Source organism: Terrapene carolina, unplaced genomic scaffold (genome assembly GCF_002925995.2).
Source record: "Terrapene carolina triunguis isolate 2854851 unplaced genomic scaffold, T_m_triunguis-2.0 Scaffold138, whole genome shotgun sequence".
In the NCBI taxonomy this organism is placed as follows: Eukaryota; Metazoa; Chordata; order Testudines; family Emydidae; genus Terrapene; species Terrapene triunguis.
Window position 1 is genome coordinate 6,079,936 of NW_020664489.1, and position 139,690 is coordinate 6,219,625.

Below are 139,690 nucleotides of genomic sequence, written 5' to 3' on the forward strand. Positions count from 1 at the left end.
TTCAGCTTTTCCACAATGTGGAATGGTGCATATAAGAGCTAGTTAAGAAAATTAGAAGAAACGTGTCTTTTTTAGTAATTATGAAGATCTTCATTTGTAAACACACATTTTCTACTTGTCTTAATAGTAATGTTTCTATGTAAAATGCAGAACTGTCGTATTCTTGGAGCCGTGGGCAGAATTAACTTCAAAGTTGCTGCATTACAGACTTAACCTTGAGTTGCTAAGGGCTGCATTCTTAATGGTGGATAAAGGAGATCTGTCATCAGTGGGACTTCATGACAAAAATAAGCTAGCAGTTACACTTAAACAATGGTTCCTTCAAGTAATGCCTAAGTTTGTTTTGAAAGTATAGTTTATATTAAAGTTTAAAATCTACTTTTATATTGGAGAAACAATTGATAGTTTTACAGATAATCTTAATCTTTCAGATCTTCTTGTGTAGACATAGAGGAAAATAAATACATACCTACAATAAACTAGAAAACTTGTAATTACTTTCAGTTGCCAGACAATACTTTTGTAGACAAAAGGATGCTCACAGGGTTCAGACCGTCTAAACCCTTTGAAGTGGAATTTTATATATTGCCCTCTAATCTCAGACATTAGTTCCTCAATGCAAAGAGCTGCTATCTTTTATTTAAATGACCTGTTTTATCAGATGACAGCATTTCTGTAATGGTTTTGTGCTGTTAAATACAAATGTAAAACTTCTGCATGAAGTATAGAACAATATTTTTGTTGGTAAATTAAACGTCACTTTGAAAGGTAAAAATCCAGATTTGTGCCTTTGCTGTTCTGGTTGCTATGTGTAATTTACATGCCGCTATGTGCCTATATTGTTACCAATACTATTGTGGAAGAAATGCTTATTGTATTGGAGTGCTCACCATTAAAATGGTGCAACTGTATTATGTATCCTTTTTAAGAACTATGATTTTATGTAACTTCAAACAGATTAACTTCTGGTTCTGAAAGAAAAGCTAAAGGGTTTAACTTTTTAAAAACATGAAACTTTTTAGATACCAAATTACAATAGTTTTAATTAACTCACATGATTTCAATCTTGTGGAATGTCACATTAAACTAAATAAAACTAGAGTAGTGATACACGCCCTTTGCAAATATACATTTTAATTTGTATCAAAATAGCTGTTTATCCTTTTTATTTAAACACTGTGTATGGAAATTAACAAATCTGTTCTGGGGGAGATGTAGCTACTCTGCACAAATTTTGTAATGTTAAATATCTCCTTTATTACTTCAACATAATAGATGTGTGAAAGTGAACACCAGTTCAGGATCAAGTACAATCAACCCCATGCATTTGGGAATCTTGTATAAGTGCACTTTTCACGTTACGTGAGTCGCCTTGTTAGCAGTTTACTCATCTTAAACTCTGCTGTTGTGAAATAACCCTGAGTTTCAGAGGGCTTGCTCCAATGGAAGTCAGAAGCAAAACTTGCATTGATTTCAATAGGAACAGGATCTGTTCCTGAATCTGTTTTCTTATTTCCGAGGGCTTTTTCATAAGTGTAGTTGACTAGGGTAGTCATTTTCCAGTTAGTTTTACAATTCCATATGTATGCACGGTACTTTCAACAAAATGTGATTCATGTGCCAGAGTGCATTACACAGTGACATCGCTTTTGTACTGAAACCTTCAGTGATGGAGGTTGGAGGAATTCAAGAGCTGTGTGAGGACTGGGACAAAAGATCTTTGAACCGATTACCTTAGGCAGTCTTACTTTATAAACATAGCCACCATTTAGAAATTACTCTCTCCAGTGCAAGGTACATAAAACTAACCTAAAACATTTCCAGGAACATCTGTTGCTGCTCTCCAAGTTACCATAGTCACTGGTTTGTCAGGGTGTCTTTTTTTTGGGGGGGGGGAGAGGGGAGGAGCATGGGGGGGCAGAAATAGTGCATGGATGCTTCTTCGAGTGCTGTCCCTGTGGGTGCTCCACTTTAGGTGTTCGTGCACCCCTGCGCTCGTAATAGGAGACTTTTAGTAGCAGTGCCGGTTGGGTCGCACATGCGTGGTCCCTGCCTCGCACTGCTGCAGGCAGTGTTGCATTGCCTCAGGCTCACAGGCAGGGAGTGGAGAGGTCTCTCGGACCTGTGTCGGGGCATTAGGCTTGGGACCCCCCCCCCCCCCCCCCCCCCACACACACTTCACCAGCCACAGCTTCGGACAGAAGTGCTTTCTCCAACCCCACATTGGAGTGCCCTGCTGGGCGTCACTCGAGGAAGCACCTGGGTCCCCACCGCAGGAATAAAAAATAAAAACCCACAGCTGTCCTGCAGATAATAGCAGCACCGGCTGTGCTGTCAGCACCGGGAGCTCCGGCACCGCTGCACACAGAGACTTCGGAGCCCTGTGCCTCCATGCCACAATCCACAGCTGCTCCGCGGGCAGGCATCCAGTGCTGGCACCAGCTGTGTTGTCAGCGCTGGGAGCCAAGGTGGTGGAAAACCCCGGCACCCCTAGAGCCAGAGACTCTACAAGAGCCAGCTCCAACACAGGCACTATGCAGAAATCAAAACCCCGTGCCTCCGCACTTCGTTTTATATTCATTCCGTGAGCAGGCATCCAATACCAGCACCGGGAGCCGAAGTAGTGGAAAATCCTGGCACCCCCGGCACTGCTAGAGCCAGAGACTCTACAAGAGCCGGCTCCGACACAGGCACTAAGGGGAAACCAAAACCCTACAAATGGCGGCACGGCACCCCTACAAAAGGCGGCTTCTTCAATGGCACGTCCAACACTCACAGAGGTGCAGCCAGCAGTGCTGCCTTCCCCTCCGCAGCCCTGGCACTGACAAGGAGGCAGCCCCAGGGGCCAATGAAACCAGCACAGCGGCAGTTCCTCAGACAGAGGGTTCTGGTATTTGGCTCTGCCCCTGATCCCCCTATTCGCGGTACCGATATGAGAATGATACCCTTGGCACCATGTCTCCCTGCGTCCCCAACATCACTCAATGTCTCGCTCCTTATTTGAAGGAGGAAGATGAGGAAGAACAGGGAGCTATTCCCCCATCAGCTCCTATCCATCAGGAGTCAGTCAACCCAGGAGTCTGTCCTGGGGCATATTATGCTGTCCCCAGATACTTACAGTGGTATGGGGACCCCCTATGCTGCTCCCATCCCAATGGGCATACTGGACTTCATGGGTCGTATGCCCACACAAGGGGGGACTGCCTGTCACGGCCAGACCCAGCACACAGTAATTCCCCACAGCTTCTGTACCAGCACCCTCAGTGGTACCAGGGGAAGAGGAGGAAGAACCTCCGCCCCTGCAGGGGAGATCACCTACCCACTTGCCATCATTGTCCAGAGCGGACACCTTTATGCCTCCTTCCCCTAATACTCTGGACATCTCCCTTGAGGAGGTCCCCGTGATACAGCATGGGCTAGTGGATTTTTTTGCATACATCTGCTTCGTTTAAAAAAAAAAAAAAATTGCCCTTCACATGAATGAGGCACTGATGGACCCTGTAAGGGTCATTCTGTGGACCCCTGCGGCTTCCCCTCCAGCCGCCGGAAGGTCCGTGTATCAACAAAGGGTGTCGACTTTGTATCCAGTGCCTAATTTCTTAGTGTAGACGCAGTCCAGCAATGTGGCATGCAACAACGGCCCTGAAACACAACTCATGGTAAGGACTGGAAAAGACTTGATCAATTTTGGCAATCAGGCTTATTCCTTGGCTACCCCTCACCTCCGCATAGCCAACTATGCGACATTACTAACAAAATACAACTATACAAACTACACAAAAATGTCTGAATTGATTGATTTTTATTGCCAAGACAAGGGAGAACAATTCACAGCACTTGATTCTGAGGGCAGGGCTGCAACATTTGTGTTGACGGTGGTTGTAATGAGAAGTTCATGGCTCTATCTTTCTCGCTTACCCGAAGAGGTGCAATTCACGGTGGAAGACTTGCCAGCCCAAATTACTCACCAAAAAGACAGACGACTCATTCCACTCACGAGCAACTCTCTGATCCTTGGGAACCTATAACCCCAAACCTAAGAGAAAACAGAGGAATTACTTTACATCCCAATGATACCACCGGCCAATGTATTCACAACAACAGCGGTGATTTGCCTCACAGGGTCGCAGACACTGGCCCTGAGGGGACAACAATCTACTTCTCAAGTTGCTGCATCCCAACCATGAACTTCCCCTAACAAGAACTCTGGTGGATGGAGACCAATGCTCGACCTCCGGTAATTCAACAAGTTCATCAGAAACACAATGATTCAAGTATCAGAGGGGTAGCCATGTTAGTCTGAATCTGTAAAAAGCAACAGAGGGTCCTGTGGCACCTTTAAGACTAACAGAAGTATTGGAGCATAGGCTTTCGTGGGTGAATGCCCACTTCATCCCCACTTGCGTCTGATGAAGTGGGCATTCACCCACAAAAACTTATGCTCCAATACTTCTGTTAGTCTTAAAAGTGCCACAGGACCCTCTGTTGCTTTTTACAATGATTCAAGATGGTCACACTATACGCTATAAGTGACTGCCTGCTAAAACCCAGCACACAGCATTGCAAGCCACCGAAGAGGTGGTAACCCTCTTCACGAACCTGGGCTTCCTAATAAATACCGACCAGCCCACTCTAACAACTGTGCAAGAGCTGGACTTCATTGAGGGCCACCTCAACTCTATCAAGGCTATAGCCTCACTACCGAGACAACGTTCTTTCACTCTCATCAGCCTCATACCCACTGCATGAAATAGCCCACAGGTATCTGCCAGGACTTGACCACATGGCAGCCACAGCATTTGCTGTCAGACACACCAGATTAAACATCCGTACAAGGAAGGCTACGTATCAACTTTGTTCCACACAGGCACAGTATACACCACCCTATGATATCGGGCAAAATAAAGGACCCCTTTCTCTGGTGGGCAAAACTGACCAACGTATGCATGGGAGCATCCTTCATTCAGACCACAAATGCCTCACTCCTGGGATGCGGAGCACACCTGCACCCACATTCTACATAGGGCCACTGGTCCCCTGTGGAATCCCTTTGACATATAAACCTATTGGAACTTCAAGCTGTCCGCAACGCTTGCTCCCAATTCCTGCCACTCATCAAGGACAAGGCTATTTGAAGCCTGAGCTTGTATGTATTATATATACAGACAAGGGGGAGCACACTCCCAGTACCTCTGTGTGCAAGCCATAAAACCCTGACGATGGTGCATCAGACACCATATCCACACCACCACAGAACATACCCTTAGCAGACAAATTTCTCAGGATCGTGAAGGGAGCTCGACAACACAGTACTCCTGCATGTCTTTCAACACTGGGGGTTCCCCTCAGTAGACCTTTTATTAACTGCACAAAATGCAGGGTTTTTTTTCCGGTGCCGGTCTCGGTGTGCAGTCGTTAGGTGATGCATTCCTCCTCGAGTGGAACGCTCCCCTTCTCTATGCCTTCCCTTCTATTCCTCTCTTGAACTGGGTGATCCATAAGATCAGGCCGGATGGGCCACAGTAATTCTATCATGGTCTCGCCAAACCATGGTAGCCTTACCCCCTCAGCATGACCGTGCATCCATGAATCGCACTCCCATTTCTGTCTCACCTGCTGTCCCAGGACTCAGGCCATGTCCTGCATCCACAGAAACTCCATCTCAGAGCATGGCTCCTCCATGGCTCTCAGAACCTGAGCTGACCTGTTCAGGGGAGGTACAAAGTATAGTTACACAGTTGAACAGAAATGAACTATCGCCCATACACCTTGAAGGGGAGATGACTTAAGGCCTGGTGCCAACTAAAACGGATGACTTCCATCCCAGGGACATTACCCTCTAAATTGTGTTACCTATTAGAATTCAAATTGTCAGACCAAAAGTCCATCTACCTATCATCACAACATTCCACCCCAAGGTGGATTGCCATCCCGTCTTTACCCATCTACTGAATCAATGTTTCCTCAGAGGACTCAATAATGCCTACCCTGAACTACGTGAGCCTCCTACACCATGGGACCTGAACCTGGTCCTTCGAATCCTCACCTCTTCCCCATGTGAACCCAGGACGACATAATCACTGCTACACCATTCTATGAAAGTAGCATTTCTTGGGGCAGTGACATCTTTCAGACGTGTGGGAGCACTGTGGGCTTTCATGGTGGAACCCCCATACATGGTGGTCTTTGAGGATAAAGCTTCCCTCCGACCACACCCCTAAACCCCACACAGAACACATTACACACTCCATAATTTTTATGTTCGGAGGGCATTGGCTTCTTACATAGACAAGACTAAACCATCCCATAAATCACCCAGACTTTCTATCCATCACTGAATGCTCCAAAAGGGACTTTTCCTGTGTACTTGGCTAGTGCATCGGAGTTGAAAGTGCTGTCCAGAGCAGTCACATTGGAGCACTCTGGGATAGCTCCCAGAGGCCAATACTGTCGAATTGCATCTGCAGTATGGCCAGTAAGAGGGGTTGAGGAGGGTCCCTGAGGTATGGTACCACTGCCTGAGGGAAATGTCTCGACACAAAGTGATACCAGGAGGCTTTCAACCTCCTGCCTGTGCTGATGTCCTTCACAGGAGATGATGACAGTTCCTCCTGTGACTGATTCTGCTGGAGCCAGTCCCATCAGAGTGAAGCTGTGACTGGTAGTGGGGATGGGGGACAAACTTCCCTCATAGCTCATGTCCCTTGATGGAGTCAAGGTCGCTCTGGTGAAGGACAGTCCCAATAGCAGGGGAGATTAAGGATATGGGAGGACAAATATGTTCTCTGGTGTGGTATATGTCTTCATTCTCCTTTTAGAGACTACAGTTCCATCTGCCCGTACCAACGGAGCAAATATTGGGAGACTATGTGCTGATGATGTTCAGGGTTGTGGTGGTACCATCAGTGGTTGAAGTTCCTGGTGGGTATTCTTCACTGGTGCTGTTGGCTCTCAGTTTTTTGACTTGAGTGGTATCATTAGCATCGGTGAAGGAGGTGCAGAGTCTGTCCTGATGGAGCCCTGCTCTTATGATCCTTTTTATCATGGGTCTTAGACTTACAACATTCTGAGTACTTGGGGGCGTAGGGCAAAGACTTAGTTGATTTGGGCACGGTTGATTCCGTTCTCTTTAGAGTAGGTATGGAGAGCTTTCCCTACCTTCCCAATGAGACCCTGAGAGTGAGTCTATGGGTGTATATACCCTCGCTCCTAAGTCAGACCTCATGGTAGGAGGCACGCTTCTTGCTGATTCTAGCCAATGCACAGGGGTGTGGGTCCACTGGCTTGGGTCACAGCCTCATAGCCTTCTCTAAGAGGTGCTTTTAAAGCTGGAATTCCCACACCTGGCAAGTGCAGCTAAGGAAGGAGTGACACATACTGCACCTGGCAGAGATATGCACTTCCCAAGCTAGTAAAGGCATTGGTAGTGGTAGTCACTGACTGAGAAGGAGCAGGAACAGGAAGCAGTTTTTAAAGCCTGGTGTTCTGGGCATAGTGTGATACCCATATTGGGGTACTGTGGGAAGAGGTGTTCCTTGGTGTGAGGACTCTAACTTCCCTTCCTATAATACTATTAAAAATTCATTGAAAATTGTTTACTGAAGCTATACTAAGGAAACAATGGAGATTAATTATCTGTAACTGGAGATTCAAGATGTGTGGTCCCCATTTGTTTTCTATATGTGGCTTCACTTGTGCACAATGCACTTGAGATCAGAGATTTGTAGTAAGTTGTGTCCGTTGCTCCATGTGTGTGCAGTTGCTCTTCGCATGCTCTGAATGGATGAGATATGGGGCAGTGCGGATCAACGCATTTCCAATTCCTTCTCTTACCATGAATCCAGTTGTCATCCACAGCAGAGGGGGATGGAGGTTGGATAGTGGAATAGACAGGGACCACATATCTCTCAGAACCTCCAGTTACAGGTAAGTAACCTCATTTCTTCTTCTAGTGATGGTCCCTAGGTGTATTGCACATGTGGGACATAAGCAGTAGTCAAACAGGAGGTGGGTGTGAGGATGCAGATAGCATGGATGTCTGAAGTACTGCCATTCCCACAGCTGTATATGTAGTAGAGGTTTGGACCAATCCAAAATGTTTTGTGAAAGCATGGACAGAGCTTCTACATATATCTAGTACAGGTACATCTCAGAGATCCTGTAGAGGTTGCTTGCACTCTGGTAAAGTGGTCTCTTACCCCCTCAGCGGGTTGGAGCGGGAAGTGCTTCAGGCTAGTTGGTAACAAAGAATGATGCAGCCAGAGATCCATTTAGAGAGGCTATGTGCAGGTAATGCATGATCTGTTGATCGCTCTGCTACAATGATAAATAGTCTAGGTGTTTTCTTAATTGCTTTTGTTCACTGCAGATAGAATGCCAGCACCTGTTGGATGTCTAGAGAACAATGCCTTCTCTCATCAGAAGCATGAGGTTTTGGGAAAAATACTGGTAAGCAGATGGTTTGATTTTGTGAGAAACTCGGAAGTTATTTTAGGAATGAATTTTGGATGAAGGTGAAGAGAGACCTTCTCTTTATGAAAAGTGGTATATAGTTGGATCTGCCATGAGGGCTCTGACTTTTCTCTGGGCTATACATAAAGGTTGGCTTGGCAGAATTCACACCCTATTACTACTGTAAAAATCTTTGTACAAGGTATGCCTTGTATCATTCGAAATTTGCTGGTCAGTATTGTCCTAATAAAATGTGTGGCAACATTGTATGTGAAGTTATAAGATTTCCCTGTATGATATTAACACATGTTCCAAACCCCACAGCCCTACCCATGCAGAAGTCAGGTCTGTCTTGAAGGAATGTGTGCTTGCCTTAATTTGCATTTAAGCAGGAAACATGGTCATCAAGCAGTGAGGGAAAACAAAAGAAGTACAAACTGGTGGAAAAAAAACAAACCAGCAGGGAATATTCTTCCACGTAAAGTTTGTCTCCTGGGTCTCAGATGGAAATATTTTTCCAGAGGGGGACTGAAACTATAAAAAGGAGGTACAAACACTCCAAAGGCACTCATCTCTCTCTCGCTCTCTCCCTACCCATCACATTCTCTGTACCTGAGAAGATAAAAGAAAACAGCTGTTGAAAAGTTTGGTCAGTAACTTTTATGTCTCATTATTTATACTCTCTTTTTGTACTTAATAAACTTGTTTTACTGTTCTATCTAATCCAGTGTGTTTTAGTTGAAGTATTTGGATAACCATTTAAGGTAACAAAGTGGCATAATGTTCCATTAAAGGAATAATGGGATTAATATATTTGTACTCCCAGCCCTCTCCTGGACAGTACAGGACATACATTTCTGGGGGGAAATCTGGGACTGGGGGTGTGTTGGGATCACCATGCAGTATAATCAAGGCTGGTGAGAGCCAGGGTGTAGCTGGCAGACTGCAGTTATATAGACACTCAGGGTGTGGCTTGTGGGAGCTACTTCAGCAAGGCATTGTAAGACATCCAAAGTTGCAGGGCAGGGGTAACACAGCCGCCCACTAGTCTAGGTTGTACCCCTGTATGTCACAGGCTCCAGCTCACTAACCCTTATGGCTGATGTGATGATGACTAGGAAGGCAACTTTCATCGAGAAGTGGGACATAGCACATGTGGCTATTGGTTTGAAGGGAGGTCTGTTAAATACTGAAAGGAAAAGATCAAAATCCCATTGTAATGTTGGTTTCATCACCAGTGCGAAAGTTCAGAGGAGTCTCTTCAGGAATCTAGTTGTTTGAGTGAAGATAGTATGGGCCTCAGGTGGCAAATGAAAGCCGCTGATTGCTGCAAGGTGGACCCATAAGGAGCTTATGATTAAGGCCTGATGTCTTAAGGGTGAGTAGGTAGTATAAAATGACAAGAATCCCTGTGGATTTTGGAGACAACTGTGCTGTTGTGACAAAGAAATGTCTCCTTTTGGCTAGATAGCATCTGCTGGTAGAATCTGTGCTGCTTTGGTTGAGAGTGGATCCGACTGATACCGAACACGAGCGTTCTGTACCTGATGCCTATCCGAATACCAGACCATGAGTTGTAGAGGGCCTGGGTTGGGATGCCTGGTTACATCAGTAGATCTGGAAGTGGTTGGATGCTGATGGGAGGATGGATTGAAATCCTCAGCAGGTCTGAGAACCAGAACTGAAGATGACCTGAGCTTTGTCACGACAAATCTTTTGCAGAGCTTGTGGTAGAATCATAGATTAGGGTTTGAAGAGACCTCAGCAGGTCATCTAGTCCAACCCCCTGCTCAAGGCAGGACCAACCCCAACTAAATCATCCCAGCCAGGGCTTTGTCAAGCCAGGCCTTAAAAACCTCTAAGGATGGAGATTCCACCACCTCCCTAGGTAGCCCATTCCAGTGCTTCACCACCCTCCTAGTGAAATAGTTTTTCCCAATAACCAACCTAGACCTTCCCCAATGCAACTTGAGACCATTGCTCCTTGTTCTGTCATCTGCCACCACTGAGAACAGCCGAGCTCCATTCTCCTCAGGTAGTTGAAGGCTGCTATCAAATCCCCCCCCTTACTCTTCTCATCTGCAGACTAAATAAGCCCAGTTCCCTCAGCCTCTCCTCATAAGTCATGTGCCCTAGCCCCCTAATCATTTTCATTGCCCTTCACTGGACTCTCTCCAATTTATGCACATCCTTTCTGTGGTGGGGGGCCCAAAACTGGATGCAATACTCCAGATGTGGCCTCACCAGTGCTGAATAGAGGGGAATAATCACTTCCCTCGATCTGCTGGCAAAGCTCCTACTAATGCAGCCCAATATACCATTAGCCTTCTTGGCAACCAGGGTACACTGTTGACTCATATCCACCTTCTCATCCACTGTAATCTCCAGGTCCTTTTCTGTAGCACTGCCGCTTAGTCGGTCCCCAGCCTGTAGCAGTGCATGGAGATTCTTCCGTCCTAAGTGCAGGACTCTGCACTTGTCCTTGTTGAACCTCATCAGATTTCTTTTGGCTCAATCCTCCAATTTATCTAGGTCACTCTGGACCCTATCCCTACCCTCCAGCATATCTACCTCTCCCCAGTTTAGTGTCATCCGCAAGCTTGCTGAGGGTGCAATCCATCCGATCACCCAGATCATTAATGAAGATGTTGAACAAAACCGGTCCCAGGACCGACTCCGGGGGCACTCCGCTTGATACCGGCTGCCAACTAGACATCGATATTAGTGGGATGGCAGAAAAGGCATATCTGAGGTGCATCTGAAGAAGTGGGTTTTTTACCCACAAAAGCTTATGCCCAAATAAATCTGTTAATCTTTAAGGTGCCACCGGACTCCTTGTTGTTTTTGTGGTACAGTCTAACACGGCTTCCCCTCTGATATCTGAGGTGGTCCATGCAAGGTAGCAGAAGGGCATTGCCCTTCGAGCCCCAGCCCAGAGCTGCTCTGGAGCACTATAGGAAGAGTTTCCTGTTCGCCTGTGAGACAGAGGTTCTAAGACACTGTTTCGCACAGGGTAAAAAAATCTCATTTGGGATGGAATCATGAATCTCCTATTGGTGGTCTATGGACAACGGTCTGTGCACCTGGTAGGTATACTGCCAAAAGAGTTATGTGGTTTCTGATGCACCAATTAACACAACTTCCATACACAAAGGAAGGAATCTTGTTCTCCATGTTTATGTAGAAGACAGTCGTCATGCTGTCTGACATTAACTGGATATATTGAGATCAAATGAGTGGAAAGAATGCATTGCAGGCTAGATGGATGACCCTTAATTCCAGTAGATTGATATGCATCCTGGTCTCTTAAGGGGTCCAGGTGCCTTGTGCAATGTGATCGTCCATGTGGACTACCCAACCTAAGAGGGAAGCATCTGTGATGATAGTTGCCTCGCCTATGGGTGGGAGAAAAGGAACTCACCTGAATGTTTTTCGTGGGTTGCCCACCATACAAGAGAAGGTGTGACATTGGCCAGGATTATTATTCTGCCATTTATGTTGTCTTTCTCTGGTGAGTAGTCGGACTGAAACCAGTTTTGTAGGCAGTGGAGGTGGAGCCTGGCAAACGTTATGTGGGTGCATGAGGCCATATAGCCTAGAAGGGAAAGGCAGACCCTTACTGTAGTCTGAGGGTGACCTGTTTTATCAAATTACTCGTGGCATGAAATCTCTCCATCAGGAGGTAGGCTCTTGCTGTAGTTGAGTCCAGTGTCATGCCTATAAAATCTGTGATCCTTGTAGGAATCAAAGTGGACTTCTCTTCATTGATGCAGATTCCCAGGAAAGATAATAGGTTGAGTAGGAATAAGGTTCCCAACTTGACTTCTTTGCTGGATCTGCCTGGCAGGAGCCAGTCGTTGAGATATGGAAAGCAGTGTCTTCTCATCTAAGCCACCACCGCTGAAAGGACTTTTGTAAAGATCCTTGCTGTTGCAACTAGTCGAAATGGGAGGACTCTGAATTGGTAATGGTTTTGCCTAAGGAGGAACCTCCTGTAGGATGGGTTAATGTCTGTGAAAGTAAGTGTCTTTCATGTTGAACCATGTGCCCCCTTCCAGAGAAGGGATTATTGATGGGAATGTAACCATGCAGAATTTTAATGTTCGGAAGAGAATGTGTCTCCATCCTTTGTTCTTTTTGGAGACTAAGAAATAAGGGGAAAACCCTTACCCTGGATGTTGAGGTGGCACTCATTCGACAGCTCCTTGATGGAGAAGAGTCCATCTCCTCATGTAGGATTTCCTTGTGAGATTGGTCCCTGAAAAGCGGCAGGGAAGGGGGTTTGTAGGTAGGAGGTTTCCCGCCACATGGCAGAGGATATAAATGGCCCTGGAAACCCATCCATTTTGCCTCTGTCCTGCTCAAATCTCTGGACGGTGGACTTACACTAATGGGAGCATTCTAACCAAGAGACTGAAGTCCTTCCAATGATTTGGAAGCAACCAGAGACTTATTAAGCCAGCAGTTTATTCCATCACTGCTACAAGCTTAAACCAAGAATTTTGCATTTATTATATGTATTTGAGTCCTTTAACCAATTTTAACTCTCACCCTTCTTTTTCTTTTTATAAATAAACCTTTAGATTTTAAATACTAAAGGATTGGCATCAGCATGAATTTTGGGTAAGATCTGAGTTATATATTGACCTGGGTGTGTGGCTGGTCCTTTGGGATCAGAAGAACGTATTATTTGATGAGTCTGGTTATAAAGAACCACTCATCTCTAAATCCAGTATTTTTGGTGGTGACATAAGAACTGGAATGCCCAAGGAAACTGCCTTTATGACTTCTTGTTAGCCAGTGTAGTGAAACAGTTTACTTTTGTTGCTGGTTTGGTATATCCTATGGGAATTAGCCATGGGGTGTATCTGCCCTATTTCTCAGCAGTTCGTCCTGAATTTGGCATCCTCAGTTGTTACCCACTGAGGCACGGTTACAGCCTGTACGCCTGTTTCTGGTGCTTACTTTTTGGGACAGGGTATAGATGCCCAGCAAATGAAGTGGTTGTTTGAGTCCTTAAGAGTGAAAAGATTCTGTCTTTTCATTAAACAAGTTAATTTTGTCAAAGTGCTGGTGTTCGGTGGTACTTTGTACCTCCCCAGAAAAACCTGAGGACTGTAACTAGGATTCTCTCCTCCGAACAATTGGAATAGTCTTCTCTCTGTAAGCAGTATCAGCAGCATCCACTGCTGCCTGAAGATGTTTTGGCCATGAGTTTATATCCTCATCAATTTGGTTCTGGAATCGGGCTCTATCGTCTTGTGGGATTTGTCTTTTTAAGTCCAAAATCTTCACATAATTGGTGAAATTGTATTTTGCTTATAGGGCCTGGTAGATAGCAATTGAAATTGAAGTCTTGTTAAGGAGAAACTTTTCTTCATAGGACATGGAGACATTTGAAGGTGTCATCTTGGAGTGCTGCAGCCTCAATCTCTGGCTGCTTGTACCATCAGGAAATTGGGTGCTGGGTGTGAGAACAAGAAAGAACACTGCTCCTTTAGATGGTACAAAGTAGTGCTTCTTAGCCTTTTTTGGGATAGGAGCACATAAGGCAGAAGTGTGCCCCACTATGCTGGCTGGAACCGTAACTGCCTTGTTGACCAACAGAGACACTCAACTGGAACCCAAGAGTTGCAAAATGTCCAGTAGTCAATGTTGTGCTCTTGGAGGACTTCTTTGAACTAGATCTGGAACTCAAATGCCACTCTAAGAGCTGATGATTTGAGCCTGTGATCATCAGGCAGAGATGGTAAAGACAGGGTGAGCACCTCATCTGGGGAGGACGAGATAGCCACTGGAACCATTAGATCTGGCTCAACTTTCTCCTCCTCCTACTCAGGGTACGGTACGAAATTAATTCGAATTTTCGGAAGCGATTTTATAAATTCAGTGTTGTGCGTCTTCACTAAAGCATGTGAATTCGGCGGAGTGCATCCACAGTACTGAGGCTAGCATCGAATGTCGGAGCGGTGCACTGTGGGAAGCTATCCCACAGTTGCCGCAGTCCCCGCCGCCCATTGGAATTGTGGGTTAAGCTCCCAGTGCATGATGGGGCAAAAACATTCTCACGGGTGTTTCTGGGTGTGTGCTGTCACTCGCTCCTCCCTCCGTGAAAGCTACGGCAGACGCCATACTGCCAGCAGACAGTGCAGTACGGTGCACCGCCTGTCTCCTGGTACTATGAATCCACCTCGCATGTCCTCTCGTCTGTCTGTCTACTCTTCTATCTAACCATTTCCCGCCTTTTTTCGGCTACTGTGAACCGAGCAGCACAGCTTCTGCCGCAAAGTCTGCTCTCCTGCTCTTGCATCGCTAGCTAATTTTTCCATGTTGTCTGTCCTGGGGCTTGCGTGCAAGCTACAGAAGGCAACAATTCCCCACCGTTTTTCGGCCATCATGAACTGAACCGAACAGCTTCCACCGCTTTTTCCATGTTGTCAGTCCTGGGCTCCCGTGGAGCTACAAACAGCAACAATTCCCCACCGTTTTTCGGCCATCGTGACCTGAGCCGCACAGCTTCTGCCACAAACTCTGCTCTCGCACTCTTGCAGCTTTAGCGAGCTTCCCAACTCCATGAAAGCTACAGAAGACAACCATTTACTGCCTTTTATCGGCCATCTTGAACCAAACAGGCCTCCTATGTTTCGCGCCCTTTTTCCAGGATTACCCATGCAGGCGCCATAGCGTGGCAATCATGGAGCCCGCTTAGATCTCCGCTACAGTTTTGACCATTGTAAATACCTCACGCATTATCCAGCAGTATGTGCAGTACCTGCAAAATCGGGTGAGGAAGCGACGACAGTGTGATTACTATACTGATGAAGACATGGACACAGACGTTCCTAGAAGCACAGCATGTGGCGATTGGGAGATCATGGTGGCATTGGGCCACGTTCATGCGTGGAACACCGATTCTGGGCCCGGGAAACAAGCACAGACTGGTGGGACCACATAGTGTTGCAGGTCTGGGATGATTCCCTGTGGCTGTGAAACTTTTGTATGCATAGGGCCACTTTCATGGAACTTTGTGACTTGCTGTCCCCTGCCCTGAAGCACAAAGACACCAAAATGAGAGCAGCCCTCACAGTTGAGAAGCGAGTGGCCATAGCACTGTGGAAGCTTGCAACGCCTGACAACTGCCGGTCAGTCGGGAATCAGTTTGGAGTGGGCAAATCTACTGTAGGGGCTGCTGTGCTGCAAATAGCCAACACAATCATTGACCAGCTGCTATCAAGGGTAGTGATTTTGGGAAATGTGCAGACCACTGTGGATGGCTTTAATGTGCTGGGGTTCCCTAACTGCGGCGGGGCAATAGACGGAATGTATATCCCTATCTTGGCCCCGGCACACCGGGGCAGCAAGTACATAAACCGCAAGGGGTACTTTTCCACGGTGCTGCAAGCACTGGTGGATCACAAGGGACGTTTCACCGACATCAACGTGGGATGGCCGGGAAAGGTGCATGACGTTCGCATCTTCAGAAACTCTGGTCTGTTTGAACAGCTGCAGGAAGGGACTTACTTCCCAGACCAGAAAATTACTGCTGGGGATGTTGAAATGCCTATAGTTATTCTCGGGGACCCAGCCTACCCCTTAATGCAATGGCTCATGAAGCCATACACAGGCACCCTGGACAGTAGTAAGGAGCAGTTCAACTATAGGCTGAGCAAGTGCAGAATGGTGGTAGAATGTGCTTTTGGACGTTTGAAAGCGCGCTGGCGCAGTTTACTGACTCGGTTAGATCTCAGCACAACCAATATTCCAATTGTAATTGCTGCTTGTTGTGTGCTCCACAATATCTGTGAGAGTAAGGGGGAGACATTTATGGCGGGGTGGGAGGTTGAGGCAACTCACCTGGCGGCCAATTTCGCACAGCCAGACAACAGGACAATTAGAAGAGCACAGCAGGGCATGCTGCACATCAGAGAAGCTTTGCAAGCCAGTTTCATGGCTGGCCAGAGTACGGTGTGACAGTTGTGTTTGATCCTTTTGAGGTTACTTGTCCCCTATATATATATATGAAAGGAAATAAAGTCAAAATTGTTTAAAAACTGTTCTTTATTATTTGTTGCACAACACATTGAGAGAAATCTGAAGGTAGACCGGGGGAGGGGAGGGGATTGAGCTAGGGGGGTGGAGGAGTAGGGAAGGACAAGTCCAGAAACCAAATCAAAAGTTCGCATATGCCAGCTTTCTGCTGCTTGGGTGATCCTCTGGGTTTGAGTGTGTGGGTCCCTGTAGCCTCCCCACTCATGTTCTTGGGTGCCTGGGTGAGGAGGCTATGGAACTTGGGGAGGAGGGAGGGCAGTTATAAAGGGGCTGCAGCAGCAGTCTGTGGTCTTGCTGCCTTTCCCACATTAGATCCACCATACAGGGAGCATGTCAGTTTGTTCCCCCATGAGCTTGACCATAGCGTCCTGCCTGTTCTCATCGCACGCATCCCTCCTCTCTTCGTGTTCCTGTAATGCTTTACGGGACTCCGCAATTGTTTGCCTCCACACATTCAACTGGGCCCTAGCAGTGCGGGAGGACTGCATGAGCTCAGCGAACATGTCGTCCCGAGTTCATTTTTTCCGCCTTCTAATCTGGACCAGCCTCTGGGACGGAGTAGATAGGGGCTGCGTTGAAACATTTGCACCTGCAGGAGGAGAAAAAGGGAGGGTAGTATTTTAAAAGATGCATTTCAGAGAACAAAGGGGACACTTTGGTGTGAGTAAGCCATCACACACGGCTGGGCAACAGAATTCAGCTTGCAGGCAGCCTAGGGGCACGCGGGGTCCTGCTTCTTCTACATTCATTTCAATGCTTTCAAACTGCTGGGCCCCCTTTCCCATAGCAAGCAATGCCTGGTGGGTTTGCCATATAAAAGGAGGGCCTGTGGGCTCTCTGGGATGATTGCTTCACACAACACTCCTCCTTCCCCCCCCCCCGCACCCACCACGTGGCTCCGATGAGGCTCTGAGCAGGGATGAGCCCTTTAAACTAAATGCGAACAGCCCAGCGTGGCTGGGTTTTCCCCCTGCCCTCCACCGCATGGCTCCAATCAGGCTCTCACTCAGCAGAAGTACCTTCTCCAGGGTCATGGTCCGGGAGCCCACCTTGGGAGTTGGGGGAGGCTATTGGCTCCAGTGTTAAGAATAGTTCCTGGCTAGGGGAGAAGACGGATTCCCCACTTGCCGCCTGTGCACTGTCCTCCTCCTCCTCCTCCTCCAATGACTCTTCCTCCTCACTCCATGCAACTCCCCCCTTGCAGGTGTCCACAGACAGTGGTGGGGGAGTGGTGGCATCACCCCCCATAATTGCATGCAGCTCACGGTAGAAGCGGAATGTATGGGGCTGTGACCCAGAGTACCCATTCGCCTCCCTGGCTTTGTGGTACGCTTGCCTGAGCTCCTTGATTTTTGTACGACACTGCTCTGTGTACCTGGAGTAGCCTCTTTCCGTCATGGCCCTGGAGACTTTAGCGTACGTATTTGCATTCCTTTTTTTTGGAACATAGTTCTGCCATAACAGACTCGTCTCCCCAACATGCAGTGAAATCTAGTACCTCCCATTCGGACCATGCTGGAGCTTGTCTGTGAATCCGGGACTGCGTGATCTCCTGTGATGGTGGACTCTGCATGGTCGCCTGTGATGGTGGACTGTGCTGATGGTCACCTGTGCTGATGGTAACCAAACAGGAAATGAAATTCAAAAGTTCCCGGCGCTTTTCCTGCCCACCTGGCTAGTGCATCGGAGTTGAGAGTGTTGTCCAGAGCGGTCACAAGGGAGCATTCTGGGATAGCTCCTGGAGGCCAATAATGTCGAATTGTGTCCACAATACCTTTAACCCGGCATTGCGATCTCGATATAAGCGCTACTCCACTTGCCGAGGTGGAGTACAGAAATCGGATTAAAGAGCCCTTTAAATAAAAAAAACCCGTTTGGTCGTGTGGACGGAATCTTTTTTTTTTTTCCGAATTAACTCGGCTAATTCAGAAATAACAGAATAGTGTAGACCAGGCCTCAGATAGAGGTTAGTGTCAGGTAAGACAGGATACAAAGGATTCATGCAGAGCCAAGGTGCCTAGAGTAAGGGCCCCTGGGAGCCACAGTAGTGCCAGTATGAGAGGTCCATGAGTTGGGGCGGACCCCATGGCATTGGGAACCCCAATCTCTCATGGAGCTTCTGTCCAGGCTTGCCTCCCTATGAATGGTAGAGGTTCATCTGGGTCTGCTGCCTCATCCAGTGAAAGGGCTGGTTCCCAATAGACTGGCATAACCATCTGTACCAATGGATAGTGTGACAGACCCAGACCAGTGGGGTACAGGAGTCTGGTAGAGGGCAAATATACTGGTCACTGGATGAGTAGTTTTCTGTTCCCTGAGTGACCAGAGCAGGAGCTGCACTAGAGTAATCAGGAACCTGCTAGAACCAGTTAAGGCAGGCAGGCTAATTAGGACACCTGGAGCCAATTAAGAAGAAGCTGCTAGAATCAATTAAGGCAGGCTAATCAGGGCACCTGGGTTTTAAAAAGGAGCTCACTTCAGTTTGTGGTGCGAGTGTGAGGAGCTGGGAGCAAGAGGCGCAAGGAGCTGAGAGTGAGAGGGTGTGCTGCTGGAGGACTGAGGAGCACAAGCGTTATCAGACACCAGGAGGAAGATCCTGTGGTGAGAATAAGGAAGGTGTTTGGAGGAGGCCATGGGGAAGTAGCCCAGGGAGGAAGTAGCCCAGGGAGTTGTAGCTGTCATACAGCTGTTACAGGAGGCACTATAGACAGCTGCAGTCCACAGGGCCCTGGGCTGGAACCCGGAGTAGAGGGCGGGCCCAGGTTCCCCCCAAACCTCCCAATTGACCTGGACTGTGGGTTCTTCCAGAGGGGAAGGTCTCTGGGCTGTTCCCCAACCCACATGGTGAGTCTCTGAGGCAAGAAAATCCACCAATAAGCGCAGGACCCACTGAGATAGAGGAAGAACTTTGTCACAATAGGTACCAGGGTTCGCAGCTGGGAGAAGAGATTGGCCCTATGTCTTTGTGATGGTTTCTTCCTTCAGTATAACAATATCTCCAAATAAGGTCAGAGCAGACAGGATTGAAGATAAGGGAGAGCAAAAATGTCCTCTGGGGAGATATAGGTCTCCGACTATCTTAGGATGCAGGTGGCAGCTGTTGGATCCAACACTTCCAATTTGGCTGTTCTTAACCCAGGGTTGGACCAAAGGTCCATCTAGCCCAGTATTCTGTCCTCCGACAGTGGCCAATGCCAGGTGCCCCAGAGAGAGTGAATGGAACAGGTCATCATCAAGTGATCCATCCCGTCACCCATTCCCAGCTTCTGGCAAACAGAGACTAGGGACAACATTCCTTCCCATCCTGGGTAATAGTCATTGATGGACCTATCCTCCATTAACTTATCTAGTTCTTTTTTGAACCCTGTTATAGTCTTGGCCTTCACAACATCCTCTGGCAAGGAGTTCCACAGGTTGACTGTAAGTTGTGTGAAAAAATACTTCCTTTTGTTGTTATTTTTAAACCTGCTGCCTATTAATTTCATTTGTTGAGCCCTAGTTCTTGTGTTTATGCGAAGGAGTAAATAACACTTCCTTATTTACTTTCTCTGCACCCATCATGATTTTATAGACCTCTATCATACCCCCCCCTTAGTCCTCTCTTTTCCAGGCTGAAAAGTCCCAGTTTTATTAATCTCTCCTCATATGGAAGCTGTTCCGTACCCCTAATTATTTTTGTTGCCCTTTTCTGTACTGTTTCCAATTCCAATATAACTTTTTTGAGATGGGGCGACCACATCTGCATGCAGTATTTAAGATGTGGATGTACCATGGATTTATATAGAGGCAATATGATATGTTCTGTCTTACTATCTATCGCTGTCCTAATGATTCCCAACATTGCTAGTTTTGACTGCCGCTGTGCATTGAGTGGATGTTTTCAGAGAACTATCCACAATGACTCCAAGATCTTTTTCTTGAGTGGGTAACAGCTAATTTAGACCCCATCATTTTATATGTATAGTTGAGATTTTTCCCCAATGTGCATTACTTTGCAGTGAATTTCATGTGCCATATTGTAGCCGAGTCAGCCAGTTTTGTGAGATCCCTTTGTAACTCTTCAGTCTGCTTTGGACTTCACTATCTTGAGTAGTTTTGTATCATCTGCAATTTTTGCCACCTGTTTACTCTTTTTTCCTTATCATTTATGAATATGTTGAATGGTGTCCCCCATGGGACCACTACTATTTACCTCTCTCCAAACTGACAATTTATTCCTACCCTTTGTTTCCTATCTTTTAACCAGTTACCGATTTGTGAGTGAAGACCTTCCCTCTTACCTCGTGACAGCTTACTTTGCTTAAGAGCCTTTGGTGAGGGACTTTGTCAAAGGCTTTCTGGAAATCTAAGTACACTATATCCACTGGATTCCCCTTTGTCCACATGCTTTTGACCCCCTCAAAGAATTCTAGTAGATTGGTGAGGCATGATTTCCCTTTACAAAAACTAGGTTGACTCTTCCCCAACAAATCATGTTCATCTATGTATCTGATAATTCTGTTCTTTACTATAGTTTCAACCAATTTGCGCCTGGTACCGAAGTTAGGTTTACCAGCCTGTAATTGCTGGGATCACCTCTGGAGCCTTTTTAAAAAAATTGGCCTCACTAGCTATTCTCCAGTCATCTGGTACAGAAGCTGATTTAAATGATAGGTTACATACTACAATTAGTAGTTCTGCAATTTCACATTTGAGTTCCTTTAGAACTCTTGAGTTCTGAAGGATCTCAGACCCTGAGTGTGGTGTGAGGTCTGAGGGTGACTTGATTCCATCAGGCTGCCAAAAAACTGAAATCTGTTAGAGAGAGGTATCATTTTTCTGGAAGCTGCTCCTATGAAATCCGTAGTCCTTGTAGGAGTCAAAGTGGACTTTCTTTGTTTACACAGACCTCTGAATGATATCAGAAGATGGAGTACGAATATGGTTGCTGACTGGCCCTCTTGGCTTGATTTGCCTGGTCCTAGCCCATCATCCACATACAGGAAGACCTGTAGCTATTGCATCTCATCTGGGCTACCACCACAGAGAAGACTTTCATGAAGACCATGGGTACTCTCACCAGCCTGAATTGGAATACTCTGAACTGACTGTGCTCTTGTCCTACCATGAATCTGAGAAACCTTTTGTGGGAGTGGTGAATATCCATATGAAAGCAAACACTTCATGTCAAGGGTTGTGATCCCTGTGTTCTGCTCCAGGGAGGGAATTATTGATGGCAGTGTTATCATGAAAATCTTGCAAATAAATACATTTAGTTGAATAGATTGAGAATTGGTCTCTATCCTCCATTTTTCTTGGGAACTGTGAAATATGGGGAGTAGAACCCCTTTGGTTGGGGTGATATGTGGTCTAGGGTCCCTCTCTGGAGTAAAGTTATCCTCCTGATGAAGGCTCTCCTCTTGAGAGGGGGCCAGGAAGAGAGTTTGTGGTGGGGAGGTGAGAAACTCAATTGTGTAGCCAGAGTAGATGATCTCTAGTACTCGTCTGTTGTTGTCACCCTCCCATTGAGTGTGTAAAGTGATTAAGACACCCACCAAGATAAGGGGCAATACAGGATGCCATCAATAAGTACACAGTCCTTGGTGTCCTATCAAAAGAGAAACCCTTGGATGGGACTGGCAGAGGTCAAAGCTGCTGCGCAACCCTTTGTCATTTGCATGGTGGTTTGTAAAGATGCTGGAGATAAAATGCTGGGCAGAGGGAAGGTCTGTTTGCTTGTAGCTGTTTCTCTTTGGGGCTGGGTGTAAATGCCTAGAGAGAGGAGTGTGTGTAGTGACTTTATTCTCATTGAAGAGATTAAATTTTTCAAAGGGGAAATCACTCAAGAATACTCTGGATCTCCCTGCAGAATGCCTAACAATGAAGCCTCATGACTCTAGCTGCGTTGTCAGCTGTGTCCCCTGGTGTCCAAAGTGATGTCTTAGACACCAACCTGCTTTCATGAGTGAGGGCTTTGTATGTTGAGGGAGTAAAGCTGCTGTTCCTCCTTTGAAGTGTGCTGTTTGGGAAAGAAGGTCAACAGATCTATGGATTGGTTGCGGTAGAAGCAAGAAACCATTGTCAGTAGAAATCTGGGATGCCAGTTCAGTGAGACGTTGTCCTGATGGAATGTGGAGAAAGAGTGATTTACTATCAGTTTGCCTGTCCTTCCTGCAGAGGTAATAGTGACGAGGAAAGCGAGAGGGAACAGCAGGCCAGAGGTTCAAAGGGCAAGTTCATCAGTGCGGTAAGGACAAGGTTGAGGAGCAACAGGCTGCATGGGCAGGTATTTGCATGTAAGGCCCTTCCAGTATCAGGCAGTAAAAGGATGAGTGAAAACCGAATGTCCCTCCACAGGCGGTTGCAAAGCGCTGATAGCTGCTACGTGCACTTTGCTGGAGCTGAGAGAGCTCTGAGGACTTCAGATGGGAAATAGTCTAAGAGCATTGGGATGGTAGGCCCAGGAAGTGAAACGTGTTCATTGGAGTTGGTGACAATGTGACCCTTGCCAAGGCACTAAAAGCCCTTACTTGTTTTTGTCACTGACTGAGAAGGGACAGGGCAGGAGATTTTCTAGTTTTTACAACTTTCTCCATTGGAAATAGTTTTTTACATTATTGAAAACAGACAACTTCTAGTGGACCCAGAATTCTCTTACCGCGGCATAGTCTGAGCTGGAACTGAAGAGGGGTTAATCCATGCCAGGTGTTATGCCCTTTAGTTGGAGCATGAGAGCAACTGTATGTTGACCAATGGATACTACTTGCTCCAAACCTCTCATCTCAGTTGCACAAAGCACATGCATACCCAGAAGTGCACTACACATCTGGATCAGCACTCAAACAAGAATTAAGTTATTTCCTTCTTTAGGAAAGTGACTGCATTACCAACTTGGCCTGGAAGGAATTCCAGAAAACTGCAACTGTTATTTCAAGATTCAAAAAGGACCAGTGTGATGAGCTGACTAACCAACTGAGTTTATCTAACATTAAACCTGGGCAAAACAATGGAAAATTGACATGGTATTCAATTGAAAGGATAGAACTAATTAAAGCCAGTCAATCTGGTTGATGGAAAACAGCTCAGATCACACACTTCATTTAATTATTGGTGAGATTATTGTGATACCTTTAACCACAGTTGTAAATCAGCTGTCTTTGCAAGAGTTAGGATCCTGCAGTCTTTGAACTGGCTTTCTTTTCCCTTAGGTGTAAGTGTTCTGATCTCTGTGTGGATTTAATAAAGTCTAAACGCTATAAATAAATCATCTGAGGCTATAAAAAGCAGCTCAGGTGTGTTACTATATCTATTCATCCTATACAAGTGAGAGTAGGAAACTTCTCCCATAGCCAGGCTACATCTACAGAGGGAGCCATGATTCCCTGGCTGCTGTACAGATATTCACAATAGCTCTCATCAAGGTAATGCAAGTATAAATAGCAGTGGAGTCTTGGTAGCACTTGTACATATGTACTTGGCCCAGTTCACCAGTGCTGCCACTGATACTGCTTGTGCTATGTTGCTTTTTATACTCACATAAATACATGCAGGTGAGCTGGGGAAATAATACCCCTTGTAGCATAATCTCAGCCTGGAGGAGCAGAGTTCATTTTCCAGTGATACAGAAGAAGCCACACTGGAGCCATCTTTCATGGAAGGGGTGGGAAGGGAAGGAGAGAAGAAACCCCTTTGTCCATAGGGGTAGTCTGTTGTTTGATTCATGTTAAGGGATATTTCCTACTTTTAGTCAAGTTAAATTTGTAAATGTCAGCTAGTCTTTAACACATTAAACAATGTAAAATAGTTTCTGACGTGAAAGTATGAAATGTTTATCAGAATGACAGCTCATTCAAAGCTGATGCCATCTGTAGTTTTGTCTTTTGCTGGAGCAGATTGCTAATATGACCAGAGTAACTATTTGACTTTATTTTTAGTAGTTTCAGGTCACAAAATTCCATCACCATCTATTCATTTCCCTCCCCACAACATAAGTGGGAATAGCAACAAGTAGCAATTTTACTTCTATATTTGGTCTAACTTGCAATGAGCCTGTGACTAGAGTTGGTGTTTTTATAAACTCTTTACAGTAAAAGGGTAAGGAAATTGCAAATTCCATGCTATGGAAACTTTCCCCTTTGGGACTACATTTACTTACCCCAACTCTTCAATATACTAAATATTGAAGCTCTCTGAATTTATCTAATAACCCCTTGAAACATTTTACATAAGCCATCATATGACAACCTAACCACTTAACTGTACACTGTGACAGGAGCAACAGGCTGCAACCAGGAACTGTGGGACAGCTGTGTCTCCAACCTGGGCTGTCTCTCACAGTGCTTTGTCAGTGCCAAGGAGAAAATCTCTCCAGGGACTTATCACTCAGCCACCAGCATGCAGAGGCAAACCAATCTAAGCTGCATGAATGCTCTCCACGCCATTCATGAACCATACCTAGGGAAACATTAGCAAATCTTCCCAAGCCTTACACCCCAATAATATACCATTTTACACTGCTCAGGACCTTCTCTTGAACAGTTCAAGCTTATTAATTAGTATGCCACTTCATCCAAGGAAAGGGAACATGCAGCAGCCTTTGTAATCTGAGCAGATTCCCCCAGTACTTTAGACAAACTTGCTGGTAAGGGTAAAACAAGTTTACTGACTACAGAAAAGAGATTTTTTTTACGTGGCAGACATAAGTCAGAGAAAAACTAAACATTTTAAATGCTAAACTTTTACACTAAGACTACACCTACACTACAGACTTTACAGTGGTACAGATGTGCAGCTGTAAAGTCTCCCCTGTAGCTGCTCTTTGCCAGCAGGCAAGAGCTCTCCTGCCAGCATAATTAAACCACCCCCATTGAGCCATATTTAGCTATGTCAGCCAGGGGTGCGGTTGTTTTCATACCCCTGACCAACAAAAGTGGTAGTGTAGACAAAGCATAAGCAAGAGTTGAATCTGCTTTTCTCAACCCACTGGATGTTGCAGGTAGGTTGCAGATCTTAATACAGTCTGAGTTTCCTTCTCAGTCTTTGTCTTCCCAGGATTCTTGTTGCCTTTGGCATAAGTGGGGGAGGAGAGAGGTCATCTCATGATGTCATTGTCCCTTATTTTATACTCTTAGTCCATGTTCTTGGACAGAAACTGGCCCAGGCATGCCTTGCTGAGTCAGAGAGTTGAACAATCCTAATTGTGTGGTTCTTGTGTAACTGTCTTATTGAATTGTAGATTTCTTGTTTACCATTCTGATCAATTGTAGTTTTAACACCCCCTTGGGTGTGGGTCACCACCCTCAGCCACTGGAGAGCTAGCAGTGGGCGAGTCCCAAACTCTCAACATATTTCAACCACAACCATACAGCAAAATCTCATAACTTCATACACAATAGTGATGCACACAGTTTGACAGAACAATGAGTTTCAGCAGATATGGCATCTTACATGGCATGCTTTTTATGAAAAATCACAATATACAAATGATGAATATGGGGGTTACAGGGTGCTACTTTGAGATATAGCACGTAACAACTTATTCCAGACTTTGTATATCAGCAGGTGTCAAGTTTGCTGATTTTGCTGCAACTTCCATTAATTTTACCACACTTAACTCCCATCCTTTTCCTGATTATAAGAATTGATGGTGTCATTTAACTCAGTTACTTCTCTATCTTGGAGAAACACCATAAATGCAGTTCAGTCATATAATAAATTTAACCTGCCTTGGGTTATAGTGTCTACAAACTTGAAAACCCGGTTATCAATACTATGAATAGAAGTCTACCAGAACTTTCCATGCTTATAGCCCCCACATCATAAATCAAAAGTTATAAATCAATGTTGATTCAGCACCAATGTTTTTTTTGAAAAAAAATGGCTTTTTTTTTTGTGTGTGGAGGATGCTGATAGTGACAGACATGCTTCAGCTCTATCTCCTTCACACTGGGAGAACAGTATGTTTGTTGCTCAATGCTCTGCACAGTATTTCTCAGGGTGAAGATGAAATTGACTTCATTGCTGCCTTTTTCCAACCTGCAAAACAATACATATTTTAAGTATAAACCTCTCAGGGTGAATGGTCACTATCTGGCTGCTCTCCACCATTTTACAAATAACTTATAATTTCCTCACTCTCCACCATCATTGCAGTACTATTTTAACATGTAGCAGCTGTTCAGAAGCAAAACAGAATAGGTCTTAAGCATGATGATCATTTCTTCTCTGTGAATTGAGCTGCAGAGGATGCCAATCATTATTTTGAAGATACTATTTTCTCTACAAAGTCTTCCTTTAATTCACTTGCAGTAGTGGAAGGAAGTATCAAAACATTTCATTCCACCTTGAAAAATTAATTAGAACTGGCTTAGATCGGAGTACTGTCCCAGAGCAGTTTTCAGACCAAGGGCCTTAAAAAGTATGATGAGGAAAAAAACCCAGACAGTGTAGTGAAGCACTGGGTAGGGGTTAGTTTCACAGATTACAACACAGGAGGTTCTGCACAAAAAATAATGCAAAGGGAACTAGAGGAGTTGCTGGTCTACATTTAATTGCATGGGCACAAATAGCCACATCACAAAATGCACCAACAACTGCCAGCCCTATCAGCAGTCTCAGAGGGATCAGAACTGAACAGACACAGAAGCTAATTACCTTCTCACCCCCCAACCTGGTCCTTCTACTTCAGGTTTCAGGTACATGAGCATGGCATGCCCATTCTACCCGTAGAACGAGTACAGTTTTCTCCCCAACAGCCCCGGTAAGAGGTCAGAGAAGGTTATTTTCCCCTTCCACAATGTACCACAGTTAACATCAAATCAATCTGTCATGACTAAGGCTGTATGTCTGTCATGGAGGTTACGGATTCCGTGACTTTCCGTGACTTCTGCAGCTGCCCGAGCTGGGCAGCACCATAGCTAGCAGCAGTTTGGGTGTGTGGGAGGGGGTTAAGGGCTGGGACACAGGGTTGGGATGGCACTTACCTGGGGCGGGTCCCCGGCTCCCACCGGCATGTCCCTGCAACTTTTCCGCGGAGGGACCAGGGGGCTCTGCGTGCTGCCCACGCCCCCAGGCACTACCCCTGCAGCTCCCATTGGCAGCTGCGGAGCCGGTGCTTCTGGCAGGAGCAGCACATGGCGCGCCCCCTCCCCCCCGGCCGCTCCTCCCCCTAGGAGCTCCAGGGACATGTCAGTCAGAGCTGGGAAGGGAGCCTGCCAGCCCCATCAATCTCCCCCCACTCCCATCCCAGCACCCGCAGTGGCCCCAGCCTGCTCCCCTCCCTCCCTCCCCCCAGAGCACCCACAGCCCCCCGGCTCAAGTTTTAGTCGAGGGTATACAGTAAAAATCATGGGCAGGTCATGGGCCATGAATTTTTGTTTACTGACTGTGACCTGTCCATAACTTTATTAAAAATACCCATGACTAAAACGTAGCCTTAGTCATTTCATTATTACTATTTTCCAGGCATTTTTCCTCTCATTGAGTATCTCTCTTCAGATTCTTTTTTAACTTGCAACTCCTCAGGTTGAATCTCATTTCCTATTAAATTTCCTGTTTGCTTGACAGCCCTATTAAAAAACAATGAAAAAAATTAATCGTGATTAATCGCGCTGTTAAACAACAATAGAATACCATTTATTTTAAATATTTTTGGATGTTTACTACATTTTCAAATATATTAATTTCAGTTACAACACAGTGCTCGCTTTATATTTATTTTTGATTACAAATATTTGCACTGTAAAAAAAATTATTTTTCAATTCACCTCATACTGTAGCGCAATCTCTTTATCATGAACGTTGAACTTACAAATGTAGAATTATGTACAAAAAAAACTGCATTCAAAAATAAAAATGTAAAACTTTAGAGCCTACAAGTCCAATCAGTCCTACTTATTGGTCAGCCAATCACTCAGATAAACAAGGTTGGTTACAATTTGCAGGAGATAATGCTGCCTACTTCTTGTTTATGTCACCTGAAAGTGAGAACAGGCGTGAGCATGGCACTGTTGTAGCTGGTGTTGCAAGATATTTACGTGCCAGATGCACTAAAGATTCATATTTACCTTCATAATTCAACCACCATTCCAGAGGACATACTTCCATGCTGATGATGGGTTCTGCTTGATAACTATCCAAAGCAGTGAGGACTGACGCACGTTCATTTTCATCGTCTGAGTCAGATGCCACCAGCAGAAGGTTGATTTTCTTTTTTGGTGGTTTGGGTTCTGTAGTTTCTGCAGCAGAGTGCTGCTCTTTTAAGACTTCTGAAAGCGTGCTCCACGTGTCATCCCTCTCAGATTTTGGATGGTACTTCAGATTCCTAAACCTTGGGTCAAGTGCTGTAGCTATTTTTAGAAATCTCACTTCGGTACCGTCTTTGGGTTTTGTCAAATCTGCTGTGAAAGTGTTCTTAAAACAAACGTGCTGGGTCATCATCCGAGACTGCTATAACATGGAATATATGCAGAATGCAGTTAAAACTGAGCAGGAGACATACAATTCTCCCCCCAAGGAGAACAGTCACAAATTTAATTGACGCATCATTTTTTTAATGAGCATCATCAGCATGGAAGCATGTCCATAGCGGCCAAACATGGAAGGGGCATACGAATGTTTAGCATATCTGGCATGTAAATATGTTGCCATGCCGACTACAAAAGTGCCATGCAAACGTCTGTTCTCACTTTCAGGTGACGTAAATAAGGAACAGGCAGCAGTATCTCCCATCAATGTAAGCAAACTTGTTTGTCTTAGCGATTAGCAGAATAAAAAAAAGAGGACTGAGTGGACTTGTAGGCTCTAAAGTTTTACACAGTTTTATTTTTGAATGCAGTTATGTAACCAAAAAAAATAAAAAATCTGCATTTGTAAGTTACACTTTCACGATAAAGATATTGCACTTCAGTACTTGTAGGAGGTGAATTGAAAAATACTATTTCTTTTGTTTATCATTTTTACAGTGCATATATTTGTAATAAAAAATAATATAAAGCAAGCACTCTACACTTTGTATTCTGTGTTGTAGTTGAAATCAATACTGAAAATGTAGAAAAACATCCAAAAATATTTAATAAATTTCAATTGGTATTCTATTAAGTGCGATTAATCGTGATTCATTTTTTTAAATTAATCCGGTGAGTTAACTGCGATTAATTGACAGCCCTATTTTTTACCCAGTGAATTAGGAGTTTATGAAAGATGATGCATATACAGCCCTGAAAACTGAAGTTCTCTCCCTAGGAGTGGTAGGGGCACATGGGAAAGCGGCAACTCCACAGGAGTGGTAGGAATAGGAGACTCAAGCTTATAGGGGGAAATAAGCAGGAGACGGATCCTGTATCAAAAGTCCTAATTTTCATTCCCAAAACAGAATAATTCTAGGATTCCATATGCGATTTTCCAATGCTTATATTCATTCATATACTTTGTGAATCAAATTTTCCAGCATGTTAGCTTGATTGTACAGGTTGTGGTGGGGTGCCTCAGTGTTCCTCAAAAACACCACCCTGGCTCTCACCCTATCCATTGCCCTAGAATTCTTCTCTTGTCCCTTTTTTTCCTTCTTGACATCTCCCTTCAGCTTCCCCTCCCTTTACAAACCCCATCCCAACAGAATCAGCAGTTAGAAATGGAGGGACCTGTTAGATCCATTCCCTGCCAATGCAACTTTCCCTAAATTTTACTTTTTCTCATCCACACCTCTTTTGTCCATAACCTTAATATACTGGCTTTAAAATCCTTGATCAGCCTCACCCTTTAACCTTATGTATTCCACTGCACCCCATATTCATGGTGCACTAGGCTATTCTTAATTCTCCTCTCCCTAACTACTTACTGAGGATGGCAAAACCACTGGGAAGGCTCTCTCACCCCACAGTGACAGGCAGAGTATAAAAACATAGACAGAGAAATAATTATCTATCTGAACTCATCCTGACTGATCATTTCAACCTTTGCAAATTTTGCTTAAGATTTCTTAAGTAATGAAACATCAAACATCACTGTATTCAAGCAATCACAATGATCTCATCTCCATAATGTATTTTTTTGTAAAAATCTGGAATATTATGTTCTATTTTTATGGGAGATGCCATAACAGATAAAACTCCAGTTATCTTTCAACATATATGTGAATCAAACATTTGTTTGTTGAGTATCTTCAGAGATTAGACACATTTTAGAATGGATGAAATTTTCATAGAATCTATTTTAGGCCTTGTTTATATCACAAGTTGCAGCCGTTTAACTATATTGATCTTAAAAAAACAGACTTTCAGTTAAAGCAGTGCAAGCCTGCATGCTCTAAACCTGGTTTATACTGATTTAGTTTAATGAATTGATTTATGCTAAATTGAGGTGTCCACATAGGAGTTTGGACCACTTTAAATCAATTTAAAAAACACACCTTTAGTTAAACTGGTGCAACCTGTAATATACACAAAGCTTCAGTTTTAGACCAAGTGGGAGAACTTGGTGCCACAACATGTATTTACACATTGTGCGTTCCACAACACTAGCCTTATATATATCCTGTATATGTATTAGATCAACATACTGTTACTCAAGCCCTCTCCTCGCAGAGGAAGCAAAGGGAAACACAAATTCAACAAAATATTAAAAGACTAAGTCTGTTAACATAATGGTTGATAGAAATGGTAAGTGTCAAAGGATATAGTAATTGTTACCTGAAGATAAGATTCAAAGGTATTGGTGGAAGTGTATGAACAAATTACTTCATCAAATTAAATGCAAAAACAAAAAAACCCAACAGTCTCATAACTGTCAGTAATTACTAAATAAAAAGTCAAAAGTGCAAATACATACCTGAAAGTAAAAAAAAAAAATGGCTTCAGGATCTTGACCTTCTGTACTCTTAAGACAGAGCAGAACTTTTTTTTTTAAACCAATCTTCATCTGCATTTTAGCATTTTAATTTTAACCTAGAAAAAATAATAATATGTAGTTATAGTCAATTAAATATCTGTGGCATTTTAAGCAAAATAAAACAATTACCTACATGGTAGTGGGCCCCATATTGTTCAAAGTACAGTAATTCTTCCCTTCCCTAACATATGAACTTTTAAAAGGTAGAATTATTGTAGGATACAACTTATGACCAAAATTGAAATTACCTCCTCACAAATTCATTTTCATCTCTAACCATAATTATATTACCATTGCCTCCACTATAAGCAGTTTTCCCTACTCTTAATTACTAAGATCTTTAAAATCTGTTCTTGTACCAGTCAGCCAACAGCCAGTTGCTGTTTCAGTCATTATGAGTTCCTTTGTCATTATATTGCTATGAACATTTCAGCTCCAAGTGCAGTTCTACTATGAAAAATGTGTATGACATTAGTTCCCTCTGTTCACTCAAACACACTGAAGGATTTGAGAATAAAACTAGGTTCTTTCCTTCTCATGTTACCACTAGTAGAAGATTCTGCCAAAGCAAGCCCTCAGTAATATCTGTGCAATCCCAGTGCCTTCGGTGGAATTTCACAAGTGTATTGCAATGTTGTACATAATTCTGCTGCTAGTGTGCAAGCAGGAATAGAATTCAGCTCCCTCCCCTCTAGCTCTGCAGAATGAATATAACTAGCAGATATACAAAGCAGTAAACACTATCTAAAATCAGCAGATTTCTCTGAATTACAAACAGGGAGCAAATCTGTGGCATAAGGAACCACCATATTTTTTGCAACATTTCAGAGCAGAATCATATTTTAATATGTTTAAATATGATACATTTAATCCATGCAGATCTTTAATATTAAACTGTAAAGATTAATACTCAAGTTTAAGACATTTGTGGTTTAAAATTCTTTAGAAAAATATATATTCAACTTAAATACAAGATTTGCTCACTTTAAATATAAATGCAGCCACAACTTTAAAGAGCAATTCATAATACAAGTTAGTACTTTTAACAGAAATAAAATTATAATTAATATTTTACAATGAATGTTAACATAAAGCACAAAAGAGTCAAAGTAATTAGTTATTTTAAAAACTAACAGGGGCATCCCAAACTCTGGGTGCCCCTTAGAACACTTAACATTCAGAATCATCAAAAATTCAGACCGTTTAAATCCACCGCCTCCACAAATCAATCTGGCCCCAAAACTTAATTAGAAAAAAAAAGAGCCCCATTTAACCCTCATCTTCTTTCTTTATTTCTGCGTGATCTAGACTGATCCTCAGCTAGCTAGTCTTCATTCACATCCCATTCTCCGTAGACATCTGGGCATCCATTCCACTACACCAGTGAGACTAGCCATAATGTAATTATTCAGCTGGGTATCCTCTGCCTACTGCAGACACTATAGCCCATATACTCTTACTAGCACTTCTAAAGGGCTCATACTACTAAGAACTACCGCTACTATCTAGCAGCACTATCTCATGATCAAGTGTATCAAAAGTAGACTATATACATACATCTCTCTAATAAAATCAGCCTGGGCATGCTTTCAATACTCTACCCACAAGAACACCAACTAACAACACTAGTGCAGTTTCTATCCCACATCCAGGTCTAAACCCAGACTGACCAGGGTTATGCCAAATAAATCTGTTAGTTTTTAAGGTGCCACCAGACTCCTTGTTGTTTTTGTGGATACAGACTAACACAGCTACTCCTCTGATACTGGAAATATTGGCATTCTGCTTCACTGCCACCTTCTGTAAACTTTTCCATACATGGGAGATTCAATTGCATCCTGGATGAGATTATCAGGGTCAAAATGTGATTTCCTTTCTATGTAGCAGTCCCAACTCCATCCTCAGATAAGGAGGAATTGACAATCTCCATTAACAAAGTACCCATTTCTCACTACTGACTTTTATCAGACAGAGGGGACAGTGGTGCAATAAGCTGGTGCCCCAACATTTCCAGGTGTTTAGTGAGTAACACTGGTCAAAACTCAATCAAGCAGAGAAGACTTGGCTTTTGAATACTAAGACACTGCTCTGCACCCTCAGATATGGCAAGTTCCACGTGAAATCCCAGGGTTTTTTTTTTTTTTAATCTTCAATGTAACCAGAAAAATCCTTGCTAAGAAAAACTCAACTGGTCCCAGATGAAGACAGCTCACATTTACCAAACTATCCACTGCCGCTGTAGAATTTGGCTGAGAGAGACTCTGCAGTGTTGCCCTGGATTTGAGGGGTCTGTGGACCCCAGAATGTGATTACTAATTGCAACCATATTATGCACATTCACCCACGGTGAATTAATAAAATAGAACCCACCCAGCATTGGAATAAGCAGGCTTTTGAAGGCAAGGTCAAATGCTAGCTGTATGCTGGCAGGTTCTGCTAATCAGAATTGGGGAGAGGGTTAGAGGGGGGAGGAGGGGAGGGAGAAAAGTTATTAAAACTGAGACTGAAATAAAATAAGTGGACAAAACCCCTTAAATCTGGGCACCTTCAATATAGGTTTATTATGACTAAGATTGTTAGGAATGTTTGTTGATACATAGTTTTCTGAAAAGTGATGACCCAGTAGAGGTCACTATGACCTGTGTGTTTTGTAAAAGTTAGTTATAAAAAATTAGCTAATGTAGTGTATTTTAGAGCAGTCCTCTGGAGCTATCTGAGGAGAGACTTTTTTTCTGACACCTTTACTCCCTGAGGTGGAAGCGAATGGCCATCATGGACCTGCTGTTAATTACTCAATATTGTACCAGAATTTAGGTAAATATTTGGGCTGTTCTAAACCTATTGCTTATGTCTGTGTGCGCTTAAATCTAATAAACTGCAGTTTTAGACAAGAGCACACTTGTATCAATTACCATCAGACGGAATGGCTGCATTCCCACTGATTTATTCCTGACATCACCTGAAGTGAAACAGCGAAGCTACCACTGCTGTGGGTTCTGAAAACCTCAGATAACAACAGATCTATAGTTAAAGCAAAGGAACTCTTGCCTGCACAGCCATGGATTAAGTGTTTTAAAATTATTTATATCGTATGTGGTTGGTCTCCACTCAGGACTTCCAGTACTGACACTGTCTGTGCTCCCTCATTTCATCCACTGCGAGCTATCTGAAAACCAGGATGACATGTAAGGACAAAACTATAGGAGAAGGCATTTAGGAGCCTTCTATCACTAGTCATGGAGAAAGTATCTCCCATCAAAGACCTTCAAGTATGCCCATTGTCTGTACAACACATGCCCACAGAGCCCATGAATCCTATCCAGTTTCATTGATCTCCTTGAATGGACCATCAAATCATTTCCCTTTCCCGCAGTGGAATAAAGGAGAACCCCAACCTCAAACCACAGGAGGTAATGGCTGTCCCATAAGGACATAAATGTTACATCTCCAACCTCCAAACATTAGTTATATTGCTATACATATAGAGCCAAAAACTATGTGGGATAATTCCCATAACTGTCTCAAACTCCTGGATCCATCTAGATGAATTGTCATTTGGACAGATATTGAAGTTTCTGAGCATCACCACTATTTGCCATCACTTCCAACACCATTTTAGTGAGGTACCTAAAATTCAGCTAAGGAATAATGGGGTGCAGTAGGGAAATCTATACACCAACTTTAAGTAAAGACAAAGCTCCTTGTGAGCCATCATTTGATGTTTCCATGTCTATACTTAGCAAAGCTAATAAAACAGAGATTTTCTTTTTGCTATTACCTACCTGATCTTCCCACTACCCACCACCACAAAGCCTGAGGAACCCAAAGCCTGCAGAGAGTTCCCCTCAACTTCCTATCAGATTCTCAGTGCACGATGGCATTGTTACACTTACTTAGCCACCTAGAAGTAGTTACTGACGGAACAAAGCTGCTGGAACTAGGCTCCCACATTTCCTGGTCAAGCTTCAAAAGACCATTTCAACACTTGCCCAATACACACCTCCGATCCTGTTCATTAACCTCCCCATCTCATTTAATCTTTAAAACCTCTCTCTCCATCTGGAAACAACCAAACAAATCCCTGCCACATTCCACCTAACCAAATCTTAGTCCTTTTCCATAAACCTCCTTAATCTTAAGGATATCACACCCAGGATATACGTATCCTATTCAAATTAGTAGTAGACCCTTATTCTGGATTCTCATAATCAGCCATTTTTGTTTCATTTTCAAATGCACAGTTGAAATAATTTACCCTTCCATTGTAGATGTTTACATTCAGATATTTTAAAATCCTCCAAAATACATTAAATGCAGCAGGATCAGAATAAAGAGCTGTCAGAAGTAGCTGTCACATATATCTGATACATGAAAGGGTCTGGATGTGATTTAAAAAAGAAATGGTGTATCTCAGCACAGGTTCAACTGGGCCACAAGGTCAAGTTACGGAGGCCAGTGATGCTGGTGAAGGCTGGCTGAAGCATGAGGGGTTCAGAGATAGGTGATAGGAAAGGAGGAGGAAGGGTGAAAGGTCTAAGACACAATGACAAGTAACTTTCCCAATATGAACCAGCCTCCAAAAGACGCCGTAGCAAACCTCCAAATTTTACTACCCTCCCAGCTTCAAAAACTATCCTGTACACTCATTACAAGCAATGCAATCTTCACAACTTCCACATTCTCATGTACCACACTAACAGATAAGAGCCCTCAATCTGCCTTCCTCCATAATAGCCAATCTCCATCTGAGGCCCCAGTTAATAGTTCACCTACTATATATGGGCCAATGTTGGTCAGTCCTGCTTTAGAACTGTTCTTTTTGGCCAAAAGTGAGGCTAGCTAAAACTGGATTAACCACAAGGGCAAAATAAATAGGTAGGTATCATCCTTGTAACCATAGCAAACCAACAGAGAGTCCTGTGGCACCTTTAAGACTAACAGATGTATTGGAGCATAAGCTTTCGTGGGTGAATGCCCACTTCGTCGGATTTCCTCTCATAGCAAACCAGTGTCAGTGGCTTTCAGCAATCTGAATCCCAATAAACACATTTGTAAGAAGTGATGTTTTATAGAGTGCATTTTTCCATCATTAAATTGATTACACAAAATGTATTTAATTACACTTATTTTAATTAAAAAGCATGTATAATACTGAAACAGAATTGTCTCAGCTAGTGAGAGCACAGGGATATTACAATGCTAGTGATCCCTACACTCTGATTCACATAATAGCCATACAGTTCAACAACTATGATTATATCCCTTTGTGCTCTGACTGGCTACTCTCATCAGAACCAAATCCCCATAATAAACTATGCCCTCTCAACTCTGGCCCCTCCCTGTCACTCTAACCTAAACTGTGGGGTAGAATTTAATTAAAAAGTAATTACTCTTTGTTAGTGAGGACTAGATGGAGTATTCTGATGGCAACAGCTGAGCTCAGAGATTTATACTAGCTAGATGGAGTGCACAGATGAGGAAAGATCACTTTTCGGTATAACAACTGGAAGTTTCATCATGTTAATTAAGCTAAAGAGGTTTGGTTTTGGTTTTTAATACCAGGATGTGGTTACTTACTCAATAAGTAGTAATACTTAAATATTATTTAAACACGTATGAAGTTGACAGCACGAAAAATATGCTCTATGTGAAGAGAGTAGAATGAATATAAGATCTAAACACTCTTGACTCTTTGCAAGCATACTACTGCAGCAAAATATTACTTCCTTCTAAGGCTCAGGGAGGTCTGGTGTTATTCTCTTCGGTAATCTAATGAAAGCATTAGCTCTTCAGTGCATGAGCTGCACATAATTAAACTAAACATACCAATATTTGCAAGTTAAGAACTTCTTTAAAATATATTATTTCCTTAAAAATTAATACACAATTTTGGTATGAATCTCTTAGTTAAAATCCCAAACACATAGCAGAAGTCTATCTATGATTTTATACCACACTCATCACTTACAGCCAAGCACCTTCTGAATCTTGTATTTCTGTTTTAACATTTGTACTTTGCCCTCATTCTCCCCGGACATAATTCCTTACACAGCTTCATTAGCTTGGTTGAGTGCACAGGCCGAGGTTGCTTCCTACTTTTTTCTTAACATAAATGACAATGTTAATTGTAATCTTTATATCTGGTCTCCCCTTCCATCCTGACCCACCTCTTTACTGTGTGTCTAGTTAAAATTTACCTGAAGATACAGAACTGCAGAGTAAATAGACTTCCATTGAAGTGGGCCATATGGCACTTTGACTTAGCCAGCAGGAAAAACAATCACTTTATGATACCCACTCTCCACCACACAGAAAGGAAGAACTCCATTTTTGAGATGCACTCAGGACATGTACTCCTTTGTGATTATGTATTTGGGGAAACAGATGTTATCGAAAAGAAACCTTCAGCCAGATATTCCGCACAGCTGTGTTCGTATTTGCATTTGTCCATTTGATTTCCTAGCAAAAGGTGACAGAGAACAACGCTGGTTGCTGAAGTATCAATAAAAAAATACAATATACATTTTAAAAATTGTCAACCATTGACTGTTTCCCTTAGCTTTCTATCACTTTCACTTAAGTATTTCTTATTCATTCAGGGCTGAATCCTGCTCAACTTAAACATGAGTATAGACCCTACTGAAACCAACTGGTGCATTACTGTCAATAAAACAAGCATAATTTGTTCCTTAAGAACAACAAATGTATCTCAGCAGACAGCTGAGAGAAGGCGGGATATCTGAAGGAATAATTAAAACAATTACACAGTACAGACCAAAATTAAACTGTTGTATATACCAAGGGTAAATACTGTGTCAACTGATGCCAAAGAAGGCATTTTTATTGGCAGAGAAGGGCTTATGAGTTGAAAAGACATTTTCCATCTGTTTTACAGTTTTCAGTTTACAGATTAGGAGATATCTGCAAAATTATCATTCTTGAAAGGAATGAGGAAATGTGAATATAGTACTATTTTCTTTCTAGGGGAACTTTTAATCATAAGGAAAAATGGTGGGAGATTTAATAGTGTTAAAGCAAATGTCAGTGGGGATAAAAGACAGCATGCTCAAGGGAAAGATTTCATTCTCTATATTTAGTCTTTTATTAGATCATATTTTATTCATGCCAGGATTTAAAGCAATTACTTTCTGAAGGATATTTGGACTTATTTGAAAATATTTATGAAACCTGAAACACAGCAGCTGCAGAGCTTTACGCAACGTAATTCAACTGAAATGTAAATCTGAAGATAGAATGGAATTTACAGCACCCTGTACATTTTTGGACATTAAAAATAATAATTCTTGAAAAGTCCCACAATTTATTTACTTGTAGTCAGGTGTTTCTAGATGTCAGACCATGTATCTTACAATTGTTAGCAAAAACTACTTTGCCTAAATTTAGAGCCTGATCTAAAGCCCACTGAAGTCAATGCAAAGCCTCCCAATGTATTCAATGGGCTTTGGATCTGACCAGCAAAAATAAACTGTTAAAAAAATTGACTTTAATAGATCAGTGAAAAAGCAAAGACAATGCAGTTTGTATCACAAAGATTTCCATTTGCCATGTGATGTGTAATGAAGATGTGATACAAGACATAATATTTATAAAACGCTTTATGGATTTTAAGTTGTAGAATCATAAAATATCATGGTTGGAAGGGACCTCAGGATGTCATCTAGTCCAACCCCCTGTTCAAAGGGGGACCAATTCCCAGACAGATTTTTACCCCAGTTCCCTAAATGGCCCCCTCAAGAATTGAACTGATAACCCTGGGTTTAGCAGGCCAATGCTCAAACCAGAGCTATCCCTCCCCTAAAAATATATATATAAATATAACAAATGGTATATTTTAAAATAAATGTATATGAAACAACTGGTCTTAAATGGGTAAATTTTGAATCTGGGTCTACTAGATCTCAAGATTGGCAGAAATGAGTCTGAATTGTTGGTTTATTCTGCTGAGTCAATGAAATTTGTGGTCAGACTGTTGATTTAAAATATGTATCAGTGGAATACTTTGATGTATCACCAAGTGATTTTTGTAAGAATTCATTACAAATATCTGTTGGAATTATTAGAAAACAGCAGTGTGTATTTACAATAGTTCTTTATACACTTTACATATGAACAAAGGGACTTTGATACAATTTCCACACTATCAATGTGAGATAATGGTATCTTGAAAGGAATAAGGAGGGTTTCTCCATTCAAAAAGGTCACACACAGTGATTAATACCAATCAATTTTACACTTAACTGCTAAGTGTACACAAGCATATCATTATATTTTATATTATTATTAGATAGCTATGAAATACAAAGTTGCTCAAAGAGGGAGACTGAGAATATACAACCTTCTCCCCAACATGGTAATCTCTCACTTGCAAACATTCTGAGGTGTAGCTGTGACATTAGATTCAAATGAAAAATAAATCAGTAAATTTTAGAACGAAAAGGACCTAAAGTCAGTGCAATCAATCATGGTCTTAAAATTGTGCTTATAAACTTAAGGAATTTTTTAAAAATTATGTTCCAACAGTATTTTGAATGATAGATTTTTCCAGTTACAGAAACATAGATTAAAGTGTGATCTACAAACAGAATTTGCACTGATTTACCTAAAGTCTGTTTTATAATTTAAAACAATCCCTTATCAAATTAAACTATACTGATATAAGCTACTCGGCAAACAGATTTAAGTCATTCCATGAAAAGTTTTGTACCAGTTTACATGAATTTTAAAACTGATTTTAGTTAAACTAGTGCAAGATTTGTATGTAGACCAAGTCTAGGAGAACGTTTACTTGTATTTACACTTTAGTAACACTATGTAAAAAATTACAAAACAAGCACAAATTTTCCAGCATACAAAAAGTATTTAAGTGTAGCTGAACCCTGGATATCTTAATTGCTAAGAGGACATATTTGAATTTCAGCAAACTATAAAATTTGGGAAAACAAAATTATAGTTCAGGAGATAGTTCTGAATTTTGCATAATCTGAATTACCGATAATCTGAGTTTATCCGTATTTCATAAATCAGGTCAGCATTTCAAAGTAAGCAATATTTAAGTTATTTAAATGCATTCCTTATGTTAAAGTATTAAAATAATTTTCAGAATATTTTAATATTGCTGCTTTATACACAAACTCAATGCTTCCCATTCCCTCCTGTGTATTTTTTCTTACCTGTCATTTTGCAGCAGGTACCAAGTAAGGGCAGTGTTCTAACATCCTCTTCCAAAATAATGACAGCAGATTTGAAAAGTCTTTGTAGGGCTACAACTTCTTAAACCATGACATGAATGTTCTAGGGGAAGGGCAAGGAAGGGCCGTGTTGCATGTCTTTGTAAAGATCAACAAATTTCAAGAAGTTTTATTCGAAGAACCCCCATCTTTTAAATCCTTAATTTAAAATTATAACACTGAGAATACATACATATATGCATGAAAAGGAAAACAGGTAGGAAACACATTTAGCAGCAGGCGTATAATTTATGCCAATTCACATAGGTCAAAAAATGAGACCAAATTTTATTTTATCTCAGTTGATCTATATTTTGAAAGAAATTATTTCCATTGCAGTGAAGTCCTGTACTCCCGTCACTGCTTCACTAGCGTATGCAGTCTCTTCCATTTCATAAGAATTCATTTCTTTATCATGATATAAGCACACAATAACTATTTAAAGCTTCTACTATAATCTTAAAAGAAAAAAATTCTAAATTTGATCTGAAACAAGGAACTAAGCCAGTATTTCAAGATAGCCACAGAAAATACACAAGCATCTTTAATAAATGGGAGCGTATGCCACAAATGCTTTACATCTTATAGGTCCATCTAGATGTAAATATATATATGAAATATATGTGTTTCAAATAAATAGTCAAAATACATATTTTGTTGGGATGGAGGCATATATGTGTTTCTGTTAAGACTTCCCAGGGGACAAAACCTGCACTAGTACAAAATCTGGGACAACTGATATTCAGCCTTGGACCATCATCTAAACAGCACTACTAAAAGCAAGGAACAAGTGATAAAGTTAAGTCTGGATATCTTCTGAAATATTAGGGCTAGAATTTAATGACCCACGTAACATTAGAAAGAAGCGGTTGGCTCTCAGGTTTACTATTATGCTATATCCATTTACAGCCTGGCAAGTTGTGAGCTATCAGAGTAACATCACAACAGTTTATCATCTTGCTTTTTTTTCCTATACGAATTCTGACAGAATTGCCACTATCTTTAGAACCAGAAATCAATGTTCAAACTATTTTAGAAATATTTTTAAAATAGGTGTAAACTGTTAACTATAAATTAGGAATAACTTTTGAAATCCATTTTTAAAAATCTGACCCTTAGTCTTTAGTTTCTGGAGTTTGAGACATAATCACTAATATCAAGTCATAATTGATAGCAATAAAGTGAGTTCAAGTTCTGATAATAGTAAAGTAGTAATATTAGTAACATTATTATGCATCTCAATGCATTTTGCAGACATGAATTAAGACATGTTTGATGACTTTCTAAAAGATACACTCTAGTTCAAGCACAAATTACTGGGGTCGATGCAAGAATTACTTGATAAAATTCTAGAACCATAATGGCCCATTCTCACCTTAAAAGCTATCAGTCTATGAAAAAAGGCTCAACGCAGCAATGTGGTACGTTTTATCCCCATTTTACAGCTGGCAAAAGCGGAAGCAAAAGGACTGATTTGCCCAAGATTAACCAGCAAGTCAGTGGCAGAACTGGGAACAGAAGTCTCTTGACTCCCGGTCTGATGCCATTAACCACAAAATCATCCTTCAACCAACAGCAACTTACCATGCCTACATATGCCTTGGCAGACCAAGTCAAGTGCTTTCATGGCAAAACAACCTTCCCCAGCACTAGCCCTGGATGTATGGTCTGAAAGAGGCAAAAATACCTGATTTCCCCTCTTACCACCCTATCACACCCAAGTGCAGATCAGCTGATACCAGTTTCAAGATTAAACTATTATTTGTAAAACTGTTACCCAGACTGAAATATTTCAAGCAAAAGGTACAGAACTGCTGTAAGCATTATTTGGTACTGGATATAGCACTCAACAAAATTTCACTTTCAAAATATTAGAAGTTCTCAATATAACGCTCAAGTATTAGTGCGTCAAATCAATTATATAGCTTGCGCCTGTATCAGCTACATAGCAGAGGAAGGAGGGAGAGGTTACTCATCGTGAGCAGTAACTGGAGTTCTTTGAGGTATGTCCCCTTGTTGGCGCTCCACTTCAGGTGCGCTTGTACCGTGCACCTTTGATCAGAGATTTCTGGTAGCAGTGCCCATTCAGCCTGCACGTGTACCCCACACATTCCTGTGCCAAGATTCTATGGGCCTGAACAGGTAAGCCACCCTCAGTTCCTTCTCCACCATGAAGACCCATAACAGAGACTCCGAAACAGAGGGGAAGGAGGGCAGGTAGTGCAGCACCAAAGGGGGACACATCTCAAACTCCAGTTATTGCACAAGGTGAGAACGTGTCCAAGATTTTTACCTAAGGTGTCCTCAGAATTTCTCCTTCGCGTAGTGTCCCTGTGGGTTCTCCGCTTGAGGTGACTTGTGAGCAATACCCCCATTAAGGAGGTGGCAGGTTCGGAGCAGAGTCCAACACGAAGAGAGAACCGCATTGCGGGATAGCTCAATGGTTTGAGCATTGGCCTGCTAAACCCAGGGTTGTGAGCTCAATCCTTGAGGGGGCCACTTAGGGATCTGGGGCAAAAATCTGTCTGGGGATTGGTCCTGCTTTGAGCAGGGGGTTGGACTAGATGACCTCCTGAGGTCCCTTCCAATCCTGATATTCTATGCCTACAGCAGCATCTGATCTTGCTGCAGGTACCAAAGCATAATGATTAGACAAAATATGATCAGATGACCAAGTTGCCACCCTACAGATGTATGCAATTGGTACATCCTTAAGTAAGGCTATAGATGTAGATCGTGCTCTTGTGGAATGTGCTACCACTCTCAAAGGGGGGTTGAACACGAGTTCTGTCATAACAAATCTTAATACAACCGGAGATCAATTTTGATAACCTGTTCTGAAGTTACTGAATCTTTGTTTTTGTCTGCAATGGATGGAGTCTAAGGGATCTTCTAAATGGTTTGATCCTAACCATGTAGAAGGCTAACACCCTCATGACATCTAGGCTATCAAATATGGTTTCCTGAGTAGTCCAGTGTGGTTTGGGCGGGGCGGGGGAAATCTGAGAGATGAATGGTTTAATACAAAATTCTGAGGACACTGTAGGTACAAAAAACCTGGGAAGTACCTGTAGTGACACTTTCTCTCTCGTGAATACTGTAAATATTGTGTCTGCCATTAAGGCCCCCAATTCTCTCACCCTTCAGGCAGAAGTTATTGCTATCAAGAAGATTGTCTTCTTTGATAAATCTAACAAAGAAGATGTAGCTAGTGGCTAAAAAGGGTGTTTCATAAGGCAAGTAAGTACTAGCTTCAAGTCCCAGCTTGGAGTAGGATCTCTGTTTTGTGGGGAGATATTTGATAAACCTCTTAGACATCTTGCCATAGCTGGGTAAGTGAAGAGTGAAAAAACCCCTATGGGTATGTGAAAAGCTTTTATGGAATTTAGAGAAAGACCCAATGTTTTCAGTTCCAATAGGGAATCCAATACCCTGGGAAGAGGAGAGCGAGTTGGCAACATCTGGTGAATGTTACACCAAAGATAATATTGTTTCCATTTTCTAGAGGTATTTCTTGTAGATTCTTTTCTACTATTTAATAAAACATGTTGTACCTCTGACAAACAGGGTATCACTATTACCGAGAACCACTGAGGAACCATGCTTGTAACCTCAAAATCTGCAGGTTGGGGTGAAGTGATCGACTGGCATCGTGGGTCAGTAGATGAGCACTGACCAATAGCCTCCACAAAGCGCAAGAGATTAATCTGATCAAATAGGGATACCAGACCTGTCTTGGCCACATTGGTGCGATCAGTATGACTCTGGCTTGATCTTGTTGAGAACCTTTAATAAATGGTATCAGTGGTTATGTACCGAGAAGTCCTTTTGTCCATGAGATGAGGAACATACCTCTTATGCATTGAGGATCGAGCCCTCTTATGGAGCAATACCTGATGCATTTTGTATTGGCTGCTATGGCAAACAGATTGACCTGCGGGAACCCCCAGGGTAAGAATATCTTGTGGAGGACTCTTCAGTTCCCATTCGTAATTTAGAAATGTATGCTGAGGTCGTCTGCCATGGTGTTCTGAATACCTGGGAAGTAAGATGCTGAGGTGACTGTGTTGTTGGTTAGGCACCAATTCCAGAGTTCTACTGCTACAGCACCGACAGTTGGGAAAAGTGCACCTCCTTGACGATTGATATAATACATGAATGCCTAGTTGTCTGTCACTATCTTTACTGACTTCAAATTGATTAGCGGTAGAAAGCGTAAGGAAGCATTTTTGATGGCTCTCAATTCCAAAAGATTGATGTGGAGAAGCTGTTCTTATAATGACCCTTTTCCCTATACCTTATGAGGTCCCAGATGTGCCCACCCAACCCAAAAGTGAAGCATCTGATATCACTCCAGTAGGCGGAATTTGCAAGAGCGGAACACCTACACAGGTTTTGGTCTGGACTTTACACCAATTGAGTGATTGGAGAACCCACTGGAGAACAGACACTAACCTGTGTTTGCTTGGTTTGAAAACTGAAACCATCCCTGTCAACTTTGGAGGTGTAATCAGGCATGCTGCACTACAATGACACAAGCTGACATGTCCCAGCAGTTGGAGACAATCTCTTACTGTTACTTGAGGTATACCCTGAATCTTTGAGATGAGATTCACTAGTGTGAGAAATCTGCTCAACAGTAGATATGTTCTGCCTGTCACTGCATCCAGGAAAGCTCCTGTGAAATCTAGACATGGTAGTGGAGTCAAAATGGACTTTTCAAGGTTGATTTGAAGGCCCTGGCTGGGAAACAGGGAACACATGATCTTTACTGACATCAACACTTCCTGATACAATCCGCCGCTGATCAACCAATTGTCTAGGATGGGAGAACGAGTATACCCAAATGATGTAGGTGAGCGGCAACTACTGCCAGAATCTTTGAAAATATCCTCAGTGCCGAATATAGGCCTAAAGGGAGCACCCTGTATCGGTAGTGTTAGTTATTAGAAAATGAAAAGGGTGAATAGTGACATGACAATATGCTTCTTGTAGGTTGAAAGTTGCAAACCAATCTCCTACTTCTAATGAAGGAATTATTGCTGCCAGGGTCACCATCCTGAATTTTTGTTGCTTTACATATTTGTCAAGAGACCTGAAATCTAAAATTGGCTTCCACCCTCCATTCTGTTGATTGGATGGTTGAGACTCTCAACCAAGCCATCAAAACTGTCATTTGGTGGACATAACATCTGATCATCTCTTGGCTGTGGGTTCAAAGGGTCTAGGGCAGAGGTAGTCAAACAGGCGGACCATGGACCAAATCCAGACTGCCAGACGCATTTGTATAGACCCCCCCAAATTTTTTATTTACCTATTTTTATTATTTTCTCTGCAGACTGAACTTTTACTATACCTTCACCAAGAAATGTGAAGGTTGACAAAAAATAATTGAATATCCCTGGCCTATGGTATGTTGAATACAGGGCTTGGTATGCTCTTTGTGCAGTACCAGACCTACTAAATCTTTTATTTACAGATCTTTAAATCCCAAGGGATCACAGTGTGGCTCTTGGGTCTTTTAAAACGTGGAGAGATGCATCCATCAAGTCTGCAAAGAGACTGCAACTGTGAAAGGGGATTCGACAGTACTATGAACCTCTCTTGGAAAGCCTGACAGCTATAGCCAAGATGCTCTTCTCATAACCACTGCAGTGGAATCAGACTATGCTGTCTTATGTGCCCCATCCCAGGGGGCCTGGAGTAATGTCTTTGCCAGGAGCTGACCCTCTGGTATAATAGATTTAAATTGGTCTTGATGTTCTTCTGGCAGATGCTCATTAAATAATATAATTTGTTATAATTTAAATAGCCATATTTGCGCATGAGATTTATTCCTTTCCTCCTCCTTGTTAGAGCCAGATGTAGATAAGGACCATAGATGTACTCTGTGCCACAGTACCACCTACCTCCAGTGACTGAGACATTGATGTGAACGGAGCACTAGCTATACTGGGAGTTCTATGTATGGCGGGGGGGGGGGTCTCCTCCACTCCTACATCCAAAGCAGGACCTAGAGCTTGCTCCATCATTAGGAGTTGATACTTACTTTCTCTATTTTTTTAAATCTATCTTTGAAGGAAATGCAGATCCTGAACTTACTGGGGATACGAGTATCATCCAGACAGCAGAGGCACTGAGAATGTCCATCACTTATTGGAATAGCCTCACCATGGGAGAGGCACCTCCTGAATGGGAGCCCAGCAGGCCCAAGAAAAACTAATGAAAATTTAACCCTGGAAGGGGAAAATCTCTGAACTATATAACTGTCTCTGTGAATAAAACACTTGGCTTTTTTACGGGAAAAAAGCCCAAAGGGAACAATTGTTCCAACAACTATCACTATAAGGTAATTAAGTGAGAAAAAGCTAAATATTAGAGAACAGGCACACAGTAGACGCCAAAGGGAACTCTGAAGGAACCGAGGGCAGTTTGCCTACACAGCCTCAGCACCAGGCATGAGAATGTGTGCTGTGTAAATGAGCAGGCAGGACAGGCACTACTACCAAAAATGGTCAATCAAAGGCATAGGGCTCAGGTGCACCTGAAGTGGAGCACATACAGGGACACTACTCAAAAAAAGTATCGACTATACATTTAAAATAAACATATCTATGAAGCAGTATGTAGAATAGACAGTGAAGTGAGAGCTAATGCTTAATAGCTATCTTTTTCTAACCTTCACTGTATACTGCCATCATGCAAAACAAGGAATGCTCTCCAATCTTATGTTTGATTCTAGTATAATTTAGCATGCATTGCGATCCATCTTGAAAACTTCTCTGTTATAAGGGCACACAGAGTTTTCAATTCAGAAGTTTATCTCAGGCTGAGTCATAAGAGCAAATGAAATCTACAGACTTGTTTAACTTGATACATTGGTTTGTTTGGAAACTGAATAGAACATAAAGCTGTTATCAAGATTACAGCATGGTTTGTTCTTGTGACATCAGTCTCTCCCCGAGTGGTGCTAAATTAGCAAATCTTTCAATGAACTTTATGCTTCCTTCACTCTACATTCATATTCCTGCTCACCTTTAACAGGTTTACTCTTAAGTGGTAATTAAGACTTGTTTCTGCTCTGTCTCTTGTGAAGGCAGTATAAAATCTTGTAACAGCAAATGACCAGAAAAAGCCCCATCACCACCAAGATCTTATATAAACTAAAATTATAATAAATATAGATGTCAACACAGTCTAGGATTGTATTTTGGAGAATGAAAGGCAAGGATTGTTTTAATCCTAACTCTGACCTCACTTTTTTATTGGAAGACTTGAGAGATGTATCTAGTGAGGAACATTCATCCAGTCTGGCTCCATTTCTTTAATTGTATAAGGTGTTTTTAAAACTTAAAAAGAGTTGATAAAATTGGTAATACTAGCTTAACATAAGTTGTCAACTTTAAATCGGTTTGTTTTTTTTAAAAAATCTGTATAAATTTAATTTTAAATCCAATTTAAATACAAATCTGATTTTTTAAATAATCAATGTTTTATCCATCCTCAGGTGCAATAAATTCAACATCCACAAAATGTACATTGTTCACAGGAAAAAGGAAAGCAAGTTTAGCAATAAAAACCTCATAGTTACTAGTACAGTAAGTCCTAGTAGGAGAGTTGAAATAAATGCTCTAACAACCTGATCCCACACTAGTGTATTAACATTCAAAACTATGGGTGAGTAGGATGTATGTACACTGGACACAGTGTATATCAGTTAATTGTGCTGAAATTGTATTAATGCAAAAATGCAAACAAAATCAGACATCAGATGGACATAACATGGCAACAGTAAACTGACATTATAAAGGTTCTACAAGAATATTCACAGCTCATGCCAACATGAAGTTAAATTGTGTATCACTTTCATTACTGTAAATCAAAATACTTAAAATATGAATATTTGTTAATGTGATTATTGTAATAATTTACAAGTTGATATACCATTGTAATTCTCTTATAAATTGGATTTCTGATCTCTAAATATTGTACTTTGAAAAGTGAAAATCACATTGCCCAACACTAAATCAAAAATATTATTCTTTGTATTACTTCTAACAGCACTGGTTATTCCAAACAGGTTCAGATGCAGAACAGTTACTGATAATGCAGTAAATTCTAGGAGTCTGAAGTCTAAATTGCATCAAAAATAGAGGACATAAAACTATTGCTTCATATTATACTCCGTTCTCTTCTTGTAACTTTTCCTTTAAATGTTTTTGCTTCAAACTGATTAAAACTGTATCTTACCTGTTATATACTTTATCCCCCAAGTGATTACATACATATCGTGTCAGACTAGATGATCATAATGATCCCTTCTGGCCTGGAGTCTATGAATCATTCATTTGTTAACATTACTATATTTCTTACACAAAAAATTATTTCACATGAATTTTAGCATTCTTGACAAATAATATATTGCGAACTTTGAATATCAAAGCTTTTTTCCCCCCCCAAATAGAATAAAAGTGCAGGCAGTGAATAGGCAAGCTCCCACAGCTAGCACACAAGCAAATTCTGGAGGGACCATTTATAGGTTAAGTTAATTAACTCTCCACACCAGGGGTAGGCAACCTGCAGCACGCGAGCTGATTTTCAGTGGGACTCACACTGCCCGGGTCCTGGCCACTGGTCTGGGGGGCTCTGCATTTTAATTTAATTTTAAATGAAGCTTCTTAAACATTTTAAAAACCTTATTTATATACAATAATAGTTTAGTTATATATTATAGACTTATAGAAAGAGACCTTCTAAAAATGTTAAAATGTATTACTGGCATGCAAAATCTTAAATTAGAGTGAATAAATGAAGACTCGGCACACCACTTCTGAAAGGTTGCCGACCCCTGCTCCACACCTTCAATACTTGACCTCTGCTGAGACTGACATTAACAGTACCACTTATGATTTTTCTGTAATGTGGACATTTGAAGATGAAGAATGGGACTGAAACTCCCAACTCATTTCTAAGCCAAGTATTTGTCTGATAGTACTGAAAAGACACTTAAACAGGACAGGATAGCAATGAATATTTATTTATTTTCATAGTTCATAGTTCCTATTGCACAATAGGCGCTGAACCAGAAAAAGATTAACACACAAAGTTGGCAGTTACTCATACAATATTTATTTACTGTGGACAGAGGACACTTACAGGCAAAAAGCTTCTTACCTATGACTGAAAACAGCTTTCTTATAGTTTCAGTCAAACAGATGGACGATCTACCCAGAAATAAAAATCAGTAATAGCTGATAAACAGCTCACTCGTGCTATCTAGGCTGATTTATGAATATTTAGATTTTAGATGTCCATGTTGCTTAATCATTTCTAATTAACAGAAAAATCTTTACATGAAGCACATGTACTAGCAGTTTATGAGGCCACTTATGTTTGGGACTATATTGGAACTACATTTTGACAGTGAAGTAGCTGGTTTACATGGAACTCTTTCAATTTTATGCTAGACAAATATCTAGGCTTGCCAGGAGCACAATTCCAGCCAGAGAATATCTTTTTTTAAAATATGAAGTACTAAAGAAAAAGAGGAGGGAAGTAACAACATGGATGGCGGACGCAGATGATGCTGGGGAGGGTGGTTATAGACATTTGAGATGTTTGTAAGTAAAATGTCTGATTTAACTCCTTGGGAAATAACAAAATAGAAAAACTGTAAAACAATAATCATATGGACTATTGGACCATCAAGAACAGTCTGATTAAAATATGCCAGTCAAACATATATCTTTTTAACCACAGAGGAAGTATTAATATTCACTAATCAAAGAATTAATGTAGCCAGTATGGATACTAAGAAAACCAAGAGAGCAGGCATAGTGGGGAGCTCAAAATGAGTACGGATAATTAGCCACAGAAATAACTTATTTTATAATGAACATTCATGTATCCTTTTTAAATCTTCTATGGCTCAGACTATTGATAACACATTTTCCCTGCTACCTAGGTTAACTGGTAAACATGTATGGGTATGCAGAAAGCTGAAATTTTACTTATCTTTAGTTTGCCTCTTTCAAACATCCTCACTTGAAATAATATTGTAGCTTCCCCTTTAACCATATGATTAGAATTTATAGGCTGAAGAGTTGGGCTTGGGCATTTGCAGACCCTGGCTACAAAACATCCCAGCTCTATTCAGTATCCAGATTTAAAAATTTTTTTACTCCCGAGTTATATTCTTGTACCCCATTCTGTTCACATTTTTTCAACTATAATAGGGTCAGTAGGGACAGTCTTATATTCCATACTATTTGGACATGACAGTGAGAGGGTTCAAATTACATTTTCTGAATCTTTTGTTACTCTTGTGGGCAAAAAACTTTCAGCCATGAAACTGAGTCTGACCCACCAGCCCCTTAAGAGTGATGTGTAAGAACTTTTTTTAAATGTAACCAAGTATTTTAGACACTAACAGGAAAAGTATCCCTGACAGTAATTGGTTCAATTTTTTTCCCTATAAACTTTCATGTATGACAAACTTCAAAAAGTATATGGTGGTATATTTGATATAAATACAAAATTAAACCACAGTCCTGGTTTATTTTCATTGCATGTTTGTTTATTTTTCACTTTTTGCAGTTTACACACAGAACTGTTTGTGCTTATGTTATTCTCAAGATATTCAACCTTTTTCATCGGGCAATAACAATATCCCCATATTCACTGCATTTTTAAAAAAATTAAACACTTATGCCCCACATCCAGCAGGATAGCAGAAATAAGTACTCTCAGTCAATGAAGGAATCAAATGACACAGCAATGTACTACACAAGAACATCCATACGGAGTCAGACCAATGGTCCATCTAACCCAGTATCCTGTCTTCTGACAGTGGTCAGATCTACAAGAGTTAGATATGAAAGCACTAAAATAATTACGCAGTTAGAAGTTTTTAGATCAATAAATTCACTACGCACCAGTAAAATATATTAACTCACAGATGTGTGTGCATGAAATACCAAGGTTATGTTTGTTCTGATTACTGCTGGAGATTACAGCAGCATTTTGTTCCAATTAATGGGACAGCACAAAAGACAAAGGGATTTTTCACCATGTCAACCAGCTGTTGAATGCTGCATGACTTAAATGTAGAACCATTCTATAAAACAGGAACATAAAAAATGCTTTAAAATATAAACTTTAAATCTGATTTTACCTTTTACTGTAGATAAAAGTACATTTAAGATGGAAAAGACCTATTAAATCTATCCTCCTGAAAACGCAGATAAAAGATGTATCTATATTAAAGGTTTCTTTCTGTATGTTCAGAATGTATTCATAAGTATTGTTCATGACAGAATTCAAAATTCAGTTTATTATATTTAAGAAAGTTACAACAGAAGTTTTACTAGTTAAAAGTTCGTCATGGATTGATTAATCATGGTAAAAGTATCACATCTCATGGATTGTCACAGAAGTGAAATGAAGCTCTGAAATTTATATAGCTGAAGTGAGGCTTTTAAGATTATAGATGTTCTATGAAAAAATCTATTGATAAACTTATGCTTTAATTCTTCATATCAGCACAATGCATTGGTGAGAAGACATTCCCTGCTATTAAAAAAATCCATAAAAGATAAAAAGTCTATCATTTATGTTGAGAGTTACAAGAATCAAAATTACACATTCAATACAAGTTATAGACAAGATTAAATAATACCGCAAGTTTCTTTATGCAATTCTCTGACTGTTACATTTGTACATATCATTTCAAATGGATTTTAGTAAAAATTACTGAATCTAAATAATGAAAAGTCTCTGAGACATTTGCTATAAAGGTAACATATGATAGTTGGTAGCCTAGAAAGAAGATACAAGACACTTATTTCACTTTGTGACTCAGAAGCCTACTTCACAATTTGTTTAAAATGTGAAAACAGGATTTCAAAGGAATTTTCATTCTCCTTGTTGTATAAACACAACATATACATAGTAGATTAAACAGTTGTATCAAAAAGTTGCTTTCCTACAACCTGCTCATTATATAAATTTTTCCCATTCCCCATCACAAGCAAAGCACAGTAATATTATCACATCTTACCTAGCTCTTGCATTATATAGCAGGAGTCAGATGAGCATACCTCTTCTAAAAACGTGCATTACTTTTGCAAGTATGGAGCACGTTTTAACAATGGACTTCCTACTTTCTATCACACGAAGTTACTGCTGTGTCTCTCATAACTCCTGAGGTTATTTCCAGTTAGAATACAAGAATTATTTAAGAAAGTAGTGCTTCACAAAAACTATTTGAAACCAACTGAAAGGCCAATTAAAATGGTTCTATTTTTTCAAGCCAGGAAGATGATTAAGAAATAAAAGTGAAGATGAGGTAAGGGGCAACAGTGAAATATATTGAAAAATATCTTTAAGAGTAGGGCTGAAACAAAAGAGTATATGTTATAATGAGTTAAGTAATTATGTCAGTGAACTATGTAAAAACTTCATATTTTGAATTTCTATTCAGATTACTTGATCTTATTACAAAGCTTGTATTATATTCAGGAGGACACGTTCTTAGTACAATATTCTTATTAGTACAATATTCAAAATGGTAAATAAGAGAAGGAGAAAAGGTCAGTCATTTAGAAAATTTGGTTTCTACTTCTATTGCATCTCTATGTCCGACTGGATCTCTTCTGTCTGAAAGACATGTAGCCAATAAAAAAGCATGATAGGTTCAGGAACTTTCACTCATCTGGACAGGTCTTCAGGATGTTCTTCTAAATATTTTGTTTTGTGAGAAATCCAGCCTAGTGGATCTGAATCACAAAAATTAATTTCCAAATAAAAAAATTATTTTTTCTAAGAACCAGAAAGCTGGGCAGGTAGGTACTAAATAGTAATGAACTCAAAAATGAAAATCCAAGTCGCAATATGTACACCAGATAGTCCTCCTTAAACCAAAGTAACTGAGACTCAAATGTGGCATCTGCATGCCACACATTGTCATGCATCAAGGCCTGTGATAGTTGGGAAAAAATGGTGTTACAATAAGAATAATTGAAATATTTCTTCCAAAACCTGTACATATGTACTGTGTCCTCTTCTGCATGGATGCTATCTTTCCTTTTCTTTCCAGAGCAGCAAATTAAATATTACTAACAGTTTTCAGCACAATAGTACAGAGAATAGCTTTCAATGACTCCAAAATCTCTCAAGTTTGTTGTATTCTATCAAAATGAAAAGTGTGGTAGTTTCACCCAAGTTTTGTGACTTGTTTAAATAGAACGTTAATGCCGTCCAAACCTCTGGACAACACTACAGGAAGATAAACTAAGTCACTGTGGAAAGAAATTTCAGGAACATCTTTCTGATTCCTCATGTATAATTCAAGGACATTACAGTAGACAACTATTATGTGAATTACATAAATTCTCATTTCCTTTACAGAATAAAAATATATATTACCACTATTTATTGCTTATATTACCGTAGAGCCTAGGAGCCATAGTCATGAAGCAGGACCCCATTGTGTTGCAAAAACACAGAACAAAATGACAGTCCCTGCCTCCAAAAGCTTACAATCTAAGTATAAAACAAGAGACAATAGATGGATAGACAGGGTAGTAAAAGGAAACAATGAGACAACACTGATAAGCATGACAGGCAGTCAACACACCAGCAGCCTTAGCCATCTCTACTTACCATTTTAAACAAATACTTTAGGACCCCCACTTTACAACTGGCCTTAGTTATACCTGCTTTTATCATCTTCCCAAAGGACTACAGAATGATACCTTCCTGGGCATGAAGCAGTCAGCATTCAGGAAATTCCAGGTGGCACAGAATGCATCAGCCTGTCTCAACAACCCAGGTACTGCACACACTTCAAACCTATGTTCTATTCTCTAATATAGCTTCTCATAGAATAATGTGTCAAATTCAAGATCTATGTTATTTTTAAGGCAGTCAATGGTTTTGGCCCAGGATACCTAAAAGTTCACGTAAGATCACTATTGTTCGGGCACACATACAGCAGACAACAGCTCTACTCCTCAGGCACCACGGAACTACCCACCACAAAGATGTGCAGGAGACTTTTTTGGGGGGGACCAGTTCAAGACACTGGAACTAACTCCCACAGGAATTGAAATGTACCATAAACCTCACTTCTAAGTGCAAGGTGAACTTCTTTGACCTAACGTTTGCTAATAAAGACAGTACAATCAGTGTAACACCACATATTGAAAAAAGACAATTTCTCCTCGTGGAAGAAGAAAAAACGAACGAACCACATGACAGATTCTTGTTACACTGCTTTATGTGCTTCTGGAAGATGTTCAGATACTACAGTTACGATGGCCATACAAGAGTCTGAATAATACATAAGGATTTGGCCAGGACACTCAGAATGAAACCCCCTACTGGGGAAAAAAAACAACAAAAAACTCTTGGATCTTTATCAATTGATGAAGATCTCACTATGCCTCTCATTCAAATTATAAATTTAAACAAGCACTTGAAAAATATTTATCATTGGCCAGATTAAATGTAAAAATAATATATTTCTTAATCTTTAGGCAAATTTGCAATCTTCAACTAATGCAGCCTGAAAGTTAATCTCCAACACTGGTCCCCTACAATTGTTACAAATGTCATTTTCCATCATGAATGAGTGCCAACTAGGAAAGCTTTTACATTTAATTTAAGGACAAGTAGTAATGTTTCTCACCGTGTTAAGTTTAAGGATAATATGCTCAGTAAATTGGGCGCAGCTTACTTTTAAGAATGGGTATTCTTTTTTGCAATTTGTAGCATGCAACAAAAATATACTAAACTTTTAACCAAACTAATCGTTTTGCATAGCAAACTCTAAGAAACTGAATCAAGTTTGTGCTGTTAGACAAAATACAGCACTAGCCTAAGAGAAAGGAAGTTGCTAATGGATTTAGCTACACCGGTCATAAATTACATAGCTGTAAATTTGCTGAGCAGTATTCTTGATTTTTGTGTTATGTTTGTGGCAATCAGTTAATATCTCCCTTAAGCAACTCAATAACACGGTGTGTATAAAAGTATTTTTCAATTCCCAGCACTACTTCTAATTTTAAATGGTTATCCATTTATTTACAAAGAAATTCAACAAGATCACCACACCTCTATATCGAAAGTTTACATGACATAGAGCCTTTGGGCCCAATTATCAGCTGCCCTGTAACCTTGGCCTGGTCTACATACAGAAATTGCACTGATTTATCTAAAAGGTGTGATGTTGAATTAAAAGTGTTTAACTTAATCTGTGTAACACCATACCTTTAAACCAGTGCAACTTGTGTGTACACAAATCCCCATGTAGTCAGTTCTACCTGTGCAAAATGGGTGCAAATCATCCCAAATCAAAATGGTAGGATTTTATACCCATTCTGCACAGGCGAAAGTGACAAAAAAGTGCAAGGCAGCCAAGATTTAGACCCACTTGCCTTTACAGAGGACTAGATAATCTAATAGGTCGTTCCAGTTGTTTATCATAACAGACTTTCCCAATAATTCTGTCACATTACTTGCTCTCGGGTACTTGTGCTGGAAGTGTGGGTTTTAAGTCTTACACTTCGATAAATCATTTTTATCCAGAATAAATTTAATTAAATGATCAAATTGTAATTATTCATTTCAAAATCTAGAATAACTGGTATTAAGATTTAGTTATTTCTAAATAAAACATACTTGATGCTCCACTGGAGGCAAATACCAGTAATTGCAATAATAAATTGGAAAAACAAAGATGATTTCCCCCTCTGAAATAAACATGGGAAAGTTCCTGATACTGATAGTGTCTTCTTACAAGCCATTGGTAGAAGATTCTTATTTGCTATATGGACCAGCTGCTAGAAGGGGAAACACATTTGCCCAGTGTGTAACTTGGTAAAAGGCCTTAAATAAACTAGATGTAAATAATGTAGCATTATCCGTTATAACAGGATACTTTAACACTATTCACTAATGCTCACCATATTTCACAAATGCACAGAAATTACAACTTAATTTTTATAAAACCTTATTTTGTGTCAAGTATCCTTAATATCATTTGTTGCATTTTATGAATGAATAAGCACAGGTAAAGATTTACCTTCTGATAGAAGTTATTTTCCAAGGTTCAAAATATTTATTTGAAAAATTCAACACAACATATTTTGTTGACAATCCTATTGTGACTAAATTCGTACAAGGAAGGTGAGAAATAGGTTAACAGTATTTTTTACAGATCATTAAGGGTTTATATATAATGGGATACCATTCAAAAATTGCATTAGCTTCAATCACTTGTTATAACAAGTATTCATAACGTATTGAAACTTACAGTTCTATTTCCACACATTTACAGTTGATTAAGTATGGAATTTTCTTCACACTTAAGGTGGGAATTCCTAAGTATTAAGATGAATGAAAATGAAGCTGTTTACAATTAAACTTAAAATTCCCCATCAGTATTTGTAATAACATTTCCAAAATCCTTTTAAGTAATTTGTTTTATATTTTATTGTGATCAAATAACTGCACAAGTTTTACAGCATGGTCACACATTGATATTTTATGGAAGTCACAAACACAGCTGACTTACATAATGATGCGCATTATTTCTGCTCTACACTACAAAGCCTAAGATGGAATACAAAAAAGTTTAGGAATTACAAAAGAAATTGTTTTAAAGACTACATTAACAATAAAACTGCTTTCCAGATAACAGCTAAAAATTATAAAGGCATACCACCGGATATTTGTACTGAATTTTCTAAACAGTAAGGAATGAAAGAAAGTTTTAATATCTGCGACGTTTGTTAGGTCCTTCAAAGTTGCCCCCTGGATTTCCTCTACCAAAGCCACCAGGTCCACCACTCACGGCACCTACACCACTCATTGGCGGCTGAGGAGTTTCGGAGCCTGTTCTACTAACCAGAGGTGAACCCATCTGTGATGGGCCTCCTTGTGGGAATCTCTCATTATGCTAACAACATACAATGAATATTAAGTCCATTTGGAATGCGCCAAATGTAAATTATAACAAAAATGGCAAAACCCCAAGTGGTGTTGTCATGAAGTTCGGCAGATAGTCCAGCAGAATCAGGATCATACATAGAAGGAAGAAAGGAGCAATTAAATTAGTTATTATTCAAAAAGGAGCTGAAAATAAAAGCTTATTAAATGCTATGCTCCAACTTCGTAAAATTAAGACAAAGGTACATTAAACAAATAAATACTAAAGAGCTGCATCCCACTCAGACTGCATCAGCAACCACTTCTACAGAACATATAATTTAAATTTACACTCTAAAGCTTGCCTCTCCACAAAGCTGTACTTATCCTCCATGTAACAGTAAACATATTTTTTTAGTCTATTAGAAGACAGGGAGCAAACATTTTATGTGAATCTTCCCGTATTTTAATGCTCCTGTATTCACTAGCTTGTTCAGAAACTGAAGCATTGTCAAAGTAGAAAAAAAAATGAGATTGTGAGTTGTAGCTTCAATGTTTCCAAAGATTATTGACTCAAGGAATAAAGCTTCTCCCATCAGAGAATATTATACATTTAAGTCTCTTCAGACAGATTTAAATGTAGCCCAACTTGAAATACAGATGTAAGATAAAAATCAGATTAGTGTTCTAGGCCACATATTTTATTTATCTCCCTGAACCATATTAAAGTTAAATATAAACTAATACAGATGTGGGTACCATAATCCTCCTTTAAAAGTCTTCTCTTAGGCCCCAATTCTGCAAATATTTATACATCTAAGTACTCTAATTTAAACAAACATAAGCATTTGCAAGATAAGGACTCTAGTCACTAACATTTTAAAAGTTTTATCTAAATATGATGTGGATATAATATGTACTGTTACATATTGGGTCAGACTTTCCGAAAGAGCTCAGCCCCTTTAGACACCTAAATGAAGTGGCCAGATTTTGGGTGCTAACCACTTCTGAAAATCTAGCCCCTAATTCTTAATGCTGTAGTGCTCCGTTTTTTCCCCTTCTAGGTAATTTTTGGGAGATAATTATTTACACAGGTATTTAATTTTAAAATATAACAGTACTTTCAATAAAATCTTGTTTCTAATCAACGCAAATTTGCCAACATTGAATATACCCAGACATGAAAGAATGACTTGTCTAATGCAAAGTTCCCATACTCCTAATAATGTAACTCTTACTGCTGGTTTAATTTTCAGATAATTATAAGCTAATGATGGGTATTTTAATTAGGATTTCTACTTCTAGACTGAAAAATGAACTATGACTATTATCTATGGTAAAGGTCTGAGCCAAGCTAGGACATTTTAAAGTGATTTTTCCAATGACAATCTGGATCTTAAATTTAGTTGTGCATGAAGAAAATATGGCTGTCCAACAGTTATGAAAGCCAAAGTGAGGTGTTTTATTTTAAATGAAATTATGGTTATGTCTACATCAATAACAAGATGTTGATATGACCTGCACTTAAAAAAAAAAATTCTAGGTGCATGTCCATCTGAAATTGAAAATGAAAACTGGATTCCCCTCCCTCCATCTCCCATTCTCTGTTTTCTTGTACCCACCAAAGAGCAAATACTCTATGGGTACGTCTACACTTACCTCCGGGTCCGACGGCAGGCAATCGGTGTTCTGGGATCGATTTATCGCGTCTTGTCTAGACGTGATAAATCGATCCCGGAAGTGCTCGCCGTCGACGCCAGTACTCCAGCTCAGCGAGAGGAGTACGCGGCATCGACGGGGGAGCCTGCCTGCAGCATCTGGACCCGCGGTAAGTTCGGACTAAGGTACTTCGAATTCAGCTACGTTATTAACGTAGCTGAATTTGCGTACCTTAGTCCGAAGTGGGGGGGTAGTGTGGACCAGGCCTAAATTACAGTCCTTTGAGGAGAACACAAGGATTAGCCAGCTACATTCTTTTCACCATCTAACAAAAAAACCCCAAATGTCTGAGCAAAGCCAAAAGAGGAATTATTAAAATTAGAGGGCCAGATGAGCAAATCATCCACTTAATCTGCTCTTTAAACTCCCATTTCCTTCGAAACGTCAGCAGTTTTAATTTTCAGCTTTAGGCTGATCAAGCTGATGCGTCATTATATCCAGCAGTTTTTATTATGCAACCCTAAGGGTGTGTTCTAGAGGTGAACTGAGCAAGCAGAATAAGGACTTTTCTGTGTTCAACAGTTTTGCTGAATCACTGCAATAGTTAATATACCCTTTTTTCTCCTTTGCTCTCCCTCTTTAAGAAACCAGTTTGGAGAAGATGACTTCAGTGAGCACAATGAAGCCAAAACTTTGGCAAATGCATGAAAGGCCCATTTAATCAGTGCAGTAGTTACCAGCAACAGTCTGTTATCTTGGGGCACTGATAGTAAAAGTCCTGAAGGTGAAAGAGGTTCTCCATACACACTAGAAAAGATTAGGTTCAGTGCACATTATGCACTAAGTCAAAAATGTGAGTCTAGTATTGAAGGAGCATGCATTCTTGTCAGCATCTACCTCTCCAAATCAGCTGTTGAGACAGTGATATATTGTTTCCTCAAGTTAATTTTCCTTTGAGGAGACAGATAGAGGAAGGAAAAAATTCAGCTACATGTTTCAGTGCTCCAGCAAAGCCATCATGGAATACTGTAAGCTGCCTGTTCTACTCTTCATATAGTGCCACCAGAACATCCCCTCAGACATGCACTCACCCAGAAACACAGAAAATATGTAATATTAAAAAGTTATTAAAAACAGATGGCTGTTTCTCTCCAAAAGATATTAGATAAGAAAAGAGGGTGCACTGGTTAATGGGCAAAGCCAAGATAACCATCCCTTTTAAGTGCAGGCCAGGAGCTCTTCTGTTGTTCAGTAAGTAAATTCCAACTGTCCAGACCAGGTTTTTGGTCACCCTGAACTTCTGGACAATAGGACTTTTCGTAGCCTGGTACATCAATTATTCCACATAATTTTTGCTGGTGTAACTATTCTACAATGATATGTAATCACCGCCATAACTCTTACGGGTGCTTTAGCCAGTGCCCTTGTAATAATGAGTTTATATACTAAAATAATTTTTAAAAGTATTTTACACAAAGGTATCTTCACACTATGTACATCTTTAATCACAATTGTATTTGGTGTTATTGAAAAATAAACCTCATAACAGAGTAAAATTAATAAATACATTTTAGTTTCATAACTAACAGAATAGAGAACAGGTAACATAATATACACCTCTACCCCGATATAACGCGACCCAATATAACACGAATTCTGATATAACGCGGTAAAGCAGTGCTCCAGGGGGGCGGGGCTGCACACTCCGGCGGATCAAAGCAAGTTAGATATAAGGCGGTTTCACCTATAACGCGGTAAGATTTTTTGGCTCCCAAGGACAGTGTTATATCGAGGTAGAGGTGTAGTGATTTAAGTATATTTAACACATGCAGGATACCCTATAAGAAAATTAAGATTCTGCTAGATTAAATGTATTTTTACATGATAGATTTTACATTCACAGTTCTACTACAAGTGACAATTTTAGACTAAGTAAGGATCAGACAACTTCTTAGAAGACTGGTCCACTAATAGCTACATTTCCATTTGAAGATAATCATCCCTGTTCCGGGGGGGGGAATTAATTCTGGATTTTCAATATTCCTAGTTTATATCCTCAATAGATTTTAAAGTGAAAAAGATTCTCCTTGTGCAAAAATATTTAATTTAAGCATATAAAAGATTTACCTATCAGTTGCTTTTAACAGACCCAAAACATTTTTTTAAAAAACTTCCTAAAAATGTTTTTAGGTAAGTATCATCACTAGATTAAAAATGTGTGATACTATAAAGTCACTTTAGTGTGAAGTTAACTTTGGTGCAAAAGATGTGCCATGAGACATGACAACTGTTCAAAGTAATTAAGTTTTATAATGATACATTACCACTGCTCCATTATCTGGCATCATTGGTGTTCCCATATTTGCAGCTCCTTCTGGTCCCATGGAAGGACCAGGACCCAGTGCAGGGCCAGGTAAAGTTCCTCTGTTGTTCATATTCATACCCATCATTGGAGGAGGACCTTGGTTACCAGCAGGTGCTGGGCTAAACGCATCTATGCAAAACAATCTATACTTAGAGCTGTCCTATCTGAATTTTCCAAGAAGCAACAAACAATTTATAATATTTAAGAAACCAACTATACAAGACTTCCATTACTTGAAATATAAAAGTTGCTTTTATTCTTTGAGACTGTACATTTATCTCAATCTACTTTTAAATTGATCTTCATTTTCAAGTTATTGCTCAAGTGTTTTTTATTCTACAACTTGCTTTCTGAACGAAAACATTTTCTTCCTTTAATTTGAGAACCTCACGGTATGCAAATAAATGTACTTCTACTGGTTTTGCACAAAAGTTTACTAAATGTATTAATATTTTGTGAGTAATATACACAATTACAATAGACAAGAAAAATTAGTCAATTTGCAACTGGCCAACTTTTACACAACTTGGCCATTTAGGTTTCAAGCACCTTACATCAGAAACGGCAACACTTTACTTTATTCCATATTACAAATCAACTGCAATACTGAAAACCCTAGGTTTTCCAATCCTTTTTAAAATGTGGTCTTTTACAGAAGTATTGGATAGTGGAAAGTTAAGAAAAGGATTGTAAAGAGATTTATGGCTAATATTATAAACATCATTAGATTCTGAAATTAAGAAGATACAACAAAACAAATGGAACATTTAACACTAAACCATTAAAACTTTTGATCCATGGTTGGAACAGTAAGAGGTAAGAAAGTAGAAGCAAAAACAAAAGAAACAGCAATCTGAGGTGGACAGGAAGTTTATCTATAATAAAAATTCAGCTACCATATATGATTCATTTGTCAGTAACAACTAAACTAATCAGCAGATACAGTAAGACTAATTGTATACATTTGCAAAGTGCATTATAAGGAAGAAAAAACTTGGGTATGTAAATTAGACATATGAGATGTAATGTAAAAAAATCCAAATAGAATGGGAATGAAACAGTATTGTTCAGATGGACAATCCATCCTGTTCAGCCAACTATATGTATCCATTTTCTTTGACAAACAAAACAGAAGAAAATATGCCAAATTCCAGGGTTTTACACCATGTCCATCATTGTAGTATGTGAATACAATCCAAGGATCAAACATGTTGGATGGACTGAAATGCCTAGTAAAGTCCTTCCCATACTTCATTAGATTACCACTTTTCATGTTAGGAAGAAATTATAATAAATGCATTAACTGTAAATAGGTCATTCAGAACTATTATCATACTGCTACTACTATACATACGTACATGACACTTCCTTTGTGCTATTAGCACTGACTGCTCGTTATCACAGTGATCAACTAGTGAATCATTGCCCCCAAAGATGTATGTGCATGATTCTGATACTAGAGGAGTGTTAAAATCAGCCTCACCCTGACCCTCTTATATTAGTTCTGCTGGAGGGAAAGGTTTTGCAAAGGATCTGTGGTACTAGGGCTAAGTGCTACAGGACTTTCTGTTAGAAGATTTGGAGGAGAGGAACTAGTCTTTAATTAAAGAAAAGTTTGAACTCATCACAGTTCTGAAGGGTTGTTCCACCACATGAACTTCGGCAAATGTCTCCCTGATCCACTACAGACAGATGCTGCACTAGAGGGCAGGGAATAAGAGGAGCGTAAGGAGCTTCTCACTCAACCATCAGCATGACAAGTTCATGGGATGGAGAGAAGCAGACATCTCTGTCCATAAGAACAGTCTGCTCGGAGTATCCATCCTTGTGAGCATACCATGGATCCTCTGCTAACTCTTGCCATTCCAGAGGAGCAGATAGAAAAAGAAAAGGGGAGGGGCTAATACTACTGCTTGAGTCATAACAGGCACACACATGCATCTTCGGACAGTAGCAGCAAACTGCCTATAGTACTGGCAGTGCTCAGTGCTGGTATCACAGCTGACTCAATAGGTGCATATACAACTAGGACTGTGGTTTCAGCACAGAGCATCACTATTGCAACGCTACTAAGAAAACAGACTGTGCTTTTCTAGTATAAGTCTATGAGCTACACCGTGGGAAGTTGTAGCTCTTATTTAAGAAACTGAAGAATATTCAGTTTAATAAATACAAGCAGAATCCCTTTTTAAATGTAATTATATATTCAATGATTTGAGTATTAGATCCAAGACTAATGGTCTTTTAGGTATGTTACGTTTCTAGCTCATTATTTTTCTGAACTGTCCTTCTTGAATTTCTTATTATTCATTTCTTGGATGATAACCTCATTTGCCATTAAAAATGTATGTTAAAGTTGTAAATCTTTTTTTCTATTAGTGTATGTGACAATAGGCACTAATATATTTAGAACTTGGATTAGATATTAATGTAAATCTATGATTCAAGTTTAGAGTATACTTGTCAAATTTAATTTTTCAAGCCTGTTATATTTAAAAAGGCACTATAGAGAAGATGTAAAATACAGCTTATTTTGAAAATGAAAAGAATGTTTCTTTACCAAGTGTCAAAAGGTATTAAAAGCCATAAGATGAATGATATACAGATCAGACATAATTTAAAATTAAAAAGGTATGACAATTTTATTCCTTAACGAATACTATTCAAGTTTATTTCAAGATTTGTTTTAATCAAAGATTATGAAGCTCAGTGAAAATACATATTCATGATTAATATATTTTAATAGAATTGATTCTTCAAGAGATATACTACTTGAATTTTAGTGTAGTTTAAAAGCAGATATTCTGCTTAGTCTAACTGAACACTTTTTCCACATTGACTGATTCAGTATGAAATATAAATGGTGATTACCCATACTATATATACACAAAATAGTTTTATATTTGTAGCCTGAACATTCAGTCAATAAAAACACGTTTGTAACCGTGACAATATCATTGATGGCAACAATGAAAATGCAAGACAATTTGCAGCTATTACTTGGGATAAAATTATTAAAGTTTAGTCCCCAACAAGTATTTAACTTCTTGTTAAGTAACATAGCACCAAGAAGTGATCTAACAAAGCCATGAACGGAATTATTCTAAATCTGTTTAACTAAATATACATTAAATTTTTGTATTCAGATACAAAATGTTTTTTTTCCACAAGACTTATTATAAACAGCAGAAACTTTCACGTTTTCCATCAAACAACATTTTTCAGGATATCATCTTCAGTGCCTTCTCCTGTTTTCCTACTTGGTAAATATCTAAATTTTTCTTCCACACAGAGACTAAAATAATAAAATGCAAGTACAGTAAATAGATACTTACTGCTAGAATCAGTTATTCGGAAACAAAATGGATGAGATTTTATATTACCTATCATTAAAATGTTTTTTCCTTACTACTAGCTCGTCACTAATGTATAATACCAATGAGTAACATGTACAGTCCCAAAGAATTGTAGTCTTACATTACAGAAGCCTATTTGCTTCAGATCCCTACCTCCCATGTTTATTGCTCCACGAGGACCCATATCACCCATTCTCATTTCCTGTTCTCTCTGAAAGTAAACATAGTTTTCATGGTCAACCTATCATGATTATTTTAACATTCCCATCTACTACAAAAAAAGCACAATTTTTTTTTAAGTTTTAATTTCGTCATATTTAGAAAAAATACAGGAAATACAATTAAATATATTCTTCAATTGATATGAATTGGGATTATTTGGTAATAAACAAACAAGACAAAAGTGCATAAGTCTTATTAAAAGTTTCCCGTAAACCTAATATAAATCTTACAGAGAAATTTCATTAAACGGAAGCAAAGGTCTAATGATGCTAAAGTAATTCTATTTTTAGACCACTGCTTTAGAGTATTCTCTCAAAATAGTTTGCGCTATTGTTAAAAAAAATTAAGAAATGTTTTTTATTTTTTAATCAGGCTGTGAGGTCTGATTACCTTGTAGCCTGAGATTCCCAGTATTCAAAACTAAAGGTAGTACCAATAAAAAAGGGGAAAAAAACACATAACTGAAAACACAAGTGTGTTGTCTATCACAGATCACTAGCACTCAAAATGATTTACACATTGCCATTTACATTTTGGGAAGACAAAAAGTATTGAAATACTCCTGGGGGAATTTTGCCTCACTGTGTGTGCGCAGAATTCATGTCCCCCACACATTTTTTGCTTCCCCACAGAAAAATGATTTCTGATGGGAAAGCAAAGGGAAGCTGCAAGAGTGGTCATGCACCCCTCACCGGCAGCACAGGCAGGTTGGCTCGGGTGCCCAGAGCAGCCGATAGAGACATAAACCACCACCGGAAGGGAGGGACTCGGCAATTGTGCAAGTGAGAGAGAGAGACACTCTGTCCCTCTGGCTTGCTATTGCAGCATGCTCAGTGTGGAGGAGCAGGGTTTCAGGGTGTTTCTGAGGAGGTAGGCATGGGGCAGGCTCTGTCCCCTCAGGCAGAGCAGAACGTAGCAGCCTGCCTGCTTAGTGAATTGTTCCCATTGTTTTTGTGAATTCCCACAGGAGCATAAAACAGGTGTAAAAGTTTTAAGGCTCCTTCACATTGCCAGAGGGGTGTAAAGGACAGTATGGCCTTATAAATGCTTGCGGAGCTTTTGTGATTAGAACTGGTCTAAAGTTTTGGACTGAAAAAATTTCCTATCAAAATGTGCTCCAGGAACTATTTGCTACTGAACTTTCTGGAGATGGTCAGTAGCCAATATAAATTATGAGTTTGATTCCCCAGCCCTCACTTGCCTGTGATGTAACATTGAGCATATGGCTGCATATATTTGTTGACTAATAACTAGCAATAAAGGGTCAAATCTAGCTACATTACTATTAAGCAAGGGGGTTTGGGGATTTCCTCCAATGCTCCCCACTCGCATTCCCCATCCATTCTATTGTAGTTTAAATAAATTACCAAAATAATTGAAACCAGAATGATTATATTGTGTTATTTTTTCAAATAAAACATGCAGAATTTTAAAATATAGTGCGCAGAATTTTTAACCTTTTGGTGGAGAATTCCCCCAGGAGTATTGAAAGAACAGCACACATAGTTAGTTAAATATTAAACCAATCAACAAATTTTCAGGAGAAGAAAAAATCTAGTGACAGACAACTAGCCTTTTTCCCCCATGAAGAAAGCAGATTCCATAAATTTAAACATGTATTCTTGGTAGATATGCATGACTCTTGAGAATTAGAGTTATATACAAACAGAAGGGAAAATGTACTTGACGTTTTAAAATACAGTCGGTAAATATTCAAGGATGTATTTTACCTTCTGAAAACCAGACCACTTATTAAGGATTTGGAAATCTACCTTTAGGCATTGATTTTTTTAAAGCAGTCTTGGCAACAGGTAACAAAGAGTAAAGGCTCCATTATCCTAATATCAGAGAGCTGTTCAGTCTCCCACATATGCAATGTGAACTTAAAGTTGCTGACTTCAGTTGCTCTAGTGCAGGAATCACCAACATTTAATAGTACAGGGCAACTATTCCTGTAATGTTCAGATGTGGGAACTTGTTATGAGTAGGGTCCAAACGAGAGTTTTAACTGAGGTCAGGACATTGTCATTGGCAGTTCTGAACTTGGAAAGTGCAGGGTTTGGGTGGACAACTCCTGTAAACTGATGAGAGTACAAGGATTTGGCAGTTTATTTTGGATGAGTCATGATTTAGTGAGGTGACGAAGAGTTAGGATGCTCATCAATAAAGGATGTAGGCATATTTGGGTAACTGGAATGGAAGACTGGTCAATGAGCATTTGTCATAAGGGCAGGAGCTATTACCCTTCTCTCCTTACCACTGCATCCATCTTCCAGCCTTTATCCTGTATAACCCTATCACCAGGTTTTGGAGCCCCAAAGCGCCTCCTGGCCCTTCCCCTGCAATTACTGCTGCCTATCTTAAAAAAAAAAAAAAGGGGGGGGGTGAGGGCACACGGGAAGGATAGGCAGAGGGGCAAAATTAGTGTTCCTACAAGGTGACAATTCATATACTGAAACACTGTTGTCAACCACTTATCCATAGAAGCAGTACCACACTGCTCTGTTAATATGCTCACTACTGAGCTGAAAAGATCATCACAAGGAGTGAGAGTAGTTCAGTCTCTATGCCCGTTCAATCCTTAGTCTAATATGGGAAAATGCCAGCAGGGATGTAAATTTGTGCCCATCGTATTAATATTTTTTGGTTTTGTAACCTGTTAGGAACTAGACATAGACCACCAATACATAAAGGCCACAAAACACCGAGCAGAAAATGACTTTCAGTTACAACTGACTCAGGTGCCAGCTTAGACTGAAGCAGGTGACCTAGAGATGAAATGGCCCACATTTCATTACCAATCCCAACCCATTTTATTTCGCCCTTAAAGACAAACTTGGAAGTGAGCAACATCTAGGTAAATTACCACACACAATCTAGTATGAGGCATTCCCAATTCCCACAGCACGCAAGACCAGAATTTACAGCATCTCAGACTCCACTGCACATAGCAAGTCTGATGAAAGGTTCTGTGCCAGAGCCAAATGTAGAGCCCAAATGTTTAGTTAAAGCAAGCTGCAATGGTACTGAACACTGAACTACACCAAAAACAGTGAATATCCCAAAACAACCAGTTTTTGGTGTTTGGTTTTGAGGGGTATTTTTGGGGGGGGCGGTGAGGGGGGGCGTTTTTGGAGATAGGAAGCATTTAACATATACATATGTTTTAATTTATGCTTTAAAAAAATCTTTTTGTCCCCACTCAAACACCACTTGGCTTGCTACGTAATACTGCATGTCTTCAGTAAAGCAATTAATGCTAAAGGATTTCACTTAAGGTGGTGGTTTAGGGTGGTTTTTTTTTGTTTGTTTTTTTAAAGTAACTCCCCTTCCCCCCCAAAAAAAACTGGTTAGTGAGAGTACTCAACTGGTTCTACTGGGTTTTATTCAACTTTCATTTTAGCTTTGCTGCTGACTTTTAAAGGAGAGAGGTAATATTTCAGGTTGCAGACCAAAGAACCACAAAATTTGCCTGCAGATTGATGTCAATTTGTTTGCCACCATTTCAACAAATCTATTCTTCCATCTTCCCCAGTTGTGTCTGGTTATAACTAACTTTTAGTATCTTGTTAAATTTTAGTTTTTATACTCTTCAGAGCCGGGACATTCTCTTCTTCACTTGTTTTGTGAGGTACTCACAAATAAAACACAAGGACCAAAAAAAACCAAATTAATGTGTCAAAAGGAGGCATTTAACTTCACAAAAAAATCACTAAATATTAACTGTTAATCTATTGCTTGGCTGATATAATTCTTAACAGCCATACTATCCTTAAAAATCATTTATTCAGAATAAGACTACCTACTGAATTACGAACAGTAATCTGGGTTTGGCCATGAGAGTCAAAAAAAAATCTATCCCACATAAATGGTGTCCCAGAATATCTTATGACAGTACAAAAGCAGGACTAAATAGCTCCTTTCCAGATCACTGGGCCCTTTTCTCACACTCTGGAAGCTTGTCCTTTTGCTAGCAGCAACCAGCTCCAGCCCCTGCAGCCACCTCTCAGCTGTGCACAGCAGGGGATTAAAGTGAAGCCAGCTGATACTGAGAAGGAAAGATGGGCAGAAACATCTGAGCTGCCAACACAGGAGCCTGCATGGGATAGGAGTCACTGGGGAGAAGATGGGAAAAGAGAGCTGAGAAACTGAAGTAGCAACCAAGAGATTGGGAGGGAACAGAGTGTGCAATCCTATGGGACACTGGGAGCCATGGAAGATTACAATTAAGAAGCGACGGGAAGAGAAGGCTGAAACATGGGGAGCATAATAGGAGTCATATAGAGTGCACAGAATGAATAACGGGGACAGAAGGGAGCAACACAATTTTCAAAGGACAACTCTTCAAATAAACCAAGGGTCAGGAGTGATTTAGCTGCAAATGTTTTGTCCCTAGAAAACTTCTTGGTATGTTGGCAATTATGGTTATAGTCCTGGACAACTGTAAGGGTCACATGAACCCAAAACAGAGAGTTTTTCTTGTAGATTTTGACTTTCTTATTTCAACGCTGTAGAAATTATATTGTATTCCCTGCATTCAAAATGTTTGTATCTTCATAAAATTTTAATTTTATACATTCTCCCTCTTTAGGATTTTATGCAAAAGAAATTCCTGTAGCATGTACCAAATGTGTACCCTCAGATACAACTTAAAATCTACTTGCAGCTTGCCATTCCTCTACATTCATTACAAAAAAAAGAGATCTTTAAGGGCAGGAATATCAGTATCATTGAGCTAAATAAATACACTAACAATCTTTAAAAATATACACATTTTTAAAATATAAAAATATTAAAATAATACTTTGAAGTCCATTGCTACAAAACTTCATGAAATTAAGAAGTAGGGGGAAAAGTTTGTTGAGATGAGGGATGAAAGCATTTCCATCATCATTAGATGTCATTTCTCCTTTACTATTAAAAAAGCATCAGAATGCAAGAGTTAAGGTACAGACAAAACAAGGTAATCACATTTTTTTCCTAGGAAATTTGCCTTCCAATTTCAGTAGCCTAAAGAACCACAAAAATTCAAGTCTACATATGCTACACTATTCATCATAATAAAGTTGTAAATAGAAATATATTTGAAATGGAATATTCTGTTGAATAACAATGGCAGAAAGCAAGAACACCAGCAATGTAATATTTATATTGGGTTTATATCAGAAGGCAAACCACGTAATCCTCGTCAGCACCCAGTGGCAGGGAATGCAAATCTTACTTCATGTAAGACCAATCACTCACCTTCCCAGCTGAGATTAGTGATCACAAGAGTAGCAAAATGAAAAGAAGGGAATTCAAAAAGAAACACTGCAATTTTGGTCCCAGAACATTTCTTGTGAAGTCACTTTAAATGTTATCCATTAAAATCAGGTTATTTTTTCTAAATATGGATGCTGTTATCAAAAATAGCGGACCATTTTAATTTTTCAAGCAAAACAAAACTCAAGTGACATCGTGTTTTTCTCACTTTAAGGCTATTTCATGTGTTAAATAGGCAATAGGATTCGTTCCACAACAGAGGGGACTTTGACTACAATGTCAGATAAGTACAGATCTTTAGCACTTCACTATCTCCCACCAAGTTTAAAAGAAAAACTCTGGAAAAAGTTGTCAATATTCCATTATAAAACTGAACGTAATCCTTTGTGCACTAGCATGTATTGTTTAGTAGGAAAATGACCAGCTCAGAAGCTTGCAGTCCATTTCATTCAAAACTTCAATGTAGAGTGGCAATATTAACTCCATTCCAGAGACCACACTGGGCAGCACATAAATTCTATTTTGGTGTTACTGCTCCTAAAAAGGAGCCATTCCCCCCTTCCCTCCCAACCCAGATTGTTGGAGATAGAACAGCAAATATTAACTGTTGTATTACACCAAATTTTAGATTAGGTCAGCTTTTAAGACCAAACAGATGAAATAGACTTGAAAGGATTAGATTTTTATCAGTAAATATTGGTAAACATCGATTTCACCACACACGAAAAATATTTCCACCAATGTTAATTAAAATTTACAGATAAGCAAAAGAAAGAAAAATTTTGTTTAAGAACTTACCGAGTTCGATTTAAAGATATTTATACTTTGTCAACATCACATGTCAAAATATACAATTTGTGTTTTAACTTTTTGAATTTTAATATCTGTTGTCATTAAGAACTATTGTCTGACATCCCCCCAGAATTTCCCACAATTATGAAAATTTAAATCAAAATCTAATTTTTTCCCCCACAAATAAACACTGATATCTGTTGAAATTATAAAAAATTAATTCTGCCAAGCCTGCCTTTAAGAATTAAATTCAACCAATTTACAAACTACTGCAAATGCTGATACTGTAAAAATCAAATCAATGAAACCTATAACAAATAATGTACACTTTATATAAAATATACACATATAGACATCCCATGAAATCTTCATGTTAGGAAAAATACTATTAATGTTAGTAATAAGAGTAAAGATAGCTGGCCAAAAAATCTGATCTCTTTTAGGGAAAAAAGATACATTAATAATCTGTCCTAAGAGTTATACACACACACACATATATACACACACGAAGAGAGAGAATTGAAATGTAACAACTTCCTTAAAATCAGGTGGGCAGGAATAGCAGAAAAACCAGTACAAGTTATTTAGGCCTGCACTTTTATCGAGGAGCTCATCATTCCCCACAAGTTATAACTTTTAAGGAAACCTCCATGCTAAACTCCCTTGTCCTGTACCTTTTATTTTGGGAGGTACATACGTGGGGTACATCACCCACTTTTGTGAAACCTTCCCTTACTCCCCAGTCTAGACTTTAGCGGAGATAGAACTTTAATCACCTAAGCCCCACAGAACATATAAGACCAGTTAATGCTGCCTAAGGTATTTAGTGTTCAGTCTTCAGCTATTCTTAAAAACAGAAGTTAAAAATCACACAAGGATATTTCCGTGACCAGAAAGAGTACAACATATTTTAACACTTCCCAACAGAAAATTTTCTAAAAAGTTACAATGTAATTGAAAATACACGTTGATATTTAATTCTAACACCATGCAAGTCAAGTAAGGATAGTGTTGTATAAAAATACACAGTAAAAATATGCGTTACAATTTAAATGTTAAATAATGCTAAAAATACACTGTGCACATGACCAACCCAAAAGCTAGATCGGGTTTCATTAGTAGTGTACTATTTCATTAATAAACCCTTCATAAATTAATCCTAGTGTCTCACCCATTGGCAGGCCATTAAAGATTGAACAGGAATATACAAATTAATGAAATTCAATATATTATCTTATGGGTTTGGTAAGACAAATATCTACTTTCTTGGAAAGCATCTACTTTAAAAGTCCACAGCTTTTTTTTAAAAATTCACCAATTCTCATTTTAAAAACTATAGGTTGTTAAATGCCTCTAGATGGGGGGGAAGATATTAAAGTAAAACTGACTTCTTTATCTTGTAAAAACATTTAAATATTTTGAATATACTGAAACCAACAGAAAGTGCAAATTGTTTTCCAAAACTCTGAAGGCTTTGCTCACAAATTTCCACTTTTTATTCTATAATAAAAACAAATGATTTGGGCTATTTTAGTTGAAGATGTTATCCACTTTTGAAAAACACACTGATTACTGCTCTTCAGCGTGGCTCACTACCCTTTCCTAAAATACTGGAATAAATTTTAGAAAGCTTTAAAAATATTATTGCATTGGCTCAGCTCCCAGGAAACAACAGAACCATTTGGGAGAGGGCAAGCTTAATAATTATATCTAAATGAATTAATGGAGCATCAGCTGAAACAAGAAATCAGCCAGCACACTAATTCCATTAACACTAGGTTTAAAGGGCAGTGGTTTTCAACCTGTGTTTCGCAGACCATTGGGGGCAGCAGACTAGGCTAGGATTTCCAAAGGGATCCACACTTCCATTTGAAATATTTTTAGGGGTCTGCAAATGAAAAAAGGATGAAAACCACTGGTTTAGGGTCTTCTTGCTGACTTTAAGTATCAGAGGGGTAGCCATGTTAGTCTGGATCTGTAAAAAGCGACAGAGTCCTGTGGCACCTTATAGACCAGAGGTTGGCAACCTTTCAGAAGTGGTGTGCCGAGTCTTCATTTATTCACTCTAATTTAAGGTTTCGCGTGCCAGTAATACATTTTAACCTTTTTAGAAGGTCTCTTTCTCTAAGTCTATAATATATAACTAAACTATTGTTGTATATAAGTAAATAAGGTTTTTAAAATGTTTAAGAAACTTTATTTAAAATTAAATTAAATTAAAATGCAGAGCCCCCGGACCGGTGGCCAGGACCCGGGCAGTGTGAGTTACACTGAAAATCAGCTCGCGTGCCACCTTTGGCACACTGCCATAGGTTGCCTACCCCGTTATAGACTAACGGACGTATTGGAGCATAAGCTTTCGTCGGTGAATACCCACTTTGTCGGATACATGCATCCGACAAAGTGGGTATTCACCCAGGAAAGCTTATGCTCCAATACGTCTGTTAGTCTATAAGGTGCCACAGGGACTCTTTGTCGCTTCTTGCTGACTTTGTGTATCCATAGAAATCTAAGTTTTTATTTAATCTCCTGAGTGGAATACCTGCCCTGACCATGAAAAACAAATGCAATGTTTTTTCTTACTACTTGGGTTCCCTTAAATACACCCAACATTGAAAAGTGTTAACTTCCTCTAATTGTGATTACTTAAGTCTTGACTACACTAGGAAATTTTTGCAAAAAATTATCACTATTGCCAAGTCTGGTTCAGTTCCACTAATGTTAGCACATTACCAGCCCTAGTGCATATGAGCCAAACCTGTTGTAATCTAACCATGGAGAGAGCAGATGTAATGAATAGTAGCCAACAACTCACCTACAGGAGGGTAGCAGCAGCTCAACAGAAAGGCTCCCATCCTTGCTAACACCACTGATACCGAACAATTCTAGCCCCAATGAGAAATTTTTGCAAACTGTCCTTAATGTATGCCAGGCTTTACATGCCAACACTACTAACCATCATAAAAAAAAAAAAAAAAATACATCTCAGCTAATGTGATTATTTGGGTCATAGGACAGCCTATCAGTGTAACCTTCCACTTATTTGAAAGCAGATTTGATTGGATGGTTGCAAATTTTGAATAAGCAAAGAATAGAAATTTATTGACTAGTATAAGAGATATAATTGCTGATGTGAGCAGTGTTTTTCATTGCTATCTGTTTTTTAAAAGGCTGAATCTCATTATCTGATTTATGAGATTTCATAGGTTTTCCATAAAACCTGATCCAGCAAGTGTAAAGGCAGTTCAAATTCTTTATTAGAACATACTTGTTTTTGTGCCTTGGCAAGGAAAGAAAATATTCCTATTTTCCAGGTAATAGGCTTTCGGTGGATCATTCAAGACAACACAGATGCTGGGCTCTTTCTTCTCATTTGTTTTGCCAAGCAGGGTAACAAGCAATCACCATCCAAGATTTTCCTGCTCACAGGGTTCCCGCATTCCTGCTTCTCCACTGTGATGCCTTCCAATTGGAAAAAAGTCTGTTAGCCAGCTACACCTTGGTAACAGAGTGGGCAATTCTCTTACTGAAGCGAGGAAGAATGGGAGCATCTAGAATCACAATGAGCAATAAAAGTGGAAATATAATTTGTCTTTTTATGACTTGGTCCACAACAGCACAGGAATTGGTTTCTGATCGGAAAGATGTTACGAGAAAACATTAGGGCTGTCAAATTATTTCTTTTTTAAAAATTGCAATTCATCGTGAGAATAAAAAAAAAGTCACAACATACATTAACTCTGATTAATTGACAGCCCTAGAAAACATCAAAGGAGAACAAGAGACAAGGCTGAACTAGAAAAATCCTGAGGAAAAGGGAGGGGAAGAGAAACAGGAATCTGTAGCCCCTTTGCCTATTCTACAAAAAAAGCAGCTTCTCACAGAAGCCCAGCTGTAAGCACTCCGTGGTCAATTACTCTATCTGGAGTCGCCTCTGCATTCAGACCATAGTATCTAGCCAAGTGAGCCAAGGATGTTAGCGGAAATCCTGAGGGGGTTCTGGATAATATTTGTCAGGCTCCTAACTGTGAAAGGACCTCCTGGAGAGTTTTAATTTTTTAGCCTAGGTGCAAGGTTTGTGTGCAGCTTTCTAGGAGACTCCTTATTCCTACCCTTAATATCCTTTCAGCTGATGTTAGAGTACACACGAATGCCTGAGTTTATAGACAAAGTGGGTGAGGTAGTATCTTTTTTTGGACCAACTTCTTTTGGTCAGACACACAAGCTTTTGAGCTTACACAGAGCTCTTCTTCATGTTATAAGCAAGAAATGTGGAATCTACTTTAAGGAAGCAGATCTAATTATTTCCAAAATTCTCTGGAAGGATACACAGTACCTGAGCAGATTTAGCAAAAACTTGAGAAGCTCACCACCAGAAACTTAGAAGATTCTTTCACTAAGAAAAGGGTTTACATATGACCTAAACAGGGCTAAGATGACTGAGTAGCCCAACAAGCCTCTCTCCGACTTTAGGCAATACCTGGAAGAAGTTAATGCCTCCTACTAAAAATCAGTAGCTGGGAAGGATTCAAAGTACTTCACAGTTTGTTGTGAATTTTTTTTGGTAGGGGGACAGCAGGAGAGTTCTCTCTTTTACTATTCCAGAAACTGCCTCTGTCCACTGCTGCGTTAAGCAGAGCTTCTCTATCTTTTAGACAAACCGAGTGCTTGTTTTAGGTGCTTTTTTTTTTTTTTTTTTCCAGTCATAGCTCCAGAAATTGCTTCAGTCACTGAGCAAGAAACCACAGAAAACACTTTAGACCCTTGCAGGAAAGTAAGTAGCAGTTCAGGAGAAGGTTCTTCTTTTTCCTGTAGCCTTCTCTGATCAAAAGACAAATGCTGGTCACATGGGAAGTAGAGCTGGTCAGGAATATTTCAACAAAAATGTTATTCCTCAGAAAATGCTGATTTGCTAATACCAAAAGGGTTGGTTTTGACAAATTTCCAGTTTAAAAACTTTTGTAAAGTTTCAAAATTGTCAAAATGTCCCATTTTGATATCTTCTAAATGAAAAAGTTTTTCAGATCAAATAACTTTCAATATTTAAGTTAATTTACAGTAAAAAATAAAAGCGTAAAAAACCGCTGATTTTTGATTCGCAAAAAAATGAGATTTTGATGTGATAAGGGATGGGGAAAATGTTCAAAATCTCGTATCACAGGATAGGAAAAATACTTCTTGCTGAGTTAGAGACAGAAGCAGTCAGAGAGGTCACTTTCCCGTGTTGTTCTAAGTGAGGCAGGAATCTGACTGGAGAAGTGTAAGACCAAACTCAGAGCAGGAAAATTGTGGACAATGACTGGACATCATCGTGCTTGCTTGGGCAAGTGAAGGGTGGGGGAGCCCAATGACAGCACTGGCAGTCTGAGCCAAAAATATTTACCATGACAACATACTGGGGTATAAGTCTCTCCCCTGACTATGCAAGGAGGTTTCTCATTGATCCGGCAAAATTTCCCCTCAGATTAAAAATAGTCAAATATAAAAACTTTTGACAACAAAATGCAACTCTTCTGAACAAGGGCTCAGTCCTACTACAGTATATACCCCACTTAGGCCTGGTCTACACTCGGGGGGGAGGGGGAGGTGTCGATGTAAGATACGCAACGTCAGCTACGGGAATACTATAGCTGAAGTCGATGTATCTTATTCCGACTTACCTCCCGTCCTCACGGCGCGGGATCAATGGCCGTGGCTCCCCCGTCGACTCCGCTACCACCGCTCGCTCCGGTGGAGTTCCGGAGTCAACGGGGAAGCGCGTTCGGGACGCGATATATCGATCCCCGATAAATCGATCTCCACCCGCCGATACAGTGGGTAGTCTGAACGTACCCTTAGTGAGGGAAAAGGAGCCTATTTTAGTGTACAATGGCAATAACTGCTTTTTAATTAAGGAGAACTAGTTACTGTCTTCACAAGGAGATTTCTTCCTCTGACCACTTTGGAATAAATTTGACTCTTAAACAACATACTGTTTTGTATGACTGTGCTGAAGAGGCACCCAAGAAAAAATCTACTGTGGGAGCACTGGAGAAATTCAGTCAGACTATTGCTTAAGTGCCTCTTGCCTGTTCAAAGACAACTCTCATCCAGCACCACAGAAGACCAGGCAAACTTCACTCTACATTCTTGCCCAAGGTCTTTTTGAATTCTTAACCTGGAGTCTCCTTTGACAGACTATGCAATACCATCCTGGCTCTAGAAACTAAATTTGATTCCTGTGGCGCTTTACGGAAAAGTCTGAGACAAAATTTCATATAGTCTTAATCAAAAATCTTTCATTTGGACAATGCCATATCCCAAACCAAAAATGCAAGTGATAATGGATGGCAAGAATTTCCTTATATTCTTATTTTGATGATGCTTAGAACTTTGTTGATGCAAACCCAAAACTTGTAGCCTAAAACTAGGAAAGATTTAAAATCTGTTGATCTATTACAAAACTTCATTCCAAATTTGGCAATTTTTATATATTCTTTGTCGATTGACATTTCAGTCTTTTTTCTGTAACTGTTTATGTTTTCCTGCATTTGTGAAAAGTATATTCAGGATTAGCCTTAAAAATTCGGAGTTTTCGGGAGCAAATTTTTATTCCTGGTCTTTTTACATTATAATAATAAATATTTTCCTTTCCTTCATAGGGTATCACAGTGCTTTACAAAAGATGGGTATTTACAGATGGAGAAGATTAGGCATAGACACATTAAAAGCCAGATTCTGCCATCTTTACTCAAGTTGTTTTTAATGGTCTGAGTACTCACAAAACAAGGTTATACTGTCCATAAATATGGGTGGAAGAATCTCCCGCTCCATGAACTGCTCATGATCACACAGTCTACTCAGGAGTAGAATACCTGTTTCCCCAATTTTCAGCTCCCTGCTCTAGCCTCACTGTCCCCCTCTTCTAGACTCATTGTCACTAGAATCTAATCTAAGAAAATCCCCCAGCCCTAAAGGTTTTTTAATGTCCATTGTGCAGGACTTCATAGATCTGGTCCTCACTAAGTGGAACAATGATTTTATGGAGCTGAAGGGTTTTTGTTTTGTTTTTTTTTAAAACAGACCTTATGTTTACCACTTATCTTGGCAAATATCTAAGTATACATATTGATTCTGAAAAAAACAGTTAATTTTTAAACTACAACTTTTTAAACCAAAAGATATATATTGGAACCCTCAAATACTAAAACTGTAAAATGTATCCTAACTTTTTTGATTTAAGCCTTTTGGAGCAGGGACTCAGTTTTCCTTCTCTCTTTGGAAAGCATTTAGCACACTTTCTGAGGCATATCATTACAATAATAGCATAAATCTGAACTACAGAATTTAATTTTCACTTTTAGTCCATTGATCAAAATTTCAAGGAGTAAGAAAGAACACCAATGCATTAAGCTCCTCAGAAGACAACTGCAACCACCTTTATGTGCTAAATTTGTTACAGAATACTTACAAGTCTTTACTCTCCTTCCAAATTACATGTATAAAACAAAAATACAGATGGTAAACTCTTTTAAAAGGGGTGTGTGTGTATGTATGTGTATATATACACACACAATGTATATATACACATATATGTGGGTGTATATATACATACTTATAGAGAAGACAACTTGTGTTATTTGTACAGAAACACTGGTTATTTACACTCCTTTTTCAATCAAAGGTTTTGATTAATAGTATCGTATTTCCTTAAGTGCCACCTGGCCTAATTAGCAATCTGTCTCTCAATGAACAATTTATCTAGGAGTAAACAGACCATCCTAACAACACAGGTACTTTTAGAGTAGTGGTTCACTAAAGGGGAAGGGACAGTTGTTAGTATGGAACTTCCATGATTATGGGTACCTCAGTTCCCTGTAAGTTGTGCAGCTGGGGCCACCCAGCAGACTATCAAGTGCTGCGCACTACAGGTGTCCCTCCCCCCCACTGCCATGTGCTGCTCCTGCCTTCTGCCTTGGAGCTGCTCCAGGGAGCCTCCTGTTCACTGTGCGGGGCGGAGGGTGCTGATGTCAGGGTCTCCTCTCCCCCCGCCCCTGTACCCCATCTCCACAGAGCGGGGAGGAGGAGAGAGACACGACAGGGCTCAGGACGGAGGCAGCTTGCTGGCAGCTGCTGCTGTGTTTGAACTTGCTGATCTACTTAAAAGGGCATTGTACTGAAAATGGAGTCAGAGTACTTAAAGGAGCAACGAGCGTCTGTCTCTGTCTCACACACATACACACACACACACACACACACACACGGTCACACTGTCTTTCACACTCACCTCTCAACACATACTTGTATTGTTGTTATTACTTCTGGATACTTCTTTCAGTGTGTTATTTTAGTTTTTTGACTGGTCTATGCATTTCATGATTTTTATTCCTCTCTTATGCTTAAATTTAATTATTTGAGTAGTGAGTTCTAAAATGCCTAACCTATCCTTGCTGGAGTAATTACCCCTATGTTAACTTTTTTAAAATGTATATTATATCTAGGTTTCTGGTTTCTACTGGTGGCGCACATCACCTCGATATGGTGCACATAACAAAATTCATTCCACACACGGATGGAAAAAATTAGAGGGAACACTGATGGGTACTTCCTCATAAAAAACAGAAGTTAATATCACTCAGGCATTTCCATTCTCTCCCCCTGCCTTTCCCCTCTCTCCCCCCATTATTCAAAGCACCATTCAAAATAGGCTCCTTCTCCCCCAGAGGATACCGCACCCCAAGCTCACAAAGCAGCCTGTGCTGCCTGGCTCTCCTTGGCTTCTGGGAACTACTTCAAGATAACCTCGCAAAGGAAAAAATAGGACCCTTTTTTGCTTCTTAATTGGGGATAAAGCAGGACTGAAAGGGTTTATTTAAAAAAAATTGCTTTTTAATTAGAAATTCAGGATCTATCTAGATTAGAAGACTATGTTGACGGGGGGAAGGGATAGCTCAGTGGTTTGAGCATTGGCCTGCTAAACCCAGCGTTGTGAGTTCAATCCTTGAGGGAGCCACCTAGGGATCTGGGGCAAAATCAGTACTTGGTCCTGCTAGTGAAGGCAGGGGGCTGGACTCTATGACCTTTCAAGGTCCCTTCCAATTCTAGGAGATTGGAGATATCCTAATGCTAATGAAATTACATCACCACAAGAACCCAGAGAATTTTAGTACTGTGTTTGTTATCAATCCAACTTTAACAGCTAACCTTTTCAATAATGAAAGTCTTGATTCAACACCCTCAAAAGTTCAATTAAGATATAAAGAGCTCACATTAAACATCTCTTAGAGCTCCTGCTGATCTACTGGACCTATCCATCAAAACAAGAGAAGTTTAGATTTTACATTCCTGGTGTAAATCTTTTTATGCTTTTCGTCTTAAACAACTAAGTCTTTCAGGCCTTCTTTATATATCAGATAAACTAAGAGGGCATACGCTCAAAAATTTTTTTTTTTTAAATTGTTTGCAAGCCACTTTAAAAATATATATATTTTTAAAAGCAAATGAGAAACAGTTCCTGCACTTTATTCCTAGTTCCCAGGAGCTGTCAAGCACAGCTTAAGAACTAAGGAAGCAGCAGACATGAAAAAAAATCTAGCTTCATGTTCCTCACTATCATTTCAATTACTCTCAAAAATGTAAACTTATGGGGAAAAAAATCTAATTTAATAATAACCCATATTACCATATTTGTTGCTATTTAAACACAGGATAAACATCATGACAATTTTTGACCAGAGTTTCATACATACTTATTGCTTACAATGTATTAGTGACAGAAAATAACTATTTCTGAGAAATAAAATACTACTTACCTGTAAAAATAGTTATTTAAAAGCAATATTCACCTTATCCAAGCTCATGGTGTGTCCTTATGTTCAAATGTCCAGGAATGGATATTAAAGGATTTTATGCAGTAAGTTATCCTCCAGTCATTTACTTACATTTGATATAACTAACAGTAGTAGTTTAACATCATAGTAGACGACTCTCAAGGAAAACTGGAAGATGTGTGGCAATATGGAGGATATATTACCTTCATAGAACCTCAGTTACAAACTTTTCCATTAATTCCATACTCCACAAATCCCCACTTGTGGAGGCTGCAGAGATGAAGAGCTGTCTTACCCAGTAAGAGAGAAAGCTGGACTAATTGTACCACCTGTACATGTAGAAATACAGCAAAAAATTCTTAACTTTAAAGTTACTAAATTTTAAAACAATGCAATTTTTAATACATTACATACATTAACAATTTCCATAATGCATATGACAAAGGAGCTAATTAAATCTTTGGACCCAGATAGAGGGGGCATTAGATACTTGAAAAGAACTGTATCTTCTGAAGATTAAATTTAAGATATGAGATGCCATGACAGAAGATAGAAAAATTGAATTAAAAGTATACAATATAGTCCCAATTGGTTCCAGGAAGAACAACAACAAAATAAATTAAAAAAATCATTTATCATGGTTAAAGTGCAACAGACATATAAAATGAAATTCTGGTACTATTTTTAGATGGAATACGAAATACAACCCCACTGCCATATCTTTACAAAATTTTGAAAGAGAGGAACAGCAGCAGAGCCAATTTCAAAGCCTGGCAAACACAATGTTTCTTTTCAGCAGAAATCTTAACTTTTTTTTCCAGTTTAAATGCTTTTATTGCAACGGAACATGTGCTGTTTCACAGTATATGCTGGTAATTAATTATATATTTCTAATATGTTTTAGCATACAATCAACGTGGGTAGTGCCAAGCATTTTGGACATGCAGCATCACAACCAAATTATTTATTGTATACCACAATATACCCGAAAGCCAAATTTTCAAACAGAGGTGGAAACACAGCAATTCTCAATCATATTGAAGTTCTTATAAGGATACTTTCAGCATAAATCTTTATATTCAGAACTGGTAACGTGCATATAAATAGGGCCCTACCAAATTCACAGCCATGAAAAACACATCACGGACCGTGAAATCTGGTCTTTTGTGTGCTTTTATCCTATACTATACAGATTTCCCGGGGCAGACCAGCGTCTCTCAAATTTGGAGTTCTGCCCAAAAGGGAGTTGGGGGGGGATCACAAGGTTATTTTAGGGGGGTCGCGGTATTGCACTGCCTTCAGAGCTCAGTGGCTGGAGAGTGGCAACTGTTGGCCAGGCGCCCAGCTCTGAAAGCAGCGCCCCACCAGCAGCAGTGCAGAAGTAAGGGTGGAAATACCATACCATGCTACCCTTACTTCTGCAATGCTGCCTTCAAAGCTGGGTGGCCTGAGAGTGGCAGCTGCTAAGGGCCCAGCTCTGCAGGTAGCAGCACAGAAGTAAGGGTGGCCATACCATACCATGCCATCCTTACTTCTATGCTGCTGCTGGCAGCAGCTCTGCCTTCAGAGCTGGGCACCTGGCCAGCAGCCGCCGTTCTCCAGTTGCCCAACTCTGAAGGCAGCGCCGCTGCGAGCAACAGCGTAGAAGGATAGCAGTACCACAACCCCCCTTATAACAACCTTGTGACACCTCCCCACACAGAACTCCTTTTTGGGTCAGGACCTCTACAATTACAACACTATGAAATTTCAGATTTAAATAGCTGAAATAATTAAATTTACTATTTTTAAAATCCTATGACCATAAAATTGACCAAAATGGACTGTGAATTTGGTAGGGACCTACATATAAAATAATGTTGCAGACTGAAAGGACGTGTACCTGTTTGGGGAAGTTAGAATATTTTACTTGCAAATTATATTTCTCTGACAGGTTTCAGGTCAGTCCATACATACACCACCTTTATCTACACCACATGCTGTAAAGCGGAAAAAAGCACCAATGACGTGGCAAATTTTACTGGCACAAAGCCAGGCACTATCCCATCTCTCCCTAAATTTCCAACAACCCCTGCCATACAGATTAGAAGATCATTATTAACTACTCAAATTGAGAGAGAAGGGCGTATAACACAAGTCTCAGCAAACGAGGAAGCAAATTATATGAACGAAACTAAAACAGAAGAGGGTTTTAATTTATTCACTAGACAAAAATGCAATATATCAAACTGAACTGACTATATGGTAAGCAAAAACTATACCAAAATAGAGGTGAATACTAAAAAAAAAAAAAAGTAAGTTGATCATTTGGACTAATCCAAATGAAGTGAAATACTATTTACAATTTAAAAATGACATCCTCACTGATTCAGACCAGTCTATACAATCTTTCTTAAGCGTGAAATCAGCACGTTTCATCCAAACATCTGAGGTAGCTTTACAAAGGAGAGGTTAAGTATTGAGATCTCTGCTCTGATTGCTGATGCTTGCAGGCCTGCTTTAACAAATTCCATGTATGCATTGGAGCCAAACTTACTGTATATACTTGATCATAAGCCGGTTTGTTTATAAGCCGACCCCGCCCCCCCAAGACGGATAAGTAAAAATGGAAAATTTTTATAACCCGTTCATAAGCCGACCGTATAATTCAGGGGTCAGCAAACTTTGGCTCCCGGGCCATCAGGATAAGCCGCTGGTGGGCCGAGATGGTTTGTTTACCTCGAGCGTCCACAGGCACGGAGGTAAACCTAAGTAAACAAAATGCCCCAGCGCGCCAGCTGCTTACCCTGATGGGCCAGGACAGCAACTGGTGAGGAAATTTTTTTGGGGGGAGAAGCTGGGAGTCAGGGGAGTAACCCCTGTGACCATCCCCCACATGACCCCACCCCTCGCCCGGGAGCCCCACACTCTCCCCATCCCATCCCTTCCCACCTTATCTGGGGAGAGCCAGGGGAGGATGTCTCTGACTTGGCTGGAGCTGCTCCGGCAGGCTAGGCGGCGCGGCCACAGCATGTTCCAGCAGGCTGGGCCAGGCGGCATGGCCGCAGCGTGCTCCGGCGGGCCACAGGCTGCTCTGGGGGGTGGGGCCGAGTGGCACGGATGCAGCCTGCTAGCCCCAGAGCTGTAGCTGCTTCGGAGGCTAGGGGGAGAGCAGCGTGGCCAGAAGTGGAGAGACTCCAGCCCCGCCTCTTCCCTTCTGTCTCTGCTGGCTGTGCTGCCTCTCCTTGCTCCCTCTGTTGGGAGAGGGGTGGTGTCCCACCTTTCCCTCTCTATACCCGTTGATAAGCCGACCCCCTTCTCTGGTGCTTCCCTTTTTTACTAAAAAAATTCGGCTTATGAACGAGTATATAAGGATTCCCTGTTAGGAATTACTGTTAGATGTTTAAGAATATTGTATAGTGTGTGTGATGTATATATAATTGGGAGAGGAGAGTGGAGGGGGAAGAGAGCAGCTGCTCAAAATTCTTGAGTGAGTTCAGCCAAACCCAGAGGGAGACAGCCATTATGGAGGGGAGGTGAAGTTCTTTGTCCTGAGGGCTAATGGTGATAGACCTGCTTTTACTAGCTGCAGTAAGAAGATAACTACAAGGAGAAGGATTCCAGCCTATTCAAAGAACTGGGCACCTGTCACTTGTTCAGCGCAGGATGGTGCAGCGACAAATGCCAAAACAGCAGATCACGGTTTTAAATGCATAGGATTCGTGTCCTGCGTACCGTTTGGTACAAAAGAAATCTGTATGTTTGTTACTGTTTTTGTTTGCACGGTATTTACTGTACTGCTGTAATAACATCATACTTAAATTTATAAGGAGTCTTAATTAACCTGCAAACTGTCTTCCTATACTTTTTAGTCTGAGCAGTTTTACTACATTGTTGTGTGTTTATTCCAAACTGGAACAACTCAGGATATGGACATCCACTACTGTCCAAATCTGCATATTTATCTTGTGTGTTACTATTTACAGTTGGGCGTTCCACTGTCAAAATAGACTGAACCCACTTGCTATTCCTGCAGTTAAATGGAATTATTGGGGTACTTGTATAATCAAACTTTAGTGGGTTACACCTGGCATTATGCAAACATACAGAAAAACATAATCCCTGTCACAAAGCATTTACAATTAACCTAATTAAAGATATGACATAAGTGTAATACATAAGCAAGGGCAAGATATCAGGACGCAAGTAGTAGTGTCAATAAAGTGAGGGTAGGATTCTAATCTCTGTCATAGGCTGAGCTAAGGACCAAAATGCAGCTCTGTAGGTCTCATCCATGAAAGGCTCCACTGTCTGGATTGGTCTTCGTTCGAAAATTTTATGTTTTAACTTGGAGCACTCAAGTCAGATGACAATACTGAACAGAACATATCCTGATCTATATTGATTACCAAGATGCATTCAGCAACATGTTCTCTAATCCAAGTGCTCCCAACTGTGTTCTAGCATAAAATTCTATAATGTAGGCCCTTTTAGCTTACAAGACAGCTGTTGATCTCATTGAGTGACCCTTAACACTACAGTGGGCGCCTTCTAAAAACAAGCTTCTTTAAATTGCAGACTTCAACCCATTTGGTTGACAGCCTTTGGAAGCTTTAAAACTATTTCTGGATTCATCAAGCCAGTCAGCCATTCATCTGAACACTTAGAAAAAAAGAACTAGTACACAAACTTACTTTGTTTTTCTTAATAATCATGTAAAAGTCTGCTAGAAGAAAAGAGTAGCTCACTCATCTAGGGAAAACAATGGCAACTAGAACTAAATTTAAAGTGGTGCCAACAGGCTCAAAGGGAGACATACACAGAGTTGCAAGTACTAATTTCAGTATTTTTTATGAGAGGTCTGAGATTAAAATCATCAGACCACAAGAGCATTAGCCTCTACTGAATAACCGGTTACAGCATAAAGCTTAGGTTTGTAAAGCACAGAACTGAAGCTTGAGTAATTCTCATTATTAATCAAAACACTTTTACAAAAGATAAAAGATTTTTACTTAAAAGGACAGCACTCACCTTGACATCAAGAGACACTCACAAAATCGTCATATAATGCAAATCCTGGTTCTCCTAAAATTTAAGTAATTTAACCCCATTGTTACTGAATAGTTAAACTTTCACACATCAAGCCTTAGCGCTGGAGTCTGTAAATCCAAGAGGAGGTCCATGTCCCAGGGGAAAAAAGATGGGAATCTGTGGGAGAGTCTACACCTGTATCTAAACAGGTAACCCAGATCTGCAAACCAGGTTTCCTTGTATTCACTGCGAATGTTAATAGTTCCATCGATGGGTGCCAAAACGGAATTCTAGAGATGTGAATATTGACAAGAAAAAGACACCATTCCCCTGGATATACTTATCCTACCTGCTAGATGGTTTATCCCTCACTATAGCTAATTAGAACTCTCAGAACAATTATAAACTTTCCTAGCCACAGAAACAGGAGACTGGATTGTTAATCTAGCCAGGAATTCTCAATCTCAAGAGAATCTGCACAGATATGATTTCTATGGCTCAGAAAGATGGACAAATCGGGCTAAAACTGAAAAGTTTCTCTCTTCTCAGCTTAAGTAAATATATATGGGGTCTTCAAAGGAAACTGATCCTCACTAATGGGAGGGAGGGGGGAGAAAAGGGCTGGGTGAATAAATAACTAATTTTGGTCCCTTTTAAAAAAATAGATTTACACTTTCTAGTGACAGACCAACTGGTCCTCATCTCTTCAAAAAAGCTTCCCTAATTTGCTGACGAAGTCCTGGAAGCAGTGTTATCCTCAGAGAAAAAAGATTTGCTGGAGCAGTTTGCTATTACAGGAGTCCAATGTTGGGAATCAGACTTTTCTGGTGGTCACTTGTGGAGAGCTTCATAACTGGCAATGTAAATTTAGTGTCCAGGACTTGAGCATTAACAGTAAGTGGTGGAATGAAACTACATCATTTGATTTCATCTGCCCCACAGAAAAGGACGGGGCTTCATCGTTATCAGACATAAAATGGATGAAGCATTTATTTACATAAGTAAATAAAATCATGTGATAGTATAAAATGAGCATACAAACTACAATTAAGTCCCAAAATTTGTGTCAGCTGTATTTAAGGTCTCTGTTGGCATGCTAGTGCTGTCTAGGGCTCTAAACAAGATGTTTATCAACCTCTGAGTTGCATTTCCATACACAAGAAATACATTTACAAGAGTTTTTCCTTCAGTTTCTTGATTTGTCAACCATATTCAAAGAACTAAACTAGATATAAAAGTCTAGAAAAAAGGAACAACAGGTGAGAGAATATGCTCTGCGCCCTCTGCAAGACTCAACAGAACTGTGAGTCTGAAGAAACAACAATTGCATCGATTCACACTAGTGATTTCTGCTTATTTCACTGTGATCCTGCCCACTGCATGATGCAGACAAAAGCTTAGTATGTATGGACTGACAAGTCTCCTAAATTCTATTTTATAAAATTACCTACTGTTTGTATGTTCTTATGAAAAAATTGAAATTGAATGTAGATTTTGTTCAAACACTGAAAATTTGACTGCAACATTAAAATATACAATTTTAATCTTGTTAGTTTTTTTACTGTATACCTCCAAATAACCTGGGTAAGACTATTTTTGCACATATCAAAGGAAAATCAAAACCTTTTTGCTCAACACTATGTTCTAAAGCAGTGGTAGACAAACTCTGGCACGCGAGCTGATTTTCAGTTGCATTCACACTGCCCGGGTCCTGGCCACCAGTCCGGGGGGCTCTGCATTTTAATTTAATTTTAAATGAAGCTTCTTAAACATTTTAAAAACCTTATTTACTTTACATACAACAATAGTTTAGTTATATATTATAGACTTAGAGAAAGAGACCTTCTAAAAACGTTAAAATGTATTACTGGCACGTGAAACCTTAAAATAGAGTGAATAAATGAAGACTCAGCACACCACTTCTGAAAGGTTGCCGACCCCTGTTCTAAAGAATCTAAACATTCCTACTTCATCCTGTATGAAGTGCAAGTTACAACTAAAATTCAAGTTTTTCTTTAAATGAGCACATCTGAGCCAAAGTTGGCGGCTACTATATTATTGAAAAATGACATTAATGACACATGTTTAGGAGCCGAATATAAGATTAGAAATCAGTTCCCAACCTTTACAAAATACTATCTGAGCAAGGGAAAAAATTCTGCTTGATTTGTTTTTGAAAGTTTTTCTACCACAAAGCAGGATGCTGGAATTCTCTTACTGACCTATTCCAGACGTTCCCAAATTGTGTACATAACCTTGTTTGAAGTGGTACACTGGAACAGGGTGGTCTGTCCCCTTTAAGGGGAAGTGAGGCCCAAGGCCAGCTAAACCCTGTTCCATTACATAGCCCCTTTAAGGAAAAAGATATTCAGGAGAGCAGCAGACTGAGGCATGGGAGCCAGGTGTCAGATAGCTACCTCCTTAATACCATAAAACCCAGTTATTAAGTGACTTCCAAGAAGATTAAGGAGAGGGTAGACAGCTTTGAGAGCAGAACTGCAGGGGAGCACTGAGTCAGGAGAGACACTCCCTGATAGGGGAACCAGAATCAGATGGGAAGCTGGTAGGCTGGGGAAGCCTGCCTGAATCACCACCCAAACCCATGGCATGGCCAAACTGTGGCTCGTGAGCAGCATGTGGTTCTTTTACAGTTAAAGTTTGGCTCCCAGAACCCCCCCCTCCCCCCATGTACTCCCTCTCCCCATTCTCCACCTACAAGATTGGGCAGGGGGGAGCTAGGGGCTTCTGCCCTGCAGCGGAGTGGTAAGACTAGGGCCTTTTTCCCCTGTGGTGGGACCAAGGGCTTTTGCCCTAAGGGCTTTAAGAGAGAGAGAGAGAGAGAGTGTGAGTGAGTGAGTGTGTGTCATTGGGGAAAAAACCCCACACTCTGGCGTGCACCGCACAGTGGGACAGGCTGTGCGTGTCTTGCGGGTCTCCAACTTCTGAAGATTATTGTATGTGACTCGGAGGGTCAGTAAGTTTGGCCACTCCTGCCAGAGAGAACAACTGTGGGGGCCTGAGACAAAGAGGACAAAGTGTGTCAGTCCAAGGGAGGTTCTGTGGAAAAGGCGGTAACCTAGATACTGGTGGACTGGGGAAACCTGCTTGAATCCGGGTATAATCCAGTGAACGAGGGCTACGAAATCCCTTAAGCAAGAGGAAGGAATTGTGAGTCCAGGGACCAGGGCAAGAGGAAATCCGTGGGAAACTCTCCACAGAAGCCTAGGGCTGCAGTAGAATTGGCAGAAATCTCTGGTTCAAAGAACTGGATGGGAACCAGGAACAAGGGTGATAGGAGCTGAAGCTGCCTGATTCCCAGGTAAAGCATCCCCCACCACCACCTCTCTGCTCCTCCCTTCTTAGCCCTCCTTGGACTCCCCACATACCCACCATCAGAGCCTTCCCTGCACTCCAACCAAAATAACTACACTCAGTCTAACCTCTGACTTCAAAAAATTCTCCCATTGTGCATCAGGACAAAAATTAAAGCTTTTGAAGTTTTTCACAAAAACAAACAGAAGAGAGACAAATCCCAGAATAGCCAATAGCCTGGTGTTAAAGGCACTCATCTAAACTAGGCAGAGCAGGGAACTGAACCAGTGTCTCCCACATCCCAGGAGAGTGCCCTGACCACCAAGTTATTCAGGGATGGGTGAGAGTCTGGTTTTTACCAGAAATTCCATTTTGAACCCGAGAAACCTTTTTCCAACAGAAGTTTCGTCAAAGCAGGTGGGTTCCTGCAAAATTTCAATTTCAACAAATTGGCATTTTCCAACAAAAAATATTTTGTCAAAAAATGCCTGACCAACTGTCCTCTAACTCTCCCACCCAAACTGCCCCCCCACCCCGCAGCTAACCCCCCTTATCTTCTAATTTTTTTCCCAGGCAGATCTCCACCAGCCAAATTCAAAATTTTATTTTAGTACGAGTTTGTGAATATTCAAGTAAACCTATTAAGGCCAAAAATAAATTTGCACAAAAGGAATAAAATTGCATGTGGTACTTCAAATATATATATATATTTTTTAAAATAAGGAGGTATGTCAACCAGTAGTTTTGGAACCACTGATCTTAGCAGGTGTGGGAAACCTGTAAGAAATTGCAGGCTAATTATTGACTCCATCTTGAATATATGGAATGTGGGAATAAACCTTTGGCAGAGGGGAATAGAGTCTACAACAGACAGGTCCTGGTGATAGGAACTTCAGAAGCACCCAGTTCTAAAGAAAAGGCTCAGACTGGAGTTCATAGTGTTATTTTGGAATTACATTTTTGTTAATAAAAGCAGGCTCTCTCTATGAACATGCAGCTTTTCCGTGTAGCTGGGTGGTGATTCTACCTGCTTTACACCCCTCCCACTGCAGAAACAATGAGAAAAGGAGAGAAACAGGTTAAGAATTTCAGACAGTACCCTCCCATACTAATACTCAAAAAAAATGTTGATTTTCATTAATATAGCTGCTCTCCGCAAAACTGGAAGACAACTTTCATACAGCTTTGCTAAACAAAATATATATATATGAAAAATATCAAATGTTTTATAAACATGGCTAAACACAAATAGACATTTTGCTGTAACAAGTGGGATCTGCACTATGCATGCAGTGTTTTCCTACTGTAAGAAAATGCAATACCTGCACCATTTACAGACTTTAATTATTTTGTAGTCTGAAAACAGATGTTTTGTTTCTGAAAATAAAGCTGATGTATTCTTAATGTTTGTTTAATAGCTGTTGCAGAATTGTGTCCATTACCATCTACGGGCTGCAGTATATATTTCAGTGGGAGTTTTGCGCATGGAGGAAGTGTAAGGGCAAAAAAAAGTAAGTGCTTTCCCTACAGCGTGCATCACCACCATTTTTTTGAAAGAAAACTTTTTAATGGTATTGCCAAACCAATTTAACACAGTTACAAAGAAATGCAGAAATATGCCACACATTTTAAAAAAAACATTTGCCCTACCCCCAACCTACAGGACTTTATTACAGGAAATAACTTGATCCACCACTGAATAAAAAGCCACAGCAGGGAAGTATCACAGTCATGACTTTTGTTCATTTAGTTTTATCAGTTTCATTTAGTCAAATTTGTCTTTTCAGAACCCGGTTTTACATTAAAAGACCTATAAAAGCTATTAAAGTGTCAAACAAACAACTTATTACATGCATTCGTATGTATACTGGATTACAATGAGAAAATTTCTAAGTGAAACACTTCAATAAATTTTTTATAAAGCAGTTTGTTTAATTTACAGCAGTTTATGCTGAGGAACAGAGACTATATTCATGGACTACTGGGATGAGTCAGGGTCTGAAAAGCACACTAAAAATTGACCAAATTATTATAGAAACTAATTGGCATTTATTGATCGTAGACAGCTCGCTGTCACACACTGGTTTGAACAGACATTCAGTTGACCTTGTTTACTTAAAGTATTTATGTGGCACAAGAGACAATTTCTTCGAAAGACAACAAAAGGTTAAGAGAAGAAAAGAATATTAGTTTTATCACAAGTGCCCAATCCTGCATTCAAAATTCTCAAAGTTAGCACGGCCTTTAGATGTACAAGGAAATCAGAATGATTGAAGTGCAGTTCTATTCACTGTTTTGTTTTTTTTTTAAATAAGGGCCAGGGTGTGTAACCTGACCAACCCTGGTTTTCATATTTAGGGGCCCTCAACTGACCCTCTGCTTTTCTATCTCATCACAAGTAGAACTCATGCTTATTACTGGTGTTTATTTGTACATCAGCATGAGACAGGGCCAGCCACAACAGCAGCACCTTCAAGAGAGAAAAGAAATAGGGAAACAAGTTCTTTCCCTACTCTCAGTTTTGGAATGGAGTTGGAAGGAAAAAATCCTTAAAAAACACTCACCACCATTTGTTTGTGGGGGAGAGGGGAAGAAGAGAGGATTGCACTACAAGTTCTTTTTCTCTGTTCTGCTCCCAGCTCTTTTAGGGCTTCTGCATTTTGAAGCTACTATAGACTCTTCTATTCAAGCAACCTCTGCTGTGGCAGACACCTTACTCTGATGCCTATGGAACATAGGTAGAAGCCCCACTGTTCAGGTAAGAAAACAAATGGGAAGTCAACTAAACAGCTACAATTAACAATTTTTTAAAAAACCAAGGGATAAAATTCTTAGAAGAGTAACTGACTTAGGAGCCTAAATCTCATTGACTTTCTATGACACTTCAGTTAAATGCCTCTGTCAATTTGAAAACGGAACTTGGGATAAAATTTTCAAAAACACCGAAGTCTATACCATGATTTCCTCTTTTAAAGATCAGTACATAGATCTTAAGTGTGATGGCCCTGTTCAATCCTTGTAACTAGTGTTTTATCAGGTTACAATACTCCATTTGATCTTACTATACATACTTTATTTTATGCTGCTGCTGCAGAACCACCATATCTCTAAGAACACAATTCCTGCATTTCTGCCTATTTTTGGTAGACCTGCCCAGAAAGCTCAATATTTTTGTTAGTACTGGTTCAGAATGATGATCTCCACGTCTCCCACCCAAATGGAGGAAAGTGAATTAAAAGAACAGATTCTAAGCACTGAAACGAACATTTGGGGAAATGGTTTTGATACACATGCACACAACTTTCACTTTAGCATCCAACGGAGTGTTTTTTAAACATTATGTAATTTGAATAGCTTTACTAAGTATAACTTTTGAAGTTATTTGTGCTCAAGAGTAAGAAATATCACATTAAAAAGCAAATATTTATGTGGCTAGTAAATAAAATGCTGCATTTGTTATCCACTGTAGACAAGTTCCCCTTCTAGCAAGGAACAGTATTTATGCAAAGTGATAGTTGTCTGAAGAGATTAAGTAGGAAAAAGGTAACAATTTCCAAACTAAATTAGAACAAAACTCGATAACTGAAAATTGTATAGAATTTATATAGTGATCTTTGAGCTATAAAGGCAGACTTCTGTGAGCGCCAACCTTTAAACATTAAGAAAACAGAATCCTAAACAGTATAAAAAAGGGATTTAAGGGTAACTGTCGCTGCATTACAGGTAACAATAATTACCGAAGAAAATCCTTAGACATCCCTCGGAAAAAGTCGTCCATTAAGGCAGAGAGCAAGCAGATTCCTAATTTTGTAAATTCAATATTACTTCTTTGGCCTGGTCCACACTAACCCCCCACTTCGGACTAAGGTACGCAAATTCAGCTACGTTAATAACGTAGCTGAATTCGAAGTACCTTAGTCCGAACTTACCGCGGGTCCAGACGCAGCAGGAAGGCTCCCCCGTCGATGCCGCGTACTCCTCTCGCCGAGCTGGAGTACCGGCGTCGACGGCGAGCACTTCCGGGATCGATTTATCACGTCTAGACAAGACGCGATAAATCAATCCCAGAAGATCGATCGCTTACATCCGGACCAAGAAGTAAGTATAGACGTATCCTTTGAGGAAGCAGGCCGAATCAACCTTTCAAAGACTTAAAACAGCTTAAATTAGAAACTTTTGTTGTTTGGCTTATATTTTTGTCAGTTAAAAATAAAACTGTGAAACACTGACTAGTAACTGAATCAAATGCAATTAGTAGAGTATATTAAAAAATAGCAATCAAACTCTTTTCAAAATTAGTCAAACATATTGAAAATCAAAGTTTAAGAGAGTTAAAAAATAATTAAAGATATGGAAAGTAACCTTAATGAATGAAGATAGCCTGATATAAGATCCTTGCATGAAGGGTTCCAATTCTGGTAATCATTACACTTACCATTAGGTCCTTCTTTAAAACTGAACAGTGAAAAGGATAGGATATAAGTGAAGGAAGCTTATATTTTCAAAGCTTTTAAGAAACAAAAACAAGTATTAGAAACAATTACTAATTTCTTTCCATATACAAAAGTGATATTAGAGTGTATGATCTTCTAAGGATTAAAGAAACATGCCATAATTAGAGTTTGCTGGCAAAGATTGGATACAGTGAAAACCATTCTTGAATATATTCATATATTATAGAAATTACTTCTGTATTTGAAGCCTCAAACTTTGATTGTCATGGTTGAAACAGTAAACATTCTCAATATTGATAAAAGGGCAGTCTAATGCTAAGACAAATTAGCAGATCAAATCTGCTTACAATCAACAAGTCTGAGCTAGAAACTGATCACTAAAAGGGAATATGATCATAGAAAAAAATCCTATTCATTAATCTGATGGCAGAAATTCATTAGATACACCACTTCTCAATATCCTGAAATTAGTTGTTCATCTTTCTGATTTACTCCAAAACCAGATGTTTTTAATAAAGAAGCTCTCGTTCACACTTTAAAATTACTGTTACTTATAGTTATCTATAGATGTGCTGTAATGTACATATATGAAATTGGTTTCATCTGCTACATTCAAAAGTAAAAGTTGTGTAAGTATAATATGGATTCCTTCCATTAGAAACCAGTTAGAGGAAAAGTTCCATAATCATGTAAATTACTGTATTTTAATTTTTGCACAGCTTTAAAAATGCTATTGGAATGAAAGCCAACTTATCACTACAATACTAGAATCATTAAACCTGACCTGAAAACCATGAGATAGTTAAATAGTAGTATTTGGAATCTGCCATTTCAAGTTCACATGACATATCCCAATTTAAAATAAATAAATTTATATGCAACCATTTTTAGTGTAACTCATACCAGTTTTAGCAGATTCATACTTGTATGACTATTTCAAAATATACATACAATTTCCTGCAGCAGCACTGTTTCAGGCGATCACAAATTACTCAGAGTGGAACTCAATGGAACATTTATACAAAGTTTATCCGAAAAGAGTTTACAGTAAGTACACCACCACTTTGCTCCCCAAAAAAGGCATCCTGACCACTTCAATGTGTGAAGCAGCATAAATTATTAACAGAAATTAAAATGCTTTCCACTTGAACCATCCTTTTCCCTTCTCATGCTATATTTTTGTGTTTGTTCAGGACATCAGCTTTAACAGAGGGTCAAATTTCAGTGAAATGACAGGATCTGACGTTCAAATTCATACAGCCTTAAAGAGGATAGGTAAAATACATGCTGTATGTAAAAGATTATATGCTATAGGTCTTTAGACACTAATGTGAACTAGAGTGTAAAATTTGGCATTTCAAGTACAGTCTCAAGATCAATCATAAAATACTTAATCCTATATTTAAATATAATTATGTAAGTTTTATAATACATAAATCCTATATAACCCTATGTTAAAAACTACACACGAAGGGGCAATAGCAATATTGTAACCTTCCAGACTTCTGAAATCTCTTTTTCTTCTATCGCTTCCCTCACCCAAAACATGCACAATGCTTACACATTTTCTTTTTCACAATGCAAGCACGTATGGAAATGAAGGAAAAAATCTGAAATATTTTCTGCAGCAAGCTTTTTAGAGAGGTGTAATCAAATATAGATCTGGCCAAAACCTCTAAAAGCACTTGGCAATGCCACACAGAAAACTATAACCCATACCTTTTTTTGCTCCATTCCTATCACCACCACCCTGGGGAAAAAAGTGTAAAAAGGGGGTTCTGCTTGGAATAGCAAATGTGATTTTGTATAGTTTTGCTAAAGAACCTCCTGGGATGACTCAGAACGTGCATGTTGTGTTCTCTTCAACCTTAATAGCTAGTGCGATGGTGCTGAATATTTAACAATGATATTCTTTCTCCAAAATGTGAAATCATTGAGGAACGTGCTAAAAACAACCCAAAGCTAAGGCCTTGTCTATACATAAATTGTACTGCTTTAAATATTCTGGATATTTAAAGTGGCACAAGCCCCATAATGCAGACGCAGATATATCAGAATAAAGATGATTTATATGTGCATACCTTATTCCCCTTCCCAAAGAGAATAGTTATAACTTAACATTACAACTGTGTCCACACTAGGTGTACTGATTTAACTATTTCTGTAGAAAAGTCACCCCTCACCCAACTGAAAGATCAGTACAATAATTGTCCATAGACCAGACCTAAGAGTCTAAAATTGTCTAAAACTCTCCCTCTCTCTCATGATGTCATCATTTCACTAGCGCTCCAGACATCAGTATCTTCCAAATGTGATGGAGTATACAAATTCCATGCTGGGCCAGAAGGGGTAAAAAGACAGGACTGGGCCCAGGTTTCCACACCCCTCCAGAGCATGCTCCAACTAGAGAAAGGATTGAAAAGGGAACAACCCAGCTAAGGAGGGAGGCAGACAGACCTACTCTGAAGGCTCCTGACAAGGGAGCTGGAGAAGACTCCCAGAGGGAAAAAGATTGTGTGCAGAGCCCTGCTGGGGATGATAGTTTGGTTGCCTTTTCTTTTTCTTTTCACTTTATACTGGACTGGAGGGGGGGGCGGGAGAAAAACAGAAGGTAGGAAGTGACCCACAAAAGGTAACTTGGAAGGCACCTTTGTGGGCCACATACTATTGACTCTCCTAGGGCCCCTAGGTCGGAGCCCGGTGGAGTGGGCAGGCCCAGGCCCCCTACTATTGCCGCTACTACAGGAGGAATCCAAGCTATGTGCCCACCTCACTGCACCTCTAATTAAAAGAGGGCCTGAACTGTAAGACCTATCCACTGGGTGGTGACACTAGTGCGCTAACCACTAGGCCACCTAACCCAGTTCATGAAAACGGATATATGCCCTTTTTTTCTTTGCAAGTTATCTTTAGGCCTAATTTAGAAAATATTCTCCTTTTTCCACCCACAGTGATAGAATCAAGATGGGTTGTAATCTTAGGATTTGTCTACAGACAAACTTTTACCAATTTAGTTAAACCATGCAAGCCACTGTGTAAACACTCTTATTTCTGTTTAAAAGTGGCTTATTTTCCCTGACAGACTTAATCTAAAACAAAATAAACCACTCAAACTAAAGTAAGAGAGTTCACACAGGGGTTTGCACCACTTTAAACTTAAGTGATTTAAAATTAATGCCTTTAATAAAACCAGTGCAACTCTCGATGTAGACATGACCTTTGCCTATTATCTATATTTCCATTCATAAGGGAAACACTGTCATCTGACCTTGGAAAATAGTAGAAGTGTGTTTAAATTGTGGGATTATACAGGAGATAATACTTCCTGAACGTACAAAATATATGAATATCTAAAAACCTTCAGTTAGTTAAAATTCTGAATAACTGACTTGGAGGAATAAGAGCACTGTCAATATGTACCCTAGGCAAAATCATGGGGGATAAAATGAGACCATACTATTGATCACTGTGGTCTCTCTGCGACAGAAATAAGAGCATTCACAGGAAAGTAGTTCAAGTAGCCCGGAGAGGAAGACATTTCAATCTGGTCATTCTTGAAAATACAGGAAAAGAACCAAAGGTTCTTCTGCACTTCAGATTTTAATCAAATAGAATTCTACTTACATTGTCCAAGAAATTTGGCTTAAATCCTCCTTCCTGCTGTCGTCTCAGTTCTTCCTGTTCTCTCTGCCGTAGCATCTCTTCTTCACGACGTCGATGTTCTTCTTCATGTCTAAAAGTATTCATAAACTTGTGTAAATTATGTTCATGACCTCTTCATACAAGTGTTTCAATAGACTTTTAGGGCGAAACTGAATGAATTTCAAGTTAATTAAAAAAACTTCTTATAGCTTAAATCAGTGGTCCCCAACCTTTTTCGTCTGGCGCGGAGGACCGTGGCGGCGGACGAGCATCCGCCAAAATGCCGCCGACAAGCGGCAACGTCAATAGGCGTCGCCGCCAAAATGCCGCCGACAAGCAGCGTCATCCAGAGGTGTCGCTGCCGAAATGCCGCTGACTGGCGGCATTTCGGCGGCGACGCCTCTGGATGATGCTGCTTGTCGGTGGCATTTAGGCAGATGCTTGCACGCCGGCCAGTACGTGGGCGCACTTAGATGCCCCGGTGGGCACCATGGTGCCCGCGGGCACCACGTTGGGGACCCCTGGCTTAAATCATTATATAGCATCATAACATTTTACTACTAGTCCTCCACTCCACCTTTTGGGCTTTGACATTTCACTGAAGTATTTTGGCACACACCTGGTATATACCTAACAGCATTATAGGTGTGTTCTCTGCTTGCCATGGTTATGATAGTTTAAGCCTGGATAACTGAGAATTTTTTTAACAACATTAAAAACTACAATTTATCAATAACTCCTGCAATTTGTTTTTTGCATTCTGGTACATATTTCACTGCAGTAAATTATTTTGAAATGCAAAATTAAGCAATAGGAGCATCAGAAAACAGTTCTTCCAAAAGGCATTGGTAAACTCAATTCAAGTAACTAAGCCCCTTCTCCAATTTTATTGAATCTTAGTACATTAATAAAATATCATCCACGTTTGTAAAAATAGATCTTAAAAAAGAATGTTTATTTTAGTATTCAGAGACAGATGTGTCAGAGCACACAGATGCATATGAGAAAGTTATAACTGGGTAATTATTGCAGAAAAATCTCTATCATAAATTAAAGAGACTGCATCATTTTGTATCATAATTTTAATCTAACTGAAGAACAGTGCCCCAAAATGGGTCAAATTCAACTTCATATAGTCAAATGCACCTCCTACATAATCTTAAAAGAAACTGGCACAAGGAATGTAGAAAATAAATTAATATAATTCTATGCTATTTAGACTGAACGCAGCTGACCATAATAAATAATAAACCCACAGAATTATTAAACATACCACTTTCTAATTGGTGTAAGCCTTCTGTTTCATATTCTGTTTATTTTTAAGTATATCTGGATTGAAACATCATATATTTATATTCTTCTGCACCTGCACAGAAGCATTATTGTTGCATTCTTTAAAAAAAAAAAAAAAAAAACTGCTTGCACTAGATTTCATAATCAGTCCCTCTAAACTAGAATACCTACATTCATTCACTTAGACCTAGAATATCAGTTACATATTTAGAATGTTTAGCACATTGCTGGATTAATACCAAATAAAACAAAATACCTCAATTGTATTTGCTTGCGTTTCTGTAGCTCTTGATTTCTAAGTTCTTCCAAACGTCTCAGTTCTTCCTGGCGCCTCATGAGATCTGCAAAAAGTTAGATATTATATAAGACCCTTAATTATTATTTTTACTTCAGTGGTTGCAAGTGTTCCATTGTTAGTAGTGGAATGCACATAGCAAAATGTTCACTACCCAAGGTGGATAAAAATCAATTATTTTTAAAAAAGAATAAAAATCAGATTTTTTTTATTTAAATCGGAATTTTTTGAGAAAATGCTTTTTGAGGGAAAAAACCTATCTAAAGATAGTTTTAATTAAGATACATTATAGCTCAAAGATATTCTTATTATGGAATAGGGATTATAAATTCTAATTCTATAGTATGAGACAATATATTCATGTAATGTTTAAGAAGTTTTGTAAATGAGTTCCAATAGTTCATGGATTAGGGACCCAATCTTATGGAGTTCCAAGGGTTTCTGTATAGATTATTTAAGTTAATCTTTCTATCTACCCAATGGGACTCAGTGCTCAGTCTAGAAGATACCTTCAGAGATGCTTAGTTTTGCAGTTCTCAAACTGTGAATTTGTGTGTCCAGAGATCACGGGCTTGTTAACATCAAAAATGGTTTAAAATAAATAAATAAATACATAGAGGTGAGAAATAACAGACCTCAACCGTACTGTCCCTCTGCAAATTTGTGTACACAGAGTCAATCCCTCCCCTCTCTCTAAAAGTGCAAAATTTCAGAAAGTTCAATGAGTAGATTGTTGGGGGCGGAATAGAGCTGGACAAGGAGAAGTCTGGAGATAAATGTGAGAAGGGAGGGACAGGCAGTAGAAACAAAAGTGAAACTGTTTGAGCAGCATATTCCAGAAGTCTTGAGGTCTTTCTGAGTGCAGCCCTCACTGATTTGAGATCTACCATACCATTCTCTCACTAGAAAGGAAAACCTGTAATGGCAGCAGACCATAAGAGAGACCCAGTTTGGGAATAAAAAACGTTCTAGAAATATATGTTTGCTGATGATGTTTTAAAGAAAGTCACACCCGTGAAGTGGTGGAAGTCCCTTAAGCACTTGGATTCAGAGACTGTTGAAGTGATAATCTCACTTTTAACAGCAGTAGCTTCTTCTGCCAGTGTAGAAAGAACATTTTCTTCCTTTGGACTAATTCATTCCAAATTAAGAAATCATTTGGGACTTGAAAAAGCAGGAAAGCTTGTTTTTCTTTTCCAGATTATGAACAAACAGGAAAATGAAGGTGAAGACGACTGAGTTAGCTGCAGAAGTCAGTATTTTAAGTTTCTCATGTTGACCTGGCTGACATAGTGGATTTAATTTTTTTTTTTTAATATTTCATTTAACGATTTTAGTTAAAAACAACAAAAATAAACCTGATTTTAAAAAACTTGAATGTTTAACTAAATTCAAAAATTCATATGCTTGTTTTGTTAAAATATCATATGTTTGCTGTTGAAGAAAAAAATCCAGAATACATAACATCGTTGTTTTAATTAAATAAAACAATTTAAATGTCTGTCTGGTGATGTTCTCCTCCTAATACAGCATGTCAAGAAAATCCTCCAAATATTAATGATTAACCTGTTGAATTGGAGATAGTTCACCTCTCAATGACTTCATAAATATCTGCTTCAATTACCTTTGATAAATGAAATAACCAAACAATCATTCATTTTCTGATATAGCTGTAAAACTAATCTGAAAAGTTTTCAAAATAAATCACTTTAAAAATGTATAGTGTATACCTTCTAAAAATGAAACCTACATCTATCTCTGAATTGTGAAGAATATGTATTAAGGTTATAAAAACCAACAAGAATGCACTTTTATGTAGAAATCCATGATTAAATCAAGTCTTCCTGACTAGTGATTTAAATCAAATTGATTTAAATCAAATCCACCCTGTCAGCACTATTACAAAGTGATTTCATTTTTAAATTAGAAAATTACCATTCTATTACTTAATCTGAATGTGATTAAGGAATGAGCTACTAACTCATATCAAAATGGTCAATGCATTTAACTAATGTCATTTACCTTTACGGTCAAGAGCACGTAGGATACTGGACTAATGGACCATGGGTCTTACCCAATACAGCAATTCCTGTCTCCAGCAGTAGCCAGCATTAGATAGTTCAAAGGAACGTACAAGAACCCCCAAAACAGGCAGATGTAAAGTAATTGGCCCTCAATGAAGGACTCATCTTAATCCCGAACAGAGAATGATTTAAAACCTGAGGTTTTATCTCCCTTACTGTACTCTTTTAGTTCATCATCATGTTCCCCATTAACTACAACTCTGGATACTCTTGTTCATATAAATATCCAGTCCTTTCCTAATACAAAGAAGTTCTTGGACTCAACAACATCCTGTGGCAATGAGTTCCATGGTCTAATTACACAGTGTGTGAAAAATCATTCCCTTTTATCGGTTTTGAATTTGAAACTTTCAATTTCACTGAATGTCCCCTCCCTTGCCGCCTTCTTGTGCTATGAGAGAATATAAGCTCTCAATCTACTTTATCTATTCCATTCATTAGAGGAAATATGTTGAAAGTGTATAAATTAAACAATCTGTCTTTTCAATCCCTCCTCATGTGAGTTTTTCCATGCCCCTAATCATTCTCAATGCACTTCTCAGAACTCATTTTAATTCTGCAACATCCATTTGAGATGAGGAGACCAGTACCTTCATGCAGTATTTCAGATGAGGCCTGACCATGAATTTATATGATGACATTTTTCTCATATTTCCTATTCCTTTTCTTAATGTTCAAAGTGCAATAGATAATTTTTTTTTTTGTAAAGAGAGGTGCTTGATCAACTTTTTAAAAAACATCCCCATCAAGCACATCAGGAATCCAAAATTGAGCAAGAACCTGGTAAGATTGAGGTTCAAGTGGATATTCTTACTCCAGTATGAAAATGAAGGTCCAATAAACTGGAAAGTGGTAATAACATCAGACCTAGGACATTTGAAGACAAAGCTGCCAAAATCCATTTTGGGCTTGGCTCAGTTTCAGCTGATCTTCCAAACCAGCAGAATCAGACAGACTGTGTAGAAGAATTCCCAATTCCAGTTCAAGAAAAAAGGACTCCACAAAAAACCACTGGGGCTTGTTTGACCCAGAAGCAGAACGGGAGATAATGGATGTTAACCTTAGTGGTGAGGTGTGACAAACAGGGTCCATCCACCCCATCGGAAGAATGGGGGATCTGAACCCCAAAGACTAAGCAATCGAATTAAGAGCATCAAGTAAGGTCTTTTATGAAAGCTAGTGACATGCTGGTCATGAATATTGTGTGATTTATGTGTAGGTATTTGTACAAAGAGTTATATATGTGTGTTGGAAATATGTTCTTAAGATAAAATATCTTAGGAACATATTTCCTAAGATATTTTACCTTAAGAACATATCATACAAGAACTGGATGATCTTGAAAACTGGAGTAACGGAAATGGGATGAAATTTAATAGTGCAAAGTCATACACTTAGAGACTAACAACAAGAATTTTTTTTGCTATAAACTGGGGACTTATCAATTGAAAGCAACAAGGAGGAGAAAGACCTGAGTGTATTGGTTGATCACAGGATGACTATGAGCCGCCGATGTGGCTATGAAAAAGAATAATGCAATCCTAAAATGCATCAGGCAGGATATTTCCAGTAGAGATAGGGAAGTGTTAGTACCATTATACAAGGCACTGGTGAAAACTCATCTGGAATACTCTGTGCAGTTTTGGTCTCCCATGTTTCTATAAATACATCAAAAGTATAAATACCAGGGAGTAGGAGGAGTTATTTAAGTTAAGCATCAATGTTGACAAAAGAACAAATGGATATAAACTGGCCATCAACACATTCAGGCTTGAGATTAGATGAAGGTTTCTAACCATCAGAGGGAAGTTCTGGAACAGCCTTCCAAGACGAGCAGTGGGGGGCAAAAAACCTAACTGACTTCAAGACTGAGCTTTATATGTTTATGATGGGGATGGTATGACGAGACTGCCTACAATGGTATATATTAGAGGAAATATGTTGAAAGTGTATAAATTAAACAATCTGCCTTTTCAATCCCTCCTCATGTGAGTTTTTCCATGCCCCTAATCATTCTCAATGCACTTCTCAGAACTCATTTTAATTCTGCAACATTCATTTGAGATGAGGAGACCAGTACTTCATGCAGTATTTCAGATGAGGCCTGACCATGAATTTATATGACGACATATTTTTCTCATATTTACTATTCCTTTTCTTAATGTTCAAAGTGCAATAATTTTTTTTTTTAAAGAGAGGTGCTTGATCAACTTTTTAAAAAACATCCTCATCAAGCATAGCATATAGCCGATCTGCGACTTCTAGTAACAAATATCCCCAATGGCCAGTCATGGGACGCTAGATGGGAAGGGCTCTGAGTTACTTCTGAGTTACTACAGAGAATTCTTTCTGGGAATCTTGCCAAAATGCTCAGGATCCAACAGACTGCCATATTTGAGGTCAGGAAGGGATTTTCCCCCAGGTCAGACTGGCAGAGACCCTGGGTTGTTGGGTTTTTTTGCCCTACTCTGTCGCACGGGGCATAGGTCATTTGCAAGTTTAAACTAATATAAAGGGTGGATTCTCAGTAACTTAAATCATGATTTGTAGACTTCAGTAACTCACACAGAGGTTATGAGTCTTATTAAAGGAGTGGGTGGGTGGCCTGCAACATACAGGAGATCAGACTAAATGATCATTTTAAAGAATCCTTATTGAGGTTGCAGGAACAAACCATCCCGATGCGTAGAAAGAATAGTAAATATGGCAGGCGACCAGCTTGGCTTAACAGTGAAATTCTTGCTGATCTTAAACACAAAAAGGAAGCTTAAGAAGTGGAAGATTGGACAAATGACCAGGAAGGAGTATAAAAGTATTGCTCAGGCATGCAGGAGTGAAATCAGGAAGGCCAAATCACACTTGGAGTTGCAGCTAGCAAGAGACGTTAAGAGTAACAAGAAGGGTTTCTTCAGGTATGTTAGCAACAAGAAGAAAGTCAAGGAAAGTGTGGGCCCCTTACTGAATGAGGGAGGCAACCTAGTGACAGAGGATGTGGAAAAAGCTAATGTACTCAATGCTTTTTTTGCCTCTGTCTTCACAAACAAGGTCAGCTCCCAAACTACTGCACTGGGCAGCACAGCATGGGGAGGAGGTGACCAGCCCTCTGTGGAGAAAGAAGTGGTTCCGGACTATTTAGAAAAGCTGGGCAAGCATAAGTCCATGGGGCTGGATGCGCTGCATCCGAGGGTGTGAAAGGAGTTGGCAGATGTGATTGCAGAGCCATTGGCCATTATCTTTGAAAACTCATAGTGATTGGTGGAGGTCCCGGATGACTGGAAAAAGGCTAATGTAGTGCCCATCTTTAAAAAAGGGAAGGAGGAGGATCCGGGGAACTACAGGCCAGTCAGCCTCACCTCAGTCCCTGGAAAAATCATGGAGCAGGTCCTCAAGGAATCAATTCTGAAGCACTTAGAGGAGAGGAAAGTGATCAGGAACAGTCAGCATGGATTCACCAAGGGCAAGTCATGCCTGACTAACCTAACTGCCTTCTATGACGAGATAACTGGCTCTGTGGATGAGGGGAAAGCAGTGGACATGTTATTCCTTGACTTTAGCAAAGCTTTTGATATGGTTTCCCACAGTATTCTTGCCAGCAATTTAAAGTATGGGCTGGATGAATGGACTATAAGGTGGACAGAAAGCTGGCTAGATCGTCGGGCTCAACGGGTAGTGATCAATGGCTCCATGTCTAGTTGGCAGCCGGTATCAAGTGGAGTGCCCCCAAGGGTTGGTCCTGGGGCCAGTTTTGTTCAATATCTTCATTAATGATCTAGAGGATGGTGTGGACTGCACCCTCAGCAAGTTTGCAGATGACACTAAACTGGGAGGAGTGGTAGATACGCTGGAGGATAGGGATAGGATACAGAGGGACCTAGACAAATTAGAGGATTGGACCAAAAGAAATCTGATGAGGTTCAACAAGGACAAGTGCAGAGTCCTGCACTTAGGACGGAAGAATGCCATGCACTGCTACAGACTAGGGACCGAATGGCTAGGCAGCAGTTCTGCAGAAAAAGACCTAGGGGTTACAGTGGATGAGAAGCTGGATACGAGTCAACAGTATGCCCTTGTTGCCAAGAAGGCTAAAGGCATTTTGGGCTGTATAAGTAGGGGCATTGCCAGCAGATCGAGGGATGTGATCATTCTCCTCTATTCGACATCGGTGAGGTCTCATCTGGAGTACTATGTCCAGTTTTGGGCCCCACACTACAAGAAGGATGTGGAAAAATTGGAAAGAGTCCAGCGAAGGGCAACAAAAATTATTAGGGGGCTGGAGCACATGACTTATGAGGAGAGGCTGAGGGAACTGGGATTGTTTAGTCTGCAGAAGAGAAGAATATGAGGGGATTTGATAGCTGCTTTCAACTACCTGAAAGGGGGTTCCAAAGAGGATGGATCTAGACTGTTCTCAGTGGTAGCAGATGACAGAACAAGGAGTAGTGGTCTCAAGTTGCAGTGGGGGAGGTTTAGGATGGATATTAGGAAAAACCTTTTCACTAGGAGGGTGGTGAAGCACTGGAATGGGCTACCTAGGGAGGTGGTGGAATCTCCATCCTTAGAGGTTTTTAAGGCCAGGCTTGACAAAGCCCTGGCTGGGATGATTTAGTTGGGAATTGGTCCTGCTTTGAGCAGGGGGTTGGACTAGATGACCTCCTGAGGTCCCTTCTAACCCTGATATTCTATGATTCTATGATCATGGTGGTCCCTTCTGGCCTTAAAGTCAATGAGATATGTTGTGGAGAGAGGTGATAAACCAACCTGCCTTAGACAAAGGAATGTGGATTTGCCTGTTTGGGTCAAGCTTTGTAAGCCAGAGGACAATGAAAATACATTTACAGATAAGGTAAGCAAAGCAATTAAGCTAGCAAGTGGCACCCCACCGCCAGGAAGTCTTCTTGGCTCTTGAGATAGACACAATGGACTCTGGGTAATATAAGCAGAGCAAAAAAACACTTTAGTTATCCAGCACTTAGGGGAAAGCACCCTTTGAAACTGCAAATGTTGGATCCTCTTGCCTAAAAGGCAGAAAATGCTGCGAACTTGATGTGAGAAATCTGCTTAGGCAAAGATTGTAACTTGCTAACGTTAAGTTTTAGTCGCAAGACATTGCATTCTGTTTTGTTTGTAACTATACCTGTCTTTTATTCTTGCTAGTATCACTTAAATCTCTGTTCCTTGTTAATAAACTTTTTCTTAGTTTGTAAACTATCTCAGTGCTGTTATATTGAAGTAAGTGTGAGTCTTCAGAAAACCTAACAGGCTGATGTGTACACTATCTCTTCGGAGGCAGCAAACTTAATTTCTGTTAGTGGGATTGGACACTGCAAGGAGACTTCTCTGGGGAACTGGGGTTCACTGATTATCTTCAAGGAAAGATTTAGACTAGGAGAGCCTTATGGAGTTTGCTGGCAAGGCAGTCAATGCTAGTATGTCAGAGAGCTGACACACAACTTAACAGCAGCAAAGTTCTCACTTACTGAGGCAGTGGGGTAACACAGTGGCTTACACTTCTCAGTGTCCTAAGCAGAACATCACATAAGGAGACCTAGAGGGGACTATTTCCCATTGCATAACAGATAATGCCAGATTAAGGCCTAAGTGAGACATCTGCCATTGTATCAACTCTTACTTATAACAGCAGATAAAAATATTAAACAAAAATGTGATTTTAAGCTGCTGTGTCTCTTTAAAACACTCTTTAAAAGCAAACTTTTAAAAAATAACCAAATTGGAAGTTTTAGCTCCAAAGGAACTATTTATATAAAAAGTGACCTATTTAACAGTACCCACTTTTCAAAGCATTTGTCGGTAAAGCCACCTGGGAAATATCTTTAGTCTACCCCAGTCATGAAAGTCTTAGATGTGAAAAAAAATGGAATAACCAAATCTACAGAAAAATCACAAGAAACAAGAAAATCTTGTTCTTTGAAGAGGGGGGAAATTATATTGTCATGGCATGATTACCTGTTAAAACTAAACATGTGACAGAGGGGACATATTAGTTACCTAGGCTTAAGGTTTGAAATACCTACACGCTCTGAAACCTTGGAGGTTCAAATCCGTTAAGTGTTGACACAGACCTTCAGCCTATCCAGGTAAACAGAGAATAAAACTGCATGATGCTCAGTGTACTGGTCTTTTGGATAAGAACTTGAAAATCCAGCTATCTCCTCCCCAATGTGGATATCAGAAGATCCCACAACACTTTTTGTAGGGCTTACCCAGATGCACTTGGCCAGTTTCCCCTACTTCCACTTTTCAGAGTAGCAGCCGTGTTAGTCTGTATCCGCAAAAAGAACAGGAGTACTTGTGGCACCTTAGAGACTAACAGATTTATTAGAGCATAAGCTTTCGTGGGCTACAACCCACTTCTTCGGATGCATCTAATAAATGCTCTAATAAATCTGTTAGTCTCTAAGGTGCCACAAGTACTCCTACTTCCACTGTGGTGCATTGTGCTGGTGGCCTGCCACTATCCAACAGGTTTCAGTGTTGTACGTGTCTGGTTTGTTAAAAGCTTTTGGATCCTTTGTAATGAAAGACGCTATTGTATTATTTACTCAGAAGTCTGACAGTCCTTCCAACTGTGCAGAAAAAAATAAACTAAAAATCAAGAAGGTGAGGATGGAATACTCCTTGACTCATACATGCACTAGCCTCCTAAATTGGGCATCAAAGCAAAAGGCTTTCAGCTATTAAAACTATAAAATTATCTCCCTCAACACTCTTATTTGTATAAGAAATGGAAAACAAAAGAGCAATGCCAATCACACAATTTCTCTATACACAGTGTGCAAAATTAACTTATTTCAGCCCAGGATCACAATCAACATTAACAAACTCAAAAAACCTTCCTACTGAATTTGTGAAGCTACCCAGCCTCTCCACACACAGTATTTAGATGTAAGTGGAGTTAGAAAACAAGAATATGGCCATGGTCACCAGCAAAGCTCACTTTTTTTAATTTGTAGAAGTCTGTTTTATGTCTGATTATATTGTACTCTGAAAGTAAAAGATGAGTAGACTTGATTTTGGTTCAAATGAAAAACTGTTTCCCACCTCTAAGTATTTTCTTAAAAAGCCAATAAATATTTAGTCTAACAAAATCTCAAACATTTACATGTGTCATACACAATTGAGATTCATCACTCAATATGTTATGCAAAGGAACCTTTTTAGAGAAACAGGTTCTTTTTATAGTAGGCGGAGTATCTGATTTTTACCTTGCCTCATCAGCATTAACTGATGTTCATGTCTAGCTGCTTCCATTTCTGCCTCTAGTTTCTCTTTGGCTTCTCTAATATTCCTGTCAACCTGTTCTCGCTGCTGCTTTTCCATCTCATCAAGAGCCTTCCATCGGGAAGCATACTCAAATTCAAATGTTCCAGGTTGAGCAAAACGTGGAGGCTGCTCTCTTTCCCTAATAAAAATGTACACAGTTAAAATGTACAGAAATATGTATTTATAACCAGCTACAGTAGCAAAATATATTCCTAATCAAACATTCAGGTTCAATTTCTAACTTTAAATCAAGTAGACAATTTCTGTAATTATAAAATATTAGCTCATTTTCAGAACTCAGTCCCAAAACTTTATGGTAGGACTCTGCAGTAAGATTACTCTGCATGACCAGAGAAATAGTCCAAATCAAGCCCCCTTTAAATTGATTCCTTTTTAAGGAAGACTTGTTTTGCATTATATTGAAAATTTCTGATGCTTTAGCAGAAGACTATGCAACTAAACTAATAATTATTAGGCTGCTAAGAAAGTGACTTATAAACATGATTTTTTTAATACCAATGTTTGAAAAAGTGTCAAGGCTTGCTGTATTAAAATATTACTCAAAGACTTCAAAAACTAAAGCCCATCAAAATTTTAGTTCACAGTATCCTTTTCGAATGCTTGTGCTATTGTAATAATTCATTAAAGAGCAATGAACCAAAATATTATCTCATACATTATTTTAAAAATAAATCGTTCTATTTTTGCTTGTCATCTGAGTAAGCATTTTGGCTCCAGCAATCAGGATTTCTTGGGGACAGTCTCAAATTTCAACACTAAAAGTTCTAAATTAAAAGAACTTTGGTTTCTCCTGACACTCAAGACTCTCAGTTTACTTTATTGCACCGATCACTGCAGTATTTGAAGCCCTGATCCTGCAGGGACTTATATACAGAGTCAATGGGACTGCTCAGAGTAAAAATAAACATGTGCACAAATCTTTTCAGGATCAGGGACTGAGTGCCTATTATCTGAGTTTGCACTTCGTAATCAGGAAAGCCTAACATCTAATCTTAGAAAGTTTAACAATTGTATGTATATTTAAAAATAAAAACAAAAAATCTGCTTATTATACAAACAGCACTCTCCCATCCTCACTCCACACATCAAGATAAAATTTAATAAACTTTTGTTCACCAAGCTAACCTAATAATGTTTAATGAAATCTGAATCTAAATCCAACTTACTTATGATACTGTTGCGTTTTTTGCATTAATTTCTCTGGTAGCCCATCTTCATCATCAAATTGTTCCATAGGTTCTACAACAACAGGTCGAGGTGTTCTGAAAGAAATATTGAAGGTTGTGTGTATTAATATTTTTGTTCATTAATTAAACCAAGGAAATCTACATTGAAACAAGTTACATTTTGTAATATTGTTGGAAAACGTTCTAAAAAATGACTTCTTAGGGTCTGTTAGCTACAACTCCTTCATGTTTAATGAAATTTTTAAAAAAACATTGTCTGAGGGAATACAATAAATTTGTCTTACACGTAAGCCAACTATTTTATCTAGAAAACACTACTGGCCTTCTCCTGATGGAAAAATAAATTGAGCAATTTAAAGAATGTATAAAAAACTAAAAATAACTGTTTACAGGCGACTTTAAACTCTTTAGTGCAGGAACCATGTTTTTATTATGCATTTGTACAAATGTAGCAAAATGGGTCTGGGTCCACAAGAGGGGCTCCTAGAAGCTATCACAATACAAATAAACAGCAGCAGCTTTGTTCAAAATTACAAGAAATACAGAGATGCTTTTGAAAGTTACCTGTACAATTAAAAATAGAATTGATAAGTACAGTGGAGTTGCATCATACGCGCATTTAACTTACGCGAATTCAACTATACGCGCGCAATGAGTGTATGCCCCGGAGTGAGATGGGAGACGTGAATCTGCTGTTCCCTCAGTTGGTCTCAGTTCCTGCGTGCCTCTCATAATGTGAGCATCTCGCCGCGTTGAGTGTGATTCTAATGTTTAAAGATACGTATTTTCCGTACAACATGGCCCCTAAACGCAAGCCAGCTACTTCATCTGGTGCTCAACCGAAGAAACAGTGATCTGTTCCAACGCTGGAGGAAAAACTGGCTGTGTTGGACTTATTGAGAGATGGTATGTCGGTCTCCAACGAATCTAGCATCCGTGCCATCAAGATTCGAGAGAGAAATTCGTCAAGCCGTGGCATCAAGTGCTCCAATAACTGCTACGGTGACGAGCCAGGTGCGTGATAAGACTTTAGTGAAGACTGAAAAGGCATTAAACTTATGGCTGGAAGACATGAACCATAAACATGTGCCTATCGATGACAACACATTGCGAGAAAAGGCTTTTAGCTTCTACACGCTGTTCAAACCTCCTGCCGAAGAGGGACAGCCTTCTGATGAGAAGGAATTCAAAGCCAGCCAAGTTTGGCTTAACAGTTTTAGGAACCGCTTCAACCTCAAAAACGTGCAGACTACTGGTGAAGCTGCATCTGCCGATGAAGAGGCAGCAAAAGCCTACCCCAAACAATTAAAGAAAGTCATAGAAGAAAAGGGCTATCTTCTGGAACAAGTTTTTAATGCTGACGAGACTGGGCTCTTATGGAACAAAATGCCCAACCGCACTTACATTTCGAAATCAGAAAGACAAGCTCCTGGCTTCAAAGCAGCTAAAGACCGTGTGACTGTGTTGTTTTGTAGCAATGCGGCTGGGCATTTAATAAAGCCGAGCTTGCTCTACAGGGCTGCAAATCCCCGTGCCCTAAAAGGCAAGAACAAAAATCTCCTGCCTGTGTTCTGGCAATCAAAAAGGCTTGGATATTATTTCTGGATTGGTTCCACAAGTGTTTCATTCCGGAGGACAAGTGGTACCTCGAAGAGAAAGGACTTGACTTTAAAGTGCTGCTGATCGTAGAGCATGCTCCTGGCCACCGAGGCACTCCGGTTTGCGCATAATGACATTAAAGTTGTCTTTCTCCCCCCCAATACCACCTCCATCCTCCAACCTCTCGACCAAGGCGTGATTCGCTGTTTCAAGGCCACGTACACGAGGCTTACATTCTCACGGATACGTAACGCTATGGATGCTGATCCCAATCTTAATGTGATGGAGCGTTGGAAGTCCTTCAACATTGCCGATTGCATCACTTATATTAAACGGGCAATGGATGCAATCAAGCCTGAAACAGTCAACGCATGTTGGTGAAACCTATGGAAAGAATATGTGAATGATTTTAAAGGGTTTCCCGACCATTGACAAAGAAGTGAAACGCATTGTTCAGGGGGCCAGGCAAGTGGGTGGTGCTGGCTTCATCGACATCCTCGAGGAAGAAATTGAAGAATTAATTGAGAACTAAAGAGAAACATTAACTAACGAAGACTTAGAGGAACTGATAAAATCGTCTACAGAAGACAAAGATGATGACGATGAATAGGAAGAGCCAGCAAGTTGGAATCTTCATAAATTTGCTGAAGTGTTCGAAGCAGCGAAACACTTGAATGATTTAATTTCTGAATACGATCCCTCTATGGAACGAAGCCTCAAAATCACACGTAGTATCACAGACGATTTGAGACAGTATCAAGAAATGTTTGAGCAGCTCAAGAGACAACAGCAACAGTTGCCGATCACCATGTTTTTCAAGAAAAAACAACCAGCAGCAGATGAGCCTGGCCCATTGTCTCCTGGATTGACATCAAGCCCTGACAACCCCCCCAATAGTGTCATTGTCGTTGTAGACTAGCAAGAATATCCAGAATGAATGGTGGTTTACTGTTTTCCTTTTTTATTCTTTCATTCTTCCATCTCTCTCTCATGTAATTAAAAATACAGTACTGTAAAATTATATTTTGCATATGTACTCTTTATTATATACTGTGCATTACTGTATACATTATACATATTACTGTACAGGGTTATATACTGTACACAAAACCATGTACACTGTACTTTATGGGCTATTTAAGGGATTTTCAAGGGCAATTTTGACTATACGCGATTTTCGCCTTACGCGCTGACTTTAGAACCCACGTAAGATGCGACTCCACTGTAGACATCAGAGTTCCCATTACAATTAGAAAATAATTTCAGCATAACTGACTTTTTAAATGTCCTGTTCCGTAAAGTGCCATATTCTTAGAAATCAACATCTTCCCTTCATGAGCTATACCTCAATAGAATGCACACCAGAGTATCAAACACAAACAAGCAACGAATTATAGAGACTTGCTTTTGTGGGAAAGCCAATTCCATTCAGGGCCGCCCGGTGGGGGCAAGTGGGGCAATTTGCCCCAGGCCCTGCAGGGGCCCCCACAAGAATATAGTATTGCAACTTTATTTTTATGGAAGGGGCCCCCGAAATTGCTTTGCCCCAGGACCCCTGAATCCTCTGGGCAGCCCTGATTCCATTACTTTCCCAACATCGTCAGTTCTATACTTTTTAATATTGTTATTTTACATACAGTAGAGAGGCTTCAAATAATGAAAAACTTACAGGACTGCACAATACTATTCAAAGTGATATGATGGTATAGCCATTACAACATAGCATACGCTCATGTTCAACTTATGAAGAGAATCAAATGTTAATGGAAGAAAGAACTCAATTAATTAAAAAAGAATAAATTAAACCATGAGTACCTGATTCTGTCACCCTTACTCAAATTGAGTAGTACCTTGCTTCATGAAAATATGACTATTTTCAATGGAAATAGTCGCAGAGCAAGATATCAACACAAGGATGGCAGAATCTGGCCCTCAATGGTCTGAAAAGCTCCCTCGATCCCTGATTATTAAGGGCATTCAACATATAATACAAGAGTTTTTCAATACAATTGCATAAACCAATCAGGATGGGTAAAAAATGTGAAAAATCTCATCCCATTATGTAGATCTTCACAAAACCCCAAAAGCTACATACAGTGTAACAAATTGTTTCATTGTATGATAGTTTTCTGGAATACTAAAACTGGTAATGTAAAGTTCTGGTGGCCACACTATTCTTTCCATGGCGCTTCTTCTTTCCTTATCCTACATCTTTGGCCTGGTCTATACTAACCCCCCAAGTCGAAGTAAGGTACGCAACTTCAGCTACGTGAATAACGTAGCTGAAGTCGACATACCTTACTTCGAACTTACCGCAGTTCAGACGCGGTCCACACGCGGCAGGCAGGGTCCCCCGTCGATTCCGCGGTACTCCTCTCGTTGAGCTGGAGTACCGCAGTCGACGGCGAGCACTTCCTGGTTCGATTTATCGCGTCCAGACCAGACGTGATAAATCGAACCCGGAAGTTCGATTTCCAGCCGCCAAACTAGCGGCTAAGTATAGACCAGCCCTTTGTAGCACAGCAGTTTGCACAAAAGTATATTAACAAAACAGTTGCATAATGATTCCATTATCAGTTACATCTTGTAATGAGTGCCATATGTAATGTGCCTGCAACACAATGTAGCAGCCACAACGGGGACCTACTAAATATGCCTGTAATTTAGTCCATTAGGGAATATTTCAGATTTTTAATTCAGGCCAAAATCATGTGTTTTTATTCACTCAAACACTATGACATTCACCCAAATGAGAAAAGTTACAGATAATTGCACAATACATTTTTCCTAAGCAGTTGCAATTTCAACCATAATCAGCAAAGCAGCATGAAACTGCTGCTAGCAAATGCATGTAGGCGAGCAGTCACAACAACACTGATAGTCCTCTGCCATTATGGCAAAGTGTGAAAAGGCGGAATTACAAAAGTATGAAGGAAGAGATTAAAAAAAGGTGATAAGGTGCTATCAATAATAGCAAGACCTGAAAAATTTACCTGCCCACAGTTAGTAGGAAGCAATACAGTTGCAAACAACCTTCAAAATATGAACAGATGCAGGGTCATGTTCCTCCTAAGTCCTAAGTCTGCAAATAGAAAACTTCAATGCTTCTGCTTATGGTTTTGCCAAGATACCGCAAAGTAAACACCAACTAGAGTCTTGTCAGTTTTCACTACTGTTATTGGAAACTTCATGGTCAGGAGTGAAACCAAAAAGAATCTAATTACCTTTGGAGAATTCTGAACAGCTATGGAGAAAGTAAAAGTTACTGGCAAATAATTAAAGAATCTACAAAGAAAATAATACCACCTACCCATGAAAATACTGTATTTACATATAATCAAATAAATCTTATGGCTCTAGATATAATTCATAACTAGCTTGTTTTCAGAGAAAAATTCTTGAGCAAAGTAAGATGCTTGGTGTGAATACTCAAAATGACCTTCCAGCTGACATCTATTTCACAACAAATCTGGTGTCCCAGTTCTGAGAAAATAATAAAAGGTATGGCCATGCTTGTGGTTGCAGTTTTCTATACATTATAAAAACACTCACCCACGAATTTGACCAGAAAAAAAAAACCCGTTAACTTACGTTGTTAGTAAGAATGCCCCATCACTGCATCTCTCTAGAGCCTTCCTTGCCGGAGGTTTTGCTGCAAACTCTACAAAACCTTTTCCTGTAGCTCTGCCACGGTCATCTACAACAACAACAGCCCTCTCCACTGGCCCAAATTGAGAAAAAGCTTGTTCCAGAAGCTCATTGGAAACCACAGGTGAAAGATTCTTGACTGTTAAGGCAGCTCCATGTGTAGCAAATCGAATACGAAGTGGTCTACTCTTCAAAATAGTACCATCAAGTTCTGTCTTTGCTATTTCAGCCAGTGTTCTAGATTCCTTTCCAAGAGGGGGAAAAAAAAAAAACATTTTATATGCATCCATTCTATACTTTCCTCAAGGATACTGAGTCAATTTATTAGTTTTCAGCTATTTTACCATTACTTAAACATTTTTTTTAAATTATGAGCATATTAAAATTAGGGGGGGGATTGGTCAACATTCAAAGTATCCTCTTCCCAAAGCAAGAATATTTCAGATTCCATTTGTTCAATGATTTCAGCAATCTGCATTTGTTTTTCCATAAAATTCATTCTAATAATATGTCATAAGAACATAAGAATGGCCGTACTGGGTCAGACCAAAGGTCCATATAGCCCAGTATCCTGTCTACCGACAGTGGCCAATGCCAGGTGCCCCAGAGCTAGTGAATCCAACAGGCAATGATCAAGTGATCTCTCTCCTGCCATCCATCTCCACCCTCTGACAAACAGAGGCTAGGGACACCATTCCTTACCCATCCTGGCTAATACCCATCAACGGACCCAACCTCCATGAATCCATCCAGTTCTCTTTTAAACGCTGTTATAGTCCTAGACTTCACAACTTCCTCAGGCAAGGAGTTCCACAAATTGACTGTGCACTGTGTGAAGAAGAACTTCCTTTTATTTGTTTTAAACCTGCTGCCCATTAATTTCATTTGGTGGCCCCTAGTTCTTGTATTATGGGAACAAGTAAATAACTTTTCCTTATTTACTTTCTCTACATCACTCATGATTTTATATACCTCTATCATATCCCCCCCTTAGTCTTCAGCTTGGAAAAGAGGAAAGTCCTAGCCTCTTTAATCTCTCCTCATATGGGACCAGTTCCAAACCCCTAATCATTTTAGTTGCCCTTCTCTGAACCTTTTCTAGTGCCAGTATATCTTTTTTGAGATGAGGAGACCACATCTGTACGCAGTATTCAAGATGTGGGTGTACCATGGATTTATACAAGGGCAATAAGATACTTTCCATCTTATTTTCTATCCCCTTTTTAATGATTCCTAACATCCTGTTAGCTTTTTTGACCGCCGCTGCACATTGCGTGGACGTCTTCAGAGAACTATCCACGATGACTCCAGGATCTTTTTCCTGATTCATTGTAGCTAAATTAGCCCCCATCATATTGTATATATAGTTGGGGCTATTTTTTCCAATGTGCATTACTTTACATTTATCCACATTAAATTTCATTTGCCATTTTGTTGCCCAATCACTTAGTTTTGTGAGATCTTTTTGAAGTTCTTCACAGTTTGCTTTGGTCTTAACTATCTTGAGCACTTTAGTATCATCGGCAAAGTTTGCCACCTCACTTTTTACCCCTTTCTCCAGATCATTTATGAATAAGTTGAATAGGACTGGTCCTAGGACTGACCCTTCGGGGACACCACTTGTTACCCCTCTCCATTCTGAGAATTTACCATTAATTCCTACCCTTTGTTTCCTGTCTTTTAACCAGTTCTCAAACCATGAAAGGACCCTTCCCTCTTACCCCATAACAACTTAATTTACATAAGAGCCTTTGGTGAGGGACCTTGTCAAAGGCTTTCTGGAAATTAACTATTCCCCTTGTCCACATGTTTGTTGACCCCTTCAAAGAACTCTAATAGATTAGTAAGACACGATTTCCCTTTACAGAAACCATGTTGACTTTTGCCCAACAATTTATGTTCTTCTATGTGTCTGACAATTTTATTCTTTACTATTGTTTCAACTAATTTGCCCGGTACTGACGTTAGACTTACCGGTCTGCAATTGCTGGGATCAACTCTAGAATCCTTTTTAAATACACCTCTACCCCGATATAACGCTGTCCTTGGGAGCCAAAAAAGCTTACCGCGTTATAGGTGAAACCGCGTTATATCGAACTTGCTTTGATCCGCCGAAGCGCGCAGGCCCCCCCCCCCCCCGAGCGCTGCTTTACCGCGTTATATCCGAATTCGTGTTATATTGGGTCGAGTTATATCAGGGTAGAGGTGTATTGGCGTTACATTAGCTATCTTCCAGTCACTGGGTACAGAAGCCGATTTAAAAGACAAGTTACAAACCATAGTTAATAGTTCCGCAACTTCACATTTGAGTTCTTTCAGAACTCTTGGGTGAATGCCATCTGGTCCCGATGACTTAGAATAGAACATCAGGGATGGAAGGGGCCTCAGGAGGTCATCTAGTCCAACGCCCTGCTCAAAGCAGGACCAATCCCCACAGCTTTTTACCCCAGTTCCCTAAGTGGCCCCCTCAAGGACTGAACTCACAACCCTGGGTTTAGCAGGACAATGCTCAAACCACTTGTTACTGTTAAGTTTATCAATTAATTCTAAAATCTCCTCAAGCTGTGACAATTCCTCCGATGTCGTACTTTAAATTCATGAGTTTTGCTTGCACGTGTTAGAGGATGATTCCCCTAACACATTCCTACTGCAGAAAAGTATGCAACTCTTTATATGACAGTCAAAGTGAATTCAGAACTTTCACACAACTTTTTTTCCATAGGGATATATATATTATTTTCATTTCTGCATCTGTGATGGGGTGGGGTGGGGGGGGAGTTTCCCTCATTCACTCTTTGACAGAAATTTTTAAATTTATAGGGAATTTTTTTTGTTACCATTCTTTTTATCCACTATCACTTTTGATTGAACTGACAGCTGAAATAAAGTAAAATACAAGCTACATCCTTGTACAAAAAGAGTTTTGTTTTCTCTAGGGATTTTCATTATGCCTGTTGTATTTATTACCCTTCACTTGTTTTTGTGTCTTTTGGATCTATCTAACCCAAGTGTCGGTCTTCCCTGATGTTGCCCTCCCATTCTTATCCTGGAGTTTTTCCTTTAACTTCTTTCACCTATACCCCAAGTTATTGTACTAAAGGAATCATTCCTCAAACCAAGGAAAGTGGGATACAGCTTTCTCCACAACCTCTGCAAAATTGTTCAGTTGGCCAAAAAGGCTGCAAAAAAGTGACATGAGATGCTCCATTTCTTAATCCTCTCAGCTACTACTAGCAAAGGGACTGTATTCTTTCCCAGTTATATAGTCAAGAAAAAAAGCCAATGTATAGCAACATTTTTAAAAAATACAAGTGTTTAGACATTAGAAAAATCAATGGCAAAGTTACAATTTAAAACAAATCTAAAATACTGTAAATTATGGAAACTGACAATTTAAGTACCCCAAAAAAATCTTAACTCTGCCTTTCTATGCCCACCACCCTGTGCATTCTCTATTTACAGCCGATTTGGCTATGAAAAGCATCTCAGCATAGCAAGCAGACTAACATGTTAAAACCTATGTCCAATAACCTAGTTTTGACTGCCTCAATTTTTTCATGAGATACCAGAAACCAGATCCTCAGAAATGATGAGCACATATCATCCAAAAACCAGGCAGGCCCCTTTAAGGTTTCTTAAAGTGGAGACCATTAAGTGGGGCATGCAAAAACACTGGTACACCTCTACCCGGATATAACGCTGTCCTTGGGAGCCAAAAAAATCTTACCGCGTTATAGGTGAAACCACATTATATCAAACTTGCTTTGATCCGCCGGAGTGCGCAGCCCCCTCCAAGTGCAGCTTTACTGCGTTATATCCGAATTCATGTTATATTGGGCCGCGTTATATCAGGGTAGAGGTGTACTAGCAACTTTTGAAAATGTAGGCCCTTCTTTTCAAAAGGATCTCAAGGAAACAGCAATTGTATCTAACAACAATATATTTCACTAAAGTGCAAATGGTATAACTCCGTATACCTCAGTATACCTCTGAAATTGATGTTCATGCTTTCATGAATGGAAGCCTACAGCAAATAATCCTACCGGGCTCAGACTGTGCATATTTGGCTTTCAAAGAACTAAAGTACAAAAGGAGGGGAGAAGTATCCAGAGTCTCCTCCTTAGAGTATAATAAAACGTTAATTCATGCTACATCATAAACAGGAAAAATCCAATTAGTCACACAAAGAAACTTCTGGAAATAATGCAGTGCCAGGATGGGCCAACCATCTCAACCCAACTAAACATGCTTTCTTACTCAAAGCAGCATTTTCCATTTTCTACTATTGAAAATTAAAAGGTCAGTATCAGGTTATCTGTGTAGAACATGGGTAGGCAACCTATGGCACGTGTGCCGAAGGCGGCACGCGAGCCCATTTTCAGTGGCACTCACACTGTCCGTGTCCGGGCCACCGGTCCGGGGGGGGGGCTCTGCATTTTTAATTTAATTTTAAATGAAGCTTCTTAAACATTTTAAAAACCTTATTTACTTTACATACAATAGTTTAGTTATATATTATAGACTTATAGAAAGAGACCTTCTAAAAACGTTAAAAGGTATTACTGGCACACGAAACCTTAAATTAGAGTGAATAAATGAAGACTCGGCACACCACTTCTGAAAGGTTGCCAACCCCTGGTGTAGAAGAAGTGGGACTGTTGGGTGGGACATGAAGGCAGCTGGACATGCAGGTGGACAGGCACCAGTGTGCACTACTGGGGCTAGAAATGGAGGCGATAAGGCAGATGGCAATCAGTGTATGGAAGCAGAACCATGACAAGGTATGGAAGAAAGAACTGTACCAGGCGGAGGAGCAGAAGAAGAGAAGCAATAAGGCTGGTGGCAGTGACACTAGCAATGAGCGTACTGACAAGGGAAGGGAGACGAGGCTGCAGAGAAACATCTGTCCCACTCCGCCCCCAACACGCACACAGAGGCCGGGGGGAGGGGGGGGGAACGACACAAGCACTGTCCCTCTCCCCCCCCCCACCGTGTCAGGGGGGTGTAATTTAGGCGACTGTAGGGGCCAGGTCCGTCCCAGTCCCACCCACCCACAATGCCTGTGCGGGATGCAAACACCGAGACGAGACCTGTCCCACTGCCCCCCACACAGTGCCTGTACCGGAGCCGGGAGGCCTGTCCGACTCCCTCGCAGTCACGTACGGGGGACGAGGTCCTTACCAGGCGGATGAAGCCGAAGCCGCGGTCGCGGTTGATGAAGACCTCGCTGGGCTCCCCGTAGCGCTCGAAGAGGCGCTTGAAGTCCTCCTCGGTGATGTCGGTGGGCAGGTTCCCCACGAAGAGACGGCAGCGCTGCGTGTAGCTCTTTTCGCCGGGCTTGAGGAAGCTCTTGATGTCGATGGTGAACCCGACCTCCTGCTCCTCGTCGCCAGCCTCTTTGACCTGCGCCAGCGCCATGGCCCCTACCTCGTTGTCCGCCTCCAGGCCCCGCATCCCCTTCAGGCCGCCGCCCCCCACCATGCCGAGCGGGGCCGCCGGGGAGCTGTTTTCGATCCGCACTTGTTTCAAGTTCCGGCTGTTCGCTGCCATGCTTCGTCTTCCCTCGGTCTCTCTCGCGCTCTCAGGGGGTCACGGAGCCGCACTTAGCCGCCGCAGCTACCGACCGGACCACCAGCGAGCGAATTCAAAATGGCGGCGGCGCCAACCCCAACGAGTTAACGTCTCTAAGGAAAGCCCCGCCCTCCAGCTGCCCAGCCGTTGCGCCTGCGCAGTGACTCCCACCGGCGGGAGGAAGGGGGCGTGGGGATCGTACGAGCCGAGCGTGTGGAAGCTGGGACTAGTCGGGGACTGTGTGGGCTGGAGCGCGCGCCGTGGCGTACTCCAATGGGGTGGGGGCAGGTTTGCTTGTGTCCCCGAATGCCCCGTTCGCTGTGCTGGGACGTTCATCCCATGGCGCTTTTCAGAAGAGCAGGGGGCGCAGGGGGTTGCCCTTTTAAATCCTGCCGCACCCTTCTTGGCAGCCACCCTCTAGCGAAACGGCTGTGGTTTAGTGGATCTCTACAGCGAGTGAAGCAGTTTTAGGTCCTTCATCGTAAAGCTACGTTATATCTAAAGGCCTGAAAAAGTCTGGGGTTTCATTATAGTAGTCACTGCCCTAAAGTGCTTACTCGCTTAGACCCTAATCCTGCAAACACACGTGCAGAACATTACTAGCAGTACCCCCCTAATTTGCATGTGTATATTTGGAGGATCAGGCCCTTGAAATAAACAAGATTCAAAACAAACAAGCGGGGAAGGGAGAGAGGGGATGCATGACTGCTACTTAAGCATGTTTTCATACACGCAGTTTATTTGTTCTTAATTTTGAGACAAGGTTCTGCTGCACTAGATAGAGATCTGTGCTGTATTCCCAATTTGTATAACCTGTCACTTTGTGATCAGTAATAAGGATTGTGAAAGGCACAGAATTAACAACACCGGTTAGTAAAACAGGTGACTCTAGATTAGAATCTGTGGGTGCCTAGGGCTAGGCCTTAGTACATTATATATTCTCCTGGACCTAGACCAAAATGTATAGGGATAGGGAAAAGCTGCAGCAGGTTGAAGAGGATAATGACCGTCATGCATTTTTGTCTGTCCCATCTGAAGGTTCGGCTCTGAGTGGAAAATGCTGAAGTACCAGGGAGCTGCATGTGCCATGCTAATGGCATGTTATGGGATTTTGGTGTATTTCTAAAAATAGCATGTGCTGTGTCAGACAAAGACAGGCAGTGGCAATTGTCAAAACCTTTAACTTGGAAAAATCTGAATGGATTTGCATGAGGCCAATAAAGAGCCCTTCCCAGAACTATCTCCCTGCCAAAGTTCAAAGTAAAACTGCAAATAATGAAGGTGTTAGAACTCTTTTTAAAAAGTTGCAATAATTTTTCATTGTAGACAATGTTATGGGTCACTTCAAATGAAACCTCAGCTATTCAGAGAGGATTACAAGAGAATATCATTACAGTGCCATCTGGTGACTAAATCCAGGATTGTCTCAAGAATTTTAATCAAATCAGGTGGAAAGAAAAAATGGGAAACCTACAATAAATTGTCTATCCTTTGTGGTCTTAGAGAAATCAGATGGCGAGAACTTCTAATTTAAAATGTATTAGTGGGCTTCCTTTCTCTGTTCAATTCACTACTAAGCATAATTATACAATGTAAGGCTGCTGGGTCTAAATGGAGAGAGTAATCTTCTAAACATACCACATTTACAAGCTGCTTCACCAAATCTAACCAAACGTAGTTAGTACAACATTTATTTGCAGGCCATGTCATTAGAATCTGGAAAAAGTGAGGGGAAAAGCCAATGTCTTTGAATATATCTTCCCTTTTACTCCTATAGGTAATGCTGATCTTAGTCAAGGAAACAAAGGCTGCCAGAAATTTGATTGTCAGACTCACCAGTCTGAGCTTGAGGAAAGCATTCTAAAGGAATAACTTTGAAAGCTGTATCCCTCACAAACATTGCTAGGTCACAGAATATATGTTTGGCAATATTTTCCAACTAAAGTACTTTGCCTGTACTCCAGCTTACAAGAAAGATATACTCAGACTCCCAACTAAAATAGAAAGCAGTGTACTAATCCTTCCACTGTGTAATGCAGCAACATCTGAAATATAATATGCCCTCAGCTATTTCTTACCAGTCACTTAAACTGTGTTCAAAAATAGGAGATGGACTTGGGCAGGCAGTTTACCCAAACAAACAAATAAGTGATCTGGAACTTTTTGTGCAGCTGTATCCCAGTCAAGCAGGGAAATGTGTGGTACAATCAGAAATGTAGGGCTGGAAGGACCTTGAGAGGTCATCTAGTCCAACCCCCTGCTGAGGCAGGATCAAATATACCTAGGCCATCTTTGACATGTTTGTCTAACCTGTTCTTAAAAACCTCCAATGACTGAGATTCCACAAATCACCCTTGGAAGCCTATTCCAGTACTTAAGTATCCTTATAGTTAGAAAGTTTTTTCCTAATATGTAACCTAAATCACCCTTCCTGCACATTAAGCCCGTTACTTCTTGTCCTGCCTTCAGTGGACATAGAGAACAATTGCTCACCATCTTTTTTATAACAGCCCTTAAAATATTTGAAGACTGTTATCAGATCCCCCCCCCTTAATCTTCTTTTCTCAAGACTAAACATGCCCAGTTTTTTTAACCCTTCATCACAGGTCATGTTTTCTAAACCTGTTATTTTTGTTGCTCTCCTCTTGGCTCTCTCTAATTTCTCCACATCTTTCCTAAAGTGTGGTGTCAAAACTGGACACAGTACTCCAGCTGAGGCTTCACCAGTGCTGAGCAGAGTGGTACAATTACTTACCATGTCTTACATACAACAATCCTGTTAATATACCCCACAATTATATAAGTCTGTTTCACAACTGCATCACATTGTTGGCTCATATTCAATTTGTGTTCCACTACCACCTCCAGATCCTTTTCAGCAGTACCACTGCCTAGCCCGTTATTCCCCATTTTGTATTTGTGCATTTGATTTTTCCTTTGTAAATGAAGTACTTTGCACTTGTCTTTTCTGAATTGCATCTTGTTGATTTTAGATCAATTCTCCAATTTGTCAAGGTCATTTTGAATTCTAATCCTGTCCTCCAAAGTGCTTGCAACCTCACCCAGCCTGGAATCATTCACAAATCTTATAAGCATACTCTCTACTCCTTTATCCAAGTCATGAATGAAAATTGAATATTACTAGACCCAGGACAGACCCCGCGGGCCGCAGGGATGTGTTGGCCGCCACTTCCCACAGCTCCCATTGGCCGGGAACGGTGAACCGTGGCCACTGGGAGCTGTGGGGGGTCATGCCTGCCACAAAATGTCTCGCGGCCCACAATCAGCTTACCTTGATGGGCCGCAGGTTGCTCCCACTGCTCTAAATGCTTGCAGACTTATTGTTGAATAATTTGGTCCAGTATTTTTCCAAGTAGTGAAGTTAGACTGACTGGTTTATAATTCCCCTGATCCTCTGTTACCCTTTGAAAGATAGGTATTATGTTTGCCCTTCTTCAGTCCACTAGGATCTCACCCGTGATCCGAGTTCTCATAGATAACACTGCTCTACAGCCAAAATGCTTCTGAAATAAATGTAGTCAAACTTTACTAATTTTGGGTCACTGAGAACGAAAATGATGCTTAAAATTGTTGATTGGCTCTAGTTTTCAAGATATGCTATTGGGTCAGTATATACGACCCTTGACTTGGGAATGGCGGAGGATAAGTGAGTTATAAAGGGAAGGGATCTCAATTTAAACCAGAAATGACTAAAATACATCTTTGACTGGATCTATGAATAAATCTATGACTGGGTTTGGACAGTACTTGCTTTTTAGGCAAAACAATGAATGATGCAATCTGAAGCTGGTATTCCGTCATACATGATATGAATTGCATCACGTTAGTCGTAGAAGTCATGGATGATGCAATCATAACGAAGCTTACATCACACTGCTGAACAAATTGCCATATATCAGCTCTAGAAATCATACAGTGTCGTGCTCTTATTTGTCAGTGTTTGATTTTGCAAAAGGACACATTTCTGTTTAGCCAAAGTGAGCAGAGATGCCTCGTACTTGTGTGAACAGTGCAGATAACTTCTGCTATGTTTGTGGTGAAGTGACTTTTGCATCACAAAAGCGCAGTATAACCACTATGGTTAAGAAAGCCTATCACCTTTATTTTGATGCAAAATTGGAGATCAGGACAAGAGGTGGGCCCCACACATATGCTGCAACACTTGTGCAACAAATCTTCGCCAGTGGTTGAACAGGAAAAGGAAATCTATGCCTTTTGCAGTGCCAATGATTTGGAGAGAGCCAACAGATCATACCAGCAATTGTTACTTCTGCATGGTGCCTCCAGTTGGGAAAGGTGTGTCAAAGAAGAAAAAGTGGACTGTGCATTATCCAAACATTCCATCGGCTATACGCCCAGTACCCCACGGAGAAGGACTGCCGGTTCCTGATGCACCAGAATCATTCTCACTTGAGTCAGACAAGGAAGAGGATGAAACTTCTGGTCCTGAGCCAACAATGTCACAGGACCCACATTTTCTCCCATCCTCCTCCTCTGAACCATACCTCATAACACAAGGTGAACTGAATGACCTTGTCAGGGATTTGGAACTACCCAAGAGTAAGGCAGAGCTGTTGGGCTCCAGACTACAGCAGTGGAATCTCCTGGCAGGTGATGTTAGGGTTACCATGTTCCGTGACTGTCAAAAGGATCTTGTCCCATTCTTCTTCATGGAAGGTGATCTTGTAGCCTGCAACAACATCGATGGCGTGATGGCAGCCCTCAACATCGTTCACGATCCAGATGAGTGGAGACTGTTCATTGATTCATCGAAGACGAGTCTTAAAGTTGTTTTACTGCATAATGGCAATGTTTTGCCGTCAATTCCAGTTGGTCATGCAGTCCATATGAAGGAAACCTATGACAACATGAAACAACTTTTGAGGTGCATAATCTATGACCAACATCAGTGGCAGCTTTGTGGCGATTTGAAGGTTGTTGCTCTCTTGCTTGGTCTGCAGACTGGATACACAAAGTACTGCTGTTTTCTCTGTGAATGGGATAGTCGTGCAAGAGATTCCCACTACATCAAGAAAGATTGGCCACTCCGACAGTCATTGGAGCCTGGGAGGAAAAGTGTTCAGCATCCGCCACTTGTTGAATCAAGGAAGATTTTGTTACCACCCTTACACATCAAGCTGGGTCTGATGAAGAACTTTGTCAAGGCCATTGACAAAACACAAGCAGCTTTCAAGTACCTCCGTGGAAAATTTCCAAGGTTAAGTGAAGCTAAGATAAAAGAAGGTGTCTTTGTTGGTCCTCAGATTCGTGAACTTCTTCGAGATGATGCATTTGACCATGCACTGCGTGGCAAGGAAAAGACGGCATGGAAAGCCTTCCAGTTAGTGGCAATAAATTTTCTCGGAAACAACAAGGCAGACAACTACAGGTTGGTGGTGGAAAACCTCTTCAAGGCATACAAAAGCCTTGGTTGCAACATGTCACTAGAGATACATTTTTTGCACTCTCATCTAGATTTTTTTCCACCGAACTGCGGAGCAGTGAGCAACGAGCATGGCGAGCGATTTCACCAGGACATTGCAACAATGGAGAAACGCTATCAGGGCAAATGGAGCCCATCAATGCTTGCAGACTATTGCTGGACAGTGACAAGAGATGCTCCATTTAATGAATACAAGAGACAAGCCAAGAAGCGCCGAGTAGACACTGAATAGGACTAAACTATGTACAGAATAGTTTTTTGCCTTTTGTTTCATAATAAATTTTATTTATATAACTCTTTTTTGCTGATTTTTAAAGTGTTACATAAACAGGACAGGTGAAATATTATCATGTAAAGAACCATAAACACATGAAAAGACCTAGGTTTACAATTTATGATTAAAACTCTACTATCTACACAATATACATAGACATAAAATGTAAAAACTTAAATATCTTAGAAACAGTAGCCAATCAGTTGTTTTAATTGTCATATTTGAATTCAGCACATCAAAATACATAATAAATAGCACATTTTATCTCTGAAGCAGACGACTTCTCAAAAATTGTAGGCCAGTGTAATTACTAATGGTTTAGAGATTGCTTTACCTAGTTCCTTAAATACCCTAGGGTGAATTTTGTCAAGCCCTGCCAACTTGAATACATCTAACTTATGTAAACTTTCATTAATCTGTTCTTTCTGTCGTGTTAGTATTAATTGTGTTAAGCACCTGATCATAATTAACTTTTTTAGTGAAGACTGAACCAAAATAGGTATGTCAGAATACTCACTGCAATGTATTAACCCCTTCCAGATTAAATGCAACCAAAAGCAGTTATTTTCCTGTACCTGTTTGCCTCTGATATCCAGTCTTCTGGAGCAGAAGAGGAGAAAATCTCTGAGACCTTGATTTCTCAGCTAGTGGCCACAGCAGTTGCTGAGAAACGAAGGATGGTTAATGTAGAAAAAAGGAGTCCCTCTCTGGGGCACTCAGTATAGGTATGGCCCTACCAAATTCATGGTCATGAAAAATGTGTCACGGACCGTGATATCTGGTCTCCCACCATGAAATCTGGTCTTTTGTGTGCTTTTACTCTATACTATACAGATTTCACAAGGGAGACCAGTGTTTCTCAAATTGAGGGTTTTGACCCAAAAGGGAGTTGCAAGGGGGTTGCATAGTTATTTTACAGGGGCTACAGTACTGCCACCCTTACTTCTGCGCTGCCTTCAGAGCTGGGTGGCCAGAGAGCAGCGGCTGGTGGCCGGGTGCCCAGCTCTGAAGGCGGCGCCCCCCCCCAGCAGCAGCACAGAAGTAAGGGTAGAAATACCGCAACCCCCCTTACAATAACCTTTGCGATCCCCACACAACTTCTTTTTGGGTCAGGACCCCTACAATTACAACACCATGAAATTTCAGATTTAAATAGCTGAAATCATGAAATTAATGATTTTTAAAATCCCAGGACTGTACAATTGACCAAAATGGACCCTGAATTTGGTAGGGCCCTTAGTATAGGCAATCAGCCTTGTTCGTGTGTTGCAGTCATGGTAACAGATGAAAGCCAGATGAATTTGGCCAAGTTTAATAATCCATCAGGGATAGGGAGCATCGCCTTCCTCTTCTCTTGAACTACAAGATGTCAGAAATTATCTTTTCCTTCTGCTGGATAAAAGTAGACTGAAGCCCCAAAGTATCAATCATTCTGTCAGGTTGTGGCAGGACTACAGGACTGTGCCTAGGACCCAGCTCCAGGAGTCATGTGATTACATCAGAATCTCAGATTACATTTTAAAAAAAGGTTTTAGCTCTCCTGTTTTCAAGCTTTGCTTCCTAAACATGAACACAGGAGGACACAACTGATGCAGCAATGTCTGCAGACAACCTAAAACAGTAGATCTGAGGGGAGAAATTGCCCTGTTCAAATTAATGAGATGCTAACTCAAGATGCACTGATCGAGAACAAATGGATATAAACTGGCCGTGGGGAAGTTTAGGCTTGAAATTAGACGAAGGTTTCTAACCATCAGAGGGGTGAAATTTTGGAACAGCCTTCCGAGGGAAACGGTGGGGGCAAAAGACCTGTCCAGCTTCAAGATTAGGCTAGATAAGTTTATGGAGGGAATGGTTTGAGGGGATAACGTGATTTTAGTCAATTAGGCAATAACATACCATCGCTGGTAAAATGAGGGTCCGGCTGGAGAATCTTGCCTATATGCTCGGGGTTCTACTGATCGCCATATTTGGGGTCGGGAAGGAATTTTCCTCCAGGGTAGATTGGCAGAGGCCCTGGAGGTTTTTCGTCTTCCTCCGCAGCATAGGGCAGGGGTCGCAAGCTGGAGGATTCTCTGCGACTTGAAATCTTTAAATCGCGATCTGGAGACTTCAACAGCTGAGTTAAGGGAAAGTGGGTGGGTTAGCTTATGTGGCCTGCATCATGCGGGAGGTCAGACTAGATGACCATAATGGTCCCTTCTGACCTTAAAGTCTATGAGTCTATGAGGTTCCAACAACACCACCCCACCAGAGGACTCTGCATATGGCCAGAGAAGAATGCAGCAAGTCTGGCCCACCAACCCTAACAGATACACCAGCAGTTGAGGTGTAAGTTCTGGGGGACTCCCTGCTCCCAAATTTGACAGAGATTGGGACACGTTTCAGAGGTTCCTGAACCAATGTCGGCTGCTGTTTCTCCTTCACCATGAATCATTTCCCATGGATAAGGCCCCTGTGGGCTCATCTTAAATTTGTTGATTCAGGCCTTGGATTCCTGAAACAGTCCATCTCCCTCTTGTGACAATTAGAGGAATTTATTCAAGCTATGTCCATCATCTTCGGTGATCCCAACTATGTGCAGACCACCAAGGCAGCCCTTCACACCTTATGGCAGGGAGGCCAGGCCATACCAACTATGCTGCTGAATTTCATCATTTTTTCTTCTGACACCGAGTGGAATGAGGCAGCACAGCATCACCATTTCCACTTGGGCTTAAATGAGGATATAAAGAATGATTTTGCATGGATGGAGCCTCTGTCCAGTTTGAACAATCTGATTGATTTGTGCATCAAAATCAACTTCCACCTCATGGAACATTGTCATTAGCATACCCCGATTTTCTGGAAGCCACCATTCACCCTGCCCCGACATCGCAAATAGGCAGGTCTTCCCTGGCATCAGAGCTCCTGCAAACCAACCAGGTTCATCCACACCTCTCCAACTTGGAGAAGCACCAATGCTGGGCATTAGGTTTGAGCTTATATTCTGAAGAACAATGGCCATCTTGCCTTGACATGTCCAGTGAAGACTAAGGCAGAACCGGGGCCAAGAAAGACCAGATCCCCAGCCCTTAGGAGTGGGTCCAAGCCGAGTTGGTCTTCTCCCAACTTCAGTGGTTCCCAGCATCCATGAGCCACAGTTGGCACAACAGGATCCCTGAGTCAGTTTCTCTGAATATTTCTATTAATCTGACTACCAGTAAGCCCCGAGATCCCTCTACAGACCCTAGACAACTCGGGGACCTCAGGTAATTTTATGGACCTAAACTTTGCCAAGATCCATGCTGTTCCCACCATATCCAAGGACTTCTATATTTGGGAGGGGCTCAGTGGGGGGGGGCTCTGGGTGCAGAGGGTGAGGCTCAGTGGGGTGGGGATTCAGGTGTGGGGGGTTCATTGGGGAGGTCTGGGTGCGAGGGGCTCTGGATGCAGGGGGTGAGACTCGGCGGTGTGGGGATTCAGGTGTGGGGAGCTCAGTGGGAGGATTCCAGGGGCTGGGGGTCCAGATGCACTGGGGTTGGGCAAATGGGAGGGTATCTCCCTATAGAGTGACCCCTCCCCCCACAGCTGAGGAGTGATGGGGTCAGGGGATGTGAAGCTTCCTGGAGCCGGGCGAGTTTGCTGAGGGTGGGTTTGACCCGGCCCCAGTGGCTCCCTGCAGGGGTAGTCCCGTCATCCTCTTCACCACCCCCCATGCACTGGGACGAGCAGCTAAGCACACACCTGGATTGGGAAGCAGCTCAGCTGCCTGGCTCTTATTGAAAACGGCCCAAAGCTGGAGTTCTGCTGTGAGGTCAGTGCTCTCTTGCCCTCCCCTTACACAGCCCATGTGAGGAAATTGCCCAGCAGGCACAGAGCTCCTGGCACGCCCCCCCCCCCCCCCAACATTCCTCCATGAGGAGATAGCAGGACCAACTACAAGGGAGAAATCTTGGTGCACGACCCACGCGTCGCCTCTGCGTCATATCCGGTTTGGGGCCATCAAAGCAGCCTTTGAAGAATGGTTCCATCTTCTGGAGGGTGCTAGGTTCCCAGTCCAAGTCCTGACAGACCATAAAAATTTGCAATACCTAAAAATGGCCAGGCACCTGAACCAGTGGCAGGCATGCTGTTCTCTCTTATTCATGCTATTTGAGTTTGTTGTCACCTACTGGCCAGGGACAAGGAACAAGAAGGCAGATGCATGGTCACAAAAAAATGAGTACTACAAACCTGGTGAGGAGACTATGTCCATGATTCTCAAGCCCTCAAACTTCATTTCTGAAGTTATCTGGCCTCTGACCTCCATCTGCTCTCAGTTACCAAGTGATCCCTTTGCAATCCAAACCCGTCAAGACTTAGACCAAGACCAGTCCTCCACAGGCTTCACATTCCAGGACATGATCCTATACCACAAGGGATGCATCTATGTGCCCGAAGGGGCCACTTGGCTTTGAGTCCTACAACTTTGCCTCAAAGCTCTCCTAGCAGGCCACTTTGGCCATTTCAAGACCCAAGAACTGGTTTCCAGGAACTTTCGGTGGGTGCTATGCACACTTCTGTTGGGTCTTACCCAGAGTCCTTTGACCTTTGCACCTGGACCAATACCCCCCATTCAAGACTGCTGGTCTTCTCCAGCCCTTACCCACTCCACCTTGGCCTTGGGTCATCATCATATCAATAGATTTTATCGTGGAATTACCACCCTCCCAAGGTCACACTACCATTCTAATGGAGGTTGACCATTTAACTAAGATGGTGCATTTTGTTCCATGTCGAGCACTTCCCTCTGTTGAGCAGACAGCCTACCTGTTTGTGAGCAACATCTTTTATCTGTATGGCTTGCCTATAGGTGTGGTGTCTGACTGAGGACCCCAGTTTATTTCCCACTTCTAGTGAGAATTTCTATGATGCCTGAGTGTTCAGATCTTAACCTTGTAATAGGGTCAGGCCAGATGGCTACAAGAGAGTGGTCGAAGGTAGATACATTAGTTCCAGGTTAAGCAGGTCCCTTTTCCCTGGGTAAGATAACAGGGACTATTCCTTAACACTCAGGAACTTTCTAGAACTAATTAAGGCAGGTTGGCTAATTAGGACACCTGTGGCTAATTAGGACACCTGTGGCCAATTGGGAAGCTGCTAGAATTAATTAAGGCTAATCAGGACACCTGGTTTAAAAAGGCTCTCACTCCAGTTAGTGAGATGTCCGTAAGGAGCTGGGAGTGAGAGGATGTGCTGCTGGAGGACTGAGGAGTATAAGCGTTAACAGACATCAGGAGGACGTTCCTGTGGTAAAGAAAAAGAAGGTGTTGGGAGGAGGCCATAGGGAAGTAGCACAGGGAATTGTAGCTGTCGTGCAGCTGTTCCAGAAGGCACTCTAGACAGCTGCAGTCCACAGGGCCCTGGGCTGGAACCGGGGTAGAGGGTGGGCCCAGATTCCCCCCAAACCTCTCAACTCCTGATCCAACACAGGAGGTTCCACCAGAGGGGAAGGTCTCTGGGCTGTTCCCTGACCCACATGGTGGATCAGCAGAAACTGTGGGAATTGTTCTTACTCTTTTTTCCCCATACTGACCAGTGATGAAGTTATCTGAGTGAACAGCAGATTTGAGCCATGAAAGTGGCCAAACTGAGAGCTACTGTGAATCTCTGAGGCAAGCAAAATCTGCCAATAAGTGCAGGACCCACCAAGGTAGAGGAGGAACTTTATCACAACCTCGACAGCCTATGATCCCAGCACCAATGGGCAGGAGGCGCGGGTCAGTCAGGTCCTTGAACAGCACCTACATTGCATCCTAAACTGTCATCAGGATGATTGGCTGTCCTTATAAGTGCTGGAACTAGGCTTGCTGGGGGTGCTGCCACCCCCCCCCCCGGCTTGAAGTGGTTTCCATTATATACAGGGTTTACAGTTTGGTTAAATGGCTCTCAGCACCCCCACTATAAAAATTGTTCCAACACTCGTGGCTGTCCCTGATCCCTCATGCTGAGTTTGCGTTAACAACAATGCCATATACGCCTCCACCAAGCAGACGCTCTTCTTTGCTAACTATGGTTTCCATCTTCATGCTCATCCAGAGATCCCCTCCGAATTGCTGATGCCTGCTGTTACCAAACTCAAAACCCACATCCAGCATGTTCACTAAGAACTCCAGAGGCAATTAGAAGTCATCAAGGCAACCTACAAATGGTATGCCACGTGGTCCTGCCAGCCAACACCTGGCTTAGGGATAAGGTGTGCTTGTCCACCTGGAATCTGCGATCAATTCACCCCTCCACAAAGCTGGACCATAAGTACCCGGGGCCTTTCCAGATCATGAAACAAATTAACCTGGTCACTTTCAAGTTACAGTTCCCAGATTCCCTCAAGATTCACCCAGTCTTCCATAAAAAGTAACAAAGAGTCCTGTGGCACCTTATAGACTAACAGATGTATTGGAGCATAAGCTTTCGTGGGTGAATACCCACTTCGTCAGACACATGAAAGCTTATGCTCCAATACATCTGTTAGTCTATAAGGTGCCACAGGACTCTTAGTCTGGATCTGTAAAAAGCAACAAACACGGCTACCGCTTTGATACCAGTCTTCCATGTCTCTCTTCTAAAACCATTAGTCAAGAACCCCTTCCCAATCCATACTACTCCCCCTCCTCTGCCTATAACTGTTCAGGGCCAAGAAGAATATGTGGTTTGGCAGATTCCAGACTCTTGTCAGATTTGAGGAAAACTACAGTATCTAATTAAATGGGATGGATATGGCCCTGGTGAACGTTCATGGGAACCTGCAGAACACATCCATGCCCTGAATTGCCTACACACCTTTCACCATACTTACCCCCGAGAAATCAGGTCTCAAGGCCTCTGGGGAAGTACTGTCAGTAATCAGGGCCTGCAGCAGAGCTAGTCTCCAAGCAGCCTCATCAGCTGCAGAAGCCAGCAGTAAGCAGCAGCTCACTGGCTTCTCAACACTCATGCCCACCACTGTGCCTGCTCTTGTGTTGCTCCCAGCCTTGCCTCTGTCCTGCCCCTGCCTTGAACCCCTCCTTGCCTGTTACCCTGCTTGCTCCAGTTCCTGCCTCTGTTTTGACTCTTGGCTCTGACTCCTGACTACTGACTCTAGCTTGACCCTAGCCCTTGAGTGCTGATGCCCACTCTGACCACTAGGCTAGACTTCCCTCATCCTGGTTGACTGGTAGAGGGTATATAAAATCCTCCTAGGGAGGTATGTAATGCTGAGTGGAGGAAGTTCTGTAGGAAATAGCAGGGGCAGGGTAATGTCTGCTCTTTCTCAATTCCATTTTATGGACATTATCAGCAGAAGCCTCAAAACCCACCTGTGATGGAGTCATGGCATGTCTTGGCAAGCCACAATACCAATTAGTTGTGCAACAAGTTTACATATTTGGTGCTGAGGCAATGCAGTCCCACTTACCTTTTTCTGGTCCTTTTCTTCAGCCCTGCAGAGCCATTTTCAGTACACTTTCTGTCCTCCCTGTGATCCTGAGGAGTAGGAGATTGAACTGAAGGCAGAGTGGAAGTCTGGAGATGTTGATGTTATAACAGCAGTGTCAGAACCAGGGTTAGAAGTCTTAGCTGGTTTAGGTTTGGGACATGAGCCGTGGAGTCATAGATGGCTTAGGAACTGAGGAATGTTTCAATATTGGCTAGTGAGAGCAGGAAAATTGAGATCTGTACAGGGGACTAAGTTGAAGAAACAGCTCTGGTGAACATCTGCTTTCCCATTATCACATGCAAGAGTTTCTTTAAGCTTGCATTCTTCACAGATCATTCTGAGGTCAGTTGTGGAATCCAGAGGTAAGGGGGAAATAGGTAAAGTTACCCCAAAATATGACTAATCTAAAACTTTTCTAAAAACTATGTTAAACACTAGTTAAATTCTAAAACTAACTATATACGAGGTAAAAATTAGAGTTAGTTGTCTGGGAGGGTCAGACAGGGACATAAACTGAGCTCCTTTAGCTTCCTCCTCCTTGAGCACTGAACATTCAGCGATATGAGGCAGCCCTCATGCAACTCCCAAAGGGCCCAACTTCCCAGAACAGTCTGGATCATTGTGATGCAGGCACTTTGAATTCCACAAGCGGGAGTATGCAGAGGCTCCCTATAACAGGGTTCTCTGACCTCTAGGGCACCTCCTCCTGGTTGCTCTGGGAATTAATTCCTTCCATCACTCATTCACACACCCTGTAGCATCCCCCCCTCACTCTCTGGGACTTAGGGTGCTCTCTAATCATGGCTTGGCCCTTCAGCCAGGTCACTATGTATTTTCCCCCTTCTGGGGTATCAAAGTCCCACAGGATGAACCATCCCAGGCAGTCTTCAAATCCACTGTCCTGATTGTGCCACTTCCCCAGCAGCTGGTAGGGGAACCCAGGCCCACCTCCGGGTTCCTGCACAGGGACCATCTAATCAGTGGCCAAGGTCTGTACCATCTTAAACCTCAGCCTTTTCCTACACCTTCTCCCCTTAGGTTTGTTTCCTTGTTTCCTTCTTTCCTTCTCTAATGTCCAAAGAACTTCTGCAGGCTCCCGAGCTGCAGCACTCTTCTGCTGCCAACTTCCTGGCGTATAGTAACCCTACCTGTTCCTTCTCAAGTGGGCTATATCATCTGTCTGGGGTTACTTAGACCACCTAATTCTCTTCAGGTTTGGCCTGTCTAGTTAATTGGCCCCTTCAGAGCCTCATTAACCCTTTCCAGGCTACTATGAGGGTAAACACCCCATCACACTCCCTAAAAAATAACCCCCGTTAATTAAATAAGTTTATGAGTATATTATAATACTATGGATCTCAAGTGAAGTGACCTAATAATGGATGCAGCTTTGGACAGCCGTGGTTTAGTTGTGAAAACTTCTAGTGTAGCAGCATTCAAGGGAGGCACACAGGCACACCTGACATTTTTCCTAAAACAGTTATATTTTAAATGAAAAATATACTGACAGAACAAGTAGAGAATACTTGATCAGTGTAACAGCCACTGCACTTGATCCTGAAGTGCTTAGTATGTAAAACCCATTGCAATGTGCCTACTGAAACCTTAAAAAAAAAAAAAACCAACAACCCACACACTATCAAGTGCTAAATCAGATCACTTGTAGTCAAAAGGCAGCTCCCATTATGGACTGTTATGAAAAGGAGCTTCTCAATCAGCCAGTGTTGAAGGGATGAAATGAGAGAGTTTAACTGTGCAATAAAAGCCGGTTCAAGCTGATGTTTAAAAGATTGTAAAGTGCCAACAGTACTGCAGTAAGTGCTATGCATATTTTTAAAAGATTAAATAAAGTTGTGTGAAGATTTACTTGATAACCACTAAAATGTAATAGAAATCCAGTAACTTCATGATTTTTTGTTGGATTTTTTACTTTCCTCCTGTCGCCACCTCCCCCTGTCCAGGAGAATTCGCTTCTTGCATCTTGATCTTTGCATCACAGAGTATGCTTTTTTATCTCCGTTCAAGCTGCCTAGAACATTTCTTGCCTACTTTTTCCTACAGTCTTTGCACAATAACTTATTCCTATAATTTTCCAAACAAATGAGGCACCAGGACTTTTTTTTTTTTTTTTTTTTTTTTTTTTTTTTTTCTAAATTTTTTTTTTTTTTTTTTTTTCAAATAAGTCACCCGCATTTTTTTTTTTTTTTTTGTGAATGGATTCACACTCCAAAACTTTATTGAGGCTGTAAATGTCCAATAAGTCTAAAGAGTTTGATTAAACAAGACAAATAGGCTTATAGATAGACAGTGGACTACTGTCCTGGAACATATGATGCATCTTTACATGTTTTGTTCCTTCCTCTTCTTCAAGTCTAGGCTCAATGCGTTTTTCTGCTTGGTGAGGGAGGGCATTTGTATTTGAGTCAGGAAAGTCTGAACTCTCCTTTTTTGGAAGTTTAACTAATACTTTGTCTTAAACATCTTTGGGCTTACTGATGTCTGTCAATGGGAGGTGCCTGATAAAGCTGGCTGGGAAATGGTTTTCCCCGTCCTGTGAGATTTTGACATGTTGACCATTTTTCCAGTCCCAAATTGCCAATTCGAAGAGTCAAATTTTTGTTGAAAAGCAAAAACTTTCAGATTTGGGTCAATCCAAATATTTCATTTTGATAAATTCTTAATGTTTCAGTTTTGACTTTTTTTTTGATGTTTTAAATTATAAATTAATTTAAATTTCAATACAAGAAGTTATTTTGACATGAAAAACAGAACTTTGTTTAGAAAATGTTGAAACAGGATATTTCAACAATTCTGAAACTTTTTTCCCCCCGGAAATGTTTTGGAAACAGAACGTTTGTCAAAATCAACCCTTTCCTGGGAAAAGTTTAATTTTTAACAAATTGGTATTTTCCAGCAGAAAAATGTTTTATAAAATAAATCCCAACCAGCTCTAATGCCTGTAAAATTCAGCTGCAGCAGCAGTTAGTATAAGTAAGTAGTGTAATAACCAGGTGGGAGAATAGCTCACTACAGGAAACTCTGGTTCCCCATACTCTCCACAGTTCTGTGCTACAGAGGGCAGCATAAGGAGTAGAATTTGAGGTAAAATGGAGTTATAACCCAGGATGGTTGGAGCCGGGGGGCAAGTCTATGGAACATGTTCTCCAATTGCTATGAACCCACAGAAGCCTTTCTATGTGAAGACTGTGAGGTTGGGCTCCATGAGTATTGGGGGATGTTTGGCCAGAAGCAGGCAAAAGATAGGAGCTGCTGTTCTATGCTGCATGCTCACTAAATCAATTCCCTGACATTGCAGGCACCTCAGGCCTTGGTACACCTGGATCCCCCCTGTTCACAGCCTATGGCACACAACAGCTTAGCCTCCTGAGGGCCGTAATACTTTGGTCAATTCTGGTTGTTGGATTTGGTGTGGAGTGGCTGGGTGGTGTTTAGTGGCCTGTAATATTCAGGAAGTCATACTAGATGCTCTGGTGGTCCCATCAGGCCTTAAACTCTATGATTATGTTTCTCTCTCACACACACACATGCATTCCCCCAAAACAAAAAGACCCAGCAGATTTTCTAGCAAAAATCTGCACAGATATTAATTGTCCTTTAAGTAGTGACCTCTCCTCCACGGTATCTCATCCCCGCTCACAACTTGAGGACAGGGATAGCATGCAACCATGGTGGGGGAGCAATATGAATGAAATGACTCTCCATGCAGATACCCTCAGATATGCCAGGATGGAACCAAAATATCCTTGTAATTCTTAATGATCCATACCAGGTACACTCAGAATGTCACACCCATTGCACTCAAATCGTTGTATCTGTAAGGATTCTCCAGGGAGGTTACCAAACTGAATTCTCTGCTTACTTTTTCTTTCTCATAGGTTCTTCTGGAGGACAGAATACAGGCATCTATTTTTATAACATTTTCTCTGTGCTTAAGCAGAATTGCAATTATTTATTCATTTGAGAAGATCTACTTAACTGTATAGAGGTAATATTAAAAGTCTTTAGATATGACATAACAAGAAAGATATTACATCAGGCAAGGGTTGGAAAGGAGGTTTACACTAGAATATATTTGTCTACTTTGGGAAATTACATTATGCAAGAACACAACCCTGAGGAGTAGTTGCAATGTTAAACAGTGATGTGGTGGTCAGTGTAGAAAGGGAGTGTCATGTTTAATGGTGTGTCAGTGGTTGAGGTTAACTAGAGTAAAGTGGCATGATAGTGGACATAGTGTACCAGAGAATCTGGCCTTCAATGTATAACGCTGTCTTCAAGGATGTGTTATAAAATGATATAGTTTCCCAGTTTAGACAAGCCAAACAAAGTTATGATAGTGATGGTTTTTGCAAGGTACATGGCATGTTAATTCCTTATGTCTTAATTTTTTGTTGGTGGTGACATAGGATTATTGGGTTAGCATGGTAGTATGGGTTATTGGTGGAGAGATTTTAGAATGAAGAGGGTTTTGAGGAGAGTTTAGAGGAGGAGAGGGAAAATGTGAGGCATACAGAATCTAGAAGGACATTCCAGGTGTAGGTGAGAAAGCAAAGCAGTGCTTATGGGAGAAAGATGTGAAAAGCAAGTGTAGGGAAGTAAAATAGCAGAGCTCTGTCCAATTTGGAATGTGGTGATGCATATTTGAACATGAAAGATTTTAGGTTGCATATGGGTATGCACAATAGTAAATTTTTCATTCATTTTTGGACCTGTGCTCTATGTGCCCAAGGGGAGCCTTTGATAGGTGTGCTACTGCCTCAGTTTCCCCTCCTGTGCTTCTGAGATAATCATATGCCACACAGTTAGTGTTACAAATATCCCCTTCTGGGCTCTGGCTTATTGATATACAGATTAAATTTCCTACTTGCACAGGAAACTCCCCTCTTGTTCATACCTTGGCTTCAGGTTTCCCTGCCCTTTCATTAGGGTCTATGTGTAGTTCTCTCTTCCCATGTATAAGGCTTCACTACAGTCCTTCAACCTCTTGGTTGCAAGGATCCTCCATAGCCCTAATCCTAGAGGCTGTGAAAAATTCTAGGAAGTTCCAGGCCTCTCACTAGCTTCTGACCATAGGCCCACGTGGGCTCTTTTCCCAGGCCCTTGCTAGGTGAGACCTAATAGCCAATGTCCCCCCTTGAATCTTCTAGTGGAACAACTCCCTACTATCTTCCTTGACTCCCCAAAACTAATAACAGGCCTTGCTTTGATCACATGACCAATCATATGGCCTTTGGGCTACATATCCCCATCAGCCTCTGATTACATAAACCAGAATTCTGGGCCTTAAACGGTCTTCAACAAGCAGAACGAGTCATGCCTGCACTTACAAAATCAGCACAATATTATGGTTCATAATAGCAAACACAATTTCACATGGAAATCTTTCACGAAAAAATCATATCTGCCACAGTACACAATATTTTTAATCACACACATTTTGCTGTATTTTCTATGCTGGAACACAATTTTGCATGAAAGATATTTTGGAAAATAATTTGTTACTTTAAAATTTGGCAAGACATGTAAATTCAGTTTAAATAAAAGTTTGTTCCTGCAGATGAGATATCACATGAAAAATCTTTCATATAGAATCATGTCTACTAGAGGAAAATGTGGCTTAACTGTACAGTTTTGTCTAAGTATTGCATTTTCTTTTTTCTTGCGGTCTCTTTCTTTCTTTAAAAATAAAGTAATTGAATTTACAGTCAACATCAATGCAATGTTAAGTCTGAAAAAGTAAACATATAACAGTCAGGGCATTTTACAGTGTAAGAGTAGCCAGCATTACTACTCTTACTTTGTTTAAAAAGAGAGAGTGTGTGTGTGTGTTGTGGTATGATTCAGACTAAGTAAGTCTTTAAAGAAAACGAGAACAGCAGCACTCAATCTTAAAAAAAAAAAACCAACAACAACAACAAAAAAGTTACCTCTTTTTGGCATCCCCTTCTAATTTTGTCCCTTTTTTCCTGGTTCTTGCAAGAAGCAGCTCCACCCCTTCTAATGATATAATAAATAACTCCAGCAGCGGTCAATTGTTCAGACTTAAAGGGGTTCAATCAATTCTTTGAACAGTGAATTTGTTTAGTGTTGAT

General features: G+C 40.5%; 2 protein-coding genes across 5 annotated transcripts in view; one reads left to right on the plus strand and one right to left on the minus strand.

Moving 5' to 3' along the window:
* Nucleotides 1-1,104, plus strand: part of MPHOSPH8 (M-phase phosphoprotein 8) — a 35,905-nt gene extending 34,801 nt beyond the window's left edge. Inside the window, exon 14 of the mRNA XM_026653407.1 lies at nucleotides 1-1,104. This exon is cut by the window's left edge and continues 360 nt beyond it. The gene's annotated coding sequence lies outside the window, so the exon portion shown is untranslated.
* Nucleotides 1,105-25,924: 24,820 nt separating this feature from the next.
* PSPC1 (paraspeckle component 1) lies at nucleotides 25,925-120,717 on the minus strand. 4 transcript variants are annotated; one of them, XR_003369870.2, is made up of 9 exons: nucleotides 120,015-120,717; nucleotides 114,777-115,078; nucleotides 109,566-109,661; nucleotides 108,321-108,517; nucleotides 98,975-99,059; nucleotides 97,408-97,516; nucleotides 37,664-37,824; nucleotides 31,306-31,421; nucleotides 25,925-26,514 (listed from the first exon to the last, which is right to left on the minus strand). XR_003369870.2 is itself a non-coding variant. In XM_026653400.2 (9 exons), exons 1-9 carry the CDS (start codon nucleotides 120,381-120,383, stop codon nucleotides 57,388-57,390), a joined length of 1,572 nt encoding a protein of 523 aa, XP_026509185.1. In that variant the 5' UTR covers nucleotides 120,384-120,712; the 3' UTR covers nucleotides 57,090-57,387. The 4 variants fall into 4 exon arrangements, 1 of the variants encoding a protein (XP_026509185.1); XR_003369869.2 differs by having other exon boundaries at nucleotides 37,563-37,824; XM_026653400.2 differs by lacking the exons at nucleotides 25,925-26,514; nucleotides 31,306-31,421; nucleotides 37,664-37,824 and adding exons at nucleotides 57,090-57,573; nucleotides 61,526-61,695; nucleotides 65,076-65,133 and having other exon boundaries at nucleotides 120,015-120,712.
* Nucleotides 120,718-139,690: the final 18,973 nt, after the last annotated feature.

What these genes read in the sequence shown, in the direction of transcription:
- PSPC1 (XM_026653400.2), bottom strand. Translation starts at nt 120,383, where the DNA reads ATGGCAGCGAACAGCCGGAACTTGAAACAAGTGCGGATCGAAAACAGC. An exon ending in GCTTCGGCTTCATCCGCCTG is followed by an intron (nt 115,079 to 120,014) that starts GTAAGGACCTCG and finishes CCTCTTGGAAAG; the next exon opens with GAATCTAGAACACTGGCTGA. An exon ending in GTTAATGCTGATGAGGCAAG is followed by an intron (nt 99,060 to 108,320) that starts GTAAAAATCAGA and finishes AACTTTTTGCAG; the next exon opens with ATCTCATGAGGCGCCAGGAA.